Source organism: Eschrichtius robustus, chromosome 1 (assembly GCF_028021215.1).
Source record: "Eschrichtius robustus isolate mEscRob2 chromosome 1, mEscRob2.pri, whole genome shotgun sequence".
Classification (NCBI taxonomy): domain Eukaryota; kingdom Metazoa; phylum Chordata; class Mammalia; order Artiodactyla; family Eschrichtiidae; genus Eschrichtius; species Eschrichtius robustus.
The window spans coordinates 191993113-192137291 of record NC_090824.1 but is presented as its reverse complement, the minus strand read 5'-3'; the positions used below and the strand labels follow the sequence as shown (position 1 = coordinate 192137291).

The window sequence follows — 144179 nt, the reverse complement described above, 5'->3', positions numbered from 1 at the left end:
CCTGAAGTTCCCTCTGGTCAGAAGAGATGACCTTGAATTCAGAATCTTTCCAAGTTGACCCAAAGTCGGACGCATGAGGGAGATGATTTTCCTTCTTTCCTATGTCCATAACTATACCTATCCTCCCTTTGTTGGATTTTTTGCTTTTTCAAATGAGAAGACCAATAACTCCAGTTTGGAATTCCTCCCCTGCTCTCCGTTGAAGGCACACTGTGTTCATCCTTCAAAATCTCACATCTTCCTTTACACCAGGGCTTTCTTAGAAGCTTCCCTGCCTACACTGACTGCTCTCCTAGACAATTCTCTCTCTCCCAATGCCTGTGGTGCTCACAGCTTATTGTCATTTAAAAAAACTGTTTCCAGGGAATTCCCTGGCGGTCCAGCGGTTAGGACTCTGAGCTTCCAATGCAGGGAGCACAGGTTCGATCCCTGGTTGGGGAGCTAAGATCCCACAAGTTGATTTACAATATAGTGTTAGTTTCAGGTGTACAGCAAAGTGGTTCAGTTGTACATATACATATATCCATTCTTTTTCAGATTCTTTTCCCATACAGGTTATTACAGAATATTGAGTTCCCTGTGTTATACAGTAGGTCCTTGTTGTTTCTTTTATTTATAATAGTGTGTATATGTTAATCCCAAACTCCTAATTTATCCCTTACCCCAACCTTTCCCCTCTGGTAACCGTAAGTTTGTTTTTGAAGTCTGTGAGTCTGTTTCTACTTTGTGAATAAATTCATTTGTATCACATTTTTGGACTGTATATTATTTGAGGGCAGTACTATATAATTATTATGTAACACTTATTACATTATGTTTGTTCTTGGAAATTAGATTATTGACAAATGCCATTCTAGCTACAGACTCTCTTGCTATTAAATGACCAAGTCAGATCTTCCCAAAATAGGCCATGGGATGTTAAAGGGTACTCCATGAATAAAGATGGCATGGTCAATTCAGTTTGGGGAATGCTAAACAAAAACAGATTTTCCAGCTGCAGGGCTTGTCAGAGCCTTTAATATGCTCCTGTGCATTGTGAATCTGGCGCAAAGGAGGAGGATAGAGTCTATATAGTACTCCCCAAATTTATTTGACCCTGGAAGCCTTTCATCTCGGAGTAGCTTGTAGTAGAGGGTGTCCAAACTTTGGGGAACCTACACCCTAATATATTCTCCAGTGCTGGGCTGTCACTGGGAGTGACAGGATGATGCCCTCTCCCTCCGGTGAGGTGCATTTTGGCATCTGGTGGGAGGAAGAGGGTCAGGGGTCTTGCCTGCTATTTACCAGTCCTTTTGGTCCCCCAGGCCTGTCGTGTAGGACTTTGCCTAACAGAGTCCCCTCGCACCCCAGTCTTGCCTGCAAAGCTGTCCCCACAAGTTGGGCAAGACGGGGGGCCTGTGTGCCTGTCTTCCTTTAACACGGCTCAGCCCTGGCCCGAGCTTCTTGACGTGACTTAGGTTCTCTCCTCCCTGGGCCTGCCTTACGTCGTGCCGAGCTGTCGTCCAGACTGTGGAGAACCCGGGATATAAGCCTTATATTCACAGGATTCCTGGATGGCCAGGGACCCCAGTTAGCTTGGCCCACACTTCTTGTCCCACAGACCTCGTCTGTATGCTCTGCCATGGGCCTTGCCTTTCTGTTCCCCCAGAGAGCCCATCGTGAAACTAGAAATCAGCTCTGTATTTCATCTCCAGAGAGATAGCGCGCCTTTATTGAGAAAAATGCACAACTTTCTAGGTGCCACTGCAGATCTAGGTTATCGATAATACCTCTGTCCCTGCAAAATTTTAAAAAAACTTTTTTAATTGAAGTATAGTTGAATTACAGTGTTGTGTTAATTACTGCTTTACAGAAAAGTGACGCAGTTATACATACATATATACACATTCTTTTCCACATTCTTTTCCATTATGGTTCATCACAGGATATTGAATATAGTTCCCTGGGCTCTACAGTAGGACCTTGTGGTTTATCCATTCTGCATAAAGCAGTCTGCATCTGCTAACCCCAGACTCCCAATCCATCCCTCTCCAAGCCCCCCTCCCCCTTGGCAATCACCAGCCTATTCTCTAGGTCCCTGATACTGTTTCTGTTTCATAGATACGTTCATTTGTGAAAGACATGAATTTTTCAAATTACACACACAAAGACTCTTAAGAGGTTGAGGCCCAGTGTTGGTATTATTTAAAATAATTTATTTTATTTATTTATTTTGGCCACACCACGCGGCATTCGGGATCTTAGTTCCCCAACCAGGGATCGGACGGGTGCCCCCTGCAGTGGAATTGTGGAGTCTTAACCACTGGACCGCCAGGGGAGTCCCCAGTGTTGGTATTTTTAAAGCACCAGGGAGATCTGAATTCACAGTCAAGTCTGCGAACCACATCTCTAAACCCTCTAGAGTAAAGCTAATGTATATCCATCCATCCCAAGAGTGAGAACATTCAAGTCTCTCCATCTGACAGCAAGAGCAGAGTCCAGAAGTTGAGTCTCTTTCCCATTGTACATCACGGGTCCTGCAGGCAGCAGTACCATCTGCCTGGGTTGCATCTTGGGAGGTTAATCTTGGGACCACGGCCTAGTGAGATTAGGGTTTGCGCCGGAACCTGGCCTCGGTGAGTTGAGTCCGTCAGCAGGCTGGGTCAAGTCTTCATTTCCTAAAGTGGTTGTAATTGCTAAGCTGCTGTCATCATGTAGAGCAGTAAACCCCTGGGGGTGGGCTTCTCACCTTCAAGTGTCACCTTCAGGACAGGGGCTTCAGGCCACTCTGACCGGGAGGCTTTTTAAATCCCTGACGGGTCAACTTCTGAGCAGTGAGGGCTAGGGGTGTGGTGTACCAATAACCCAGGCACCAAGATGCCACTCCTGAAGCCTGGGGCGGCTCGGAAAGTGGGCAGCGGTTCAGTCCCATGGGTCAAAGGCAAGAGGCTGCTGAGGAAGGTGGGAGCCAGCGAGTCTGGGTCAGAAGGCTCAGGCTCCTACGGTTAGGGCACAGGCGACCTTGGCGGCACAGGGCGCTCCAGAGGTGGAAGCTACGTGCTCTGCTCTAGTTGCTGCCACGGGTAGTAGAACAAAGGTCCTTCACTTTGTTTCTTTGGGGAGAGATGAGCCCCAGGTGACTCTCAGTCTAGGGTCTTAAGCCCAAGCTATGACAAGTCTCAGCAGTCTTGGGGATCAGCTCTTGCTGGCTCCACTGACAAGAAGCCCAAGGGATGCTGGGTGAGGACCTGCCCAAGACCCCCCTTCACTGACCTGAAACATCCCTCCACCCCCTCTTCTTCCTCTTCTACCCCTCCTCCCCCTCCCCCTCCCACAAGACCTGCCAAAGTGACTAATTTTCACAACAGTGAAGATCTACCCATTCCAGGTGATTGATCTTCCAGAAAAATGGGCCCAACTCACCTTTCCCTTACATCACTAACTTACTTTACTCACCCCTACTCTAAAGGGATTCCTCAGCAAACCAGGAGAACCTGTCACGGTGGAACACCTTTCTGGTAGAGCATTTGGCCACCTACACTGCTGTGGCTTCTCATCAGCAACTACTATACCATCATGTTCTCCATCTTTCGTAACATTTCCAATAGGTACATACTCTTCTCCCACACATACACCATAATGTGTGCCCTGCTGTTTTATTTAGACTGTTTCCAGTTTTCACTTTTGTAAGTATAGATACTTTAAACCTCTGTGCACATGAGTCTTTGTAATAGGTGTGGGATTTTTGGTGAGGATTAGGGATAGTACTTCGGTGTGAGAAACACAAGAGGTGGCAAAGAGGAGAGGTGGGAAAAAATATAATGTAATTTTAGATGACTCGTGAGTAATTAGAAATCTCTGAATTCAGAGGGATATTAATATGTTCAGCTGACACAGGACAGACATTGACCAATCAGAATCAAGGCCAGCTGTGGGAGCAGAGCAGGGTGCCCCGCTGGGCCAAGCATCATCCCCTTGGATAACGGACTATGGAAAGTAGGGGTCCTGGGAGGGAGCCTGGGGTACCTGGGGCAACAGTGGGTGAGAGATGGCTCAGGAAAGTGGCTACTGAACAACTGATAAGGAAGTATTTTGATATCTTAGTAACTTGTTTTAGCCATAACAGTGCTTGCCTGCTGAATATCAACCCAGATATTCACAGCAGTACTCCATGCAGCTGTAGAATACCCCACGCCCTTTTCAGAGCTTTCTCCACTAATGTGTCATATAGCCTAGTGGTGATGGTGGAAGACAAATGCTTCTTGGCTTCCTTGTATGGCATGTGGGGAAAGCAAGACACAGAGAAAGGTTTATAATTTTCTCTATAAACTCAAGGAAGTCGTTGGTCACACTGAGAACAGAACATTAGCCTAGTGATGTCGATTGCACTGAATGGAGACATCTCCTGCCAGACTTAATTTCAGGGGGAGACTTCTAGACACCGTTTTCATAGGGACTGATAATATTTCCATGGCACATGAGGGAAAGAGCTATAAAGAAGCTCTATGACACTCTGGCTAGGTGCTTAGAGAAATGAATGTCTTTCACAGGAAAATAAGAAACCAGAAAGGTTTTAGAAATGTTGTCTTGACTCACGAAGCCCTCATTTTCCACACCCACCTGTGTCAACACAGTCAGATCCAGAGGGACTTCAAATGAGTTGAAACTTTATTTTTAGCAAACTATCACTCTCTTGCCCAACAAATAAGCCTTCACATTCACATCTATACGGTGTTTCCTTCTCACTGAGGAGGCGGCAGGAAAGGTGTCCATCTACGTGCTCTGTGAGGGCTCCTGGGGGGGCCGAACTCTGAGGACCTCCTGGTTCCAAGGGTCATGAGTGTCCCTTTTGGTACCATCCTTAACTCACCTCTACCACACGGGGAGGTGCTCAGGAGCATAATTAGTCCATTGAAAATGAAGTGAAATGAAAGAACATAATATATTCTTAGTATTAGTTATAGACAATGGGCTTTTCTATATTTAGTTCAGGATAACACTTACAGTTGGGCCATGGCATCTGGTGACCTCACCTGCACGGACCCACTCCCTAAGGATCATTTCTACTTACATGAGTTATGCCCTCTTTCCCTGGTGGATCAAATGAGATGTTGAGTCCGTGCCCTTGTCAAAGTTAAAACTGCACCAGACAAAGCAAGGAAGAATTTATTCAAGACTATTGCAATAGGGACTTCCCTGGTGGTCCAGTGGTTAAGAATCTGCCTTCCAATGCAGGTGACGTGGGTTCGATCCCTGGTTGGGGAACTAAGATCCCACATGCTGTGGGGCAACTAAGCCTGCACGCCACAGCTACTGAGCCCACATGCTCGGGAGCGCCCCGTCCCCATGCCACGACTAGAGAGAAGCCCGCGTGCCGCAATGAAGAGCTCGCGCACTGCTACGAGAGATCCCGCATGCCGCAACTAAGCCCCGACACAGCCAAATAAATTAAAAAGTAAAACATAAAAAGACTATTGCAGGGCTTCCCTGGTGGCGCAGTGGTTGAGAATCTGCCTGCCAATGCAGGGGACACGGGTTCGAGCCCCGGTCCGGGACGATCCCACATGCCGCGGAGCGGCTGGGCCCGTGAGCCACAACTACTGAGCCTGCGCGTCTGGAGCCCGTGCTCCGCCAACAAGAGAGGCCGCGACGGTGAGAGGCCCGCGCACCGCGATGAAGAGCGGCCCCCGCTCGCCGCAACTGGAGAAAGCCCTCGCACGGAAACGAAGACCCAACACAGCCAAGAATAAATTAATTAATTAATTAAAAAAAAAAAAAAAAGACTACTGCAATGGAGGAGAGAGACTGATCTCAACTCTACTAAAACAAAGGGCTGGAGATTTTTTTTTCCAATTGAAGTATAGTTGACTTAGAATATTATATTAATTTCAGGTATACCACATAGTAATTTGATACTTTTATAGAATATACTCCAAAGTTATTATAAAATATTGACTGTATTCCCTGCACTGTACATTACAGCCTTATACCTAGTAGTTTGTACCTCTTAATTTCCTTCCCCTATCCTGCTCCTCCCCCTATACCTCTCCCCTCTGGAAACCCCTAGTTTGTTCTCCGTATCTGTAAGTCTGTTTCTGTTTTGTTGTATTTGTTCATTTGTTTTACTTTTCAGATTCTACATATTAGTGAAAACACACAGTATTTGTCTTTCTCTGCCTGACTTATTTCACTAAGCAGAATACCCTCCAGGTCCACCCATGTTGCTACCAATGGCAAAATTTCATTCTTTTTTATGGCTAAGTAATACCCCATTGTATATATATAGTCCATCTTGTTTACCCATTCGTCTGTTGATGGGCATTTAGGTTGTTTCCATATCTTGGCTGTTGTAAATCATGCTGCTATGAACATTGGGGTGCATGTATCTTTTTGAATTAGTGTTTTTGTTTTCTTTGGACAAATAACCAGGAGTGGAATTGCTGGATGGTATGGTAGACGTGGAGAGGTTTTAAGAGCTAGGGTAGGGGGAATCACAGGCCACCTGTGTTTGCCAATTGGCCCTCACAATTGGAATAAAGTGCCCACCAAAGTCAGGTGCCTACCCTCCCACAGAGGGCAAAAATGCTATCTCCTTTGGTGTGAGATAGAAGTGCTATCTCCTTTGGTGTTTTCATTTCAAAAACATGATTCCCAGGTCCTTGAGAAAGACACTTCCTGGCTTGAATGTCTGGCAAGAGGTTAGAAGATTTGCATACATTTCAAAGGTGCAGGGTAAGAATTTACAAGCGCACGTTTTCTAAATTAAATGTTCTTACAAAAGGGAGGTCAGGGGCTTACAGTCAGAAAGAAACCTGTCTAAAGTTCAGTCAAACTGAGGGGAACATGAAGGCCTTCTTGGTTGCCCTCTAAGACAATCCACAAATGAACCACAGAATTCATGTCTGCTGCTTGAGAAGGACCCGGAACCCAGTGATACATAAACTTGGAAATTTCAGGTCCCTGTGTAGGTACCTTCCTATGAATAGCCCATTGAAGTGAGCTCATAAATGCTTCCTTTTAATGCCCTCACTCCAGAGTATTTTCACTGATAAATGTTTATTGAAACATTTATGCATCAGTTCAGTGCCAGAGACCATCTCAGGTATGACCAAGGTGGAAACTCCTCCTCAAAGAGACCTCACAGCATTGAAGGAGACAGACAAGTAAATGAACATTTTAGTTATAATGTGAGAGTTCCTCAGAAGTTAAACATGGAGTTACCATATGTTCCAACAATTCTACACCTAGGTATCCACCCAACAGAAATGAAAACATATGCCCACACAAAAACATGCACAAGAATGTTCATAGCAGCATTATTTATAATAGCCAAAAGGTAGAAACAACCCAAATGTCCATCAACCAATGAACGGATAAATAAAATATGGTATGTCTGTACAACATGACATTATTTAGCAATAAGAAGGAATGAAGTATGGATGTATGCTTCAACATGGATGACCCTTGAACACTGTATTTGAAGTGAAAGAAGTCAGTCACAAAAGCCACATAGGGTATGATTCCATTTAGGTGAAATACCCAGAATAGGCAAATCCATAGAGACAGAAAGCAGATTCGTGGTGGCCCAGGCCTTTGAGGGCTGGGGAAAATGAGGAGTGACTGCTAATGTGTATGGAATTTCTTTTTGGGGGTGATGAAAGTGTTCTAAAATTGACTGTGGGGATGGGATAGTATATTCACAAAATTACGGTTGTGGGAAAATGGGAAGAACACTGGATTTGACATCAGAAGACCTGGGTTGAATCCACAGATCACTGGACTTGATTTGTCCAATGACACACCCCTTGAACTTTCTCTGTTTTCTCCACCTCACAGAATGATCTTACCATCCATCCACCCAGTTATCCAAACTAAAAACTCAGGAGCCACCTGAAATGCACACCTCCCAATCCATCACTCCCTTGAGCTAATTAGTCATCAAGTCTCACTGATTTTTTTCTTCAATCTTTTTTTTTTTTTTTCTTTTTGGAATTTTATGTGTACCCGACTTTGGAAGTTTAAAAAATTAATATGGCAAAATGCAAAGATTTATTGAAAAGAGAAAAATGGAGAACTACGTAATAGACAAATGCCAACAAACAACTTAAGGGTAGAAATATGAAAGTTATACAGAATGGAACTTAAGGGAAAATTTATTTTTTGTTTGTTTGTTTGTTTTTTTATACTGCAGGTTCTTATTAGGCATCAATTTTATACACATCAGTGTATACGTGTCAATCCCAATCGCCCAATTCAGCACACCACCATCCCCACCCCACCGCAGTTTTCCCCCCTTGGTGTCCATATGTCCATTCTCTACATCTGTGTCTCAACTTCTGCCCTGCAAACTGGCTCATCTGTACCATTTTTCTAGGTTCCACATACATGCATTAATATACGATATTTGTTTTTCTCTTTCTGACTTACTTCACTCTGTATGACTGTCTCTAGATCCATCCACGTCTCAACAAATGACTCAGTTTCGTTCCTTTTTATGGCTGAGTAATATTCCATTCTATATATGTACCACAACTTCTTTATCCAGTCGTCTGCTGATGGGCATTTAGGTTGCTTCCATGACCTGGCTATTGTAAATAGTGCTGCAATGAACATTCGGGTGCATGTGTCTTTTTGAATTACGGTTTTCTCTGGGTATATGCCCAGTAGTGGGATTGCTGGGTCATATGGTCATTCTATTTTTAGTTTTTTAAGGAACCTCCATATTGTTCTCCATAGTGGCTGTATCAATTTACATTCCCACCAACAGTGCAAGAGGGTTCCCTTTTCTCCACACCCTCTCCAGCATTTGTTGTCTGTAGATTTTCTGATGATGCCCATTCTAACAGGAGTGAGGTGATACCTCATTGTAGTTTTGATTTGCATTTCTCTAATAATTAGTGATGTTGAGCATCTTTTCATGTGCTTCGTGGCCATCTGTATGTCTTCTTTGGAGAAATGTCTATTTAGGTCTTCTGCCCATTTTTGGATTGGGGTGTTTGTTTCTTTGATAATGAGCTGAATGAGCTGTTTATATATTTTGGAGATTAATCCTTTGCCCGTTGATTCATTTGCAAATATTTTCTCCCATTCTGAGGGTTGTCTTTTCGTCTTGTTTATGGTTTCCTTTGCTGTGCAAAAGCTTTGAAGTTTCATTAGGTCCCACTTGTTTATTTTTGTTTTTATTTCCATTACTCTAGGAGGTGGATCAAAAAAGATCTTGCTGTGATTCATGTCAAAGAGTGTTCTTCCTATGTTTTCCTCTAAGAGTTTTATAGTGTCCAGTCTTATATTTAGGTCTCTAATCCATTTTGAGTTTATTTTTGTGTATGGTGTTAGGGAGTATTCTAATTTCATTCTTTTACATGTAGCTGTCCAGTTTTCCCAGCACCACTTATTGAAGAGACTGTCTTTTCTCCATTGTATATCTTTGCCTCCTTTGTCATAGATTACTTGACCATAGGTGCGTGGGTTAATCTCTGGGCTTTCGATCTTGTTCCATTGATCTATGTTTCTGTTTTTGTGCCAGTACCATATTGTCTTGATTACTGTAGCTTTGTAGTAGAGTCTGAAGTCAGGGAGTCTGATTCCTCCAGCTCCATTTTTTTGCCTCAAGACTGCTTTGGCTATTCGGGGTCTTTTGTGTCTCCATACAAATTTTAAGATGATTTGTTCTAGCTCCGTAAAAAATGCCATTGGTAATTTGATAGGGATTGCATTGAATCTGTAGATTGCTTTGGGTAGTATACTCATTTTCACAATGTTGATTCTTCCAATCCAAGAACATGGTATATCTCTCCATCTGTTGGTATCATCTTTAATTTCTTTCATCAGTGTCTTATAGTTTTCTGCATACAGGTCTTTTGTCTCCCTAGGTAGGTTTATTCCTAAGTATTTTATTCTTTTTGTTGCAATGGTAAATGGGAGTGTTTCCATAGTTTCTCTTTCAGATTTTTCATCATTAGTGTATAGGAATGCAAGAGATTTCTGTGCATTAATTTTGTATCCTGCAACTTTACCATATTCATTCATTAGCTCTAGCAGTTTTCTGGTGGCAGTTTTAGGATTCTCTATGTATAGTATCATGTCATCTGCAAACAGTGACAGTTTTACTTCTTCTTTTCCAATTTGTATTCCTTTTATTTCTTTTTCTTCTCTGATTGCCGTGGCTAGGACTTCCAGAACTATGTTGAATAATAGTGGTGAGAGTGGACATCCTTGTCTCGTTCCTGATCTTAGAGGAAATGCTTTCAGTTTTTCACCATTGAGAATGATGTTTGCTGTGGGTTTGTCATATATGGCCTTTATTATGTTGAGGTAGGTTCCCTCTATGCCCACTTTCTGGAGAGTTTTTATCAGAAATGGGTGTTGAATTTTGTCAAAAGCTTTTTCTGCATCTATTGAGATGATCATATGGTTTTTATTCTTCAATTTGTTAATATGGTGTATCACATTGATTGACTTGCGTATATTGAAGAATCCTTGCATCCCTGGGATAAATCCCACTTGATCGTGGTGTATGATCCTTTTAATGTGTTGTTGGATTCTGTTTGCTAGTATTTTGTTGAGGATTTTTGCATCTATATTCATCAGTGATATTGGTCTGTAATTTTCTTTTTTTGTAGTGTCTTTGTCTGGTTTTGGTATCAGGGTGATGGTGGCCTCATAGAATGAGTTTGGGAGTGTTCCTTCCTCTGCAATTTTTTGGAAGAGTTTGAGAAGGATGGGTGTTAGCTCTTCTCTAAGTGTTTGATAGAATTCACCTGTGAAGCCATCTGGTCCTGGACTTTTGTTTGTTGGAAGATTTTTAATCACAGTTTCAATTTCATTACTTGTGATTGGTCTGTTCATATTTTCTATTTCTTCCTGATTCAGTCTTGGAAGGTTATACCTTTCTAAGAATTTGTCCATTTCTTCCAGGTTGTCCATTTTGTTGGCATAAAGTTGCTTGTAGTAGTCTCTTAGGATGCTTTGTATTTCTGTGGTGTCTGTTGTAACTTCTCCTTTTTCATTTCTGATTTTATTGATTTGAGTCCTCTCCCTCTTTTTCTTGATGAGTCTGGCTAATGGCTTATCAATTTTGTTTATCTTCTCAAAGAACCAACTTTTAGTTTTATTGATCTTTGCTATTGTTTTCTTTGTTTCTATTTCATTTATTTCTGCTCTGATCTTTATGATTTCTTTCCTTCTGCTAACTTTGGGTTTTGTTTGTTCTTCTTTCTCTAGTTTCTTTAGGTGTAAGGTTAGGTTGTTTACTTGAGATTTTTCTTGTTTCTTTAGGTAGGTTTGTAAAGCTATAAACTTCCCTCTTAGAACCGCTTTTGCTGCATCCCATAGGTTTTGGGTCGTCGTGTTTTCATTGTCATTTGTCTCTAGGTATTTTTTGATTTCCTCTTTGATTTCTTCAGTGATCTCTTGGTTATTTAGTAACGTATTGTTTAGCCGCCATGTGTTTGTCTTTTTTACGTTTTTTTCCCTGTAATTCATTTCTAATCTCATAGCGTTGTGGTCAGAAAAGATGCTTGATATGATTTCAATTTTCTTAAATTTACTGAGGCTTGATTTGTGACCCAAGATGTGATCTATCCTGGAGAATGTTCCGTGCGCACTTGAGAAGAACGTGTAATCTGCTGTTTTTGGATGGAATGTCCTATATATATCAATTAAATCTATCTGGTCTATTGCGTCATTTAAAGCTTCTGTTTCCTTATTTATTTTCATTTTGGATGATCTGTCCATTGGTGTAAGTGAAGTGTTAAAGTCCCCCACTATGATTGTGTTACTGTCGATTTCCTCTTTTATAGCTGTTAGCAGTTGCCTTATGTATTGAGGTGCTCCTATGTTGGGTGCATATATATTTATAATTGTTATATCTTCTTCTTGGATTGATCCCTGGATCATTATGTAGTGTCCTTCCTTGTCTCTTGTAACATTCTTTATTTTAAAGTCTATTTTATCTGATATGAGTATAGCTACTCCAGCTTTCTTTTGATTTCCATTTGCATGGAATATCTTTTTCCATCCCCTCACTTTCAGTCTGTATGTGTCCCTAGGTCTCAAGTGGGTCTCTTGTAGACAGCATATATATGGGTCTTGTTTTTGTATCCATTCAGCCAGTCTATGTCTTTTGGTTGGGGCATTTAATCCATTCACGTTTAAGGTAATTATCGATATGTATGTTCCTATGACCATTTTCTTAATTGTTTTGGGTTTGTTTTTGTAGGTCCTTTTCTTCTCTTGTGTTTCCCACTTAGAGAAGTTCCTTTAGCATTTGTTGTAGAGCTGGTTTGGTGGTGCTGAATTCTCTTAGCTTTTGCTTGTCTGTAAAGCTTTTGATTTCTCCATCAAATCTAAATGAGATCCTTGCCGGGTAGAGTAATCTTGGTTGTAGGTTCTTCCCTTTCATCACTTTAAGTATATCATGCCACCCCCTTCTGGCTTGCAGAGTTTCTGCTGAGAAATCAGCTGTTAACCTTATGGGAGTTCCCTTGTATGTTATTTGTCGTTTTTCCCTTGCTGCTTTCAATAATTTTTCTTTGTCTTTAATTTTTGCCACTTTGATTACTATGTGTCTCGGCGTGTTTCTCCTTGGGTTTATTCTGTATGGGACTCTCTGCGCTTCCTGGACTTGGGTGGTTATTTCCTTTCCCATGTTAGGGAAGTTTTCGACTATAATCTCTTCAAATATTTTCTCTGGTCCTTTCTCTCTCTCTTCTCCTTCTGGGACCCCTATAATGCGAATGTTGTTGCGTTTAATGTTGTCCCAGAGGTCTCTTAGGCTGTCTTCATTTCTTTTCATTCTTTTTTCTTTAGTCTGTTCCGCAGCAGTGAATTCCACCATTCTGTCTCCCAGGTCACTTATCCGTTCTTCTGCCTCAGTTATTCTGCTATTGATTCCTTCTAGTGTAGTTTTCATTTCAGTTATTGTATTGGTCATCTCTGTTTGTTTGTTCTTTAATTCTTCTAGGTCTTTGTTAATCATTTCTTGCATCTTCTCAATCTTTGCCTCCATTCTTATTCCGAGGTCATGGATCATCTTCACTATCATTATTCTGAATTCTTTGTCTGGAAGGTTGCCTATCTCCACTTCATTTAGTTGTTTTTCTGGGGTTTTTTCTTGTTCCTTCATCTGGTACATAGCCCTCTGCCTTTTCATCTTGTCTATCTTTCTGTAACTGTGGTTTTTGGTCCACAGGCTGCAGGATTGTAGTTTTTCTTGCTTCTGTTGTCTGCCCTCTGGTGGTTGAGGCTATCTAAGAGGCTTGATGGGAGGCTCTGGTGGTGGGTAGAGCTGACTGTTGCTGTCCAATCTTTTTAAATATCTGTCCTCTCCATTCCTGAGCTTCCTGCCCCCTGCCGACATCATCCTTCACCTGGACGAATGCAACAGCCTTCTCTAAGTGTCTCCACTTTAGTCCAATCCCTCTCACCCTCCACATCATGGGTGTGGTGTTCCTAAAAAAAACCCTCATGTCACTTCCCTGCTCAAAATCATTCAATGGTTCATTACTGTGTCATGAGAGCAAACACATATACATTGGTCTGTGCATGCCAGGCACTGTTTTAAGAACGGTGGATGCATTGTCTCCAATCCTCATATCAATCTGTGTGACAGAGGAGGGAATTGGGCGCAGAGAGGTAAAATGACTTGCCCAAGGCCATGCAGCTGGTTCAGTCCAGAGCTGGGGCTGAACTGGGGGACTGGCCCCGGGATATGTGCTTACAGCTGTCACACTAGTCTCACAAGGATGGAGGCCAGACCCCTTACACCGTGACCTAGGCCCTGGCTACCTCCAGCCCCTCCGTGTGCTCCCGTGCTACGCTATTGCTCATTGCCTGCAATTTCTCAAAAGGGCTTCATTTCTCTGGGCCCTTTGACAATGCCTTCCCTCTAACTGGGCTCTGGAAACCCTCATCTTTCAAGCTTCATCTCAGCCATCACTGCTTCCTTAAAGTCTTCCTGACCCTCCCCCAACCCCCATGACCCCTATAGGTGAGTATCCTGAAGCTGTTTCCATATTGTGTAATATATGTGTATATACACATGTTTTTGTTGTTGTTGTTGTTTTTTAATATTTATTTATTTGGTTGCACTGGGTCTTAGTTACAGCAGGCGGGCTCCTTAGTAGTGGCATGCGAACTCTTAGTTGCAGCATGCGTGTAGGATCTAGTTCCCTGACCAGGGATCGAACCCGGGCCCCCTGCATTGGGAGCGCGGAGTCTCAACCACTGCACCACCAGGGAAGTACGCTATACACGTGTTTTTGTAAGAGCTTTTTTGAGATATTGATCACGTACCATGCAATTCACCCACGTAAAGTGTACAATTCAATGGGTTTTAGTATATTCATAAAATTATAGTTGCATTAGAATCATGCTTTTGCCTTGAGGTGGGTGGCTTGTTTTACTCCGGGGTATGATGTCACGAGGAGGCCACCTCTGCAGCACAGACAGGTGCAGCGAGCAGCCCCAGAGGTGGGCGAGCTGAAGGTGGGAAATGAAAGAGGGTGGGAAGTGTAGACACCAAAGGGTCTAGAGGGAGAGAGCTCTGGAAGAACTGAGAGATTATACTTTGAGACCAGCCGTGGCCAGACCATTCCTTGGAGCACATCAGTGTAGCCGACAGAAATCTCAGGCCACCAGCCTTGGTATGTAAGAAGTGTAAGCTTGTTTTTCCAGAACAAAGTTTACATCCCATTGCAAACCTCCATCCTCCATTCAGTGAATTCTGGATCTCCTGCCCTTTTCTTCCCGGCTGGGTCTGAGAGAACTTCCTAGGGCTTGAGATTCTTCCCTAAGCCTTTCTGCGTGGACAGTGGATGCACAGTGTCCGACCTGGGGCGGAAGGTACTTTGGAAACGTTGGGCAGATTTACTAAAAGCTGGTGAGCGTGTGACTAGCACAGGTGCCTGGCTTAGAGTAGATGGTCGATAAATATTCATGGTTGAAATGAATGGAAGTAAAAAAGGCAGCAAGAATTAGTGTATCAAGGATGTCACAGGTATTTCACACACCCATTTTCTCACCCACAAGTCCCATCAACATCGCTCTGCCTCGGGGCCCTTCCCTCTTTCAAGTGACAGCTAGTCAACCTGACAGATGAATCCTTGCTGATGTGTCCTCATGGGTATTGCCCCTCCTGGGTGGATCATGCAGAACCCACCCGCACCTGGTTAAGTGAGGTCAGCCAGTGTTGAACGGGAGCCCTCTGTGTGTTCACAGACACCAAGAGCTGGCAGAGGTGTCAGTCGCACTTCCCTCCACTGGAAAACAGCCCATTTATTTTGTTTGCTGTGCCTTGCTTATTTTTCTGCTATTAACATTCTTTTCCTGCCAATGGTCCAAGTACATGTGGGATGTTACTACACGTGTCTAATGAAAGGGGAGCTTTATGTGGGTGGGTCTAGGGATGGTCACTATTAGGACGATTCTAAACAATGCCCGAAGGCAACTCTTTGGATGGTTCAAAATAAATGACAGTGTCAAGAATAAAGCTCCTAAGGGACTGGGCTCTGATGGCCCCGTAGGGCTCGGATTCCAGCAGCATCCCCGTTTCTGGGAATGCACTTCCTCCCCTACACGGGGTGCGCCGTTGAGCAGCGTGCCCAGAGGAGGGGCTCTTTACACACTGTGTTCCTCCCCTCCCCCGTGGAAGGCTGACTGCCTCTCTTTCTCGACGTCTGGAAAGGGCTCTGGGACCCCAGGCCAAGGGGTCTGTGCTTTGTTTGACAGTGAGCATCAGCTGGGGTCAAGTCGGGGGCTACTGTCAGAATGGCCCACGTGTCCAGGCCAGAGTCACCCTAAGCGGGGGTCTTCCAGCCTTTACGGTCCCTGCTGGCCTGACAGCTGAGTCAAAGTCCCCCACTGAGCCCCGCCTCCCTCCCCGCATGCTTCAGCCTCCAGGACTAGAGTCCCCACCTCCCCTGAAGCAGATGCCAGGGGCTCTTTGAAATTTGCCCTTGGTCTTTGGAATCCTGACTCTGAGGCTGGGCACTCCAACAGCAACTCCTTGGGTGCGGTTCTTGGAAAGGCCACTTCCGAACTGTCCTGGCTGAGGCTCCGATGACAGACTCTGCTTCTGTGTGGTTTGCAAGGTGCCAAAAACATCTCCGGTGCTCTGGCAGGAGCGGCCAATGGAAGTTGTGGCCGGGACCCCTCCCACTCCCTGCTCCCCCCCTACCCCACCCCCAGTGGCATCCCAGCCTCCTGCCTCTCTCTCTCCCTCCTGATCTGCCTGACACAGAAGTGAGGACCTGACAGCCTCAGGATCTGTAGAACCCTCTCTGTCTGTAGTTCCCAGACAGAGCCTCGGCTTTTCCAAAGATGGCCTGGAGACAGCTGTTCCTGATCTCCTGCCTCTCGGCCGTTGTGCTCCTGTCCAGTGAGTATGGGGAGGCTCCAGGATGGACTTGGTGTTAGGTGAGGCTGCTCAGGTGACCCAGGTAGAGGGGGTACCTACTGTTAAGAAGGCTGTACCTGGGTGTGTGTTTTTGTGTGTATGTGTCTGTGTGTATAACACAACGCAGTACAGAGAAACCAGCACGCCTGGTGGTTTCTTGGGGAAGTTGGCTCTGTGGCTGGTATTTGAGGCATCCAGGTCTCCAGGGCAAGTCACAGCCCTGGGAAGGACTGCCCTGGCCTGGCTCAGGGTGAGGGCTCCTCTTGGGGTGCGGCAGCCCTCACACTGTGCTCTCGTCCCACAGTCCTGCGGGAGGGGACAGCTGTGTCGGTGGGCACCAGGCGGTTGGCAGGACAAGAGGTGCAGGAAGGTGAGTGCCGGGGCCACCCAGGGGGCTCCCGAGGTAGCCCTGGTGAGCACGTGCCGGTTGTGACTGGCTTCTCTCGGGTTTCAGGCGTGGAAGAGAAGATTTTCATGCAGGAATCAGATGCCTTGAATTTCCTCCAGAAGCGAGGCAAGCGGTCCCCCAGATCCCGAGAAAAGGTCAATGGTAAGGATGCTGGTGGCCTGCCTTTTGCTCTTGCCTCGTGTTCCTTCTCTCTCCCACAGTCAGCCGGGCTGCGGGGACTGCCAGGGACCAAGGGCTCAACCTAGGCCCTCGGGTCTCAGTGGAGCTCTGAATTAGAAGTTACATCACGTTCCCTCGACTGTAGGTCAGTCTTTGATTGGCTACGCTGTCGGGGTAAGAAGCAAAGAGGATAGGGCCACACTGAATGCACTTAAGTGATGAATCGCATCTCAATTTCTGAAAGTTAAAAATGTTAAGGTCGGGGGCCGGGGGCACTTCCCTGGTGGTCCAGCGGTTAAGACTCCCTGCTTCCACTGCAGGGGGCATGGGTTCCATCCCTGGTCAGGGAACTAAGATCCTGCATGCCGCGCAGCGAGGCCCCCCCCCAAAAAATGTTAAGGGGAAAATCTCTATTCGGTGGAGAAGGGACACAATAGCTCAGTGTGTGCTTTCCGGGTAATTCATGGTGTACCCTACAGGCAAGAGAGCAGCGCTGTAAGCAGGGAAGAGGGCACACAGGACCGGGAATTGGAAATGTGGGTTTGGTGACAGCTTTGCTGCTAAGTGGCCTTGACCACTTCTTCTCCCTGGACCCGTTTCCTTATTTATAAGCCCCTGAAAGAGGGGTGTTCAGCCAGCAGTGGTTTTTGTTGTTTTTTTTTTTTTCCTAGTTTCTTTTTTTAAACATCTTATCGGAGTATAATTGCTTTACAATGGTGTGTTAGTTTCTGCTGTATAACAAAGTGAATCAGCTATACATACACATATATCCCCATATCTCCTCCCTCTTGCGTCTCCCTCCCTCCCACCCTCCCTATCCCACCCCTCTAGGTGGTCACAAAGCACCAAGCTGATCTCCCTGTGCTATGCGGCTGCTTCCCACCCGCTATCTATTTTACATTTGGTAGTGTATATATGTCCATGCCACTCTCTCACTTCGTCGCAGCTTCCCCTTCCCCCTCCCTGTGTCCTCAAGTCCATTCTCTACATCTGCCGGCAGTGTTTTTAGAAGTCTTCACTTCCAATGCATTTGGGAGGCTTTTGAGCTCGGAAGTATGTCTCCTTCTCAGCCTGAAGTAGGCCCTGGTATCCCCTGCTTGGCAGAGACCCTCATTTTCATGACCTGCCAACCCTTGAAGGGATTTGAGTTTTCTGTCCTTGAACTAGATTCTTCCAAGGACTCAGCTCTGACAGACTCTGAGTCCAAGGCTTGATTCATTACTTATGTGTCTGTCTGAATAAACTCTTTGTGCCTCTCAGCACACTCAGCAAGGTAACTTGCTCAGTGAAAATAACAGGACTGTTTTCAAATGATGGGCAAGAAGTGAGATGAAAATGCTTGGAGATGAAATTCCCTTTTTTTTTTTTAAGTGGAGAAGTACAACCACACTGGGAAAATCTCCAGGCCTCACACAATTTGGGATTTAAAGGTTAGCAAATGGCAAGAAACACTTTAAAGACTGATGGAGTTTGGGCAGTTCTTGACGGAAATGAGAAGCAACCTTTTGGCAGACTCCCAGCGGGGAACGTGCATGAATTTAAGAGGCAAATAGTTTCCATTCTCTAAGTGGATTCAGAACAATGAGATGCATGGTTAAGCCAGAGATCTGTCACCTGGGTTGGAAGCTCGGGGTTTCAGTAGTGCGAACCCAGGACAGCCTGGTGAACACTTAGGATACACCTGAGTTAATCTGCTGTTACCTGGTCAACTCCGGTGATGGGTAGAACAATGGCCAATTATGTCTGAGGTTCAGTAAAGGCAGGCAACACTTTGATAAGCTTGAATCTGGAACCAGAAAACAGGCAATTCCTATCTCTAAGCTTCTGCCAGACTAAAGATGTAAAGGTGTGAGGGCAGAAATGGATGAACCTAGAAGCTTATTTGGAAAATCTAAAATCTAGAGAGGTTTTTTGAGGGGGCTACATTAGAGCAGATGAGGGACAGCTGCACCTGCTGGTGAGCTGTGACCTGGTAGCTCAGGTAAGTTTCCCTCTGGTAAGCTTCATGTTCAACAGCCAAGGAATGTTTACGTGTTCTCAGTGACAGTTTTCAGTTATCACTGGGGGTATTTCTCCAACCAGAGGTGTACCTTCAGCTTTATAATGTGAAACTGGGACTCCTCATAAAAAAGTTTACAGCCAACTTTACTGGAATGCATTGCCTCACAAACTAAGGGATACCTGAGGTTGGTATTTTCATCATCAGGGAGTTTACCTGATCACCCCATATCCTGTACTAGTTACCTACCGCTGTGTAACAAATGAGCCCCAAATTTAGCAGCTTAAAACAACAAACATTTATTGTCTCAGTTTCTGGGGTCTAGGCCCAGCTTAGCTGGTGGCCTCAGGCTCAGGGTCTCTATGGGCTGTAGTCAAGGTATTGGCTTGGGCTGCATTCATTTCAAGGCCTGATTGAGAGAAGATTTGCTTTCAAGCTCACGCACATGGCTGTTGGCAAACCTCAAGTCCTGCTGACTACTGGTCAAGGACACCAGTTCCTGCCATGAGTGGGCCTCTCCACAGGACAGCTTACAACATGGCAGCTGGCTTCCCTCCGAGCAAGAGCAAAAGTGAGAGATAGATAGATAGATAGATAGATAGATAGATAGACAGACAGACAGACAGACAGACAGACAGACAGACAGACAGACCGAGGAACCCAAGACGGAAGCCAGTCTTGTTTGTAACCTAATCTCAGAAGTCATATCCCATCACTTCTGTCATATTTTGCGCATTAGAGGTGAGGCACTAGGCCAATCCACACAAGGGGAGAGGATCACCTAAGGGCATGAATATCAGGATCATCTTAGATTCCCTTGACCACAGCCATCATTACGCCCCGTGGCGATTTCTATCACAGCAGCCATAATGCTGGGTGTAATTTATTTTCATATCTTTCTCCGTAAGTGGATTACAGCCCTCCTAGGCAGAGGGACAGAATCTTTCTTACTTGACTTTTTAATCCCAGTGCTTAGCATATATTCTGGCCATGATAGGAGCGCAAAGATGCTGAATGGACTTGCAGGTTAATTAATGTGAAATTAAGTTGGATTATTCCCTCATAGAATTCATTTCTATCATCAAATTCCTAGCTTCTAAGAGGCCCAGCATGCTTGGATACACCATTCATTTTACACCTGGAGCTACATGGCTTCACCTTTTGGGGGTCTGTCCTCTCACTCACAAAATGAGGCAGTTGGATGGGACGCTCCCCCAGGTCCCTCAGGTTTTAAAGTCTGTGTCAGGAGTGAACGATTTCAGTGAAGCCCCACTCTTACCCCCTCACAAACAGTCCCTTTTGCACCTGATTAAGGTTCTCAGGCAGAATGATTGGTGTCCCCCTAAATGCGTGCGGCTGCCCCTATTCTTGGGGGCAACTCTCGCCTCTTCCCCTCCCCCAGCGGAGAAGAGGCTGAAGCTGCAGGCGGACGAGCTATGGAGAGAACATCACGAGGAACAAAGGAGCGAGTTTGAGAACTTCGTGGAGGAGCAAAACGATGGTAAGAGCTCGTCAGCCAGTGACTCCGGGGAAGTGGAGCTTTGCGGGAGAACCATGTGATTTGCCTGTACTTATCCCTCAATTTTAACTAGAGGAGGGAGGTAAGAGGCGCTCTACTTTCAATTCATATCTATGGGAGTCTCGGAAAAACAGGGAGAAAGTCACAAAAGTGGCTACAGAACTTGAGAAGAAATGGAAGAGGACAGAACACCACTGGCTTGGAGACTGTGGGGCTGGGGGAGTCTTTGGTTGATCGTATTTTCTCCTCCTACTTGGGTGTGTTTTGTCTTAGCACCTGCACTCGTGGCTTAGTTCCCGTTAGAGCTGAGTTGGGAGGATTTCAAACTCACTTTCAAGGGCCTTGGATCTCCATCAATGTCGTGGCTCTAGGAACTGCCCATCCTGGAAAACCTAGGCCTTCATTTACCTAATTATTATCATCAGCACCGGGCGACCAGTGGAAGCAAACCAGGACAAGTGAACTGAGAAGGCTCCGGTCATGGGGCCCTGCTCTGTACCCTCCCCACCTCCAGCGTCAACATCTACAGCCCACGGGCCGGCTCCCCTCACCCAGAGCAAGTTTCTGCGGGGTTTGCGTGTTCCTGAGTGTCTTGTTTGCAAAGCCTTGACCTTTGCCTCTGTGTCTCTCACCAGACAGTCAGCACACCTCACCACCCCCACCCTCTGGCCTTGGGAGACAGGGCTCCAGCCGCCCCCCAGGAATGCTGGTTTCAACCAGGCCTCTGGGTGTGGGGGAGGGGGAAAGGGGAGGGAGGCTCTGCCTTTGAACCCCAGCCTCCCATGGGGGATGGGATTCAACTTGGTATCTATTAAGTGCCCTTAAGGGTCACTTATAGCAAAAAATCCACAGAACAGGTAATAGGGATCAGACCAGGCAGGCCAATGTGTGTTTTTATTCCTTTTTTGGTCTCTTCTGAAACTTCAAGATTGAAATGCTTCCGAGTAAGTTCCTGGATGCAGGTGAGCTTGGACATAAGACCCCAGTTAAGGTGACCTTTGTTAGAGAGAGTCTGCAATTTCAGTTCCCAAGTTGTCAACCCCTCGCTTGCTTGCTCTGGTGGATTTGGGAGGTAATATGCCCTTAGGGCACCTCTTAGTGGAAAGTACACCGTCACCAGGTATCAGGGGGCTGCAAGCCATGCCCATGGCCTTTCGGGTGGCACCTGGCTGAGCCCTGCAGACAGGTGTTGGGCAGGATTCCAGCAAATCAAACATCCTGGGGAAAGCTCAGACTGTTGTAATTCAGAGGCAAATACTTCTGTTAAAGATTTGTTTACCTTGGTGGACAGCTTGGGGAGAAGCATTTGGGGAGAAGCATTTAAAAAATGAGAATGTGGCCTCTAAAATTCCTTCAGTGTGTGTGTGTTTTTTTTTTTTAACTCATAGTATTAATAGCAGCATTTTATTTTGTGCATTTTTAAATGTTTCAGGTCCAAATCCCTAGCATCTGGATGAAAAACATTCACTGTTTTCCCTCCCACGATGGATTAGGATGAGCGGTTAGGCACCTGAGGGATGCCAGGTCCTCCACCAAAGCCAGAGGGGACTAAGGTCAGGGGCCTCAGGCCTCGCCCACAGAGGAAGAGGCTGCAGGGCAGGGCACAGGCCTTCGGGGACTGTAGCGACAGCAGCTGCTGTCACGGGCTGAGCACGTGCCCCGCCAGACACTGTACGGAACCACGCGATCCTCACGACCAGCATCTCAGGTCTTACAATTTCTATTTTACACTTTTAAAAACTCAGGCTTAGAAAGGATACATGAATAACCAAGGTGACGTAGGTAGTGAAGGATTTACACGAAGGCGAGTTTGCCAGCAAAGCCCATGTTTTTGTACCCAAGGAAGACCAAATGCGTAGAGGTCTTGGAGAGGTTCTTCAATCCAAGGATTGGCCCATGAGGAGGGAGGGAGGGAGGGGGTAATGCAGAGTGGCTCAGTGGGGGTCGCCCCCCGCCCCGAGCTTGATGAAAGAAGGAGAGGCGAAGAGGTGCAGGGGGCCCAGCCTGGCCGAGGGTAAACGCTGACAAAGGTGAAGCTCACTTCAGCTTCCCCCCTTCCCTTGCCTCTGCCCTGGAACAGACCACGCACAGAGGTCAGGTTGCTGGAAACCTCCACCAGGAGCAGCGCTCAGAGCCCTTCTCTGAGGCGCCCACATTCCCCGTCGGTCAGGATCCTGGGTTCGGTTAGCTCTCTTGATTGACAACATCACCTATTCTCAGAATACTGGAGAGCAGCGGATGATCACACTCTCCCCGAGGTGCTTGCTGCATGAAAGCGAATGCTGAGAGATACCACGGGTGACGGGAAGGACTTGGGTTTCCAGTGGAGGAATTTTAGGCAGGTGGTCTGAAGGGAGATTTCTGGACATCAGTGACCTTGCTGAGGGCCTGAAAACCCCACCTTAGTCAAAGGCCCCTCTACCAACCCCCCCAGAACACTGGCCCTTGTCTGGGGAAGTGGGAGGGGGGGTGGTTAGAGCCTCACTCGGCTCTGTTGTGGCTTCAGCTTGTAACTCTACTCAAAACCACCAACTTCAAGGCAAAAATAACTGAGTTCTGCCTCCAAAAGCTCCAGGATAAACAGTGTTGAACTCCCACTTCTAAGGCCTACGTGGTAGCAGCCCAGATCTGCTTCCACCTTCAAAGCTGGAAGCCCGGGTCAGGCCATCCCAGGCTGGCTGCATGACGCCTGGCCACAAGTGGTCCCTACACGAAGGCTACAGTGTCCAGGCCTTGGGTCTTTACCAGGGAGACCTTCCCTTTGTCTAAATGGTCTAAGAAGAGTTCGGCATGACCTGGGAAGAAAAAATCAACTTCTATGTCAAAATCATGCTCTCAAGATTGGCCAAGGGTAGCTGCTCTACGTGGCCTGAGAAAGATGTGAATGGCCCAAGGCTAACAGCCTGGCCTGACTCTGAGCTCCAGGTTGTCTCTGAGGCACCAAGTCCCTAAGAGGATTCTCAGCACCCAGGGTAGCACCGACCCCAAGCTCACATAGAAGGAAACATACCCAGCAGACATGGCGCCTGAACACCCCATGGTCACAAGGGCCCTTCCTGTTGCGGGCACCTGGCTCTCACAGGTGCTAAGGACCACGGGGACACCCACTTCCTCCACATCCTGAAGCCACCAGGCTTTCCTGTTTACCCAATGCCACAGAGGATGCGTGTCACTAGCACCAAGTCAGGGTCACAGGCTTTTTGGTGAAGCCCACATTTGAGAAAACAGGCAAGGAAGACATTTTGAGTTTTGAATCCTTGCTATTGTCTTCTATTAACTTTCTTTCCTCTCAACGTTTTCTCCAAATACTCAAACAAAAATTGTGGTAAAATATCTGGAACATAAAATTTGCCACCTTACCTATTTTTAAGTGTACAATTCAGTGGCATTTAGTACATTCACAACCATCACCATTATTTACTTCCAAACCCCTTTTATCACCTCAAACAAACTTTGTACCCATTATGCATTAACTCCTCTCTCCCCACAGCCCCTGGAAACCTCTAATATATTCTCTATCCATACGAATTTGCCTATACTACATATTTCATAGAAGAGAAATCACACAATATTTGTCCTTTTGTGTCTGGTGTATTTCACTTAGCATGTTTCAAGGCTCATTCATGTTATAGCACATATCAGAACTTCATTCCTTTTTATGGCTGAATAATACATAGAGGCATATCTATACATTCCTATCTATCATCTCACATTTTATCTATTCATCTATTCTTGTTTTAAGAACGGTTGGGTTAATGGTAATTCTGTTTAACTTTTTGAGGATGCTTTTTAAACACCGATAGCCTTGGGATATCTGCTCGTGCTTTAACGGTACCTAAGTGAGTGCCAGGCAGTCTTGAATTGGCATCAGGAGCCTAATTCTATAGCTTCACAAAGGTGTTATTCAGAAACATGTCTTATCAAAGACAGAAAAATCAGGACTTTCTTACTCATTAAAAACTCCCTTCTGCTCTTTTTAGCCTTTACTATGAAACATTTCAAATACATGGAAAAGTATATAGTATAACAAACCCTCATATAACCATCACCCAGAATCAGGGATTATCAAGATCTTCCTGCACTTGCTTCATCCACCCCTTTCCCCAGTTAGCTTTAAAAACATAACTTTATTTTTAAAGCTAAGAAACAGTAAGAAGGAACACCTTACTCATAATCCCATCACTCGATGTTGACAATCATTTCCGTGAGTTTTTCAACGGTATGGTTTGCAGTCTATTTTTCTGCTGCTGCGATTTTGGATTCTGTCTTAGTTGGTGTGTCTCTGGGCCAGTTTCTGCACGCGGCTCTCCCCCCTTCGATGGCTGTACAGGGAAGGAGCACTGAACTGAATGAAGGACCCCAGTCTCCGCACTCTTGGCAATCAGCTCTGTGACGCTCACCTATCTGGGTCTGATCTGTATTAAAACGAGGCCTTTAGATTCGGCGTCCTCTCAGGCCCTTCCAGCTGGGACATTCTGTCTGTCACCCATGCACGCAGGCACAGTGGTTCATGTCACATGTCACAGGCGGGGGGGGGGGGGGCTTTGGGTGGACTCGGTGGCTGCCCCCAGATCAGAGCCCTCCATCCTCACACGACGACTTCATCTCTCGTCCCCAGAACATGAAGAGAGAAGCCGGGAGGCCATCGAGCAGTGGCGCCAGTGGCATAATGACGGCCTGTACCCATCCTATCTCTACAACCGCCACCATATCTGACCTCAGCCCGATGCACCCAGAAGATGGCACTTGACACACCCACCCGCCCTCGGTATTCGGGCACCCCTTTTGCATACAGACAGGCCCCTTCCCAGGGCCTCAGCCTGGGGCCTTCTGTTCTCGTGGACGGAAATGCCCTGGCTTGCGCTTCTGGGCAGGTGAATTTCTGAGGTGAGCCAAGGCCTGTGGGGCCTCCTGGCATCACCCCATGGTGGTTTCCCACTGCTTCGCTATGGTTCCCACAGTGAGACTCCTGGCCCATAGAACAATGAAAGAATCACAGTAGAGAGAAAAGATCACGTGTCTGCTTATAGTTTCTGAATAAAAACGCTGAGTCAACACTCTGTACCATCTTCTTGAATCTCACACTGAGCGGCACCAGCTGGTCCCTCCCAGGTGACACTGGGACTCTCACCTACTTGGGTGTCGGGAAGCTTGGACTCAGGAGCACTGCTCACTATTTCCGCAGCCTGTCTCAGCAGTCACGTGACTGGAAGGGACCTGCTAATGCAACTGTTTGGGAAAAACCATTCTGTAAGCCCAGGTGCTTCTCATGTCTCTGAAAAAAGTCTTAAGGTTCAACGGTGGTTTCTTAATGGCATCACTCAGAGGCCAGGGTAAGAGCAAGGCCAGCTGTAACCAAAACTAGACAGCAGATAAGGTTTAGTTTTAGTATCATCTCCTTTTTCTTCATAGTATTAGTTTGCTAGAGCTGCCATAACAAAGTGCCAGAACTGGGAGGCTTAGAACAATGAACATCTATTCTCTCACAGTTCTGGAGGTTAGAAGTCTGAAATCAAGGTGTGGGCAGGGCCACACTCCGTCCTAAGGCTCCAGGTGAGGGTCCTCCCTTGCCTCTTCCAGCTTCTGGGGGCTCAGCTGTTCCCTGGCTTGTGGCAGCGTCACTCCAGTCTCTGTCTTCACTGTCACTCGGCCTTTTTTCCCCATGTCTCCACACACTCTCCCCTCTGTGTTTCTGTGTCTCTTCTTATAAGGACAACAGTCATTGAGTTAAGGGCCCACCCTACCAGCCTCACTAACTTGATTACATCTGCAAAGACCCTATTTCTAAATAAGGTCAACACTCACAGGTCTCAGGGGTTAGACTTCCGCATATCTTTTTGGGGAAACAATTCAGCCCATAGCAGTGCCCTTTCTTCTGTCCCAAGGGCTCTGTCTTCCTGCCCCAGACTCTGTACTAGGCTACTTCCAGCCTTGCTCCCAACTGCCTTCAGGAATTCCACACTAAGAACACAGAAAACTCAAGAACAACCTAAGTGGGCACCTCTGTGGGGTCAGCTCTCGAAGATAAAGCGGACTCTGGATGAAGACTAAGCACCCACTCCTGGCCATCTCCCTGCCCCGCTCCTGGGCCCTGTGCTTCCCCCGTGACTTGGGTCCCAGGCTGGCTGGTCCAGCCTGCTTTGGAGGCTGGGTTTCCAGAACAGTAAAGGGCAACTTTGTTTTGAGGAAAAGCTGCTCAACTGTAGTAAAATACCCCACCAGAAGTGGAACAATTAATTAGATCTGGACACCGTGCAATGAATGCAAAGTAATTTTTTAAAAGACTGGGATAAAATCTTTAAAAACATTTAGTGATCAAGCAATCATGCACATTCCAAACCACCTCATGTAGAGCCAGCACTTTATCTGAAACCAGGCTATCAGTGAACACCCCACCTACACGATCCACATTTTCCCACTGGCCACCCCCTGCCTTTGGGCCTGTCTTCAACAGACAGGCTCTTCAGGAAGCCCGCTGCTCCCCACAGCTCTCACTACAAGTACCAGGAGCTTCAAGTTAGAAGGCGACAGCGGTGGAAGAAACTGGCATGAAATAAAAACTCTGCAGATGCCTCAATATTTCATTACTGTTTTTTCTTATTAGCTGATGAGACTGAAATTATTTGGGAGGGATGAGTATTCCAAAGTTTCGGAGCGTAAAGCTGAACAGACCAAAAGGGAGTCCTGCTATTTGTCCTCCATCTCTGCAATCGCTGGTCTACACTGGAGAAATCAGTCAGCTTACGGGGAACACAGGTCAGAGATGGTCCTCTCTGAACTACAGGGCAGGAGCTTCACGCACGCATCCCACCTGCTTCCTACCGCACCCCTGAAAAGAGCAGAACAGGGAGCCTTAGCAAACGGGCCGGACAGACCCCCTGGTCCAGGGTCTGTGCTCTCGGGGGTGGGGCTCCTCATGGCACCCGGCCACACACACACAGATGAGAAATTCTTGCTACAGGCACGTAGGAACCACAATGCCTCTCCTCAGCTCGGTTACTCAGGGAAGCGAGAGACAGGGTTGTCACGGGGCAGGTGCAAGTTCTGCTGATTGCTAGCTCAGGTCCTGAGTCAGGGCTGCCAGCTGCTGGGCCAGCGATCCAAGTGCGCCTGTGCTCTTCCCACATGAAACGCCCTCTTGCTTGACCAGGAGCCAGATGCCAAGCCAGAAGATCCAGCCCCTGACCCTTTAGGTTGGTAACCCCAACTGACGAGGGTGTGCATGTGTTTTCACACCCAGACGTACAACAGAGAAAAGGCAAAGCACTGCTCTCTCACCTCAGCCAGGAAACAAAGGAGCCACAGTCTGGCTCCTATGGTGACAATCACACACCCAACGCCTTCTGACAGGAGGGCCAGGAACCAGGTGCACGGCAGCCGATGGAGTCTGACTCAAGGCCACGCTCTGCAGCCTCCTGGCTCAAAAAGCCTGCTGCTTACACAGGAGGGAACGCTGGGGCCATACAGATGTCAAATACCAAGAATGGTCTGGGTGAGTGGCCGGTTTAAAAGAAAAACAGCCTTTCCTTGTTTGTTCAAGAGCCAGGCTTGGCATGTCAGCTCTAGATAAAGAATTCTGGCAGAAAGAAGAATTCTATTACCTCTTTCTACCCCATCCTTAACAAGGGCTCCATTATACCTCAGGGCTTTAGAATTCCTTCACTCAGAACCAATTGCAGCCATTTCCTGGGTAGGGAGAAGGATGCCAAAGGAAACATGACCGGAATCTGGGTAGCTGAATTTCATAGGAATTAGTAACAGAGGATCTATATTTTCAGAGACAGGCTTTGTCAAAAGGGTGGCCTTTGGGACATTCTTCTAACTAACTCTTCTCTGTTCTTTCCTTACCATCCCCAAGTCCTTTAGGGGTTCCAGGTAAGTGGTTGAAAACAAATTTTGTCAAACGATGAATTGGTGAAAACTCATTATTTTTTTCCACTAATTTTGTATGTTGTCATTTTATTTTCTTCTTCACCTTCTCCATTTATTTTTTTGAGAGTGTGTGTGCTCCAGGGGAGATTTTGTAACTTATTATCATGTGCCTTTGTTTACTTAGATTTCTGGAAGGAGGTGGTAATTTGCCAGAGAGCCAGAATGATTTAAAAATTTTTTTAAAAAAATGTCATATGCTTTTTAAAAAAACTGAGTTGGGAAAATTCACTTCTAATTCCTTTTCAACCATTACGTTCTAATTCTTTGGCAAGTTTTTCATAATTTAAAAGTTCTCAAGGGATTTGTCCAAAAGCAAATTGGTTAAGTATGGATATTCTAGTTCACAATTGTAACTGGTATACTCTGTGATCTTACAGTGTACTACCACTTTAAAAAAAGTTTTGTCCGGCTTCCCTGGTGGCGCAGTGGTTGAGAATCTGCCTGCCGGTGCAGGGGACACAGGTTCGAGCCCTGGTCTGGGAGGATCCCACATACCGCGGAGCAACTAGGCCCGTGAGCCACAACTACTGAGCCTGCGCGTCTGGAGCCTGTGCTCCCAACAGGGGGGGGCCACGATAGTGAGAGGCCCGCGCACCGCGATGAAGAGTGGCCCCCGCTTGCCGCAACTAGAGAAAGCCCTCGCACAGAAACGAAGACCCAACACAGCCAAAAATAAATTAATTAATTTAAAAAAAAGTTTTGTCCACTTTCCATGTTATTCTGATTTTTTTAATTAAAAATATTGTGCATTGGTAATGTATACACGATTTAAATTTTTCACAGGACAAAAAAGAATTCAATATCGTTTCCCTGTCTCCCAAAGAAAGCCATCATCCCCAAGTCTTGAGCATCCTTCAAGTGACCTGTGCACATCTAAGTATCCAGCTATACTTCTTTTCCATTTTTATTTTTAAACTTTAAAATTCATTTTTGACCAGTGATGCCTACTTTACATATTAAACTAATTTTCTACCACTGAAAATCTGTACAGTTAATTTACAGTTAAGCAGTTTTCATAAAGCCTTCTTAAAGAAAAAGCTTCCTATGGGAACGGCGATATTTGAGGGGACATGCCTGAAAAGAACACTGATTTAATACATAAAGCGAAAGTGAAAAATATTTTTCTAGATAATTTCTCATTAATTTAGACCCTGTAATAATGAGTTTCAAATAACACACTAGTGAGCCTGAATGATTTAGTGTGTAGGCTCTCAAATTAAAAACTTTCTAAATAAAATGACAACGTCATTAATATGAGGCAGTGAGGTCCGGGAGCCTTCGAGTATGATTTTATTAGCTCATGTTTGGTTGTTTATCATGTACCCAGCACAGAATTGTAGTGGCAACGTGCAAGATATTTTGTATTTTGTAAGCGGATTTAGATGATAAAAAACCCAAATATACCATTAGATTGGTCCCTTGAAATCACTGTTGAAAAAAAGAGAATAGTACATTCCTTTAGTAAGTCAATGAAGACAGCTTTTCTTGTACCTTTAACTCAAAGTGTACAAATGACACACAATTGGACACTACTTTTGTTTTGGCATGATTAATAATTATGTAATAAAGTCAGCATCACCACCTGAAAATGTACTTAGCCCAGGACTTGAATCCACTTCCTCCTCTCAAGGTTGAGCCCACTAATGCTCAATTGATAACATCACTCCAGGGAATATAAGAGAAGACAAACAAAAAACCACACCATTATTTAGAGATCTTTTCCAACCTTACTCAAAATACTTTCTTGATACTTAATGGTGAAGGAAAATGCTTTCCTCCTCACACTGGGAACAAGAAAAAAAAGTCATACAAACAGGAAATGAAATGTTAAAACTTCTCAGGCAACAAGATCCCATAAGAAAATCCTAAGAAATGTATAAAAAAGTTGCTATACTAGTGAGTAAGTCTGGCATGGTCCCAGAACACAAGGCCAATAGACTAATATGCACTGTATCTCTGTATACTAGCATGTATGCAGAATAATAATTGGAAATTAAAATGGAAAAAAATACCGTTTATGACACCATCAAAATTATTGAAAAATAAAGACAAAATATATATACGATCTGTACACTGAAACCACTAAACGTTGCTGAGAAAATTAAAGAAGACCCAAATAAATGGAGAGACATATTCATAGATACAAAGTCTTAATATTAAAGATTAAACACAATCCTAATAAAAATTTCAGCAGGGTTTTTGGGGTAGAAATTGATAAGCTGATTCAAAAATTTACACCGAAACGCAAAGGACCTAGAATTGCCAAAACAAATTTCAAAAAGAACAAAGCCAGAGAACTAATACTACCCGATTCCACAATGACCCACAACCCTTACCTCACAGCTTATACAGAAATTAATCTGAAGTGGATCATAGACCTAATAGTAAAAGCTAAAACTATATTAAAAAATTCTATAAGAACATCTTTGTGATCTTAAGGCAGGTAAAGATTTCTTAGCTAGAATACAAAACACATGAACCATAAAGTGATAAAATGGGCTCCACCAAAACGACAAAAATGCTCTTTGAAAGACACTGTTAAAAGAAATGAAAAGGCAAGCCACAAATTGGGAGAAAATATTCACCATACGTATATCCACAAAAAGCACTTGTATCCAGAACACAGAAAGAATTCTTACAACTCAACCCAGTAAATAAGTGAACAGATAACGTCACCAAAAAAGACATACAAATGGCCAATTGCACAGGAAAAGATGTCATGAGGGAAATGCAAATTAAAACCACAATGAGATACCACCATACACCCATCAGAATGGCTAAAATTGAAAAGACTGACAATACCAAGTATTGGTGAGGATGTGGAGCAAATGGAACTCTCATGCATCATTAGTGGGTATGAAAGACCACTTTGGAAAACAGTTTAGCAGTTTCTTATAAAGCTAAACATACTTACCAGAAATCCCACTCTTACATATTTACCTAAGAGACACAAAAACATATCCATAGAAAGACTTATACCTGAATATTGCTAATGGCTTTATTCATAACAGCCCCAAACTGGAAACAAGCCAACCCAAATGTCCATCTACAGGTGAATAAATAGTGACATATCCATACAGTTGAAATACTCAACAATAAAAAATGAACTACAGACACAGGCAGTAACATGGATTTATTTCAAAAGATGCTGCGTGAAGTATAAGAGTACACTCTGTATGATTCCATTTATATGAAACTCTAGGAAAGACAGATCTAAACAGACTGTAAACAGATCAGTGATGGAGGGGACCAGGGCATGTGGCCTGACTGGGAAGTGGCAGAGGCAACTTTCTGGGGTGGTGGGAATGTTCTCTATCTTGCTTGTGGTGGTGGTCATGTGGATGTATAAATTCATCAAAATTTACCAAACTGTACACTTAAGATGTGTGCCTTTTGCTGTGTGAAATTTAGCCCTTAATAAAGTTGACTTAAAAAAATACCAATAGAGAAGTCTCTGCTCAAGCAACATTACCACAGACTTGATTGCAATCCTGGTTTCTTCCCGTATTTTCAAATCACTTAATTTTCTAATCTGCAAAATGGGGACACTCCCGATCTGGCCCTGTTTTGGGAAATATTACACAGTTGCTCCTCATTATTTGTGGATTCCATGTTTTTCCAAATTCACCTAATTGCTAAAATTTATAACTCCAAAAGCAATACATGTGGTGTTTTTGTGGTCACTTAAGGACATGCACATGTGCAGACCAACGAGAAATCTAAGTTGTTCTCAGCTGAGGTAGAACAAAGCAACAACTTTTGCTGGTTTCAGCTCTGATGCTGTAAAAAGATGTCCTTTTCATGCCACGTTCATCACATTTTTGTGCTCCTTTGGTGTACTTTTGCTGCTGAAAATGGCCCACAGGCATAGTGGTTAAGTGTTCCTGAGGGCAAGAAGGCTGGGATGCACCCTCTGGAGAAAAAGCATGTGCTGAGATCAGCTTTGTTCCATTAGGAGATACACTGCTGTCGGCTGTGAGTTCCATGTTAATGAATCAACGATACATATTAAATAAGGTGTCTTTAAACAGAAACACACATAATACAAGGTTATGTATTGATCCGGTGAAGAAGACGTGACCAGAGGCTCAAGGGAACCTAAGCCTATATTTCCTCTAGGAGCAGTGATTGGGTATCTGCTAGTTCAGCTGGTGACTTTATGAAACATAATTACTGTGAATAACAAAAATCCACTCTCTATATATTTCTAGTTCTTTCTTCCTTTCTTCGGTGAAATGGCTTTGAGTTTTCACCACCTCGATTACTGATGTCCCGCTTTTCTCCAAAATGCAGGTCAATTTTACTGGATACATGGTCTGACTGTGCAGGACATGGCAGGCCTCTTCCCCATTTTGATCTGGAGAGTTCATCTGTGTGGCTATATTCTTGTCTTTCTTTAATTTTCTAAAATTCCACAGCTTCTTCACAAACTGCTGCCCACTTATGCCAACTGATTTCTTCCACCTTTTGTGCCTCTCTGTTATTTTCTTTAGATATATCACCGTTTCTTTCTTCAATATTGGCAAATACAGAATTTCATTTTGGGGACCAGTCATCCTTCTTTTGAGCGGTGCTGTTTCCAAATCTCTCCTCATGGCCCCTGAGATGTCTGTTTTACCTGTAAGAGCAGAGGCTCTGATGGGCTGCTAGCAGTGACAACTTAGGCAAACAGACTTACTCTCCTGATTTTAAAAAATTAATGTTGTCAGACACATTTAATCTCTTATAAACATCAAGCTTTACTTCTTTCATCAACTTTTACACAAGAACCCAATCGTTCAATCACTGCCTGTCAACTTAGCTATATATCAACTTGTAATGTTTTTAAAAGTTGAAAACTGGGAAATTTTCAAAAGTGGAAACTTTAAATGTTTTAAGTTCCCTTTGGGGACAATTCCACACCAATCATTCAGAAGCTTCTCATTTTCTATTCTGGGTCATTATTATCTACATTAGTTCAGTTTTCCTTTTGTTGTTTGGAAAGGGAAAGTATAGTTTAACAAAACTCAAGAGAAAGATGATTTTCTTTAAAAAGCCACTTAATTCCTCTAAACAGAAAAAGGCATAGGGAATTCCCTGGTGGCCTACTGGTTAGGATTCCGGGCTTTCAGTGCCGTGGCCCAGTTTCAATCCCTGGTCGGGGAACTGAGATCCTACAAGCCCTGTGGCACGGCCAAATAAATAAATAAAATAAACCAAAAAAGAAAGGAAAGGAAAAAGGCATAGAAAAAAAAAAGTCTATTGTAAAGATCAGAACATTGTGATCAACCATGAAGGACATGGCCAGTTTTTGTGTCCTAACTTAGACCACCGTGTGCTTACTCTCTTCTGACGGCCCGTGATTATACAATTATCTCTACGTTGCCAAAGACAGCATAAGAAAAAAACACACATTTTCGATTTATATGAAAGCATTTAATACACATTGATAAAGAAGGTGGTAGGATTAAAGACTGGCCTCACGATGAATCATATTTTCAATGCAAACAAGTAAGTGCCCCCTCCAGCCCACCCATCCCTTCCCATCCCTGAATATTCTAACAAAACACACACACACACACACACACACACACACACACACACACGGCAACCCCAGTGGAAGCCCCCCAACACCTAGAGTAACTAAGAAGTAATTCAATTATATTTTTAATTATTTAAAATGTAAAAATCAAATTTAAAAACAGAGGGCATCTAGGTTCAGCTCACCCATCAACCTTTATAAGAATGTTACTACATGACTCATACACAATATACAAGTGAATCTGGACTCTCACAACACCCTTGGTTCAAACAAGAACAAGTTTCTTACATAGGAAGGGGCTCCTCAAAGAGCAACCTGGCGTTCAGTGTCCAGGCAGCTGCTCAGTTATGACCTACTTCAGATCCATAGCTCTCTTTTAGGTTTATGGGACAAACACATCTACTCAAAATGAGCCATCAAGAATATCAGAATTTCAAGTGCTTTTGGTTCTTTTTGAAACTTAAACATTTTCTCTGCTAAAAATTAAAGAAAAAAACCACACACACACCTCCTGGAAAGTGAAATACTCCTAAAGATATAGCTATAAGGATGTGACCTTAGGGGGAACACAGGTGTCAGACACAGCACCTTCTACGCACAGAGAGCAGACGTGGATGAAACCTAAGGCGTGTGAAATTTATTTCTGGCTCTCAGAAACCTAAATCAACCATCTCTCACAACCACCTTATGTCCCTACTATAATACCATCTTGGGGGAAACCTAAATTATTCCTAGCTAGAGTTTAAATCCCAATATAATAATCCTACCAATTGACCCAATCTTTAAGTGGCATTCACTTGGGTCAAATGGTATTTGGAAAATCAGGTCACCCAGGCAGAGGACTCTCCTAAATGTAATTTTCTGGTGGTAACCTGCGTGAGGTTTGACCTATACTTCTATTTTTTTGTTTGTTTGTTTGAACAATTCAGAAAACATTAAGTTCCTTGTATTCACAGTTTGTAAAATCCCTCCACCCACCCAACATTCACTGAGCACCAGTAGGGCAGCACTGTGTTTGGCACCTGGAAATTGAACCACAATAAAATATACAAGCAGGAAGGTGACATGGATAAACAAACCCATTACAATAAGTTCCCTGTCAGAGCAACATTCAAAATACAGCAACAACCTGGAGGAAGGAGCGTCGACTGCTCCCAGGGACACTGGGCAAGCGTCACAGAGAAAGCAAGCTCAAGCTGCTTATCTTGTTTTTTTCCTTTTCATCATGACATCTTACAACATAAGTGACAATATAGAGATGAGCGCTAGTCTCCATGTACCCGTGACCCAGCTTTAACAATCAGTAACTCAGCCACTTTTGGTTCACCGAAACCCCCGTTGCTGCCTTCCATCCCTTTATTTTGCTGTGAAAGCCAATCCTCGACATTTTTATCATTTCACCCATAAATACTGAGCTATGTTTGAGGAACGACCTGGAAAGGATCTTCCATGAGTAACATTCATCTCCCCATCTACTCTTCTGCCGGTCACTCTGCCAGAGTCATATACCCTGATTCCTGATGGTGACCCCAAAGCCTGGGCTGGCTCAGGGCAAAGACCCAAGACATTCTGGGTGCCTCTGAGTTGGCTGAAGGACAAGACGGAGCTGATCCAGTGAAACCCCATCCTGCCTCATCTGGAATGCTGACCGCATTCTTCTGGCCCTTGGTCCTCATAAAATTGCTATTTCTTTAGAAGCATATTGAGCACCTAATGTTTGTACAAAATGGTGGCTACAGTCCACATTCCCACGTGCCCTTAGCAACCTCCGGGGGAACCTCAGACAGTACGGGTCTTGCCCTGTGGGCCAAGATGCCCCAGAGTTGCTTCCTGTTGCCGCCTTGATCTCCCTTGGGTGGGGAGCCTGGTACATCTGAACGTCTGGGCTGTCTGTCTCCCACCTCTTCAGAGTTTCCTCTCAACATCCATGCAGTTAATTCCCTAACCCGGAACGCTACCCTGGCCTCCCTCTCCAGCACAATCTGCCTGTTCCTTTAAGGCCATCCACCACTGTCCACCTCCATCATCACCCTCCCGTTCAGGCCGCCGTTCCTTTCCCTCAAGTGCTGCGATCTGCCAGCGTCGTTCTGCCGTTAGCACCCCTGCCCCTGCCTCATCCTCCACGCAGCAGCTGAGTGGTATCACAGAAGCCCCTGCTGAAAACCCTCTTGTGGGTCCCGGCACACACAGGACCAAGACCCATGTCCTCACCACAGCCAAGGAGGCACCGCAAAGTTCAAGGTCTGCCACCGCCTCCTTCTCCAGCCTCACCTGCGACACCGCCTCCCTGACCCGCAACCAAACTCTCGTTTCAGGGCCTGCTTTCTCGGGTCTCTGTGCTCTTACCTGCGAAGCGTAACAGAAGCCGCACCTACTGATGAGCCCTTGCGCATACGCGCCATCTCACAGGAGTTCGCGCCACCAAGACATCATTGCCTTCGTTTTGCAGACAGGGAAAGTGAGGATGGGCACCTCGGCTGAGGTCACAGAACTAGCGAGCAGGAGGGCTGAGACTCGGGCGTAACCACGCGTCCCAGGCTGCCCCCCACCCTGCATCATGCAGCGATCCCCGACCTAGAATTCTTAACGTGCATGATAAAGCATGTCTGCAAATCCCAAACTCCAGAGGATCCTCCTTGTGGGGTGTTTCTGTTTTCCAATTGGGCTTCACGGCTTCTCAAAGTTTATGTTTGTTTTGGTTAGAGGTTTCACTTTCTTTAAGCCACATTTAAATAAAGCCACATTTTAAAATGATGAGATTTTAGGCATTTCTATTACAGAGCTCCACGATATTGTAACAGCACAGAGACCATATAGATATGAATTGAAATGCCAAGTGGGTCGGTGACTTGATTTCCAAGAACAAAATAGAGGTAACAGTAGAATCAACAGAAGGAACCCGGCTTTTAATATCAATACAGCAAGACTATATCAAGGGCGACGGTCATAATTTTCTAGATGGCAAAACATTATATTATTTTTAGACTTTGAGTGCTCAAAGACACACTTCAAGATCATTTAGTCCAACCTTCCTCATTTTACATATGAGGAAACTGAAGCCCAAAAGTTAGGCAGGTTACCTGAGCTAAATTCATTCTTTTGTCTCTGGGTGTCCATATAAATACCAAAACCTTATTGTGATTAAGAAGCGACACTGCATTCTCTACAACCCAAGAGAGAGAAACACAACTCTCTATCTACCTTCCAGTTTGGGGCATAAAAACTGTGTGAATTCTGCCATCAGTACTAAGAACAGGGAAGACAATGATACCTTGAATTTCCACTTAAAGGTCAATGTTAAATTTGATGTTAAACCAACAAAACCGAGGAAGGAGGCAAAGTTGTAGGCTTAGCAAGTATTCGTTCTGACTGTGTCAATCAGGAACACGGGCAATTCAGAGCCAATACTCTTGCTTTTCCAGAACCACAAGAAGCAATGTAGGCTGTGGGTACCTGTTTGCAGTCGGGGCTATTTAAGGCTATTCAGGAATTTGGCATGTTCTTCTCCTCTTGGTAACAGGGTTTCTCCTCCTATCTTTGGACCTGTCTTTTCCTAGAAAAATAAAAATAGTTTAATAAGAAATGGGTCAATATTATTTGCATGGGTCACTAAAACCCATCACCTTGCAGATGACATACCTTTAACATTCCGTCCCGTTCCCACTTGAAGAGGCCACAATTACTGAAACAGAAAAGATGGGATTGACTCAGCAGTGAGGTTCCGGGCCCATACACATGAAGATAACAGTGCTCCCTGCACTTGGGGGCAGATCTTCCCCATTTAAGCAGAAGCGGATCAAGGTGACATTCATATTCCAGGCTATGCTCTATTGCTACTGAAAATACTCCAGTGATTTGAGAAATGGTCTTCAACTCTGCAATAAGCTAGATACTTCAGAGAAGGAATTTCAGATGGTAGTATAACAGGGCTACACATGCTATAGGTGATGAGTGCGAGCTTGGTTTCTAGTGCTGGTCACTGGGAAGACCCTTGGATTTGAGGACGCCAGCCTACAGCTACGTGCAGCCTATGGCTTGCCCCTTTCTCCTGTTCTGGAACTAAAAGGCGGTGATAAGAAAGGATTACTCTTCCTTCTGGTTTGAACAATCCTCCCCCCGCTTTTTCAGTAGTAAGAACAGGGAAGACAGTGATATCTTGATTTTCCACTTAAAGGTCAATGTTAAATTTGGTGTGAAACCAACACAACAGGAAGGAAATCTTTTCATAACCCAAAGATTTTGACTCTCTTCACTCAAAGGGCCTGGAGACTCTCATTCTCCCTTTTTAACATGGTAGGTGAATCCAACCCTGAGGAGGCATTGGGATGCTACGGGGAAAGCTCATTGTCTATAGAGTTTACTCTGGAGAAGAGAGAGAGAAACAGAAAAGAAATATAGTGAAGCCATGGGACTATGTCTCCCAGCAGCTTTGGATCTGAGAGGGTCCGGGCAGTGGGGGCCACCCCACCAGCCTCATCCTTCCTCCCCATCTGGCTTAGACTCCACTCCCACCCTGAGCATCAGCTGCCAGAGGACTTAGCGCCGAGCCTCTCCACCACCTTCCCCAGCTGAACGTCTACTGAGAGACTTTCGTGGCCTACGACCAGATCAGTGATGGTATTACGCACAGCTTACTGTCAGGGGTTGGCAATTATAACACAAGGGCCAAATCCAGCCTGCCAGTTTTCGTGAGGTTTTGCTGAACACAGCCGAGCCTCCTTGTTTGAGCACCACCTGTGGCTGCCACAAGAGCGGTGAAACAAACCACAGTGCCTGCCTAATATATTTACTATCTGCCTTTTACAGAAACAGTTTGCCCATTTCTGCTCTAGATCAAGAATTGACAAGAGAGAGACCAGAGAAAGCAGACGTTAACAAAAATAACAGTGCCACCTGGAGGCTGAAAGGCGTCGTGTTCTTCCACTTGAGTTGTACTTACCGCTTATCCTCAATGAACACATTTCTCTGATAATTAAATGTTTTACACAAGCTCTTGCTGTTACAATACTTTGGAGAGAAGTCAAATATCAATATACAAATAGCTACTTAGAACAATTCTAACCTAGATTGTAAAAAGATGCACAAACCAGCTCCTGACAAGGTGATGAACGAGCCCCCACCCTCATCCCAAATCAGCTTTGGAGAAACTGGAAATGAGAGTGAAGTTCGGTGTCCAGGAAATAAACAACAACCAAAACGAAATGAGCAAACAAAAAGGTAGTGAGAATATCCTGGTGAAAAGGTGATAGTGAGATTGCCTCAAATTCCAAAGAATCAACATCATACAAATTATGTCCTTCAAGAATAATGCAATGAAGTTAGAAATTAATAACAAAAAAGATAAAATCAATCCCATATATATTACTAACTCTTGGGTCAAAAAGGAAATCATCCAAGACATTAAGAAATAATTTTAACTAAGCATCAAACTTTGCAGGTGACTGCTAAAGCAGAACTACTTAGAGAGAAATAGGAGTTTTAAACTGATTTATGAGGGGACTTCCCTGGTGGCGCAGTGGTTAAGAATCTACCTGCCGGGGCTTCCCTGGTGGCGCAGTGGTTGAGAATCTGCCTGCTAATGCAGGGGACACGGGTTCGAGCCCTGGTCTGGAAAGATCCCACATGCCACGGAGCAGCTAGGCCCGTGAGCCACAACTACTGAGCCTGCGCTCCGCAACAAGAGAGGCCGCGATAGTGAAGAGGCCCGCGCACCGCGATGAAGAGTGGCCCCCGCTTGCCGCAACTAGAGGAAGCCCTTGCACAGAAACGAAGACCCAACACAGCCAAAAATAAATATAATAAATAAATAAATAAAAGATTACTATTAAAAAAAAGAAATTCTTTAAAAAAAGAATCCACCTGCCAATGCAGAGGACATGGGTTCGAGCCCTGGTCTGGGAAGATCCCACATGCCGCGGAGCAACTAAGCCTGTGTGCCATAAGTACTGAGCCTGAGCTCTAGAGCCTGCGAGCCACAACTACTGAAGCCCGCACACCTAGAGCCCGTGCTCCGCAACAAGAGAAGCCACCGCAGTGAGAAGCCCGCGCACCTCAATGAAGGGTAGTCCCCACTCGCCACAACTAGAGAAAGCCCACGCGCAGCAACAAAGACCCAACGCGGCCATAAATAAATAAATAAAACGCTGTTGGAAAAATGGTGCCAATAGACTTGCTCAACTCAGGGTTGCCACAAACCTTCAATTTATATTTTAAAAAAAATTGATTTATGAGGCAACAAGAAAGGTTACAAACTAATAAGTTGAGTTTAAGCTTTTAACTGAAGAATGTACACAAAACGGTACAAAGCAAACCCAAAGAAACAAGAAGTACATAAAGATAAGGGTGGAAATCAGGAAAACAGAAAGAAAATCAATAAATGTTAAGAAAACTAAAAGATGGTTTTCTGAAAAGGTTAACAGAACGAAGAGACTTCTATCAAGGTTGACTTTGAAAAAGAGAAGAAAAAAAACAACAGAACAAAATATAGTAAATGCCTATTAATAAAATATAGCAAGTAACAGACTGAAAAAAGTACATTAGGGACAACTAAATGTTAATAAATTTGAAAATCTAAATGAAATGGATTCCTAGAAAAATATAAAAAGCTGAAATTGGTAGAAAAGAGACCATGAAATTGAAATGGTAATCAAAGCCACCCCTTTCCTCCAAGAACAGGGCCTAAATAATTTTATCGCTGAGATTTACTAAACTTTCAAGAAATAATTGCTAGTTGATATGTTATTTCAGGAAGCTGCCCAATTCGTTTTATAAGGCTCACATAATCTTGGTTCGAAAACGAGATAGGTCTACATAAGAAAAGGAAAAAAAAGGTCTAATTCACTTATGAATAGATATAAAAATCACATATAAAATATTAGCTAACTGATTGTAACAGTGTGCTGAAATAAAAAAATCATCAAGATAAGTCATGTTTATCCAAGGAATAAAAAAGGAAAGTTCAACTTCAGAAAAACTTAACAATGTAATGTAGCACATTGATAAATCAAAGGAAAATAAGAAAAGATATCTAACAACACTCATAGTGAGTGAGGAAGGGGACAGAGAAATACATAAATTAGGAGAGCACTGAACGCACCAAGGACAATGTTCTACAAACTGCACCCCGAACTGCACAGGTATTACTCAGGCTGTTCTACATGAATCATGCCCCCTGAGTAGTCAAACACAGCAGCTCTGCCTCTGTATCCGAAATTCCCCCCACAAAGTAAAAGCAAAAAGTCCCTTAAAACACACATACTCACATATTATAAAAATTTAAACAAATAACTCTTTACAGCAGAGAAAAAAAATTCCCTATCCGAGCCCCCCACAAACACACATATTTCCCCAACCCACCATACATAGGCTCCATTTATTTATTCAACAAACACTTCTGATAACCTACTATGCACCGGGCACTATATTTAGTATTGGGGATACAGCTGTGAAAGGGGCAGGGTCCCTTCCCTCCAGGAGCATTCGGGGATACCCAGGAGCCGTAAGGTGGCACAGAGCAAGGGTGACCCTCCCGGGGTCAAGGACTGTCCACAGTTCCAAGGGAACAGCATCACATGGGAACTGGAAAAAGGTTCAAGAAGCCTGGATGAGACCAAGAACCCCAGCAATTCTCATACCTGCAGTGCTTTTGGGGGAGCCTGTCGAGGGAGACACTTCTGTTTCCACAGGGACACTTGAAAAACCTCTTCACACTGTCGTGCCAGTGGTAGTTGTGCTGCTCGCTGACGCAGGTCTCCAGAGGCTTGAAGTGGGTGTAAGCGCACTGCACAGAACCAGCAGAAAGAAGGCACATGTCCGGTCAAGAGCGCCGAAGGAGAAATGAGCCAGCTGCCACAAGGGCAGCCTGTCCCGAGAACTTCTGTTCTTCCGTCACCACCAGGCAGGGGCTGGTGGAGCTATTATCTTCTGGCTGCAGTGATCATGTGATTTCTTGACTTTCCCCCTACTGATACCACTTTTTCTCATGTTTGCCCCAATTTCAGGTGTAAAATACACAATAACCTTCTGTGACATCAAGGCAATGGCTAGGGTGAAGGAAGAAAAGGATTGGCAATCTCTAAGTAGCTCTGATTGGTCTGCCCTGTCTTCACTGCAGTGTCTGACTGTAAAACAGATGACGACCACAGGGCCTACTCAGGGAGGATGTTGAGCCGCTCTTCCCTTCTCTCTTACAAGGCCACTGGGAAGGGTTATAAGCTTATTACCACTCCTCTTTCATACACAGCAAAACCAAGACAGATATTAAGTAATTTACTTTTAGTATTGATCCTTCAAAGGACTGAAAAGAACAAGAAATGATGGGTGAAGGCTGAAACAGAGCCAGACAGTGCAATGTAATCACACGGAGTCTAGATAAATAACTTTTGGCCTTGGCAGCCTCAAAGAGGGCAGAGCAGAGTGGTATGCCAATTGTGGCAGGCAAAATAATCCCCCCAAGATGTGCACACCCTATTTCCTGGAACTTACGAGCATGTTATGTTACATGGCAAAGGCAAATTCAGGTTACAGATGGAATTACAGTTGCTAGTCAGTTGATTTGTGACGAGAGGACCCCACCTCCCATTGCTGGTTTCGATGATGGAGGAAGGGGCCACGATCCAAGGGATGCAGGTGAGCTCTAGAAGCCGGGAAAGGCAAGGACGTGGATTGTCCCCTAGAGCCTCCAGAAAGGAACGCACCCTACTGACACCTGGATTTTACCCCAGCGAGACCCACTTCTGACCTACAAAACTGTGAGATAATAAATTTGTGTTGTTCTAAGCCACCCAGTTGGTGGTCATTTGTTACAGCAGCAACAGGAAATGAATATACCAGCTCTGTCCTAATATAGCCACGCTGTCAGAGGAAAAGCTGTCCTATGAAGTAAAAGCTTTACTGATTCTCCACGGTCTGAACTTTCTCAAGGAAGCTCCACCTTTTGGCCCACCCCTAAATGTAATGGAGAATCTAAGGTTTTAAAAAGAATAAAGATAGAGAAAATTGCACTGGGTAAGCTAAACCTCTTTCTCCTTTTACATGTGCTCACAAAGCGGATTAGCCATGCAGGCATATTTCAAAGAAATGGTAATGGAAGGAGTAGTGTTCAGCAATAACTTTTTTTTTTTTGGCCATTTTTGATTAATGTTGAGGAGTAGAGGATTTTGAATTTTCTAATAGACTCAGGGTAAATATTCTGCAAACAGAGACAATAATACAATTCACTCTGCCCTGAGATTCAATCTAGTAGGTTAGGCCCTGAGCAGAAGGGAACAACAGTAGTTGATCATGACATCTGATGCCAAATCAAGTTGTTCAACCAAGGCCCCAGGGACTTAGGAACTATGGACTGAGGGCGTGCTAAAACTTGAGGAGGAGAGATAAGAATACTCGGTCCAGTGGTCAAAGGGGAAGAGGCTCTTCCACAGAACCAGGAGCTGTGGCCAAATGAGGAACATCTCAATACAAAGGCTCTACCATCAGAGTTCAGTGGATGGGTCACGGGAAGCCCGGTGCTGGACTATCCGACGTCATTTGGTTTGCAGCCTAATTAAATGAACCGGGCAGGACTCTGGTCATAAGACGTGGGCCCACACCCCACAGACTCTCCACATCCTGCTGAGCCACAGCAACCCCAGACAGGTCGTGGGGAGAACTGTCTCCCGCACTCACCGTCCTGCACGTCACGACTCGACATTTCACTTCCCGGGTGTTTCTCATCTTTTCTTCTATTTGTTCTTTTTTCACCAGGGGCTCAAAATAGTGTTCCTGCAGCTCAGCCTCGGCCTGGAATGACAAGACACCCAGAAGACCTTGTACCAAATCTGATATAGACTCAGGCAGCTGCTTAATAATAATCAAATCTGAACTGAACAGACAAGCTAACTTTATGAGGACATGGATCAATGAACCGCAACCCAAAAGACGGTAAGTAGAAACAAGCCCTTAATGGGCAAAAAGAGGGTATGAAAGCATTTGGTGATGTGTAAGACACTAAATACAAATTTAAACTACTGATGTGATTAACAGCATCATCAGGTCAAGTGCGCCCCAGAAGGGAACTGTTTGCACTGTTCCAATACAGATTCAGCTATGGGAGGTGCTGGATGCTTCCCCAGTGATGACGCCCATTCTATTCGATACTACTCTCCAGACCAAGCACTTGGCAGGAGCAATCCCTGCTTGTCTGGAACACAGGTAGGAGGTGTGAGGGCAGAGAGCTATTCAGGGCAGGATGTGGTCACAGCTCGAGTCAGTGCAGCTGCAGCAGGCAAAAGGCAAAAGGTCTTTGGTGGTCACAAGAACCAAGGAACTCAGCTCTACAGCCTTTTGGGGTCTGCTTGAGCACCTCTCCTGACTGAGTTTCAAGTCCAGTAGAAAGTTATATCATTGTCTCGTTAGTCCTTTGTTAATCAAAAGAAAGGCAGATCATTTGGCATATTGGCCCTAAGTGGGGGACATTCTGAAAATCTGTGGGAGTACTTTTTTTGTCATCCCAGTGACCATAACCTTTGCCACTGGAGGGGACCACGGGACGCTACACCTTCTGCAATGCATGGAACAGTCCCCTACACATCAAAGGACTGTTCTCAATGTTCTACAGGGCATCCATGTGGATGAAACACCCGATTATAACCCTCAAACCTAACAGCTTTATGTACAACACCACAATACTTGTGCATGGTTGTCACATACACTGACTGTTCCAAAAGTCCTGTGGATATGGAGAGACAACTGTGCTTTGATGTCTTCAAAAGTTTAAAAAAATAAACCACATTGTCAAAGAAATAGGCCCACGGTATTCAAGTTACTAAGAAGACACATCTACTGAGTATTCATTGCTAGCTGCCTGATAAATCCACTTATATATACTTACAAATCCAAGCCTCTATTTTATTACTTCTTCAAGGGTAGTTGTGCCCGTGTATTTTACATAATGAAATACATATTTTTATTACAAACATTTTCCTTTTTTCCTCTTTATATTACAGCTAGGATATTATATTGGTATTTTTGAAATTACTAGCTAGGTAATTTACATTATCCACAAATTTAATTTCAGGATAATAAGAGAACAATACAAGACACTTGTTATTAAAAAGGGGCATTGTGAGTGTTGGGTTGAGAACTACTGATTTAGAGCATTTACAGGGTCTATATAAAAATGTATGAATGGAAAAATCCCTTCCCATACTGCAAGGCAGAAAATAGTTGATAGTGGAGAGCCATTAAAACATAACTTCACAGCCATAACTACAGGTAAACTTTTTAAAGAGTTAATTAATCATTTAAAATTGAAGTATAGTTGACTTAACAATTTTATATTAGTGTTAGGTGTATAACACATTAATTCGACATTTTTATAGAATATACTTTAATCAAAGTTATAAAATATTGACTGAAACATTTTATAATACTGAAGTCAATTTAAATAATGTTGAATGATATTCTTCAATGCAACAAAGGCAAAGCTAAAACCTATTAGCAATATTCCTGTTCTTCAAAACAAACTCAAACAAACTGACATACAACTAACACCTCGGCTGAGGAAACAGGAAGGGATTCTTAGCCCACGACAGAGCGCCCGAGTCTGAGGACATCTCTGTCACCCTTGACCTTCTGGGCTCTTTTTTACCTCTTTTAGGATCCCCGTGTGCCTCGATTTTGCTTTTAGAATTGTCTGAAAATCCTCAGATTCCAGGTAGGCAAGCTGTTCTCTCCTTTTTTTCCTGGCAGGCTCCAATTCATCCTCAGCTAGAGCAGAAAGAAAAAGAGTGAACAGAGGAACCTCAGAGGGCCGGCGGGTCTCGCCGACTCAGCTGCGTCTCCCCCTACAAGACCCTTCAAACTGCATTTACCCCCACTTGGTATGAGCAAAGGATGGCTCTTAGAAGAACTGAGTTGAGAAGTACAAACTAGAACATGAGGGAGGGGATGGCAGACTTGACCACTAAATTAGAATCGTTTTCACCTTAAAATAAGAGCCAATTATGAAAATAGGTAACAACAACAAAATTCCTATTTACAAACTCATGTTAAAAGGACACTGCCAGCTTCAGAGTTTTAAAAATAAAAATAGGGCAATTTAAAACAAAGGAATTCTACTTCTTTCAAAACAAATCTTTATACTAATATGTATGTGCAAAGATCCAATGAGTAATCTCAAGTTCTCAAATTGTGCATAATTTCATTTTAATTTAATGTGACTATAAAAAACAATCAGTTCCAACTGCAGAAGTTCTACTTAGGTACTCTCCATATAGGTAAATGGAAATAAAATAATGACTTTTGATGTCAGGGAGGCTGGTCATGTTTTGGAACATTTCCTTTATAAGTAGTGTCTCTTTCCTACTGCTAAGTTTCCCATTCGCAGTACCTTGAGGAGAAAATGTGTTGTTCTTTTCTACGCGTTCCTTCACTTCCAGGACATCCTGGGGTTCCTTTAGCTTCTTAATGCTGTTTGGGTCTGTTTTTGTAAGAATCTGGCCTTTTGCCCTTAATTTGGTTATAGCAGCCAACTAAAAAAAAAGAAAAGAGAGGGAGATAAAAATCTAAAAGATGAGATAGGCGTCTGTAGCTCTGTACCCCTTTCCAGTGATTAACCAGTGAATTCTGGCTGTTCTCAAACATACATTAGCAAAATATATCTACATTTTACTTAGCATTATTAACACAATTATTAAAATTTCAAAGAATGGAAGACAGGTCTCTTAAGTTAGTAAACCAAATCTCAGCTTATTTAAATATCAATAGTTAAACTTCAGCGAGTCCTTCAGCTAGTGTGTAGGCTTTTAGACCCACAGAGGAACCACACAAACATTTTGGAAGTTTGTTTCAGAATAGACAGATTAGGATAGAATTCCAGCCCTGCCACTTCCTAGTTTATAACCTGACTTAATTGTTCAGCTTCAGTTTCTACATTTATAAAAATGGGGATGACAGCACTAACCTACCTTTTAGGGTTGTGGTTTTAAGGATAAAATGAGACAATGCATGCCAAGCATGTACTTGTACATAGTAAACAGCATGTATGCACACATCACAGACACATAGTAACATATGTGCATAATCGCTATTATTATTACTGTAGGTACGGCTTTGGCTTGCAGCTAGCCTTTGCCCTTCATGTGGTTCTAGCTGCTAACTAGAAATAAAGAGAAGACAGGCTCAAGTCGGGGGCTCAGGGTGACTCAGGAAGAGGAGAGAGAGACCTTGCTGAGGAGGTGGGGTTCTGACCACCCCCAATTCCCACTTCAATCAGAGCAGCTTAGCTTTTATCTGTCTACAGACTGGGCTTCTGTGTAAGATTTCTTTTAAAGAAGGATTCTTTAAACCACTATCTGACAATTCAATTGCCTCAATAATTCCAAGAATGTTTCCCCCTAATACTAGGGTCTCCAGCTGTAAAACAGTATCTTCTTCTAGGTTATCTCCTGCAGCCTGACAAGAAATGGTGTGGAGACAGTAGCTAGTTCTCTTGGATTAAGTTAACGGCATTATGTTGATACCCATTATCATTTAAAATTCCTCTGACTCTAATTATCATGATCAATGAATAGGTATGAGGTGACTGTCTTTCCTGGTCACAGGTATACAAAGTTTGAAATATCAGCTGTGTCTCACAGAATACAAATTCAAGTGGTGAAGAAAAGAGATGCCGGTTACCTTTTTGGCTTCTGCTAACACACTCAGTTTTGGTCTTGGTGGTGGTGACTCATCAAAAAAGAGGACATCATCTCCTTCTGAGACGTCTCTTCCAAGCTTTGGCATCTGTATGGCTGGGGCTCCTTTCAGCTTGGGGAGCTCAGCCCCCGTTGGTGGAGACCAAGAAGGGGGCTGCCGAGAAGAGGACGGCACAGCCGGGCTCTCAACTTCACTCGCACTTTGGAGAAATCTTTAAAGAAATAGGCAGTCACAAACTATGCACACGAGCACAAAACACGCAGACTGGGAGACCACAGGCAGGCCACCAGCTGATAAGCAGTCGTCAGTAAAATAATTTCCCCTTCTTGGTTATTAATTCAGATTAGCGCTCAGTAAAAACAATACTAGCCTCACTAACTCTTCAGCTAACTGATTTTTCATTGAATGAGCGCTCACTGTTTCACCAGTTTAGAACTGATGACTATTTTGCTCAACTGGCTTTCCAGTGGGTGCAGGCTACAGAGCACCTTCAGCCCTGAGGGCGAGCTGTGGACTGTATTCCTAGCCCTCTGGTCAGCTGAGCTCCTTCAGGAACTCACTGAACCTCTCTGTCTTTTGTCTCCTCTGCTGGGAAGAGGTAACACGTCTGTTACATTTGGAAGTCCTGTGGACTGTATTCCTAGCCCTCTGGTCAGCTGAGCTCCTTCAGGAACTCACTGAACCTCTCTGTCTTTTGTCTCCTCTGCTGGGAAGAGGTAACACGTCTGTTACATTTGGAAGTCCTGTGGACTGTATTCCTAGCCCTCTGGTCAGCTGAGCTCCTTCAGGAACTCACTGAACCTCTCTGTCTTTTGTCTCCTCTGCTGGGAAGAGGTAACACGTCTGTTACATTTGGAAGTCCTAACAGAAAGGTGCTATGATTCACACAGTGATTATTTTATATATGGCTTTAAGGACTATTTAAAAACAACAAAGGTCGGAAATCATCGAGGCCAAACCTCTCATTGTAGGGATAAAGAAATTGAGGCCCAAGACCCCACTGCTCATTAAGTGACAGGCTCAGGACTAGTGCCAGATAATCCTGGGCCAGTCTTCTCTTCCCTACCACATCCCCACTCCTGTAAGCTCCAGGCTGAGTTTGCAAATTGCCGAGCAGATCCTGCCCAAAGGTATGTTTTGTTTGGCCAGCAAAATTCTGAAAAACTTCAAACTAATGCCTTTAAACTGACGGGTGCTTTCTACTCCCTATAAGGTTCACAACTCCATATACATTTTTATGTCCATATATATACATTTACGTCACCTGTAGGCCCCTGATGAATACCTCTCTAGATATCCCACCAGCACCTCAAACTAACCTGCCTGAGGCCAAATCCATTCTCTTACTTTTCCAAAGCATTTCCTCTTGACTCGTAATAGGCGTCCTCTTCCATGGAACTAGGTACCCTATAGGAGCCTAGATCTGGGACAGCATAATGGTTCAACACTGGAGTAGAACAGGTAGGTGTGAGTTCAAACTTGGCTCCACCACTTACTAACTCTCTGGTCTTCAGTTACATCAGTCATAAAACAAGGATAATAACACCTCGCAGATTACAGTAAGGACCGATGAGACGTGTGTACAGTGTAAAGCATGGTGGCTCAGTGCATGCTGGGTGACTGTAAACAGCAGCTCTTACTACCATCAGATAACTTGAGTTCAAGAGTCTTTGATTTGTTTACCTTCCACACCCATTTCCACTTGATTCTGCCTCTGAAATGACTCTCCATTCTCAGTGCCTCATTTTTATCACTGACCTGAACAAATGCAGAATCCACGCATTGGCCCAGCCTGTAATTAAAAACCTAACTATGGCAAAACTGAGAAACGGGCACCAAACAGCTCAACGCCTACTTTCCCTTTTCACAAAACTGTCTTTATATGTTACTCCTTTCTCGTTTCCACAGTGATATTAATTACTGCAGCCTGTACCACCAGGTCTCAGGATTTACCAGCATAAGTCAGAAATACATAACTTTAAATGCTTTATAATTTTAAAGGTTATGTTAAAATTAATTTTTTAAAAACTTCCAATGTTAAAAAGGTAGCCAACCACCCCAAATCCAAAGTCACACTTTTGAAATCTATTAAGACATTCTCAGAATTCCCGAGATGAGCTATCTAAACAGGGAACATTAAATCTGTGACTCCTACCGTTTCTGTATTTCTTCTGATTTCTTTTTCCGCATCTCTAACATATGCTGCTTCTGTTGCTTCAAGAGGGCTGATGCCGAGATAGACTGGAAAGCAGGTTTCGGCCTCCCCATGATCCCTAAAACACAAGCCACAGGCTGAGGGGGTTCTGAGAGGCTGTGGGGACCCACGCGTACACACTAGAGCAGGTACAGGCTGACTCTACCTGATGACTTGACTTTGGCTAAATGATGTTTCAAGTTTCTGGCTCCAGATGTAGGCAAGTCCATCAGTTCCCTGAACTCCTCAGAGCAAGACAAGCTCTTCTGGGGTATTCCTGGAATATATAAATATCAGCGTTAGAGGATTCAAAATTCAGAGTATTTTATGTCATGTGACTTATCCCTTTTAAAACTCTGCTTTCATAACTTTAGTTATTTGTAAATGAAGTAGATGGAATATCAAGAGAAAAGAGAATCTTTCACCTCTAACCTCAGACCAGTAGGACTGCAAGGGTAAGACAAATGTATCTTATTTTTGAAAAATGATTAGAATACTAATACCTGCGGGGTCATTTCATACACTATTCCTGGAATATGCACTATGCATAAGGATCCATGCTAGACCTTGACCACTGTTATGAACAGAGCCCCAAGGTCAGGGTGGAGGTGGCATTCTCCGACCTACACCTGTTTTAATGAAAGATAACCGACGAGTTTGACTAGGAACCTGATACCACTGATTCTAGTGCTGGACACTAAGAGTTAGACCCAGATACATCAAGACATTTTATTTTATTTTTTACTTTTTTGGCTGCATTGGGTCTTCGTTGCACACTGGCTTTCTCTAGTTGCAGTGAGCAGGGGCTACTCTTCGTTGCGGTGTGCAGGTTTCTCATGGCTGTGGCTTCTCTTGTTGTGGAGCACGGGCTCTAGGTGTGCGGGCTTCAGTAGCTGTGGCGCACGGGCTCTAGAGCACAGGCTCAGTAGTTGTGGCGCATGGGCTTAGTTGCTCCATGGCATGTGGGATCTTCCCGGACCAGGGAACGAACCTGTGTCCCCTGCATTGGCAGGCAGATTCTTAACCACTGCACCATCAGGGAAGTCCCCATCAAGACATTTTAAAAAGCTAAGACACAGCTAAGATTAATATGTTGTTTTTTCTTAAGATGCTGCCAACCAACCTTGGTTCGTTCAGCTGAGGCCACATCACTCACCAAGTGTAACTTAGTGTTAGGATCTAACCAGTTTCAACCCTGAAGACTACATGTTTAAACCAGAGAAAGAAAAATAGTTATCTAGAAACAAAGTTACCGAGTTTTTGTTGAGTCTCCTGAAGGATCAAGTCTGCGCCCTTAACCACCAGATTAGTCAGAGTGGTTTGAATCTTCTTTTTAGGTGCGACAGCAGCTGCACTGAAATGACAAGAGTCACCCCCTCAAAAAAGGAAAATCACTGAACTTCAACGCTCTGTGAGGTAAAGAAGGTGCAGAAGTAGTCATTTATTACAAACTGTCAACGTTTCTCAAGTCACCATGTAAGCAGACTTTCTTAATACCGTGGCCCTACAGCATAACTGGTGTGTGCATTATGTCACAGGTATAAAACAACAGGCGACCTACAAATTTGATTGAAGGCCGTTCCGGAAGAGCAAGTTGGCAAAAGAAATAAAAATTATGCCAACACTTTGATCAAGTAGACTAGGACTTATCAAGTAGTCTAGGATTTACCTAAGACCTATGCAAAAATTTAGGATATTAACGGAAGCTTTGTTTGTATTGTTAAAAGTTGGAAATGCTATAAATGTTTATCCATGGAGAATTATTTAAATTATCACAGAGCCATGTAAAAGAACACCAGGTAGCCACTAAAAATAACGCCATAAGTGAATGTTCCACAAAGAAAAATTCATTATTTTATGTGGGAAAAAAGAACGTTGGCAAAGTATAGGTATATTATGATCTCATTTTATACTATTAAAACTTTATACATTTCAGAAAAAAAGGACCCCCAGAACCATATATACCAAAACTAACAGTTATTATCTAGGTGGTGGGATTATAGATGGTTTTTACTGTCTCCTTTTGGCTAAACTGTACATACATTTAAAAAAAATAACATATGTGTATTGCTTTTTGCAATTTGGTAAAATACAGAAATTATTTTAAATCTTAAAAATGTGCTTGATATCACAAAATATACAGGAAGTGAGAGTCCTCTAGCCCAATTTGTGTTGGATCGAGGACAAAATCTGTTTTGTTCTTGGACCAAGTGTAGCTCCCTTGAGCCAGGTCCCCACCTGCCGCATCCTCAGCCGTACTTTCTAGAGAACAGGGACGAGGCCATGGATCATGTACTCGGGGACTCCAGGGAGAGGATGAGATCCCCAGAGGAGAGGCCAGGCATGCCAGCCTCACCCTCCCCCGTGAGGCTTCTCTGCATATTCACTCACTAAATTCAATGTGGGTTCCAGGAGGTCAGCAACCTCACACTAACAGTCGTGAGGGAAATGATTTCAAGTATGTCAACACTATGATTAACACTTTTAACGGCCGATCAGACCTGACAAAGCTGCACTATTCACATTAGAAGCCAAAGAGGAAGTGTGGGTTCCCTGTTAAAGACCATCATGACCTGACTTAGTTTCTCCGTCTTCTGAGTGTTTTCCTCTCTTCCCGGGAATGAAAGAGGCCCTCAGCCATCTTGTTCCAGTCAGCACGTTATGAAAGATAAAACCTGTACAAGTCTTCCAGGACTGGGACAGAAACGTACAACCACTGGGTTTACTCTTAAAAGAAGACAAGCAAGACCCCTGACCCCAAAGAAACCCTGAGAATGTCTCACATTGAGGCTGCATACGAGGCCGAAGAAACTCCTCCGTAGTAAAAACCATCCTGACACAGCCTTTCTTTCAGGCTGATGCCTTTGCGGGCGAACTTCTTGGGAATTCGGCCACCGGAGAAGGTGGACTGCAGGTCGGCCCGCCTGGCGCTGAGCTTCTTGTACTGGGCCTGGATGTGATACTGACAGTACTCACAGTCATTCTGTAAAAAGGAAGAGCGGCTCATCAGCGTTAGGGAGACAGGCCGGGGACAACGTTAACAGACACAGCTCCTTTCTCCCAGTCTCACAGAGAGCTATTCTGCGGGCAGAAGCCTCCCTGCTGACCTCCGAGACCATTCTCAACGCACAGCTAAGCAGCAACTTAGAAGTTCTTTTCCTAGCTAAGGATGGGGGGGCGAGGATAAATTGGGAGATTGGGATTGACATATACACACTACTATATATAAAATAGATAACTATAAGGACCTACTGTATAGCACAGGGAACTCTACTCAATACCCTGTAATGGCCTGTATGGGAAAAGAAGCTAAAAAAGAGTGGATATATGTATTGATATATGTATAACTGATTCAGTTTGCTGTACACCTGAAACCAACACAACACTGTAAATCAACTCTACACCAATAAAAACTAAAAACAAAAAGTGGGGTTGGGGGGAGAAGTTCTTCCCCTAAACTCCTCAGAACAAACTACTTGGGTGAAAGAAAAAGTGGCATCATTCACTGTCTTTGCCCTCTTTCTACAATGGAAGTAAAATCAGCTTCTAGGATGAACCTTGAAAAGGTTATGCTAGGGACTTCCCTGGTGGCACAGTGGTTAAGAATCCGTCTGCCAGTGCAGGGGACATGGGTTCGAGCCCTGGTCCGGGAAGATCCCACATGCCACGGAGCAACTAAGCCCGTGCGCCACAACTACTGAGCCTGCGCTCTAGAGCCCGAGAGCCACAAATACTGAGCCCGCGTGCTGCAACTACTGAAGCCCACGCGCCTAGAGCCCGTGCTCCGCGACAAGAGAAGCCACGGCAATGAGAAGCCTGTGCACCGCAACGAAGAGTAGCCCCTGCTCTCTGCAACTAGAGAAAGCCCACGGGCAGCAACAAAGACCCAACGCAGCCAAAAATCAAATAAATAAATAAATTTATTAAAAAAAAAAAAAAAGAAAAGGTTATGCCAAGCGAAAGAAGTCAGACACAAAGGTCCCATGTTGTATGATTCCTTTTATGGCATATATCCAGAGACAGAAAGCAGATTACAGGTCACCAGGGAAGTGATTACTTAATAGGTAGAGGGTGTTTTTATGGGGTGATGAAAAGGTTTGGAAGTTAGAAGAAGCTGGTGGTTGCGCAACAAAGCGAATACACTAAATATTACTGACGTGTACATTTTAAAATCGTCAATTATACATAATGTGAATTTTACCTCAATAAAAGTTAAAAAATAAAACAAAATCAGTTTCTAGTGAGATTTTCTGTTTCTCTGGTTGACTCTTGGACGCATGCTACCCTTTCAGTGAAAGGAGCAAAGAGAAACTCTGAAGTATTATCCTATTGGGTGAACCTCAGAGATGGTGGCAGTGGCGGTTTAAGTGATTTGTCAAGTACTCCCCCTGAGACCTCTTTTTCCAACTATCTCCCTCCTTCCTATGTCCTGCTCACTAGTTCATCTGTTAGACAAGAATGAGGGAAATAGGGTTTCCCTGGTGGCACAGTGGTTAAGAATCCGCCCGCCAATGCAGGGGACACGGGTTCGAGCCCTGGTCCAGAAGATCCCACATGCTGCGGAGCAACTAAGCCCGTGCGCCACAACTACTGAGCCTGCGCTCTAGAGCCCGCAAGCCACAACTACTGAGCCCACGTGCCACAACTACTGAAGCCCACTTGCCTAGAGCCCGTGCTCCGCAACAAGAGAAGCCACCGCAACGAGAAGCCCGCGCACCGCAACGAAGAGCAGCCCCCGCTCGCCACAGCTAGAGAAAACCCTGCGCAGCAATGAAGACCCAACTCAGCCAAAAATAAAATAAAAATAAATTAAAAAAAAAAAAAGAATGAGGGAAATAAAAAGAGATGAAACCAAAATCTGTCATTTAATCCTTTCAAAGAGCTCTAAGAAGTACCCCTTAGATGGATAGTATCCACTGGGATGGCTGTGATCAAAGACAGACAATAACAAGTGTTGGCCGGGATGTGGAGAAACTAGAACACTTACATACTGCTGGGGAGAATGTAAAAGTCACTTTGGAAACCAGTTTGGTGGTTCCTCAAAAGCCTAAACATAGAGTTACCATAAGACCCAGCAATTCCATCCTAGGCGTATATACACCCGAGGGAACTGAAAATGGACAGCCACACAAAAACCTGTACATGAATGTTTACAGCAGCATTATCTGTAACAGTCAAATGCGAAACAACCCAAATGTCCATCAACCAATGAATGGATAAAAAGAGTGTGGTCATCGATGAAATATTATTCAACCATAAAAAGGAATGAAGTGCTAATAAATGGCTTTGTAGCATGGATATAGCACAGATGAATCTTAAAAGCATTATGCTAAGTGAAAGAAGCCAGACACAAAAGGCACATATTATACAATTCCATTGTATGAAATGTCCACAATAGGCAAATCTATAGAGACAGAAAGTAGATTAGTGGTTGCCAGGACTTGCAGGGAGAGAAGACTGGGGAATGACTGCTAATGGATATGGGTTTTTTGGAAGGGTACTGAAAATGTTCTGAAATTACATAGCGGTGATGGCTGCACAACTCTCTGAATATATTAAAAATTACTAAATTGTGCACTTCAGAATTGTGAACTGTCTGGTATGTGAATTCTATCTCAATAAAGCTTTTATTTTTTTAAAAAGAAAGCTCTAAGAAAAGGTATAATAGAGTTAAGTATTGACTGAAATAAAGTTTCAGTGTATTTCATCATTAGTGTTTAATCTCCGGCACTAGAAAGAATTGAGGGCAAATTAAAATTCTATCTTTCTTATACCTCCTAGTCAGCTAGCAATAAAAGATCACTTTCTTAAGAGGTTAAATCTTTCCCCCACCCTCAGCTTTGTAAACTGGCCATTATTAACCACACATTCAATTTTCTCACTTTGATGCTTCCTGTTATGTAGGAAACTCAGTTCCAAACAGGTCATTACAGGTAAAGTACCTGTAATTTATTCCTATTAGTTTCTGTCTCTAGCAAAAACCACCCCAACAAAGCTGAAACCTACCAGATTCACAGTCTGTGTACACGGTTCTCCATTCTTCTTCTTTGCTTTACAGGTTCCCAGGTCAAGAGCTTCCCCCATAATTAAGATCTTTTGAGGATGATCAATAGATAAGCACACCTGTAGAAAAAAGGAGGAGCTGGAGTTAAAAGCAGACCAAGGTATGGCCGTTCAACAGCAAGAACGGATATAACAACAGTTGGCGTGAGTTAAGAAGGCTTTTTATCCTTTTTATCAGTGCACTGGCATTTGAAGCCAGTGCTCCATAAGACAGCTGTAGAACTGGGAGGTGTAGAAGACACTTTTAATTCTCCACCCACTATCTATTTTCCCCTGTGTCTTTGCTATCAGAGTCCAAACGCTCAGCCTTGGATGATGGATCCAGTTCCCAGTTTTCCCGGAATTCTTTGTAGCTAGTGATGGTCCTGTGACTCCACTCAGCAGGGAAGGTAGCTGGGAAAGCGTCTGCTTTCCTTTAAAAGCAGAGCAAGGAGCCTGGTTCACTTCCTGCCTTGAATGGAAATGTGATTGCTAGAGCTTCACAGCCATCTCGTGACCAAGAGGAAAAGGCTGAGAGACTCATGGACACCAGCCCTGGCGGCACCACACTGCCTATGTCTGGATTTTTTATTATGTAAGAAAAACAAACCCCAGGGTTTACTATTAAAAAGAAACTGTAGTGAAGTTTTTCTGTTATTTGTAGCCAAACACCTTCCTAACCAATAAATGAAGACTTGCTGCCCTTCTCTGTGAAAGCAAGGAATGAAATAACTTAGTCTCTCACCCCTTGTGATATAATAATCTGTCTACAACAGAAGCAGTAGCTTCTTGCTGGCTTGAGTGGAGAAACTGTTGCTATTCATACTGTATCTAAGTTTGCAATTTACTAGAGAATCAGTAGGTAGTACCCAAACTCTAATGATGCTTGAGAAGATGAAAATTCACTTCAAAAATGAAAATTCATGGGAGATCTAAGGGAACCTGAGCCCAAGAGTTGAAAGAATTCCAGGAACCTTGGAACGAATTTGAAAAGATATAATGAAAGAAGTTATTATAAAATACTCTAGAGTAGTCTGAAATTCAGAATATTGGTGGGTGAGGGGTAGATGAATAAACAAACAAAAAGCCAGTTTAATGGAGACAAAAGAATATAAAAGCTTGACTACCTGGAGGTAGACCAATATAAATGTTTTTGATAGAACTCAGCTAAGTTATAAAGACCAAAAAAAAAAAAAAAAAAAATCATGGAAACAGAGCCTTACATCCTCTGAACCATCCTTGGGCTTCATGGGGTTCGCGTTGAGCAGCCCTATGACGGTACCCTGCTCAGTCTTCCAGAGTTCTTTGTGAACCTCTCCAAACAGGAACAGTGACACGTACCGCGTCAGGTCACGAAGATCATTCAGTCGCCAGATGCTAAATGTTTTCCCCTGGAGCAAACATTTATTCTTATTTTTAATAAATTTTGAACAATGGGTTACAATGTCTCCATTTACAGTTCGAGTGTTCTACTGTGGAAAAATATCTAAGTATAACCCACCCTGAATATGTAATCATCAGCATGTCTGTTAATTATAAATTAATCCTTTCTCTAGGTTTTGGTATGACTCTTCTCATTTTAGAAATGAAGGTGAAGAAAAGCAAGCCAATAGCAAACTTGTTACTAGCAGATACAAACTATGATATATAAAATATTTAAACAACAGGACTACTACTGTATAGCACAGGGAACTATATTCAATATCCTGTAATAAACCATAATGGAAAAGAATATGAAAAAGAATATATATATGTATAACTGGATCACTTTGCTGTACACCAAAAACTAACACAACATTGTAAATCAACTATACTTCAGTAAAAAAAAGAACTTACTGATATAAATTTAGTAAATATTATTTATCACTGATTATGTTATTAATATTAATAAGGAGGTTTCAGCTTAATGTTTCTAAATCTTTCCTTAGCTTAGAAGAAAAAAGCATCATTTAAAGAAAACTAGTTGTATTTAACTGTAAAATTTTGGAAATACTATGACATATCAAGAAGTGCAACTCAAAATGCTGCCCACTTATAATATGAACATCTTCCATGTTTACAGATTTTTTTTTAAACAAAATAATTCACACAACATTGAATCAAGCTATTTCAGAGGCAGCCCAGAGTGGGTATGGTTACAGGTTACGGTGAGCTATCGCCTAGACTCAAGTATTCTAATTATTCTCCCAAGGATTTATACAGAGGAGTTCAGATAAATTTCACACCTATTATTTCCATGTCATCATAGCCAGTAGTGATGCAATTAGAAACTTAACCAAATGAAAACCAGACTTGCTCACATTTAGCGAGATAGAACAGGGCTAGAGCAGGATTCAGAATCTGAAACTCAAGCCCTCGTGTCAGAGCTCATAAAAAAATCTAAGGTTGGCCAAGATCTAAATTGGAGAATGAATTAGTTTTGAGCAAGATTATTTGCAGTATTTTAGAGAGAGCCTTTGAGATAATCAAAAGTCAGTTCCTTCATTTTACAGGTAAGGAAATGGAGGTCCTCAAAGAAAGATTTGGGGCCACCCTAAGGCCACAACTCCTGCTAAATGGAGAACGAGGCTTAGCATCCAGATTTTCTGACTTGTCAGGCCATAAAATAATTTTCCTGTTATGCCTCAGTCAACTTTATTTTAAAACTTGCTAGATCTTTTGTAATATCCATCAAATTAAATATACCATACTGTACTGGTGCAAGTCAGCAATTTCAGGACTTTTGCAATTGACATCTTACACCTAGTAAAGCTTTCCAAAGGATCTGTGAACTCAGTCTCTTTGAGGACCTGCTTCCCTTGCACAAAAGGGATTGCAGTGTCACAGGGGCATCTACACGCATCAACAAACAATGACAAGTGAAATAAGAAAGAATGACATGGACAATAAAAAGCCCAAGAAGCCTGTACAACCAGATGTTCTTTAAGTAGGGCCCTCCTTACACATCTCCCCCTCGGGTACCAACCCAACGATGGTGTGGCAACTTGGGAACTTACTAGCAATGACTTCAAAATGGAATACTGACGGGCTCTGGGTAACAAATCAAGAACATGTGAGTCCCCACTGTCAATCTGTGATGAAACAGCTGAGAAATCAATAAAATGGCTTACGCTGTTAGAACTCTGTGGAGTGATTTTCTTCAATATAACCCCAAATGTCACCCAGTCTATTTCTTCCAGCTTCTCACTTGCCATCTTTTCCTTGAGCTGAGATAGTCTGATCAGTCTTCGGCCAGTCATTTTCTTGTTCATTTCTGTGGAGGATACTCGAGGTTTCCTGGGTCAAGAAACCAGCGACTGGTAGATTATTATTCTAAGAAGAGATTATCTGGCACTGTAGCAAATTGGTTAGCAGAGATGTAATTGGCAGAAATCTCTAAAGCACCTGTTTTCAGGGAGGTGTAGTTATGTAGTAATGGACAAGGCACATATTTTTACAGCAGATAAAAATGAGATAATTTTGGGACTTCCCTGGCGGTCCAGTGGTTAAGACTCTGTGCTTCCACTGCAGGGGGTACGGGTTTGATCTCTGGTCAGGGAACTAAGATCCCACATGGCGCACAGTGCGGCAAAAAAAAAAAAAAAAAAAAAAAAAGAGAGATAATTTTAAAAGCTAGGTTTGTTTTTCCTTGGATCTAGAACTGGGACCTCTGTAGAAAATAAAGATCACAGATTCTTTAAGTTCTTATGAATTCTAATATAAAGTTATAATATTCTTTTAAAAATAATCTCTTGACTTTAATACAAAATCATGAATTGCTTAAGTAAATAAGATATTTCAATTCCATCAATTCTGCAGGAATTTCAAAAGTTCTACTGTTTCTAATTAGCTTTCTTTACGCCAACCTTTTCACATAATAAATAAAAACTTTGAACCTAGCTTCAATTAATATATTCTTTTTCCTAATGAGTGGCTAAAAACTCATGAATTTGTAAATTGCTTTTCTCTAGTAGAATATTAACATCTGTTCCATGTTTGATCATATTACATATTCAAGGACAAGAGAAAACAGGAAAAAACATGCTTTCTGACTCTTTCAGAAGTCTTCTGGAATAGAAAGTCCAAGAGCTACCTCTGAACAATGAAGAATATTCAGGAGGGAAACACTGACGTAGGTGAAGAAATCCTTTCTTTGCCTGATTTCTTTAAGTTAATAGGTTACTATCAGGCAGTGATCCTTCGGAGTATTTTTAGGTTCTGTGGTTCAGGTAGAACAATTACAGAGACTCAAACAATTCTGCAATCCCCTAAATTTGTAGGCCCCTCAGAAGCTTTGGCTGAGTGTTTCAACTTCGTCTACTTCCATTCAGTTCAAACGTTCAGCACGCTCACATCAGCAACACCTTTCATTATCTGTAGGGAGTTTCCACTGGGAAAGGCAGTATCATCTCAGGAGGGCCACACTTACCCTGAAAAAGAACTCTGAGCCCCCCTCAATGAGCTTTTACTGTATTCCGTCCCTCCGACTCTGTCTCAAATGTAATGAAGATACTGATTTTTCCCGCAATTTTGGAGAGTACGGAGTCTTTACAATAAACTTCTACTGCGTGTTAGCAGTCACTTGTTCTCCCCCTGCTTAATCATGTACTATTTAAGAGCTTAGCAGTTTTATTTTAGATTGACAAGGCTCAGGTCTTCTAGACGGGTTGCACTTGGCTACTCAGATAGACAGTACTAAAGGCAATCGGGTTTCAGAGTAAGGGTTACTGCTCTTCCCTGGGCTTCAAGAGCAGTAATAATGGAGATGCAAGGCAGTAGTGATGCAAAGCACAGATTTCAAAGTCCAGGCTTTTCCCGGAACCGATCCTGGGATTTATTCCTATTTTAACTGAATATCTTAATTTCTCCATGGAACAGATACACAGAATATAAATTGGCCTTAAAAGTTATCAGGAAGAAAAAGAGCACAGCTATTTCTCTTAACATCAACTATAAGATACTACTATCCTGGTTAAACTGTATATACCTTTAGGTGTTTAAAAATAGTCTCTATCACTGTTTCCATCAGTTTCTGATTAAATACAGTACTTATTATTTACTGATCTCTTTTTTTATGAACATATATCTTTTATTCTTCACACAAGCAAGAGAAAGTTTTCCTTATTCATATGTAAATATACTGAGTCAAACCCAGGGCTGATGGCCTAGTATGGTCAAGTTCAAGAGCTGTAGGTCTTATGTGGATCTGCGGTACAAACACACTATTTCTGGAAGGCCAGGTCCCTAGAAAGGAGGAAGAGGCATCTAGTGGGGCCTATGAGCAGAGTGAGAGGCCCGTTACAGTTACTGACCTGAGCCTCAGGCCAGAGAAGGCTTCCACGGAGACTGTCTGAGTTGTTTCCCCAGAGCTCCTGGGGGTCCCTGCACTCTGATCCCTCGTCATCCCAGCAGGCTTGTTTCCAGGAGTTGTTCGGAGTGGTTGGGAGGGTGCACTTGTCATCCTGAAAGATGTGCTTTGGGGCTCTGAAAAATGAACATAAAAATTAAAAAGAAAACCACACCGATAACTAAACATTAAATGGAATTGTTTCTTTTTTTAATCAACATATGCCATAACCAAATCTTGAGAGAACAAAGGACGCCCACAGGATCATTTCTGTACTACCCCCAGATCTCTGCAGCGTGGTCCAAAGAGCTTGCTGTGTATGAAAATGTTTTATAGCACCGCTGTCCAGTGTGGTGGCCACCAGCCACAGGTGGACATTGCTCACTTGAAACTGACTGGTGTATCTAAGGAAATGAATGCTTAATTTATCTACTTAGCCACACGTAGCCGGTGGCTGCTGCAGCAGTGCTGCTCTAAAACACTGCTCCTCTGGGCAAAGCCATTTACTGAGTATTCACCATATACAGAGCACTGCAGAAGATTCCATGAGGGAATTAGAGCCCTCCTATAGAAATCAGTAATTAGTAGAGATGTGTGCACAGGTCAAATTCCACCTGAAAAACATCCAAAGTTAGCTCCCCTTTGTTTTCTTATTTCTTGTTTCATTTCATTTCAATCCATTCCATTTTACTTGGGGGGGGGGGGGTAATTAGGGGGCCCAGGGTATTCTGACATGGTTACTTTTCATATTTTAGAAGCATTTAATAATGCTCCTGAGGGTCAGAAAGCTTGGGTATTCTCCTTAATAAAATCTCTCTCTCAAGTAAGATTGTTGTTTACCTTCAAAGCGACTTTGGATCACTTCTCGCAAGCCAGGGACCAGGACAACCCTAGAACTTCAGAATCTCCAGAAACCGTGCCCTTGCCCCATCCCTTCAAAACCCAACTTTGGACATTGCCTAATAAAACACCTCAGTAATATATCAAAGGTCCTAAGGGGATAAACACTATTAATAAGTGGATACATGGAATATATAATTTGTTGTCAAATAAATATGAACACCAGGAGCCTACAGCTATTCTGTACTATTGTGTCATATGTATCATACTGTAATCAAAAGGGCCTCTTTGAACATGTGTGATCAATGAAATGTTGCTTACTCTAAACTATGTTATCTCCAGACCATTTTGTCTTAGATCTTCCAAAGAATAATCACTTTGGGCAAAAAGGCAGTACAACAAAACCAATACACAGAGCTTATAGATCCTTTTCATTTTATTTTGTGTGTATATATGTATGTGCTGAAATAGGATTTTAAGTACCATTCTATACTCCTGGCAAAGAAGCCTTTTCTAAAGAATGGACCCTCTGGTTTAAAACAACCTGGCTTCAAATAAAACTTGATCATTTTATAAGGGGATCTGTACCTCAGTCTCACAGCCTGAAGATTAAATCTCTAGATTGCTAGCATAAGAACTCAACCCAGTGGTTATACTTGACTATAATTCAAGTCAACTACAGGACTATAAGAGCTGAAAAAATATTGAATCCACTAAGCATTTAGTTAAATACCTATTCTCTACCTAAGGATTTTCTAAGCACTTTGAGATGTAGAGAAAGATTAGGAAGTATAGCATATGGTTTCCATTCCCAGGGAACTTACTTTTCTCAATGGGCAGGTAAGATAGACCAAAACACACACACACACACATACGTGACAATGCCAAAATATATTGCAAACAGAACCCAAGCAGTGAGAAACCAGGGAGGCCTCAAGTACTACACCTGCAGGTGAAACCTTTGGTGTCCGAGCCACCCGCTTGGGTTTTGGTAGAGTAGGGACGTCAAGCTCCGCAGAAAAGCACGACGACTCCTGAATTCTCTGAACTTTCTTCTCCTTAAGAGGGGGACGTGGAGACTTATCTACTTGATTAAAAGTAAAAGAAATTAGTAAAGAAAATTTAGAAAGGGGCTCAAAAACCTTTTTACCAGGAGTTGGATGCAGAAGTAATGTTATAATTTCTTCGTAACAGAAATGCATACTATCCTTAGAATTAGTCTGATTACCTGGGGTTTTATGCAGACGGGCTGGACTTGCAGGCTGTTTAATTGTCGTTAGTTTCAGCTGTTCTTGTAAGGACTTCATTTGCTCTTGCAACTTCCTTAATTCATCTAGGCAAGAAAAATATATTGATTTAAGAACCAGACCAGAGGAAATATTATACATGATGAAAGTGCTGAAATGACTTTTGACGTCCACCCATCACCTCCACAACCTTGAGACCCACAATAGAATCACATACCGAAAACTCACAATTAACTTTTGTACTTCGAAGGGGTCCCCTCAGAGAAAGAAACACGATTATTTCCAGTAATCAAATCTCTAATACCAAAGCTGGTTATGAATTTGTACTACTGACAGATAATCACAGATACATGTCCATGGTTGACAGGTTCTTAAGAGTCAAGAAATGATTATATTTATTTCGTAAATCAAGTACCATAATTAATACAATGAATGCTGGCTCCTGTATTAGAAGAAATAGCCCATTGATTAGAGCAGAATTTTACTGTAATTTAAAAATACATGAGAAAGATGCCAGGAATAAGAAAATGGCAGTCCTCAATGTGAGTGTTCAGAAATGGTCTTCTGCTGAAACAGAACGTGTAGCTGCTTTGTAGTCTTGTCCCTGGCTCCCTTTGCTAAATCCTGAAGTATTATTTTTCTGTAATAAGTGTGAGAAATGTTAGAGCCATTCTGCGAAGGATCAGTCACACCTGGCTGACCCTGATATAAGGGGGCCTCTGTACCCTCAGATGCTGGCTTTAAATGCTCGCTCCACTAACTCGTACAATGTTCCTGGCAAAGTCATTTATCCCTACCCCTGACTCGGCAGCTATTTTGAGGAAAGCTGTCAGATGGGCGGTCTTCATCAGGGCTACTGTAAAGAAATTGGAGAAAGCACGTGGTTAGGCACCTTGCAATTCCTGATGAGTCTTCCCTTGACTGGGAGCAGGAGCAGGGAGGGCCCTGTGGTTAGTTGATTGCGATGTAGGAGCTTCTTCCTCATCTGTTAAGTCTTCCATGTCTCCAAAGAGAGCATCCAAATTCTCCTTTTGGTCTTCAGCCTTCTCCACTTCTCCCTCATCAGCCTCCTCTGTGTAAGACTCACCATCACCGTCAGCATCAAAGAGCTCATCGAATGCATCAGGTTCACCATCTTCCTGGGTCAAGGGCTGACTCTCCTCTGAATTACAGTCCAAGGCCGACTCATTCTCCTCCAGCAGTGCGGTCAGCAGAGACAAATCATCCTCCTCCCCTATGGGAAAAAGAAGAAAAAGGAAAGAAAGAAAGCCTACCTGTGAAAAACAGTCATTGACAAACAGAGTTAAAACATTCAACATTCATAAGGCAGTTAAAATGACTCGGCAGATTCACCATTTTGCCTGGTATAATTATTGTTCTTGTTTCTACCTTTCCTCTCCCCCAGTGCTTCTTGGGGGGCACTGGGCTAAGAAAGCAGGAGCCAGTATCTGCTTAGTGACCACCGTGGGCCAGCCACTGGGCTAGATCTATTTACCTGTGCTACTTCAGCTAATCAGACACTTCCTGCATATGAAATTCAACCCACAAGGGAATAACTGAAAAACACGCTAAGTATACATTTAGGTTCTAGATGGATATATTCCCTCACTTTTTAATTGTTTGAGCAATTTTTAAAAACTATACAAAGTTACAAAGCATTATATTAAATGTATTCATATCCCATCACCCAGAATTAGCCATCATTAACATTTTATCATGTTTGCTTTTAGCTTTTACATTAAATGGTTGGGAAAAATAAAAGTTTAAGAAGTTTATCATGTCAAATCTTGTCCCAACTCCTTACCACTGGCTGGCTCCGGGCCCCATTGCAATCACTGTCATAATTTTGCTATATCACTCGAGGCCATTCTTCATACTTTTAACATAAATATATAGGTATTCGTTAACATAGTATTTGGTTGCTTTAAAAGTATTTATATAGATTATTTCACACTGTACGTGTTACTCCTATCCTGGTTTCATTCAACATTGCATGTAAGATTGATCCAAATCAAAATATAGTTGTACTTTATTTCTTTCAACTGCTGTATAGTACTCCATGGTAAGACTGTATCATGTTTTACTCACCCATTTTCCAATAAAGGCCATTTTCCAATGAACGGGCTAGTTCTAATTTTTTCCCACTACAAACTATGCCACAAGCACGTATCTACCTTCCTGCACATTTGTGAGAGTTTCTCCCTACTACCTCACCAACACCTTACGGTACATCATCTAAGATGTTTTGCTAATCTGATGAATGATTTTAAAAGATAGCTTGCTGCTTTGATTGGCATTTCCAGGATTACTGGTGAGGTAGAGAACTGCTTATGTTTACTGGCCAATTGGACTTCTTCTTTCTTGATTTATCTGTTTATTCTGTTTGCTCATTTTTTCCCCCTATTTGGGCATGATTCCTTTATAAAATCAGAGGCATTTAAAGCAAAAACATTAAGAATATGTGATGCACCCCCTCGCTGGAAAGACAGGGGCTGAAACCTAGAGAGGCTAAGGGTCTGTTCAGGATCACATGGTGAAACAGGTCAGCACAGGAGCCTGGGTTAGGATGGAGATCTCTAGATCAGTAAACCAATATCCTTTCCGCTGCTCTATGCTCCCTTACCAGAAGGAAATGAGCCAATAGCCAAACTCAAGGCCTAGAATCTGATGAAAGAGTCTAAAGCTTAAAGTCAGAGGTTGCATAACGATTAGTCTGAATTGCTTAGTCAACAAAGACTCCAAGACTGCAGGGTGCAGCAAGAGAGAAGAGCCCACCAGACTCCTTAGGCGCCAGTTGAGATCACCACATCCCCAAACGGAGCCAGGAGGCCCTCCTCTCTCTCCCGTTCCAAGCTGCTGTATAGAGCACACCCCGGAAGAGGCCTGGGCCCACACCACGGGGAGCCACAGGTGAAAAAGGTTGCCTAGTGGCTCCACACGCTGGGCCTTGAACCCATCTTTTCATGAGAGAACCAGGGCTGATCCCGTGATGCCTTCCATCCCAGTTTACCTCGGTCACCACCCCAAATCATCTGTCTTCTCCATGTTATACTGACCCCATCTTCCACCCTCCTTGCTCCCAAACTCCTGGGATCTGCTCTCTGGACCCAACAGAATCTACTACCAGCCCATTTCCTATATCTTCAGTGGCTCTTACAACAAAAATCTGGCTGCCCTGTGACTCTCTTGAGTGGAAGTTCTTTAATCATCCACACTGCGAATGCTGGAACAGTGCCCAGCACGCACTAGGCATGCAGTAGATGTCTGGCGATCAACTCCAGGGCTCTGACGTCTTCTTTGCTTATCCCTGTTCACTCTGGAACCACTTAACTTTCTTCAAGCCACAGTTCATGACAGAAGATTTTTTTCATCAAGATCTCCTCCTGGTTGCTGTCACCGACTGATTTCCCTTTGGATGCCTCCCTCTTCCCCTCCATCTCTACTGCTGTCACCATTCTCAGTCACTACAACCTGCACAAGGACGATCCAGCCAATGCCTTCGTCTCTCGGTTTCCTGACCTCACCTTCAATGGTCCTGTCCTCCCCTCATCTTAGCCACTTACTCCCAAGGTCATTCCGTGTCATCACAGCAAAGGTACAACCTACCTCTGAGATCCTGATTTCAAGCATCCCACTCTGATCCCCACCTCCTATCCTTCCGCCAACTCACTCTAGTGCTCTCATCCGCCATCTCCTCCACTTTATTAAGATGTCCAAATCAAAACCACAATGTGGTATCAACTCACACAGGTCAGAATGGCCATCATCAAAAAATCTACAGACAATAAATGCTGGAGAGGGTGTGGAGAAAAGGGAACCCTCCTGCACTGTTGGTGGGAATGTAAATTGATACAGCCACTATGGAGAACAGTATGGAGGTGCCTTAAAAAACTAAAAATAGAACTACCATACGACCCAGCAATCCCACTCCCGGCCATACACCCAGAGAAAACCATAATTCAAAAAGATACATGCACCCCAATGATCACTGCGGCACTATTTACAATAGCCAGGTCATGGAAGCAACCTAAATGTCCATCAACAGAGGAATGGATAAAGATGTGGTACAGGGGCTTCCCTGGTGGCGCAGTGGTTGAGAATCTGCCTGCCAATGCAGGGGACACGGGTTCGAGCCCTGGGCTGGGAAGATTCCACATGCCGCGGAGCAACTGGGCCCGAGAGCCACAATTACTGAGCCTGCGTGTCTGGAGCCTGTGCTCCGCAACAAGAGAGGCCGCGATAGTGAGAGGCCCGTGCACCGCGATGAAGAGTGGCCCCCGCTCGCCGCAACTAGAGAAAGCCCTCGCACAGAAACGAAGACCCAACACAGCCAAAAATTAAAAAAAAAAAAAAAAAAGTAAATTAATTATTTAAAAAAAAAAAAAGATGTGGTACATATATATTCAATACAATGGAATATTACTCAGCAATAAAAAAGAACAAAATAATGTCATTTGCAGCAACATGGATGGACCTAGAGATTGTCATACTGAGTGAAGTAAATCAGACACAGAAAGACAAATATCATATGATATCGCTTATATGTGGAATCTAAAAAACAAGGGTACAAATGAACTTATTTACAAAACAGAAGCAGAGTCATGGATGGAGAAAACAAACATGGTTGCCAGGGATAATGGGGGTGGGTGGAGGGATAAACTGGGAGATTGGGACTGACATATATACGTTGCTATATATAAAATAGATAACTAATAAGAACTTGCCATATAGTACAGGGAACTCTACTCAATATTCTGTAATGGCCTATATGGGAAAAGAATCTTAAGAAAAAAAAAAATAAAAAGAGTGGATATATGTGTAACTATAAATGATTCATTTTGCAGTACACCTGAAACTAAACATCATTATAAATCAACTCTACTCCAATAAAAATTAAAAAAAAAAAAAAAAGATGTCCGAATCCATCAACCCTCCTACAGTGTTTTTACCACCCTCATCCCCCATCTCCTCACTTTGGATCCATGTTCTATCATTATAATCACTGCCTTCTAAAGCTTCTTAACTCCCCTGCTTGTCTCTCTTGCCCTCATGGTTCTTAATCCTGATGAAATCCAACAGGCCACCACCTCCCTGCCTGCACTCCAGCTGGTGAACTTTCCTGGACAAAGACCCACCACCATGACTGGTTTAACTTTAAATATACACCTGCCAATAACAAGCGGGCAGTCATTACTGCTTAAAAATCCTCACACTTCCCTGATACACTTGCTTTCCTATTCTCTTAACTCCTTCACACGTCTCTCCTTGAACCTCTGATGCCCTCTCCTCCCACTTTAATCTTGGCTGATTGATCTTGTTTCGTATTTTATGGGAAAAAACATAGAAGCAATCAGACTTCATCATCCTTCACTACCAAACCTGAACCTGTATTCTCTGCTTTTCCTCCAGCGACGACAGATGAAGTGTCGAGTCCTATTTCTGGCCAATTCCTCCATTTAGACACTGGTTCCCACTACTTTCAGCTTCTCCAGGACTTCAGCTGACAATCACCAGCTCTCTCCCACATCACCGGCTCTTCCCTGTCTCCCGGCGCATTCCTCTCAGCATCCAAACTCATTCCGGCGTCTCCCATCTTACCAACTACCTGATATTTTCCTACTTGTTTTTTTTATTATCTTGCTCTCTCTACTAGCATGTAAACATGGATGTTGTTCAACAGCACCTAGCACCAGGAAACCCTTTGATTTCGTCTATACTGGACCAAATTGTGAAGCCATGCCAACCAAATGAGACTTTTTTTAGATACAGTGATTTCTGAGAGAACATAGACCCATTCACCACTTCTTCTCATGACTACCTCATAGCAAAAAGTTACACTTTGTATTACATCAATGGCTCTGTAGGTAATTTGGTGATTTTAAGAAATAGGAAACTATCATTATACCAATGGAACAATCAATCTCACATATTATCACAGTGCGATGAATTTCAGCGTTTGGTTTTAATTTTTTTAAAAGGCAAAGTGTAATAAACTTGGGCTTTAAAATTACCAGCCAGAGTACACCTGAAACTAACACACTGTACATCAACTATACTCCAATAAAAATATTGAAAAATAATAAACAAAATTATGCAACCAGAAAAATAATGCATTTTACTTGTTAGGGTCTCTTCACAGCCAGCACCATCATTTTTGTGCTGCTCTCAGGCTAAGCTCTGCTAATTAGAGCAACATCGCTTTGCTAGTTAAATATTTTGCGCACATCCTTGCAAGCTGAACAAAATTTAAAAGCACTATAAGAATTTAAGTCAGAGCTAGACTAAAACCACTTCAACAGATTTCAATATCAAATGTGAACTCCAACGTAAGGCTGCCTGGGTTCAAATCCCTGCTTCTGACAGTTTCACTTGTGACAAGTCACCCAGACATCTGTCTTCCTTTCTATGAAATAGTTGCTGTGAGGGTAAAATCAGTTAATACAGTCATCTCTGGTATCCACAGGGCATGTGTTGCAGGATCCCGCACGGATACCAAAATCCATAGATGCTCAAGTCCCTTATATAAAATAGCGTAGTATTTGCATATAAGCTATGCACATCCTCCCGTACACTTTAAATCATCTCTAGGTGATTTATAATACCTAATACAATGAAAATGCTATGTAAATACTTGCCAGCTCTCAGCAAATTCAAGTTTTGCTTTTTGGAACTTTCTGGATTTTTTTTCTCGAATATTTTCTATGTGCAGTTGGTTGAATCCGCAGATATGGAAGGCCAACTGTATACGTAAGATCTTCGAGCAGTGCTTGGCATATTGTAAGTACATGTCAACTACCGTTATTATGAAAGACAATCAGTGCTGGCAGGAACAGAAATCTCACCTGATTAAAACAAATAACATTCACTGACTGAAGTGAGATTTCTTTTGAAACACTCAGACAATGCTTGAGGGGAGGGCAGCTATTTTCACTATTTTATAAGTGGAATAAGTAACAACAAGCCCATGAACACAAGAGTGATTTTCCATGAAACAAAGAGGAACTGAGAAAATGGCCAGGACTCACCATCCATGCTGTCAAGAGAACAGTGGAGATGGAGAACTGTCAGGGAGGAACAGGTGCCCAGGAGATGGCAGGAATGCAGGACCTTGGCTGCGTGAAATGAACATAAGAAAAGTCACCCTTGAGTCTTCTCTCTCACATCGCACGTGTATCCAGCAAACCCAGAATCCTACAAATTGTAGGGGCTCAAGCTCAGAATTCATCCAGACTCTGGCTATTTCTCACCCCACCACCAACACCATCTGCCTCCTAGTATGGAAGCAGTCCCTTTTCTTGTCTCCAAGCTATGGTTACAGAAACTCGGTTGAGGTACAGAGTAGTTTGTTTGATATTAGGTTACACAGACGAGACAAATTGTGAACAGGTATTATGAAGGCTGGTCTAAATAGCAGGGCTATTATCTGTCTTATTTCTTGTAACATATTTGAGGTCTACATTGTCCATAAGAGCCTACTGTGTGGTTCTACTTAGTTGCAGCCTTAGTCACATCAAGATTTCGATTCAGTACTAGTTAGCAAAGCTCAGAGGAACAGTTGGCATAGCTAATTAGGATAAAGTCATATAATTCTGTGCACTTTCCTTTTTTCATTTAAAATGATTTTTAAAACTGCAAGAAGAAAATATAAATTTTTCTAGGCTATTGCTTAACTTACATAGGCTCTATAATATACATGACCTTGGTAAGTCCGACGTCAAGTATTAATTATGGTGCTTTCTTTTCACTTATTCAACAAACATTTCTATGGACCCATCATATGTCCTGCACTGTGTTGTCTACTGGGGAATCTGCGGGATTGTAAGCTTCCTGAGGGCTAGGCAGGAGCAAACTGTCCTTGTTTATTTGTATAACCAACCCTGTTTTCCCCCGAACAAACCCACGCACCCTTCCTCACCCTCACACCTAGGACCATCCGACAAGTGCTAGGGGTTCTATCTCCAGTATATTGCTCAAATCTTTTACTTCTCCCCAATTTCACTGCCAAAAAGCCTAGTCCAAGCCACCATCAATCTTTTGCCTGGACTACCGTGTTAGCTTCCTGTTTTGGTCTCCCTGTCCCTCTGTAATTTATCCTCTGTACAAAAGCTACAGTAATCTTTTCTTTCCTTAGTAGTCTTTTAGGAACGTTGAGTCAGATGGCAGTATTCCCTTGATAAAATTTCTTTAATGATTTTTCCATTGCCCTTAGAACAAAATTTACAAAAGTTCCTACGAGGCAATGGCTACTCTCTCTCCCGCCTACTTCCACTTCCTCAGTTTCTTCTAAATCCACTCCGCCCACCTCCCCCCTGTCCCCACCCCCCCCCCGCAACGAAGGATGCTCCAGACAGACTAGCCTGCTTTCAACTTCTTGAACACACACGTGCTTTGCGGCCTCAGGTTCTTTGGAAAGCTCTCCCCTAGCTCCTTCTCAGCCCTCAGTCTCTGCTTAACTCTCCATTTTTCTAAGCCTTTCCAGACCACCCTATCTGACCAGGCCCCTGGAACCCTCTCACCTCCTCCTTTTCACGACTTTATTGCACATTCCACTATGGTGTACCTGTCTGTTACCTGTTAGGTACTTTAAAGTGTAAACTTCAAGAAGGCTGAAGTGATGGGTGACGCACTCAGTAACTATTAGCAAATCAATTTGAGCAAATGAATGAATGAATAAGACAGTACAGACGGCACGCGTTTAGCAAGCGTCTTAAAAGGTTACCTTTAAAAAGAAGAAACTGGACCCTTAAACAGCCTGGACGGCCGAACGCCTTGCACCTCTCGGTGCATTTCGGAACTGCCCGCAATCCCCCAGCCCCGGAACCTCCGCCGCTCAGCACTCAGCGCCCACCCCCGCGCCCGGCCCCGCGCTCGGCCCAGGTCGCCCCCGCGCTCGCCCAATTCCAGTCTCGCCCACCTGAGCGCCCCCGAACTCCGCGCCTCCCGCCCTCGGAGCTCGCTAAACTCTCCCACAGACGCGCGCGGACAGTCCCTCAACCGGCCCCTCAACAGTCACAGACCCGCATCTCACCCGGCTCTGCACCCCTTTCCTTTCTACAGCCGGACCCGCCAAAATTCCAACTCGACTCCGCCCCCCACCTCTGACGTCAGACGCACGCCGGCTCGGGGCTGCACTGATTGGCTACTTCAGAGGTCTTGGCGGAAACGGCCGCGGGGGGGCGGGGAGAAGGTGACCCTTGCGTAAGCAATCTGATTGGCTCACGTGACCGGCGCCCTCTTTGTTGGGGGCAAGGAAGCTTCCGGTCGGTGCAGCCCTGGCTTCCTCCGGTAAGTGTTCTAGCGTCCCCACCGGCGCCGGGAAGTAGAACTGTCCCTGTACGGTATTTTCATAGGAGGTCAGAAGTTAGTTCCTGACACTTTCCGGCACTGACCGTGTCATCCAGTTCTGAGGCTCGTTTTCTCTTACGCTTGACGCAGAGAAGCCTGCACATTGAGGCTCAAACCGCGGAACCCACTGCAGACCTTCCCCCTGCCCTCACAGATTGCCTGTGGCCGGGTTGACTGTATAGAAGTCTGAACAGGCTGGTTGATAATTTCGCTCGGTTGGTTATTTTACAACCTCGTGTTCAGTTGAGATAATGGGACTGAAAAACAAACCAACAAAAATCTTGTCCACCTCCCTCTCTCTGACCGTCGTCACCGTCTGTAAAATGAGAAGGAAAGACTAGATGAGATTCTTAGACCCAGTAGAAACCACTGTTTGCAGAGGAGTTCGTGGTCCTTAATTGCGTCAGAGTTGGGAATAACTGTTTTCTGCTGCTTCTCACCAAAATTTCAGCATCGGGAGACAAGGGGACCGTGTCTTTTTCATCTTCCTAGCTCTTCTTCTGTCTTCTCTCTTGCTGCTGGTGCCTGGCACACAAGAAATGTTTACAGAGAGAAAAAGTCGAATAGAGTATTTGCTCCTGAACAAGTCGCTTAGCTTTGGCGGGGGCGGGGCGGGGGGTCAATTTCTTCATCCGTAAAGTGCTGATAATAGCGGTAACTAGAGGATTTCAGGAAGGATCAAATGAGAATTTACAGTACCTTTTCACACACTGGTTATCAGCCATAATCACTTAGTGCCTCGGGTGTACAAGTTTGGACAAAGATACGGTCCATATTGTAGGCATTTAGTCTAGTTTGGGAGATGTGATCTATGCATAAAAGATAAATAACATAAGGTGACTACCAGGGAGCACCAGTCTTGCTGATGAGGAGGTAAAAGATAGGTGGAAAGATGAGGTGGAAACATTTTAAAATGTAGGTAAAACAAATAGTGTGGCAGATGATGAATACTTTATTCTGTAAGCGGTAAAGAGACCCTGTTTGAGCAGGTGGGGGAGGAAGGTAGGTGGATAAAGGTGTGGCTAAGTGCTCAGACTCTGCAGTTAAGACTGCATGATTTTTAACTGCCACATGCTCACTGTGCAACCTCGGCTAAGTTACTTAACCTCTCTGAGCCTCAACTTAACTCATCTGCAAAACAGGGACAGTCATAGTTATTTCATAGTGTATTGTGAGGATTCATGAGAAAAACTTGAAAATATGCAGTGTGCCCAGCACATGTAAGCATTTAAAGTGTAATAACTTTTATTCTTACTACTTTATAAGGCAATGCTTAGGACGATTAAGCTAACAAAGATGGGTGCTCAGGAGAATTCCCTGGCGGTCCAGTAGTTAGGACTCGGCGCTTTCTCTGCCGTGGCCCCAGGTTCAATCCCTGGTCAGGGAACTAAGATCCTGCAAGCCGCGCAGCAAGCCGCGCAGCGTGGCCAAAAAGAAAAAAAAAAAAAAATCAAAAGATAGGTGCTCAGGAACTGGATACACCAGAAATTGAAGACAAAGAAGCTTGATAGGAGATCGTGATAGTCCCAGATTGTGAGAGCTGAAGGGAAGGGACGAATTGGAAGCACGTTACGAGGGAAACCTATCTGCTTTGGTAACTGACCAGAGGAAAGTTACCTTTGGCAGGAAAAGGAGAGGAGGATGGCCAGGTTGGCAACAGCTGAGAGACCGGCAGACTTATAGAGGAGGAGCTTGCTTTGGACAGGGTAGAGATGTGAGTTCAGCCTGAGGCGATGGTCGGGAGATTTCAGCGCTACCTTTAGATATGTGACCCAAGCCGAGGGGACATATCAGGGCTGCAGGTGTAGGCTTAGTGAGTGCAGTTGAGTTCTCTAAAGTAGAGATTGTAGAAGCAGAATATCTTTGAGTATGTTTCCAGGGCTAATGCACCAGACGATTAAATCGATGCTTCCACCTTTTGGCCCAGCAGGAAACAATGCTATTCAAAATCAGAAAATCAGATCTTCTGCTGGGAGTAACAGCCGGTTTCCAAAGCACCCACACCACCTCCCTGTAGACATCTGTTTACATCTGCCGTCACATCTCATGCTTTATGGCACAGAATTCTCTAGAGTCTTATCCCGAACTTGAATTTGTCCAACTAACTGAACAAAAACGCTTTACTGAGAAAACTGTCATCCTTCCTCAGAGGCAGTGCTCTACTTGGAGATGAATGGCCCTCCTGAGAAAGGAAAACCCAGCCTCCTTAATTTTCCTAACAGAATATTGTCTTTGTTGCCCAAATAAATGTCTATTGCTTTTCAAACAATGTAGAGGTTACTTCAAGCAACAGGGTATGTTCCTCCATCTCGACTGATGTTTTGCAAAGAGAAGCCAATAAAAAAAACTCTAGCCTTGCTGGTTTTAATTAATTCATGAGAATGCTCAACACATTTCTTCCTTGGTTTTGCTGAGTTAATAACTACAATATATACTTTATGCATGCAGAATAAATTTTACCCGTGATTATGGCTCCATATGTTTAAAGGACAAAATTGCTACATAAACCTATCAGCTTACTGAGAGTTCCTAAGCCAATATTTTTTTGTATTATACTTCATATCTTTGCAATTACTTAGCTAGAAAAAAAGAACACTTACAATGCTCAGTGATGACCAATATCTTCACAAAGAGAACATAATGTTATTTCAATAATTGTTAAAATGACAAACTCTGTAAGTCAAAGGATACCAAAGAAGATGGTAAAATTATTTCTACATTTTGCTTTCATAGCAAAGCAGTTTTGGTACCTGTCCTTTCACTAAAACATTTGAATATTGGTCCATATACTTAATTCCTGTTACACTTAAAAGCTGCAACTAGCTGTTCTATCAGCTTTCTTCCATTGAATTAATGATTGCATATTAAATCTGATATTTCATTAAAAGCAATTCCAACTTAGCCCTTTCATTATGGGTCAAATGAAATTGTTGGTCAATTTTCACCATAATCTTGATTTTATGATTTAATGTGAACACATTTTGTATGTGTTCATATTAAATAATCTTATATATAGTTAAAAGGGTTTTTTTCATTTTTAAAGAAAATAATAGACTTTATTTTTTTAGAGCAATTTTAGGATTACAGAAAAATTGTGTGGAAAGAACAGAGTTCCCATATAGCCCCTTCCACACACACAATTTTTTTTTTTTAGTAGATCTTTATTGGAGTATAAGTGCTTCACAGTACTGTGTTTCTGTTGTACAACAAAGTGAATCAGCCATATGCATACATATATCCCCATATCCCCTCCCTCTTGAGCCTCCCTCCCACCCTCCCTATCCCACCCCTCTAGGTGGTCACAAAGCACCGAGCTGATCTCCCTGCGCTATGCTGCTGCTTCCCACTAGCTATCGATTTTACATTTGGTAGTGTATATATGTCCATGCCACTCTCTCACTTCGTCCCAGCTTACCCTTCCCCCTCCCCGTGTCCTCAAGTCCATTCTCTATGTCTGTGTCTTTATTCCTGCCCTGCCACTAGGTTCATCAGTACCTTTTTTTTTTTAAAAAAAGATTCCATATATATGTGTTAGTATATGATATTTGTTTATCTCTTTCTGACTTACTTCACTCTGTATGACAGACTCTAGGGCCATCCACCTCACTACAGATAACTCAATTTCATTTCTTTTTATGGCTGAATAACATTCCATTGTATATGTGTGCCACATCTTCTTTATCCATTCATCTGTCGATGGACATTTAGGTTGGTTCCATGTCCTGGCTATTGTAAATAGTGCTGCTGTGAACATTGTGGTACGTCTTTTTTTTTTAATTTATTTATTTTTTGGCTGCTTTGGGTCTTCGTTGCTGTGTGCGGGCTTTCTCTAGTTGCAGCAAGCGGGGGCTTCTCTTGTTGCGGAGCACAGGCTCTAGGCACGTGGGCTTCAGTAGTTGTGGCTCGCGGGCTTTAGAGCGCAGGCTCAGTAGTTGCGGTGCATGGGCTTAGTTGCTCTGCGGCATGGGGGATCTTCCCAGACCAGGGCTCAAACCCGTGTCCCCTGCCTTAGCCGGTGGATTCTTAACCACTGTGCCACCAGGGAAGTCCCACATGTCTCTTTTTGAATTATGGTTTTCTCAGGGTATATGCCCAGTAGTGGGATTTCTGGGTCATATGGTAGTTCTGTTTTTAGTTTTTTAAGGAACCTCCATACTGTTCTCCATAGTAGCTGTACCAATTTACATTCCCACCAACAGTGTAGGAGGGTTCCCTTTTTCACCACACTTTCCAGCATTTATTGTTTCTAGATTTTTTGATAATGGCCATTCTGACTGGTGTGGGGTGATACCTCATTGTAGTTTTGATTTGCATTTCTCTAATAATTAGTGATGTTGAGCATCTTTTCATGTGCCCCTTGGCCATCTGTAGGTTTTCTTTGGCACACACACAATTTTATTATTAACATCTTGCATTAGTATGGGACTTTTTGTTACAACTGATGATCCAATATTGATACATTATTATTAACTAAAGTCTATAGTTTACATTAGGGTTCACTCTTTATGTTACACATTCAATAGATTTTGACAGAGGTATCCACCATTACAGTATTATACAGAATAGTTTCACTGCCCTAAAAATCTTCTGTGCTCTTACCCATCCCTCCCTCCACCAAACCTCTGGCAACCACTGACCTTTTTTACTGTCTCTGTAGTTTTGCTTTTTCCAGAGCATTATACAGTTCAAATCATACAGTGCGTAGTCTTTTCAGATTGGTTTCTTTCACTTAGCAATATGCATTTAAGGTTTCTGCATGTTTTTTTTGTGGTTTGATAGCTTATTTCTTTTTAGCACTGAATAATATTCCATCACATGGATGTACACCATAGTTTGATTATCCATTTATCTGTTGAAGGACATCTTGGTTGCTTCCAAGTTTTGGCAGTTATGAGTAAAGCTATTATGAACATTCATGTGCAGGTTTTGTATGGATGTAAGTTTTCAATACATTTGGGTAAATTCCAAGGATTGTGTGCTTAGTTTTGCAACAAACTGCCAAACTGTCTTCCAAAGTACCATTCTGCATTTCCATCAGCAGTGAATGAGAATTCCTGTTGTTCCACATCCTCCCAAGCACTTGGTGGTGTTATTGTTTTGAATTGTAGCCATTCTAATAAGTGTGAGATGGTATCTTGTTGAAATTTGCAATCCCCTAATGACATGCGGTTTAGCATCTTTTCATATGTTTATTTGCCAACTGTACATCTTTGGTGAGGTATCCATTATCTTTTGCCCTTTAAAAAATTGGGTTGTTTTCTTATTGTTGCATTTTAGGAGTTCTTTGGATATTTTGATACCAGTTCTTTCTCAGATATGTGTTTTGTAAACATTCATTCCCAGTCTGTGGCTTGAGTTAGTTTTTGTGAAAGGTGTAAGGTCTGCAACTAGATTATTATTATTATTATTCTTTTTGAATGTGGATGTTCAGTTGTGCCGGCACCATTTGTTGAAAATACTATCCTTTCTCCATTGAATTGCTTTTGCCCCTTTGACAAAGACCAGTCTTTGTCAAATACTCTCTGGGTCTATTTCTGGGCTCTCTGTTCTGTTCCATTCATGTATTTGTCTATTCTTTCACCAGTACCACACTGTCTTGATTACTGTAGTTTTATAGTAAGTCGTGAAGTTGGGTAGTGCCCACCTTCCAACTTTGTTCTTTTCCTTCAATAGCGTGTTGGCTATTCTGGGTCTTTGCTTCTACATATAAACTTTAGAATCAGTTTGTTGATAGCCACAGAATAACTTGGGATTTTGATTGTAATTGCGTTGAATCTGTAGATCAGGTTAGGAAGAACTGATATCTTAACAATATGGAGTTTCCCTATATGTAAACATGGAATATCTCTCCATTTATTTCTTTAATTTCTTTCATCAGATCTTATACATATTTTATTGGATTTATAACTAAGCATTTCATTTTGGGGTGTTAATATAGATGTTATAGTGTTTTTTTAAATTTCAAGTTCCAGTTATTCATGGCACACTGATATTGGTAATCTGTGTCTTCTCTTTTCTTAGTTAACATGGGTAGAGATTTATCAATTTTATCAATTGTTTCAAAGAACCAGCTTTCGGTTTCATTGATTTTCTCTATTGAGTTCCTGGTTTAAATTTCATTGATTTCTGGCCTCAGTTGTATTAAGTTATTTTCTCCTGTTTATTTTGCATTTAACTTGCCATTCTTTTTCTAGTTTTTTTTTTTTTAAAGAAGCGTTAATTATTGATTTTAGATCTTCTTTTCTATATATGCAGTTAATGCTACACATTTCCTGCTAAGCACTGCTTTCATTTCATCCCCAAATTTTGATGTTATATTTTATTTCATTTAGTTTAAAATATATTTAAATTTCTCTTGAGACTTATTTAATCCATGTATAATTTACCAAATGTATTTAAGCTCCAAGTGTTTTGAGGGTTTCCAGGTATCTTTGTGTTATTGATTTCTAGTTTAGTTCCACTGTGGTATGAGAACATACTGTGTATGATTTCTGTTGTTTTAAATTTCTTAAATTAAATTTAAATTTCTGTGTTTAATGGCTCAGAATGTGATCTGTCATGGTAAATGTCCTCCAAGAGCCTGAGAAGAATGTGTATTCTGTCATATGTACACTATGAAGTATTCTATAAATGTCCGTTAGATCTAGTTGATTGACGCTGTTCAGTTCAACTATGTTCTTAATGATTTTTTTGCCTGTTGGGTCTGTTAATTACTGATAGAGGGATTTTCAAGTCTCCAGCTGTACTAGTGGATTGGTATATTTTTCCTTGTAGTTTTTGCCTTATGTATTTTGATGCTGTGTTTTTAGGTACATATACAGTAGGGATTTTTATGTCTTCTTGGAGAATTGGTCCCTATATCATTTTGTAATGCCCCTTTATCCCTGATAATTTTCCTTGCTTTGAAATCTTCTTTGTCTGAAATTAATATAGCTACTCTTTCTTTTGATTAGTGTTAGCATGCTGTATCTTTCTCCATCTCTTTACATTTTATCTATATGTGTCTTTATATTTAAAGTGGGTAGACAGCATATAGATGAGTCTTGCTTTTTTATCCACTCTCAAAGTTTCTGTCTTTTAATTGGTATATTGAGACCAATGATGTTTAAAGTGATTACTGATATAATTGGATTAACATCTACCATATTTGTTACTGCTTTCTGTTCACTGCCCTTGTTCTTTGTTTCTTCTATTGTCTTTCATTCTATTTCTGACTTTTCTGGTTTTAATGGAGCATTTTATGTTATTCCATTTTCTCACTTCTCTTAGCGTATCAATTATACTTTTTTAAACTTTTTGGGGGGGTGGGTAGGGGTGGTGTTGCCCTAGAGTTTGCAATATACATCGACTAGGAATCCAAGTTCACTTTCAAAGAATACTGTATCACTTCATGGGTAGGGAAAATACCTTGTAACAGAGTATCCCCAATTCTTCCCTCACATCCCTTATAACATTGTTGTCATTTATTTCATTTACCCATTAGCTATAATCACCAAATACATGTGGCTATTGTTACTTTGAACAAACTGTTTTCTATTTTGGAATTCCCCGGCAGTCCAGTGGTTAGGACTTCATGCTTTCACTGTCAGGGCCTGGGTTCGATCCCTGGTCGGGGGACTAAGATCCCACAAGCCGTTCAGCACAGCCAAAAAAAACCCAAAAAACAAAAAACGACAAAACCTGTTACCTGTTCATTAAGAATAAGAAAAATAAAAGACTTTATCTTCATGTATTCTTTCTCTAATGCTTTTCTTTTCTTTTTATAGATCTGAGTTTTTGACCTTCTCTGAAGAGCTTTTACATTTCTGGCAAGGCAGGTCTACTGGCAACAAATTCCATCAACTTTTGTTTGTCTAAGAAAGTCTACTGCTCCTTCACTTTTGAAGAATAATTTCCATGGACACAGAATTATAGGTTGGTGGTTCTTCTCTCTCAACTTTCTTCTTGCTTGCATGGTTTCTGTAGAGAGGTCTGATGTATTTCTTATCCTTGCTCATCTACAGGTAAGTTATTTTTCCCTTTTGGCTTCTTTCAAAAAATTTTTTTTGTTTTTGATTTTCTGCTTTTTGCCCATGATATACTTAGGTGAAGACTTTTTTGGCATTAATCCTGTGTGGTGTTCTCTGAGTTTCCTGGATCTGTGGTTTGTACCTGTCATTAATTTTTGAAAATTCTCAGCCATTATTACTTCAAACATTCCTCTGTCCCCTTCTCTCCTTCTGGTATTCTCTTTGCACACTTTCTGTAACTGCCTCACAGTTCTTGGATATTCTGTTCTTCTTCATTCTTTTTTTAAAATTGCTTTTCAGTTTTGGAAGTTTCTCATGACATTTCTTCAGGCGCACTGATTCTTTTCTCAGCCATGGTCTTTCTACTCATGATCTCATCATAGGCATTCTTTATTTCTGTTACAGGCTTTTTGATTTCTAGTATTTCCTTTTGACTTTTTCTTAGAGTTTCCATCTCTCTGCTTACATTACCCCTCTGTTCCTGCATATTGTCACTTTTTCCATTAGAGCTCTTAGGATGTTAATCACGGTTGTTTCAAATTCCCAGTCTTATATCCATTATGTCTGAGTCTGGTTATGATGCTTTCTTTATCTTTAAAAACTGTTTTTTAGTCTTTCAGTATGCCTTATAATGTTTTGTTGAAAACTGAACATGATGTACTAGGTAAAAGGAACTGACGTAAATAGGCCTTTGGTGTGGGGTTTTTTGTTTATCTGGCTAGGAGTTGGACCGTGATTAGTGTTTGCTGCAGCTGTGTCATATGCTAAGATTTCCTCTGGTGCCCTTGTTTTTGTCTCCACTGTTGTCTCTGGGTTTCCCTATAGACTTCTTCTTAGAGAAATTCTAGGGTGTGCAGTTCTTTCCGTTGTAATCCCTTGTTATCATACAGAAGCCCTGTTGATGTGGTGGTGAGGGGTAGCGGGGAGGGGAAGCATTCTATAGGTCTATGGTTAGTCCTTTCGTGAGCTTGTGCCTCTGGGCTGTGACCTTTACAGGTTTTTTCCCTCCTCCTTAGGTGCTAAGAATAAGGGGGCAGAAGTTGGGTATATCTGTTCCCCCAGGTTGGTCAGGCTCTGATAATATCCCAGCAAGTTAGGCTCTGGTAAAAAAGTTTCCCTGAGGGCAGCCTTCTTAAGAAGAACAGAATGCTCTGGTGTATTTCAAAATGTCTACTCCCGCCTGCCCCCCGGCCCCCGCTGGAATTATGCGGGAGTTTTTTCTAATCTTTACTGTGGGAATCTGGTAGGACTTGTGGAGGTAAAACTCATGGAAGTGCAGGGTTCCCCCTAAGACTGGGCTCCCCCTGGAGTTTTTAACTCTCAAGCTCGTCCACACTGAGACTTTAGCAATCCTTCAATTACAGTTTACATTTTCCTACTCAGGTACTGGCTCCTACTGTGGTTTCTGCTCCTGAGACCCTGGTCTGGTAATCAGCGACTCTCTGTATCTCCCTATCTGTCTCTCCAGTTTGGGGGCAGAGGTTTACCCTGTGACCTCAGTTGTCTGAAAGATTTAAAAGAGTTGACGATTTTAAGTTTGTTCGGCTTTTTTCTTATTATAAGGATAGGAATGATGACGTCCAAGCTCCTTACGTGCCAGACCAGATCAAAATTATTATTATTATTATTATTTTTTTAAACATCTTTATTGAAGTATAATTGCCTTACAATGGTGTGTTAGCTTCTGCTTTATAACAAAGTGAATCAGTTATACATATACAATACGTTCCCATTTCTCTTCCCTCTTGCATCTCCCTCCCTCCCACCCTCCCCATCCCACCCCTCTAGGTGGTCACAAAGCACCGAGCTGATCTCCCTGTGCTATGCGGCTGCTTCCCACTAGCTATCTATTTTACATTTGGTAGTGTATATATGTCCATGACACTCTCTTACCCTGTCACATCTCACCCCACCCCCTCCCCATATCCTCAAGTCCATTCTCTAGTAGGTCTGTGTCTTTATTCCCATCTTGCCGATAGGTTCTTCATGGCCTTTTTTTTTTTCTCCTTAGATTCCGTACATATGTGTTAGCATACTGTATTTGTTTTTCTCTTTCTGACTTACTTCACTCTGTATGACAGACTCTAACTCCATCCACCTCATTACAAATACCTCCATTTCATTTCTTTTTATGGCTGAGTAATATTCCATTGTATATATGTGCCACATCTTCTTTATCCATTCATCTGTCGATGGACATTTAGGTTGCTTCCATGTCCTGGCTATTGTAAATAGAGCTGCAATGAACATTTTGGTACATGACTCTTTTTGACCTATGGTTTTCTCAGGGTATATGCCCAGTAGTGGGATTGCTGGGTCGTATGGCAGTTCTATTTGTAGTTTTTTAAGGAACCTCCATACTGTTCTCCATAGTGGCTGTATCAATTTACATTCCCACCAACAGTGCAAGAGTGTTCCCTTTCCTCCACACCCTCTCCAGCATTTATTGTTTCTGGATTTTTTGATGATGGCCATTCTGACCGGTGTGAGATGGTATCTCATTGTAGTTTTGATTTGCATTTCTCTAATGATTAATGATGTTGAGCATTCTTTCATGTGTCTGTAGCCCATCTGTATATCTTCTTTGGAGAAATGTCTATTTAGGTCTTCTGCCCATTTTTGGATTGGGTTGTTCGTTTTTTTGTTATTGAGCTGCATGAGCTGCTTGTAAATCTTGGAGATTAATCCTTTGTCAGTTGCTTCATTTGCAAATATTTTCTCCCATTCTGATGGTTGTCTTTTGGTCTTGTTTATGGTTTCCTTTGCTGTGCAAAAGCTTTTAAGTTTCATTAGGTCCCATTTGTTTATTTGTGTTCTTATTTCCATTTCTCTGGGAGCTGGGTCAAAAAGAATCTTGCTGTGATGTATGTCATAGAGTGTTCTGCCTATGTTTTCCTCTAAGAGTTTGATAGTGTCTGCCCTTACACTTAGGTCTTTAATCCATTTTGAGTTTATTTTTGTGCATGGTGTCAGGGAGTGTTCTAATTTCATTCTTTTACATGTAGCTGTCCAGTTTTCCCAGCACCACTTATTGAAGAGGCTGTCTTTTCTCCATTGTATATGCTTGCCTCCTTTATCAAAGATAAGGTGACCATATGTGTGTCGGTTTATCTCTGGGCTTTCTATCCTGTTCCATTGATCTATATTTCTGTTTTTGTGCCAGTACCAAACTGTCTTGATTACTGAAGCTTTGTAATATAGTCTGAAGTCAGGGAGCCTGATTCCCCCAGCTCCATTTTTCGTTCTCAAGATTGCTTTGGCTATTCGGGGTCTTTTGTGTTTCCATACAAATTGTGAAATTTTTTGTTCTAGTTCTGTGAGAAATGCCAGTGGTAGTTTGATAGGGATTGCATTGAATCTGTAGATTGCTTTGGGTAGTAGAGTCATTTTCACAATGTTGATTCTTCCAATCCAGGAACATGGTATGTCTCTCCATCTATTTGTATCATCTTTAATTTCTTTCATCAGTGTCTTATAATTTTCTGCATACAGGTCTTTTGTCTCCTTAGGTAGGTTTATTCCTAGATATTTTATTCTTTTTGTTGCAATGGTAAACGGGAGTGTTTTCTTAATTTCACTTTCAGATTTTTCGTCATTAGTGTATAGAAATGCAAGAGATTTCTGTGCATTAATTTTGTATCCTGCTACTTTACCAAATTCATTGATTAGCTCTAGGAGTTTTCTGGTAGCATCTTTAGGATTCTCTATCAAAATTATTTTTAAACATAATATTTAAAGACTTAATTGTGTAAAATTATTAGCTGTAAAAGTTTCTTTTGCTCACTCATATTCCTTCACGTTTCCCATCTTTCTGTTGTTCCCATTAGCCACACAAGAATACAGCATGGCTGGCCGTAGAAGACGGGCCTAAATTCTGATGAGGTGTAGTCGACTGGTAACATGGAACAAGGCCTTTGAAGACTAAATTAACTGGATAAGACATGCACAGACTTTACAAGTTGTTTACCAAACTGTTTGATTCCCCCAAAACAATAGCCTTAATTTAAATTGACCATATGAACTTGCCTTCATCTACAATCCTTCTACTTGGCAAGGAAACAATTTGATCACAGGCTTAATAAGCACATTCACACTGTTATTTCACATTGGGGTCAGGTTAATATTTTTACTTGAACAAAGTAAAAGGATATTCCCAATAACTTCAGTGTAGAACCATTTGGTTTGCTTTTTTATTTAGGATACTGTAGAAATCTACCTTCTCCAATATAAGATAGTAAGGAAAAAAAATTTAAACTAGAAACTATAAACAAAAAATTAAAAGTAAAATTTTCATAGTTATTTTAGAAATGTCTTTAACAAACCCCCTGGGGTGACGGGGGGGATCTAAATTACTGTTGAATTTGTGCAGTGTGTTCTCCTGGCATGAAGCTGTAATTAACCATTTTGATTCCTGTTTTAAAATACATATATACCTATACACATATGCACACACAAGTCAAGTTTGTCTAGGAGAGATTCTTATGACAAAGTCAAACAGAGGAGATTTAAAATTTTTCTCTAAAATATTTTAGGATATAGATACATAAGGACATTGCTAACTTTTATGGCTGGTAAACTGTAGGTTTACAAAATATGGCAAATCCCTATCTTTTCACCTCCTTAGAAAGAACAGTTTCTAATTCAAACACCACTTACTGGTATCTAGTAAAGGGATTTGCTCATATTCATGGAATTAACAAAATGGTTCTGAATAAGTATTAAGCTTATATGAAGCTGAATACAGAAAACACATCCTATGAAATTAGCTAGTCATATATGAACAATATGAAAGATTCATAAGCAAAATTTTATTTTGCAATAACTATTTTTGTGATTATGAATATAGAGCCTGATCCAGGAAGAAAATTAATAGATAGCTATTCTTTTTAGAAATTAATACACTATTTACTGTATAGTTGATAAACATATACCTGCAGCACAACAAAAGAAAAAGAAAACTTTACACTGGATGATTACATGAAATCCAGTGAACCTAATCTATCCGCTTCATGTAGGTCAGTATTTTTTCACTTGTCCTGATGATCAAGTAAAAGGTCACAGGGCTCATCTGAAAAGAGCCACATCATAACTTTGGTGCTGTGGCTGAAATAAAACTGTAAGATATACACATATACACAACCCCAGACAGATCTGTCTTAAATGAATAAAGAAAAATAACAATGTAATTTATTTAAAAATACTTCAGAGACACTTTTCTTGATTAAATCTGTGACCACTTCATTTTTCCTGCCTCCTTAGACAGTTCTTAATCAGTGAGGCTTCTTCCATCTTATTACCACGTTTACTCTATCCACGACGTCACACACTCATAACCCGCATGGACAGTTCAGTGCTCACATCAACTGAATATTAAAAAAAAAACAAACCTCTTATCAGAAGAGTGGTACGTTAAGGATTCTATTTTGCGAGTTTACAGGAATGCACCCAAAAATGTCCTTTTTAGAAGATAATGGTTTTCTTTCTCCTAAAATAATGAGCCAAAATATTTGAGTGAAACAAATGACACAAAAGTACAACTCTTGGAGGAAAAAATCTGACATTTACCAACAGTTTGGGGGAGGTGAAAGGTCAACACTTAAATGATGCAGTCCGTAACGTGAATCAGTAGTGTATCTATGTCGGGCAGAACTTCTCCACATTTGGGGCAAGAATGAACTGGAATATTCTGTTGTTCCTGCTGCATCCAGTTTCTATCCTCAGCTCCTGGGAATAAGCATTAAATGAAATGTTAATCCATTCTTTCCATGCTGCAAGCAGTTTTTAAAAACAGATGGTGAATTTTAATTTTAACATCAGTTAAACTTGGTAATCAATACCTCGTGGGAAATGAATACAGGGTTTTTTTTGGTCTTTAACTGAAGTAATCGATACACATAGAAAAATATCTCCAAAAGTAATACCTGCTTCCCTATCATATTAGGATTTAGGCTCTATTCCAGGTTCCAGGTATGTGAAAATAACGTGGTTTCGGTTTTAGGTACAGGATGATACATGTTCTAGTAAAAACTAGAATATCTGAGAGAGGAAAAGAGATAGATGAGGGTGTAAGCTAAGGAGAAGCGGAGAACTTGGACAGTGAGCAGAGCACAGAGAGGGATCCTGGAACAGCAGGTACCTTCTCAGAAGCAGAGACAATTACGACCATTCAGGAGATGCTTCTGAGCACGTGGGAGATGGGAGAGAGGGATACAGACATGGTGGGGACATCAGGCAAGAAAAAGAGACAGTGGCAGGACGTGAGGGGAGCACTGAGGCTGTGTCAGACACAAGGTGCTTTTGTGGGGGAGGGCAGAGAAGGGCGCCTGGCTCAGACTGCTCCGTGCAGACAGGCCCCCTGATGAGACCAGCCCCACTTGAGAGGAGTCTTAAGAATGAACAAGAGTTATCCAGGCAAAGGAAGTGAGGAGAAGGAATTGAAGAATCAGTCCTATTGTTTCCCCCAATTCTGGAGTTGGACTGAGGTTCAAGTCTTAAATCAAAGAATGCTCTGAAGAAGTCATGGCTCTCGGCAGGTCCCCTGTGTGTAAACCGTGCTCAGTACAGGAAACGTTTTCTAGCTCCCAGAGCACCTCGTTGATCTGATCTTTCTGCACCGATCCAAAGCATTTTAGTTTTTCAGTGTCTCCACCCAGGTCTCTAGATTTTTATTCAGCCCCCAAAATGTTTGTTTTTGTGGATGATAGTGGAGGTAACTTTTTTTTTTTAATTAATTAATTTATTTATTTTTGGCTGTGTTGGGTCTTCGTTGCTGCACGCGGGCTTTCCCTAGTTGCGGCAAGCGGGGGATACTCTTTGTTGCGGTGCGCGGGCTTCTCATTGCAGTGGCTTCTCTTGTTGCGGAGCACAGGCTCTAGGCGCCACAGGCTTCAGTAGTTGTGGCATGTGGGCTCAGGAGTTGTGACTCGCGGGCCCTAGAGTGCAGGCTCAGTAGCTGTGGTGCACGGGCTTAGCTGCTCCACGGCATGTGGGATCTTCCCGGACCAGGGCTTGAACCCGTGTCCCCTGCACTGGCAGGCAGATTCTTAACCACTGCACTACCAGGGAAGCCCGAGGTAACTTTTAATATGGTTATTTGCTTCTGGGCATATTATTTGAATTCACTAACATGGGACACTGTTACGGATAGTTTGTGTTAAGCAAACTTTAGAAGCACCCTTGAATAGAAATACTGATCACAAGGCATGATTTCTGAAGCAGGGAGCTTTCTAACAGTCTCATTGTTTTAGATCTGGGGTCAGTAACTTTCTGTAAAGGGCCAGACAGTAAATATTTTAGGCTTTACAGGTCATAAATTTCGGTCATAACTACTCAAGTCTGCCACTGTAGCATGAAAGTAGCCAGACAATATGTCAATAAGAGGGCAGACTATGCTGCAATAAAACTTTACTTATGCAAACATGTGACAGGCCAGATTTGGCCTGTGGGCTGCAGTTTACCAAACCCTGCTCTAGATGACAATCTGCCACTTATCAGGGACTGTTAATTCGTCCCTTTAAACTTTATTGCATCCGTCTGTGCCTTTATTTTTGTCCTGGTCTAGGTTTCAAGATGCAGACTGGGGCTGTTTTATCAGTCAGCTAATGGGTTCCCTCTACCTCCTGGCTCTTCACTATAAAATAAGCTTAGTCAGTTTTCATTATTAACACATCACACTCATTTCTGCCTTTGCCCTTTTATTCTCATACAGAAGTTATGTAAATCCTGGCTTCCAGGTCAAGCTTAAAGTCACATCTTTCCAAGGCCTTTCTCAACCCCCCTGGCCCTTACGGGTTATCCTTTCCTCTTATCTCCAGCACTGTTATTTCTATTCCTTACTTGTTATCTTGTATTATGAATTCATCTTTTTATGTGCACATCCTGTCTCTCCAACTAAACCATAGGCCTTCACGGATCTGACCATGCCTTATGCCCGTTTGTTCCCTCGTGTTCAGTCAAGCGCCCAGACCAGAGTAGACACTTGGACGGCTGCAGACGGCAGAGGACAACCATGATGAAACATATTGAGAGGAGCTATTGTTTAAGGCAGCTTTGTTAGGAAACAAACAAAAAATCTTAAGACAATCTCTGTTTGGAATATTGTTTTTTATAAGACAAAAAAGCTTATTAGGATAATTATGAATACATTTGCACTCTGTGGCAATTTTTAGATTATAAGTCAAAGAGTGACCAGTTTTTTTTTTTTTTAAGTGTAAATAGATATTTGCCTTGTATAGCTATGAGGAAGGGAAATCTTCCCCTAAGAAATCCAGGTGCAAGAGATTGTCCTTTTTTTGAACCAAAACAATCTTGGAGGCACTTCTAGGTATGGGTTATCTGGATGTTCCTAGGATATTTAAATTCACGTTAGAGAAAAGGCCTGGTGGTGCTCACGTGGGTAGATGCAGCCTTCAGAGAACCCAGCGTTACCTGCTGATGCTAAAAGTGCCTGAGGCTACTATTTATGTCAGCCCCTGTGCTGCTCCTGCAAAGGCCCCATGAATACTGTGTGGTTTTTTTTTTTTGGAATTTTTTTTTTCTATGTGTATTTTTAACCTGAATTACTACCTCTAATATTTACTTTAACCTAATTTTTCCTGTAAAAGAACTCTGGCGGGGGCATCGGTGGAGTTAGGAGGTAAAAGAGGTACTCAGAAATTTCCCTAGGATTTAATAGTTAACTATACATACTAATATTGCTTCCTTGCTGTTGATAACACTGTGATAGTTCCATTTCAATAGTCTGTTGGTATGTGGGAGGGACTTAGACTCAGCCAGCATTTTAAAAAAGTTAAAGAACCAGTTATGTGAAATTTGGATAACATCTCTCTCTTGCTCTCTCTCTTTTTTTATTTTGGATAACATCTAACACCCTGATTCTTCTTAGTGGCATTGCTATTAACTTTTCATCTAGCTATGTCAGTCTTTGATCCTGTGAATTTTATGTTTTTTCACATCTAGACTCAAGGAAAATACTTCCCTTTCAGTGATGTAATTTACTGTAAATGACAGAACATTATTACTAGAGTATTAAAACCACGTAATAAACAAAGCACCATACTTTGAATAAGTGTCATGATCAATTTCACTCAGGGAATTAAAATCTGGATGGAGTACATAATTAGTGCCAGTCTGTTACATGCAGTACCATGTAGTGGTGAAGAGTCAGATAACCTTGGGTTCCATGTCCAGTTCTGCCCCTAACAAGCCTCGTGATCCTGGGTTATTTAACCTTGTCTTCTGGAAGATGGTGATACTATATACCTCGTGGGATTTTTGAGGATCACATGAAATAATATGTATGAAGGGATCAGCACAGCACCCATGCATAGTAAACTCTCAATAAATGGGAACATTACTATGTGCAAAACAGGAAGCAGGTGAGCACATAAGCTCCAAGGGAGCTTATTTATTAGAGTACTTAAATGCATATTTAGAACACATAAATAACGGGGTAAGAGTTCACTGGAAAGAGACTGTAGGAAGAGAGATATGAATGAGGGAAGGGCATCTACGTGAAGGATACCGCATAAGCAAGTATATGTAGCTATATAAGCTTAGGATAAGCTCAAGGAACAGGAAGTGATTCCACTGGCTAATATCTATAGGGGAACAGAGTGAGAGAAGGCTCAAAAGTTTGGCTGTGCCAGGCCTTAACTGCTAGTGTGAAGAGTCTGGTCTGGATTCAGTAGAGAGTAGATGGAGTTTGAGGTACTGTGGAAATAAGACTGATAGGTGCTATATTTTTGGTAGCTTGATTTGGAATCCATTGTATAGAATGTAGTGGAATTTTTCTTCAAGCATCTTCTTCATAGGATAGCTAACCCCGGGAGCCCTGACAACCTAGAATCCCACGTGACTCACCTCTTTGAACGAGATAAGCCTGCTGGTCGGCGTCACTTGCTCTCGCTCCATGACGGCTCTGCATTTCCATCAGGGACTGCCTGCTGGGATGAAAGGCAGCGCTATATGTGAAACCCTGAAACATGACAACATTAAGCAGGCATTCAACGGAAGTATGAGGGAAAAAAAGACCTAAACTACAAAGCCAAGGTTCATAGAAACCAGAACTTAAGAGTAATTTGAGTTTTAAATATTACTGGCACTAGGACACAACGTAGTAAAAGTAAAGAAGATTTTTAAAAATCAGGAAACAAACAAAATGTCAATTGATAGGGGACTAGATTAGAAAAAAGTGGCATATTTCTAAAACAAGACACAACAGAGCAATTAAACAGAAGGAAGTAAATCTACATATATATATATATATATATATATATATATACACACACAGAGTTCAAAATTAGTTATGTAAACCAAGTTGCAGAATAATACCTATAGTGACCATTTTGTAACCTAGGCGCCTTGTTTTAAGAAATTAATATTACCTTGTTTTAAGATATTATATAGATGTGTATATATGCAAAAGTACAAAACAGCTGGGGATGCTATCCCACCAGTTCCAGGCAGTGTGGGGAAGGGAGAGAGGACTGTAATGGCGGGGGGTGGGGGGAGAAGACTGCAACTTCATCTACAACTCCTTTTTCTTTTAATAAAAATATACTTGAAGCAAATAAAACAAATATTAGTAACTGTCAATTCTGGATGGATACATATTGGTGTGTATTATTTTATTCTCCGTATTTTTCTATTTCTATTCCTCAATAATTCAGTTTTTTCTCAAAATGAAAATTTTAAAGATAGAAGTAATTTTAGCAGTATTTTCTTTTAAAACATTACAGAATTATTTAAAGTGTTAGGAATATTTCATCCATGACAATGGCAGGATATGACTTCGGAACACATAATGTCACGTTTTTACAATTTATCTAAAAGAACTCAATCAGGTTCCCACAAGATGCTGCCAGGCCTTGCAGGGCAAACTAAGTGTTACGGACACCGTCACGCAAAATGTGCTCAGAGCGATTCTTATAGCTCAAATTAGGAAACACTGTGGGTCACCTCTCCCACAGACCGGGTGATATGTGCTCTAAGTCTTCCCCTCATTTACCTGCCTCCATCTTCAAAAGCATTATTGTCTCTCAGCAAAATTGCCAGCTGCAATGCCAGTTGCTCCTTTTCTTCATGAATCTTCTCTCTTGCTGCTCTTTCAGCATGAAAGTCAGAACAATAAACCTCCATCTGTTAGAGGAAAAAAAGAGACAGAAGTTACCACCTAGACAAATGTGGATTCTCTACAGCTCACCAGCTGATAAGGTGAAGAGGTAGTGCTGCATCCTGTGACACGTCTTGCAAATAACAGGCACATGTTCCTCCTAGAAACCAGTGTAATCACCATGACTTTCCAACTACCTTCAGATAGAAGACACAAGTTACACGTGTGTGTGTGTGCTTTAAACTATCAGAGCCCAGCAATTACACAGATATAGGTAGTTTAAATACTGCGTGTACCATTAGTTCAGTAAAATTCTCTGGTCTCTTTTTTAAAAATAATATTCAGCACTAGCTTAATATAGTAAATGGTTTATTTACCCTGTCAGGTATATTTATGAAGGCTGGCCTTAAGCTAAATTTAAAATAACAACAATAGAGACTTCACTGGTGGCGCAGTGGTTAAGAATCCGCCTGCCAATGCAGGGGACACGGGTTCAAGCCCTGGTCCGGGAAGATCCCACATGCCACGGAGCAACTAAGCCCGTGCATCACAACTGCTGACCCTGTGCTCTAGAGCCCGCGAGCCACAACTACTGAGCCCGTGTGCCACAACTACTGTAGCCCACGTGCCTAGAGCCTGTGCTCCACAAGAGAAACCACCACAATGAGAAGCCCGCTCACCGCAACTAGAGAAAGCCCACACGCAGCAACGAAGACCCACACAGCCAAAAATAAATAAATTAATTAATTTTAAAAAAACAACAACAATAAATAGATGCTATTTATTGAATTCCAAACATCTGCAGGGTCCTATGTTTGGTGCCCTTATTGACCATTTTATTTCCTCCTTATCCAAAATCCTGGGAAGGCAGAATTGCTATGCTCATCTTACATTTATAAATTTAATAGCTCTTAATCTTGGGGAAATTAGTTAAGTGCTCAAACGAGCATTTGAACCCAGACTGAAGCCCATGTACCATGGACGCGTCCATATACCATACTACTTTCCACAGTGGTAGCCAGCCTCCAAGGTGGCGCCAGTGATCCTTACCTCTTGGTAATCATACCCTCATGTGGTCCCCTCCCACAATGAATGGGCCAACCTGTGTAACCACTAGGATGTTACAGAAGTAATGGTGTGTGGCTTCTGAAACTAGGTCATAAAAGACACCATGGCTTCTGCCTTGTTCTCTTATGGATCACTTGCTCTGGGGGAAGCTAGTTGCCATGTCATGAGGGTATTCAAGCAGCCCTCTGGAGTGGCACACATGGTCAGGAACTGAGGCCTCCCGTCCATAGCCATGAGAATGAGCCATCTTGGAAATAGATCTTTCAGTCCATCCTGAGTGCAGCCTCATGAGAGACCCTGAGTCAGAATCACCCTGCTAAGCTGCTCTTGGATTCCTGATCCATAGCAACTGTGTGAGATAACAAATGCTTGTTGTTTTAGCTGCTACGTTTGGAGAATAATTTGTTACCTATAAAAAAGTAAATATGCCATAATATGTAACTTCTTCACTGTTACAAAAATTATAAAGTAAAAATGAATGCCTTAATAGTGAATTGAGCGTTATTTTAATACCAGTTTTTAACTTCCTATATTTAAAATTGGGTTTTTCATTTCAAATTTAGTGGTTCTCGGATACAAATTTTTATCCATTACTTTAAAAAGTAAAATTAATAAAAATTTAAATATTCTAGTCACACTTTAGTTACCAAAAAACGTATGAAATAAAGAGATCATTTTAAGGGACTTCCTGCCATTTGTGAGTGATCCAACATTTTATGGTTATCATTGATAGATTATGGGCTTTTTTTGAGTCAGACCTAAATCTGAGTTAGAGTCTCACCTCCATCACTTATGAGCTTTGAGCCAGTAAGAACTGGGCCTTTGTTTTGTCCATTCCTATATCCCTGGCAGTGAGAACAGTGTCTGACATAAAGTGCTCAAAAAAGAGTTGTTGAATGAATGAACAAGAGTATCCATCAAAACAAAACAAATGTCTCTGTACAGAACATGGCAAAAGTACATGACTACAGTTATCATGCACAAACAAAGGAAATGCCTTAAAGAGCTCAGGTTGAAATTCTAGTCCTGTCGAAATAAAACTAAAACCATAAATTCAGTCAACCACTTCCATATTTCACTGGGCCAGCCACTCTGGGCAGCTGGTACTGAATATGTATATAGGGAATAATAAACTTCTGGCATTGTTACACTACAAATAATCTGTTTATCTTCTTTAGATTGGCAAACATTTAAAAGAGTGATGCAAGGATGTGGGGAAACAGGAGCTCTCATCTACTTTTGGTGAGAGAATAATTTTCATTATGCATTTTTGGAAGACAACTTGGTAATACTTATTTAACTTAAAAACAGGCATACCCAATGACCCAACCATTCCATTTCTGTATCTTACTAGAGATTCCACAAGTGCACAAAGACATAGATACAAGAATGTTCAGTTCAGCATTGTTGATAATAGCAAAAATATTGGTACAGCCTACAGGTCCATTAATAGAGGACTCGTTAAATCTGTCATGGCAATGTACACTTTGGACACCATACAACTGTTAAAAAAAAGTACGTATGGCTGTGAGTAATAACATGGAGAGATATCCAAGATATATCATGAATGAAAAAGTAGTACAAAATGTATGGCATGATCCCACTTTTAATTAAGCAAACAAACAAAATAGAAACAAACAAAAAAAGGTTTCCCCCCACTTTTTTGGTGATTTTACATCTCAGGCAGGATGTGTGTTCACTAATAAAACTCTCCTCTAAGGACTCCACCCACCAGTATGAAAAGTGGGCCAAAACAGTCACAACCAGCCAACTGTACACAAATTCTTCCAGAGAACAGTGAAAGAAGAAATGTGCCCCAACTTGTTTTTATGAGGCCAGTAAAACCCTGAAATCCAAACCCAACAAGGACATGAGCAGAAGGAAAAGTCTAGGCCAATCTTACTCAAGAATATAGATACAAAAATCCTAAGCAAAATATGAGCAACCAAATCCAACAATATATACAGAGGATAATTCAAGAAAGGCAAAGTTTAATATTTTAAAAATCAGTGTGATTTACCACATTAACAAATTAAAGGAAAAAGGCTTATAATTATCTAATTATATCATTATATGAAGAAAAAACATTTCCTAAATAAAATTCAACATCCACTCAAACATTTTTGGCAAACAAGGAAGAGAAGGGAATTTTCTTAATCTAATAAGTGATATCCATGAAAAGCCTATAGCAAACACCACACACTCAACAGTGAAATGCTGAAAACACTGCCACTGAGACTGAGAGCAAGGCAAGGCTGCCTGCTCTCTCCACTGTTACACAGCATTGCACTGGGGTCCCAGCCAGTGCAATAAGGCAAGAAAAAGAAAGAAAAAAAATATAATGAACTGGAAAGGAAAAAAAAAAACTGTCATTATTCAACGGATCTTAGTGTACCAAGTCCAAAGGAATATTCAGAAATATTATTAGAATTCAAATGTGAGTTGAGTAAGTTTACTGCATGGAAAGTCAATATTAGAAATCAATTGTATTTCTATATAGCAGCAACCATTAGAAAATGAAGTTTTAAAAAAGATGCTATTTATAAAAGTATGATACAAATAGAAAATATCAAAAAAATAGAAAATATCTAGGAATAATCTAATAAAAGATGACCAGAATCTTTACTAAGAAGATTAAAAATATCATTGAAAATAATTAAAGAAGATATGTCATGTTCACGGACTGGAAGAGCCAATGATGTAAAGTTGCCAATCATCTCCAAATTGATTTATATATATTTAATAAAACTCTAATCAAAATCCCAGGGTTCTTTTCTGTGTAGAAAATATCAAGCGAATTCTGAAATTTATAAGAAAAGGAAAACCTAAGGTCCTCTTGAAGAATCTCAATGAGGTAGGAAGACTTTTTCTACCAGATATCAAAGCATTTGATTCTTTTATAGACAGTATGGTACCAGAGCAAGGATGTACAAATAGCCCAATGGAACAGTATAGAATCCAGAAATAGACCCGTGGGTATCTGGACACAATATGTGACAAAGAGGGCAGCAGAGTCCTTAAGAAAAGATGACCTTTTAAATAAATGGCGCCAAATGAACAGGATATTCATGCAGAAAAAAATATGAATCTTTACCCTTACCTCACTCCATATAGAAAAGCTAATTCCAGATGGTTTTTAGATCTTAATGTAAAAGGCAAAACCATAAAACTTTTAGAAGACAACATAGGAGAATATGTTCACGGCCCTGAGATAGTGAAAGTTTTAAAAACAGGACACAAAAAGTACTATAATCATAAATAAAAAGACTCATAAACTGGACTGCATTAAAATTAAGAATTTTCGTTCAACAGACACCTTCATGAGAGTGGAAAGGCAAATCATAGAGTGAAGAAATCTGCAAAAAGTATAACTGGTAAGGGCTTGTATGTGGAATATGTAAAGAACTCCTATAAATTTAAGAAAAAGCCAGAAAACCAGAAGAAAATTGGGCAAAGACCTGATCAGGCTCTTCACAAAAGGGGATGCTTACAAGGCCAGTAAACATCTGAAAAAGTACTCACTCTCATACCATCAGGGAAATGCAAATTTAATGAGACACCATTATAAACCCACTAGAATGGTTAAAAATTCTGATAATACAAGTATGGGTAAGGATATAGAGCAATAGGAGCTCTCTGTTGGTGGGAGTGAAAACTGGTCCACTTTGGAAACCTCTTTGGCATAATCTATTAAAGCTGAGTAACATGCATACTCTATGAACAAGCAGTTCTACTCCTAGGTGTGTACCCAACAGAAATGAATGCACAGGTGAACAAAGAGACACGCATAAGAATGACAGAGCAACATTAAACACAAAGCCCCAAGCTGGAAATAATCCAGCTGTCTATAAACTGTAGAATGGATAAATTCAGTGAGTAATACACTTAAAAGTGTGGTGCACTTTCCACCTGTGATATACTTCGGTAAAAAGGTTTTTAAAAATATACTGGTGGAAATAGTATAAAATCAAAAAATATATTTTAAGCACTATCACTTTCCTGTTAGAGAATATAATCGGGGTTGGCCTGCCTCGGCTCACATTTGGGAACGAAGCCTACCTGAGCCCTGAGAACAGCCATGGTTTCCAGGTCCTTCTCCTGCTTGGCGACGGTCTGCTTCATCTCATCCATCTGGAGCTGCTTGGAAGCCAGGGCTTTCTCTGCCAGTTCCAGCTTTCCATTCAGTTCCTGCAGCACTACCTTATCCACTTTTTCCGACTGAAAAAGACAAACTTATTCTAGACATGGTTTTGAAATAATTCAACCTATTTTAGTAAAATATTAGATGAAGGTTTATTTTTTAAAAAATGACTGGCTCTAAACTATTCTGTTAATCAGCAGTGATAACTTATTCAGCAACTTTCATGCACTTAATTTACAGCTTGAAGATAATAATTTCCTAATTTAAAATAATGATTTATAAAAAGGAAACGCTAAAATAAGGGAGTTAATAACAAACCCTATCTCAGGGTGGGTGTAACTTGCTGATACTCCTATTCTTCCACTCACATTACTCTTACTTTATGAAGTCAGTGGAATGTTTAAATTAAAAATTTACTAGGTCCTAGAGAGGAACAATATTCTAGTAAAAGTAAATGAAAAACAGAAAGTATATTTCTAAGAATATAAACTGAAAGACCCCTTCTAATTCAAAGCTCCCGTGGTCTTTATTTATTCCAGCTTTATTGAGGTAAAACTGCCAAATAAAATTGTAAAATATTTAAAGTGTACAGCGTGATGATTTGATATACATATACATTGTGAAAGGATTCCCACCATTGGGTTAATTAATACATCTATCACCTGACATCTCTATCCATGGTGTTTAAATTATCACACCATTCTGGGGGCATTATTACTATTACTATTACAATAATTTAAGATGCAGCCGGATAAGTCCAGGGCCTCAAGTTCACTGACAGCAGGCAAGCTAGCCTTGTGATAGCTCCAGGCAGCAGTCTCACTATACAGTCATTACTCATGTAGGAGCCCAGGCTCAGCTCTCCTACAAACCCATCCACTGTTAGAAATGCTAAAAGCTTAGCCACGGAGCAAGTAAGCCCATGCGCCGCAACTACTGAGCCTGTACTCTAGAGCCCGTGCTTTAGAACCCACGAGCCACAACTACTGAGCCTGTGTGCCACAACTACTGAAGCCTGCGTGCTTAGAGCCTGTGCTCCGCAACAAGAGAAGCCACTGCAATGAGAAGCTCGTGCACGGCAACGAAGAGTAGCCCCCGCTCACCGCAACTAGAGAAAGCCTGCGCACAGCACCAAAGACCCAATGCAGCCAAAAATAAATAATAAATAAGTAAATAAATTTATATAAAAAAAAATGCTAAAACCGTACTCCGACCGTAGGACATGCACATCACCTCTGTACACAAGGCACATTATACGTGTGTGGAACATCAGGAGTTATAAAATGTTATAAACACTTAGACACAAGAAATCAATTATAAATGGAAAAACAACCCTTGAAACCAGACTTAGTTAAGGATTAACACAACTACCTTAGATATTTACATAAAATGTTAAATGGCTATGAAAGTAATTTTTTTTCTATAAGTACCTCTCTTCTTTTTAGTTCCTCAGTTGTTTTCAGTGCATTATTGTATTCTTGAAGAAGCCTGTTGTGTGTCAACTGTAGAGTGGCTAATTTGGACCTATTTAAAAAGAAATTTTAAAATGGAATCTTGGGGAAAATATCATAGACGCTTAGTCTTACCTCCCAACCCTCTTCTGAACACTCAGGTGACAAAATCTTCCCTCCCACCCTTATCATCCCACCACCTACTAGCATGTTCTTACTTGCAAAGAAAACAATTCCCCCCTCCCCAATCAAGATAGATTACAAATAATTTTCATAATTGTTATTATAAAACTTAACTTTCATCTCCTCAGAAAAGTCTACTAGTACGCCTTCAAATAAATAAAAGAGAAAATTTTTTAAATTTATTCTTAAATCCTGATTCCAATCTGCATAAAAGAGCTATTCTATCTTCTTTTAGCAAGTAGCCATTCAGTCACAGCATACTCACTTTTCATCTTCTGTTTTTGCTTGCTCCATTTTGATTTCTGATCGCATGCTTTCTACTTGGAGCTCTAACTTTCTGTTATTATAAACAAGCTCTTGCTTTTCATTCAGCTCTGATGGGGTTGCAGAATTTTTCCTTTCAAGGGCCTGACATCTAAGAAAGAGCAAAATTTCATGAGGACAAACAATACTTCATTTCTCAGTGGCTTTTAAACGAATCCCCAGATTACGTAGCAAATGCAAAGAATTTTAGGATTACATTTTTCAAAAATTTAACAGTACAAAATTAAATATTTTATCCTCCCTGCTTCTTTACTAGAAGTAAGTAATATTTCTGAACCGTTATGCCTGAATATAAAAAAATACAGATTTTTGTAAAAGAAATGTACATATTTCTGAACCCTTATGCCTAACATAAACAAGTACAGATCTAAGATCACACAAGCTACTGTCCACTTGGAGTAATTGTTTCAACTAGTCATGCAAATATATTTCTGTGATTTAGATACAGACCAAAGCAGTAATTGGCTAGAGGTGCTTCTCATATAGTGATCCATGGATATCTTTAGTATATTTTAAACTATGGGCTCTGTTAAGCAAAAAAATATGACTTCTGACAAAGATTCAATAGGGGAGAAGGAAATGCTTTCAGTCCTCTTAAAGATCAGAGAGAAAATTTCAATATAACAGCAAATACACGCCAATGATAGCTACGTGCAAGGCATTAACGCAAAGCATGTTAAACATTAGCTTCCTTAATACAAAGTCAGAATTATGACACACAGTTCACAAATGATAAAACAGGCTCAGAGAGGTTAAATAAATAACTTGTCCAGGGTAATACCACAAGTAAGGGGTAGATCCATATTTCAACCTTAGGTCTGTTTATCTAAAGTCCTTAGCGTCAGCTGCTATGCTGTACTAGATAACCATTAATACTGTACAACCTTGGTCAGTGTAACTCCATGGAAACATACACTTGTATATTGTGCTGGAAATATGTTTGCTAACTAATCCAAAAGAACAACATCAACTTAGCTTTCCTAAATTTGGGATAACTTCTTACATCAAGAGAAACAAGCAAATGCAAAATTCTCTCAATTTATAAATTAGACTTCATAACTGATGAAAAATCAATTTTTTTTTCCTAAGTAAATCTCACTCAAGTTCTTCTTGCCCTTTGTAGCTTTTATGTTTGTTCACATCAATGCTGTCAGCTCACGTAAGTCACAGGAAGTCTGGCTCACTGCTTTTTCCAGGTCCGCATATACGCTTAACAAATGTCCCCAAACAGCAGAATCAGAGTCCCTTGGGCCCATTCCCCCATATTACTACAAGGACTTCATGTTTCTATATTAACCTGAACGCTAGTGTTTTCTGAATTCATATTTTAATTAGGTCTCTTTTTCTTTTACTCAGTAAAACAGTAATAAAACTATATTTTTGTATATTAACACATTTTGTAAAACTGTACACTTTTCGAAGGAGGATAAAATTCATCTCTCATTCTTACTTTTCTTGAAGTCTCTTCTTCATTAGCTCAGCCTCACTGAGTTTCGTGTGAGCCTCCTGAAGCTCCTTAAACAGGGTTGTCACCTGAAGGTTCAACGGTTCCACTTCACTTCCAACCTGTCATCCAGGCAATCACAAACACGCATTTATCAGAGGCTAAATGAACCTCTTTGTGAGAAAACAGTGTGAACCACTGGTGTCTAAACTAAATAAGACTGTTGAACTGATTTAAACTTTTGGCAATTAACACCCCAAATATCTTGTATGGAAAAAAAAAGCTTTGGGTACAACTCTGTTTCCTTATAGATCATTAACTGATCAGTTTGGATGCACTTGTGATAATGACTTTATCTTAATTAAAATGAATCCTGGACTTCCCTGGTGGCACAGTGGTTAAGAATCCGCCTGCCACATATATACAATGGAATATTACTCAGCCATAAAAAGAAATGAAATGGAGGTATTTGTAATGAGGTGGATGGAGTTAGAGTCTGTCATACAGAGTGAAGTAAGTCAGAAAGAGAAAAACAAATACAGTATGCTAACACATATATACGGAATCTAAGGGGAAAAAAAAAAAAAAAAAGGCCATGAAGAACCTAGTGGCAAGACGGGAATAAAGACACAGACCTACTAGAGAATGGACTTGAGGATATGGGGAGGGGGTGGGGTGAGATGTGACAGGGTGAGAGAGTGTCATGGACATATATACACTATCAAATGTAAAATAGATAGCTAGTGGGAAGCAGCCGCATAGCACAGGGAGATCGGCTCGGTGCTTTGTGACCACCTAGAGGGGTGGGATGGGGAGGGTGGGAGGGAGGGAGATGCAAGAGGGAAGAGATATGGGAACATATTGTATATGTATAACTGATTCACTGTGTTATAAAGCAGAAGCTAACACACCATTGTAAGGCAATTATACTTCAATAAAGATGTATTAAAAAAAAAAAAAAAAAGAATCCGCCTGCCAACGCAGGGGACATGGGTTAGAGCCCTGGTCCAGGAATATCCCACATGCCACGGAGCAACTAAGCCCGTGCACCATAACTACTGAGCCTGCGCTCTAGAGCCTGTGAGCCACAACTACTGAAGCCCACGTGCCTAGAGCCCGTGCTCCACAAGAGAAGCCACCACAATGAGAAGCCCGTGCACTGCAATGAAGAGTAGCCCCTGCTCGACGCAACTGGAGAAAGCCCACACGCAGCAAAAGAGACCCAAAGCAGCCAAAAATAAATTAAAAAAAAAAAAAAAAAAAAAAGAATCCTGATCATAGTTCAAGGGATCATAGATCACAGTGATGTCAAAGCACAATCTAATTTATCCAGCTAGCAACTCATGCCCATATTCCCTGGCTGATTTATTTTTCTAGTTTACTCAACTGTTTTCACTGTACTGCCTTTTTCCTGGCAGCTCTAGAATTTTTGTCAGTGAGTTTTATGGGGCCATGGGAGTCTCAGTACTTCTCTATTATTAGTTGTCGACTAGTTTTAGTCAACAGGGTACTAACACTCACAGGTGTTCTCTTCATCTCAGTTTTTAAAATATTCTCCATTCTCTTGAAAGTAGGGGACTCAGCCCAGAGCATGGCATACAGTAGGCATTTGATATATATTTGCTGAATAAATAAATTAGCTAAAGTATTTTATGTAAATGCCTTTCTCATGGGCTACTGTGGGTCTTACAACTTCCTGCCTTCATCACCTTTCCCTAAGCTTCGGACTGTGTTTGAAGGCTACGAGGCACGTCTCTGAGTTGCCACAGAACAGAAATGTATATAAGCATGTATATAAACATGAACCTTTTTTGTTCATACTGTTTTATTCAAACCAATAGTGGGATAGAACCAAGATCTTTCAATTCTACCTTACGTTTCTGGGTCACATCCTCAAATGATCTCATTATAAATTGGACAAAATTCCTTTCTCAGTTAGTGGGCCTGTCCACTTAGGAATTCTGGGGAGAAAATCAGCCAAGAAGAGAGAGGTGATCTCCTAGAATCACTAGGATAGGAATACATCTCAGTACAATTTACAATGAATGAAATTCAGATCAGGACAAAGAACTATGAGAGAAATAGAAACTATTCAACATGGAAATTATTTCTCTATTGCTAAAGCCAATAACACGTCACAAGACTCGGCTCCAGCGCCTGCACTACTCTCTGTCCATCGGGGGTGCGGTAACAGTCTTAGACTCTTAGTACCCACAGTTTCTGTGCCTTTCTCCTCTTCTTTCTCTTGTTCTGTGCGCCCCTCTGTCTGGGTTTCAATCTCACAACGATCCTTCGCTTTCTTTTCAAAATCAGAAATTCTGAAAAATTAAAGAATATAGAAAAGTTACTTTCTCTTTGGCTTCCAGAGGAATAACAATTATGGAAGCACTGAAAAGAACATTGTTCAAAATTTGGATAAAAGATCAATGTTTTCAAAATCTCTTCGCAGTCTCTATATTAGCTCTGGTTTTGCTTTCAACCTGATATTGGCTAGAATTGATTTAAGGGATGAATGCACATGGAGGTATAAGATATATTATACTTATAATTTATCTTGAACACTGAAAAGTACTGCCTCTTTTCACGTCATTGTCATGCACAGAAATATTTTTTAAATTTGTGTTTTATGTGTGTATACATGTGCATGCATATGTGCTACATGAGAGTGGGTGTCCCTTTATAAGGATTCGGCAGAGAGGGAAAGACTTGTTTTTTGGGACCCATCTAAGTTTATGAGGTCCTGAAAACAAACAAATATAGCAACATTTTTACACTGAATCATAATCATATGAAAGCCATCCCGATACAAATGAAATAAAGAGACTTGTGGTTAAAGATGGTAGATTTAAATATACGCATGTAATTTTTCTCCCACCTTGAATGCCACCAAAATGACTTTTAAAAGCCACATACCTACAAGAACAAAGAGAAAGGGAGAGGAAATAATAGCAAGAAAATTTGGGAAGCATTAGGTATGAGTGGGAACTGACTAGATAGCCCAAGAGGACTGGATCTGAGCCAACAGTAGGGAAAGCCAAGATGGAACCCACTTCATACTGTGGGACCCCAAAGGCTCAGGAATCAGTGACACCAGGTACCTCTGGACGTGGGGATAAAGTTGGGACCTGTTTAAGAATGACTAGAAGGTCATAAAATAAAGGGTCTCTTGACTCAGAGTCATTAATCAGAGTAGGGGGGTTGGGTTCCCTACTGAAAAGAGGGGAACTTACAGAATACTAAGACCCTCAGCCTTCTGTTCCTACTCATCTCCAGAACGCTGGCATCTAGAAAAGTACCCTTCAGACAGGAGACTGGAAAAGTCTCCTCTGGAGAATTTGATCAGGATAAGGAAAAGATTTAAAGTTTCTGACATAAGACTTCCGCAAGGAAACCTCCCGGCCAGATCTCCCTACACATGCACACAGCACTTGTTTGTTTGTTTTTTAATAAATTTATTTATTTATTTATTTTAGGCTGTGTTGGGTCTTCGTTGCTGCACGCAGGCTTTTCTCTAGTTGTGGCGAGCGGGGGCTACTCTTTGTTGCGGTGCGCGGGCTTCTCATGGCGGTGGCTTCTCTTGTTGCAGAGCATGGGCTCTAGGTGCGCAGGCTTCAGTAGTCGTGGCTCACAGGCTCTAGAGTGCAGACTCAGTAGTTGTGGTGCACGGGCTTAGTTGCTCCGTGGCATGTGGGATCTTCCCGGACCAGGGCTCGAACCCATGTCCCCTGCATTGGCAGGCGGATTCTCAACCACTGCACCACCAGGGAAGCCCCACACAGCACTTTGATCAGCATCTAACCCCCCAGTCTTAAATCCGATCAACCAGTAAAGATTACCAGACATTTCAGGAAAACCTTAAAATGAAACAGACAAAGTAAACCAGAAAATAAAACAACTTACTGAAATTAGAATATGCCAAGGGGAAAAAACTTCAAAAAAAAACCAAACCTATCATTAATATCCTTAGGGACAGAAGGAAACATATTACCACCATAATAAAACGGAAGAGGAACATTCAAAGGAACTGTCCCCTGCCCCACAAAGAAGATGAAAGTTGATCAAATGTATCAGAAAGCAGAAAAAGAGAAAGAGCAAGAGTGAAGGGGGGATGGAGAGAAAGAGAGAGATAAGGAGAGAAAAATGGAAAAGAGGAACACCCAGTTGAGAAAGTCAGAGGACTGGTCCAGGAGGTCCAGTTAAAAGTAACAGTAGTGCTAGAATGAGAGAACAGAGAAAACTGAGGATAAGAGATTATCCCTGAATTATTTCAAGATCATTTTTTGAGAACTGAAGGACATGAGTTTGCAGAATGAAAGAGGCCAAGAATGTCCAGAACAAATGGATGAAAACAAGGTCACACTAAAGCACATGTGAAATGTCAGAAAACTTGGGACAGAGCAAAGAACCTTTGGGGGAGAGGAAAAACAAAAGAAGTTTTATACCAAAAGATTAAGAATCAGAATGGCAATGAGTTTTTCAACATTAACACCAAAAGCTAGAATACGATGAAGTAATGCTTTCAAAATTTGGAGGGAAAATTATATCCAATTCAGATTTCTATATCTAGCCAAATTATCCATTAAGTATAAAGGTAGAAACAGAGATTTTCAGATATGCAGATCTCAGAAAATATCCTTCCCATATATTCTTTCATAGTAAGTTAGTGGAGATATTTAAAGATATTTAGAGAATGAGAAAGGCACTGGATTCAGGAAACAGGTGATCCAACACAGTAGAGATGAAGGAATTCCACAGGACACTGACAAAGGGAGATTCCAAGATGACTGCAATACAGCAGGACCTAGATAACAACCAGGCTGACTCCAGGAGAAAAGTCTTCCAGAGAAAACTATTAGACTACTAACATGTTTGAATGTAATTGAGATTTCCTCATTGGAGAAGAGTATGGTGAAACTAAGCAAATTTTTATAAAGGTTAATTCTGTATAGAGATTTTTTTTAAAGTATAAAAAAGGAAAAGTGGTCAAAGCATAGAGCACAGCTCAACAGAGAACTGTATGTGTGCGTGGGTATGTACGCATAATAATAATAAACACTGAGTAGTGATCTAACTGAATGTCAATATAATCAGTTTTGGAGTGGGGTGAGAAGAAGGGTCCAGAAGTGTGTGTAGTGACAATGGTGAGAGTGAAAGGCAGTTAAATCCTCATCCTTCCTAGTGGGACGTCAATAGATTATGTCTAAAATAGGAAAAAAAATTTAAGTAGCAATTTAATCTTGATATATGGGAGTAAGTATCAAAAGAACCAGCTAAATATGTTGAAAGCGGTTGTCTGAAAAGCAGGAAAAGGAGGTGGGGGGTGGAGGGGGGTTGGTCAAAGAATTACTGTTTTCCCATAAAAAGCTTGTGGAACCAATTCTTTAAACTATGTGAATTCAAACCTGATTTTTAAAAAACTTAGTGATAATAACAAATAAACAGCATTAGTATCTGTTGCAAACTGCCCAACCTAATTGGTGCACAGGCACTGTTTCTAGCTAAGCAAATAAATGGGCTAAGAGCTGGTTGGTGCAGGGTTGAAGGATGGGCCTTTATCACACCACTCACGTATGACGCAGGCTTCTGACCTACATTTGAATTTCAACTTAATTTTGTAGGGCAAATTTTCATCTCGGGCTGACTTTTCCCTACTACCTCTTGATTATCCTGGGTCACACTTCATATACACTTTCCCTCTCCTTCCTGGCTATCAGTTTAAGTTTGTTCAGAAGACACAAATTGCACGAAATATGAATCCTGGCAAACAATGGAAGAAAGGCAAGTCTCTTGTCCGCTGTCCCCACAAATCCCTAAAACTTTTCAGAGTAAATTTTAAACTGTCTATTACCCCTGTTTCTCATGACTAATGAAAATGGTTGAAGACTGACTTATGTATTTGAGAAAAAGACATGTTAGCTCTTGGAATGTCTTTCCATCATATCCCACATAGTAAATCAAGCCAGGTTGTCCAAGAATCAGTGATTTTATTTCTTGGTTTCAGTCCGACCTTAGCCAGGAGGTCATCCTAATACCCACATTGGGAACATTACTCTTGGCAACCAATCACTGACTTGCCAGGTGTTAAATACTGCAAGAAGGCTGACTCACAAAATGGAAATTTAATGCTATTGAGAAAGGGATCCTTTACAGGGAGCTCAGGGTGAGAGAGGGAAACACCCATCTCAAAGGCAGGCCTGACTTCCTAGCTGCAATCTGAAAAGCTATACCTCCAGACAGAGAGCTATCATTATTTTGAAAGCAGGAAATATATACTAGACTATATGAAAGATCCGGATGTATAATCAGAAAATTCCCAAGTTTACACTTTTATTATTAAAGCTAATCATGTTATCTGAGGAAGGATGAATTACTGGCTAAACTTGACTTCTTAGAATGGTGTGCAGAACTCAGGAGGGTAAACGTGCCAATGAAACAGAAACACACTGATTACTCGTGACTATTAAAGGTCTTTTTCAAAGCAAAACATCTTCCCTTTAAAAATCAGCTGGAATAGTTAAGGTGTAAAAAGAATGCTTTTACTTAATTATTTTTCTGTGCATTATTACTAGATTTTGGGACTTGTCAAAAAGGCAGGACGAATATTTTACTCCATTAGAATACACGGTACTAGTTTCCTGGAAGTTAACCCTGAACTTTTCTAAGGGACAGCGGTAGGACATGGGGTAAAAACCTATGATTCATAGCTATCATACCTTTTTCACCTTTGAAAAGAGATGACGATCAAATAAGTCATTGGACAAACACTGATTATTCTAGGTTACCCTCATTCTGAATAAATAACTTATGCTTCATATTTTAAAAACAGATCTTATAGTTAAAAATTTCAACTGCTTCATTTAGAAAGTGCTTCTTACAGTGCTTTAATTTTAAGATTAATGAGCCATTTATAATGTCTGAGAGAATTAATTATGTCTCAGACATAATATATTTATGTATATTATATCCTATTTATAGTATATTTATTATTAAATGTTGCAATCAATGGAACCCTAAAACTGTTGCATTATCTCCCCCATTTTATGTGGTTTCGTACTTTGCCTTCATAAAAAGTTCACTCACACGTAGAAATTCATTGACTTCACAACTCTATGAGGTAAATAAATTTTATCCCAAAGTGTGTGTGTATACCACATTCTATGAGGCCAGTATTTCCCTCATACCAAAGCCAGACAAAGACAACGTAAGAAAAGAAAACTACAGACCAGTACCCCTTAGGAATACAGATGCAAAGATCCTTAACAAAAGACTAGCAATCCAAACCAGCAACATATAAAAAAGATCATACGTCATGACCAAGTGGGATTTATCCAGGGATGAAAAGTTAGTTTGACATTGGAAAATCAATCAATGTAATACATTATATTAATAGAGGTTAAAAAAACCCATACAGGGACTTCCCTGGTGGTCCAGTGGTTAAGACTCTGTGATCCAATGCAGGGGGCCCGGGTTCGATCCATGGTCAGGGAACTAGAGCCCATATGCATGCCACAGCTAAGAGTCTGCATGCCACAACAAAGAGCCTGCATGCCGCAACTAAAAAGATCCCGCATGCTGCAGTGAAGACCTGGCGCAGCCAAATAAATAAATTAAAAGTAAATATTAAAAAAAAAAACCCCATACAATCATCTTCATAGACTCAGAAAAAGCATTTAACAAAATCCAAAACCCTTTCATGATAAAAATTGCAACTAGAAATAGAAGGGAGCTCCTCAACTTGATAAAAGCATCTATGAAAAACAAAGGTAATACCAGCTTAATGGTGAAAGACTGAAAGCGTTCTCCCCTAAGATCAGGAACAAGACAAGGATGTCTACTTTCTCCTCTTTTATTTAACATTGTACGGGAAGTCTAGCCAGGGCAATTATGCAAAAAAAAGAAATAAAAGGAATCCTGGTTGGTAAGGAAGAAGTAACACTATTTCTTTGCAAATGACATGATCTTGTATACAGAAAATCCTAAGGAATCCACTAAAAAAAAGATTAGCACTAATAAATGAATTCAGCAAGGTCTCAGGCTACAAGATCAATATACAAAAATCAGTTGTATTTCTCTACACTAGCAATGAATAATCCAAAAATGAAATTAAGAAAACAATTTCATGTATAATAGCACCAAAAAGACTAGAATACAAAGGAATAAATTTTGAAAAAGAAGTGCAAGACCTGTATGCTGAAAACTACAACACATCATTGAAAGAAATTAAGGATGACCTAAGTAAATGGAAAGACACCCATGTTTATGGATCAGAAGACTTAATATTGTTAAGATGGCAATGCTTCCCAAATCGATCTCCAGATTCAATGCAATCCCTAACAAAATCCCAGCTGGCTTTTTCCCCCAAATTAACAAACTTATCCTAAGAATTACATAAAAAAACAACAACAAGGGGCCCAGAATAGCCAAAACAACCTTTTAAAAGAAGAACAAAATTGGAGGACTTGCATTTCCCAATTTCAAAATTTACTACAGAACTAAAGTAATCAAGACTGTGTAGTACTGACATAAGGACGGACATATAGATCAATTGAATAAAATTGAGTGTTTAGGAATTAATCTTTACATTTATGGTCAACTGATCTACACCAGGGGTGTCAAGACAATTCAGTGAGGAAAAGAATTATCTTTTCAACAAATGGTGTGGGACAGCAATATATCTACATACGCAAGAATGTAGTTGTACCCTTACCTCACACCATGCACGAGAATGTACTCAATATGGATCACAGACCTAAATGTAAGAGCTAAAAGTATAAAACTCTTAGGAAAAAACACAGGGGTGAATCTTTGTAACCTTGGGTTAGGCAATGGTTTCTTAGATACAACACCAAAAGCAGAAGGGACAAAAAACCAAACAGCTAAGCAGGACTAGATCAAAATAAAAAAATTTTGTGCTGCAAATGATACCATCAAGGAAGTGAAAAGATAAGTCACAGACTGGGAGAAAATATTTGCAAACCATATACCTCATAACGGACTTGTATCCAGAATATTAATGAACTCTTATCATTCGATAATTAAAAGACAATCCAATATTTTTAAATGGGGAAAGAAGAAGATATACAAATGGCCAACATGAAAAGATGCCCAACATTATTAGCCATTGGGGAAACAGAATCAAAATCACAATGAGATTTTCACATCCACGAGGATGGTCAGAATCAAAAAGATAGACAACAATGGTGTTCGTCTGGATGTGGAGTAAGTGGAACCCTCATACATTGCTGGTGAGAATGTAAAATGGTGCAGCCACCGTGGAAAACAGTTTGGTAGTTCCTCAAAATATTCAACAGAGAGTAACCATGTGACCCAGCAATTCAACTCCTAGGTATATACCCAGAGAATTTTAAAAATATGTCCACACAAAATATTGTGCATGAATGTTGAGAGCAAATATTATTCATAATGGGCAAAAAGTGGGAACAACCCCAATGTTCATCAAATGATGAAGAGATAAACAAAACGTTATCTAGTTACATCATGGAATATTATTTGGCAACAAAAAGGAGAAAAGAACTGACACATGCTACATCATGGATAAACTTTGAAAACATTATGCTAAATAAAATAAGCCAATTACAAAAGACTACATGTTGTATGATTCCATTTGTATGAAGTGTCCAGAAAAGGTAAGTCTATGGAGACAGAAAGTAGAATTACTAGGAGGAATGGGGAGTGAGTGCTAACAGGTATTGGGTTGCTTATTTGGAAGGAAAAATGTTCCAAAATTATAATGTGGTAAAGGCTACATAACTCTGTGAATATTCTAAAGAAAAAAAAAAATTGAAACGTACACTTCAAATGGATGAATTGTATGGTATCTTAATTATATCTCAGTAAAGCTGTTAAAAAAGCAATGTATGCGTATTTCACGTGGCCTACTTCATACCTTTCTTTGGCTTCCTTGAGGGCAAGTTCAAGTCTCTCCACCTTCTGCTTTCCTTCCCTTAGACAAAGCAGGAGCTGGCTCACAGTTAACGCCTCAAATTCCAAATAATTCCTGGCACCTTCTGCAGACTTGCTCCTGCATCGGGACAGCATAAAGGTTAAAAGGTTTTCATGAGAAAACAAAAATGTCAGAGTCTAGGAATATTACTGGAACCAGTTTAAAGGAACTGCTTTCCAGAATATTCTCCAGTTAATTCTCATTTACAGACCAAGCACAGCTGGCCCGGTGACCACCAGTGCCTCACTCCTCCGTGCTTTCCAGGGAAGGAGTGGGGACTGATGGGTAGGCTCGATTTACACTGCACGTGCTCACTTCCTCCAAATGGTCACCATGGCCACGGCACCAGACCACAGGACCCACAGAAACAGTGGAGCAGAGGTAGCCCTGGTTTTTGGTGTCCGGCTTTCCTGGAGGTCTAATCTCCAGGAAGACCACAGTCATACAAAGAGCACAAGCACGTGTGCTGCCCATGGTGACATGCAGACCACCGGCCTTTCTCCAACTCGACCGAAACCACCACGTTCTCTAGTCAGGAGAAGAAAATCATTTTTGTTTCTGGTTTCAAACAATTAGAGCAGAGAAATGTAGGCACTGTTGGCATGTCAAATATTTTTCTTGATTTCCAACTCTGATTAAATCAAGAGGCAGTTCAATGACGAAGAAAACCACAACGAGCACTGCAGTAACTAAACATTCTGGACAACTATGCGGATGCCAATGGCAGCTGCTCTTTCAGTAACCTACTCAAGGTCACACATCTAACAAAAAGCCAGGATTCAGTCCCAGTTCCCATCGCCAAAGCTCAAACTCTGAACCTAGAAATCCATCTCTGACTCCTTCAAATACTTTCAAACAGGGTAAGGAAGCTGTTATTAAAAAATAGCTGTGTGGGGACTTCCCTGGTGGTCCAGTGGTAAAGAATCCACTGGATTACAATGCAGGGGACGCGGGTTCGATCCCTGGTCGGGGAACTAAGATCCCACATGCCACGGGGAAACTAAGCCCGTGCACCACAACTGCTGAGCCGGCGCGCCTCAACCAGAACCCGCCTGCCGCAAACTACAGAGCCCAAGCGCTCTGGAACCTGCGCCACAACTACAGAGCTCACACGCCCTAGAGCCTGTGCGCCACAACTAGAGAGAAGCCCATGCACTGCAACAAAGAGTAGCCCCTGCTCGCCGCAACTAGAGAAAGCCTGCGTGCAGCAACGAAGACCCAACGCAGCCAAAGATAAATAAATAAAAATAAAAAAAATAAAAAAAATAAAAAGCAATAGGGGAGAGGGGGAAGCTGAGGAATTTCTAACTAAAAAAGGGAATAACTTTCATTTCTGCCAACTGCCCTGTTTGATGAAAAAATATTATCTAATCCTGATTTTCTCCCTTATACAAAGGCTTGGGAGCATAACTGAAAAGAAAAACCCATTTTTATGTTTTATAAGTACATTCATCAAGTTATAGAAAAAAGATGTTAAAAGCCTATGAGGGAAGAGATCCTTTGGGAAATTTTCAGATAACTCTTCTTAAGCAGAGTCATGCAGTAGGAACCTGCTTACAGAGCACGAGCTGACAGCGCATTCTGGGTCAGAGCTACTTGCAAGAGACTCAGGTGCCCAGTTCCCCTGCCGTCTCCTCCTCAAGGTCCCCCACCTCTTAAGATGTCGGCTTCCTAATATCTACTTGTCACAAGTCTACTTGCAATTCCCCAGGTAAGATATCTGGGCACTTTCAAAAAGCAGCCACCGTCACTCAGAGCAACAACAGCCATTGCTATGGAAGATTATCCTGAATTAGTCACCTTGGCTTGTACTCGGGAATGAACAGGGAAGATGAAATGGAAACATCCCCCTTATCAGCTGGGCAGCCTGGTCCGGATCAGACTGCACTGGTACACAAATTAGGAAACACGGGTCTCTTAATTGAGAAGCAGCTTGTTTTCACTGCCCATCTGATGGAGATGAAACACCTCTACACAGAGTGGTGAGGGGTTAGTTCGCCGACAAAGGCACCAGACATAGTTTTTCTTCTCCACCAGTTTGGGCTGCAACATTAAATAGCAATTCAAATGGAACATTCTTGAAAGGTCCCGGTATAAATTAATAAGTGGCTTTTTCAGCCCACCATGTTTGGCCTCCCAGGGGAGAGCTGAAAGTGACAAGACTGCCCAGCGTGTCTGTCCGAAAGCCCTAGTCTGTCTTCACATACGTGTCAGTGGAATCAGTTCTTGTGGGCCCAGGACTTGGCTTGATTTCTTTCGTTGCCACATCTGCTTCTCCCTCCTGTAAAAGCAGAAATGAAAGGGATTTAACCTAGTATGTCTGCAAGACAAATTCCTTATCAAAAGAGAAAAAGGCAAAAGAGCAGGAATTTGGATGACACACAACCCAAGGAACCTATCAAACGTGGAAATGTGAGATGTTTAAATTCGGTCACGCAAATGTAATGGAAATTTACCCTTCCCTCAACCTGCACTCCCTGTCAGGATTATAAACATCCAGGCGAAGACGAGAAGGTCGGGTTCCTCTCATTCAGCACAGTCAACCTGACCGCCCACACAGGAAAGCTTATCTTCTTCTCTTTCTCCTTAGCAGTTCCCTTCTTCCCCACCAGGTTAAGGTCACACAGAGCTAGTGACAGTTCCACATACCTTTCCCACACAGTCCTTTAACATGCAAAATGTTAGAAATTGTTGAAGCCACGTTGAAAAGAAGGCTGTTTTCTGTGGGCAAGGCTCACAAAGCATAGGTTGGCTACTATTAGAAATCTGTATGCATCTCAGGCCACTTAGGGAACAAGAAGACTAAGACCACTTAAATGATTTGAAAGACGTTTTTGTTTTTGTTTTTTTAAAATTATTTATTTATTTATTTGGCTGCGTCGGGTGTTAGTTGCGGCATGCGGGATCTTTCGTTGCAGCGTGAGGGCTTCTCTCTAGTTGTGGCACGTGGGCTTCATTGCCCTGCAGCATGTGGGATCTTAGGTCCCTGACCAGGAATCGAACCCGCATCCCCGGCATCAGAAGGCAGATTCTTAACCACTGGACCACCAGGGAAGTCCCTTGAAAGACATTTCTATTCCAATGAGCTAGCAGAAAGATCTTCCAAAAATACAGAGATGGTTCTAGATAATTCTGTGTGTGCACACTGTTCCTAAATCTTGCGCAGTGTTTTTCTGTTCACAGAAGCAAGGCAAGAAAAACATGTTGACACTAGAAATAACTGTCACTCATCAGTGAGGGAGAATATTACGCTAACCATTCATCCTGAAGAAAGAAGCCTCATTTGGAAACTTCTGATATGCTCCTTGGGCTTCCTGAATTTTATCAGTTATCTGCAGAAGGTTAACGCTCTTTGATCAACGCTGTGTTTTCATAATCTTTGCTCATTTGCAGAAAGAGTACTCTGACATTAGTGTTCTTCCTGATTAGTATTTTACTTCGCTTGACTTCAGCCCCTATTCATCTAAAATGTATGAGGGGCGTGGGTGGTAGGGTTATTAAGAGCCATTTTGCAACTCTGTTCACCTTGTGCACAGCAAACAAATGAGAAGGTAAAGGAAGTCGCACTCGACCATTTCAGACACATCCATTAGTAAAGCTTTTCGTAAGGTGCCCCTCACCCCGCCCCACTCCCACTTACCTACAAAGTCGAGTCTTCTCTTTCAGAGACACAGGTAACCTCTCTGCCTGTATCAGACGTGTACTCTGACAAAGCTGGAGTGACTGTGTGTATGAGGGAGGATTTTCTCCTCCTGTGCCTGTCTCCTTCACCCTGTATGCAGTTTTTTTCTAGTAGCAGAGAAGGAGAGGCCCCTCTGGGCTTCACTTACCTTCTGTGCTCTTTAGCAGGACTGCCTGCATGCCAGCTGGACATAAATGCCAGTTAGATCACCCTGGCTTCAAACCCTGTTCTCGGGGGTTCCCTAGCAGCTGCTGTTAGAGGGGAGGGACAAGCCAGGGTATTCCCTGAGGGTACAACCAGAGCCGCTCTGCTCTTTCTTTTCTCCACTTCTTAGTTTTAATATACCAACGTTCTTCATAAGACTTTGTTTGAAAAGAGGGTTCTGTTATTAGTAAGTGTTTTAAAGCCTTTTGATTTTACCGCATCTGATCATAGCTCCCCTTACCTAAGTGAAATGCTGAACACAGCTTTGAGACCTGGGCTGAAAAAGTTTATGCGTGTTTTTTCTTTTTTCTTTTTAGGTCAGTCACGTAAATTTGTCAGGACATACTGGAAAAAAAAGGACTATCTCTTTGGTCATAAAAGGTAATCAGTATTTTCCATTTCAGCTATGATAGCCACAAGCATTATGTTATACATTTACGTTGACTACGCTGAAGTTTCCCCACTATCTGGCTTCCTCGTGTTGAAAGGAAATGGTGGTATTTGTAGCAACTGTCCAGGTGAGGTTTTGTAACTTGCTTAAAACAAAACCAAAACCAACACACTTACAGCCATCCTGATTTCAACAAAGGAGTCTTCGCAGCCATCTGAGTTCAGCTTGAGTTGTAATTCAGAAATGATGCCCAGCAGATCGACCTTTTCAGCTTGAAGGCGTGCCACCTGGGTCTTCAGCTGTTCCACTTCCTGTTCTGCTTCTGCCTTGGGGACCTTGGGGATGAGGAGCAAAGTGAATTAATGAATCACGCTAGGGACTTGGCCATCAAACTCGAGTGCCTCCATACCCATTGGCAAGACAGCTCTGCATTACAGTAGGATATTCTAGCTTATCCTTGGCAATTTATTTTGACATGCCAATTAAAATGGAAAAGCTTACATTATTTTATCATATGCAAATAATTGGAAGTTAAAATAACCTCATGACAAGAAAGGCTTCCTCAGCATGCTGAAATGATCTGATGCCATGAAAATAACTAACCAGACTTTGGCAATGGTAGACTTGTAAATTCTAGTCCAAAATTCCACAAAGAAATGCCACAACTCAACCTCTTGCCTTTTTTTTTCCCCCTACAAATGCATACCCACCCCTACCCTCCCCATTCTTGTCATGTCTACTCAGAAGCCAAAGCACCAAGGGCATAATGTTATAGTAATGGCAGAACACAACGAAAGGTCCACAATTCTCCCAGGTATGTAGTCTGGTTGCTACAGTACTCTATGCTCGTGTTTTAAGGTTGCTAAAAATAAGTGTGGTGAGAAATAAGAAAACTGAAAATTCAGAGGCTGGTACCAAGGGTGGAAAAATTAAATTTCGGCCTCTATAAACATTAATAATAAACATTAATATCTCCCTGAGTACTTGCTGTGTTCATCCTGTTGCAGTTACTACATATGACAAAGTCATAAGAGAAAGAGCCTGTTGACATGTGGTGTTTTTACTTGGGAGAAGGGAGAGCAGATTCTAGTCGACACTCTGCTAATCAGAGCATGTGTCACCCTGAGCAGATTCACTCAATGTCTTGGCTTCAGTTTTCTCGGCTCAGAAAGAAAGACGTGGTACCACGTGGTCTCTGTGGTCTCTTCCAGCCGTGACCTTAGCCTCTCTGATTTCCTCCCTCACTGCTCTTATGGACATGGCGCCACCAGAAACACATACACTTGAGATTATCAGAGGACTGCAACACACAGAAAATTCATACACACACACACACACACCCTATGACAGATCTCCTAAGGAATGGTAAACAGGCCCAAAGGCTTATAGTAAAACCAAAAAATTATCAGAAAGGCTTGTGCACGGACCATACACCAGCTAGTTCATGATGTATTAAGAAGAGAGGGCTTGGGCTTCCCTGGTGGCGCAGTGGTTAGGAATCCACCTGCCAATGCAGGGGACATGGGTTCGTGCCCCGGTCCAGGAAGATCCCACATGCCGCGAAGCAACTAGGCCCGTGAGCTACAACTACTGAGCCTGCGCGTCTGGAGCCTGTGCTCCGCAACGGGAGAGGCTGCGACAGTGAGAGGCCCGTGCACCGCGATGAAGAGTGGCCCCTGCTTGCCGCAACTGGAGAAAGCCCTCGCACAGAAACAAAGACCCAACACAGCCAAAAATAAATTAATTAATTAAAAAAAAAAAAAAGAAGAAGAGAGGGCTTGGTAGTAATTGGCAGCATGGAAGTGCCCCTCACACCAGTGGAATCATGCTCTGCCTTCATTTGGACCATTCTCTTGCTAGGAAACTCCCACAGGCGTTAGAAAAAAGCAACTCATTGTAAAACTGAAGGGTTAGGTCTGTAAGGAAAGGTTCGAAGCCTGTGCAGTCTCTCCTGGTAATGACTCAGACCAAAGAAATGTATATTTAAAGGCACGAAAACATAAAAGAAAATGTACTGCCTAGCCTGGTACTAGGAAGCAGGCAGGGAAGGGCAAGACTATGCTCTGTGAGGGATTTTCACATCCACCCTCTTGCCCTCCCTGAGGACACTGTGTAGAATGGACTTTTAAGGAAGGAAGTAGAGTTTTAAACAGGGGTCTGAGGACCAGGGATATAAGGCCATGACTCTAGAATCTCAGATGTCAGGTTAATTTTCTTTTTTGCAACTGTGAGGATCTCCTAATTATCCTGGGGAAATGATGGATCTGCTTATTTGGCTATAAAACACCTTGTGAGGTGACACTTTAAATTTCTCTTCATTTCACTGTTAAGGCTCTGTCCATCATCTTCCCGGACTAAACTTCCAGGGCTTATTCTCTGGATCTCAAGCCCAACTCCATTATTTGTTATGTCTTTCATCAGTTCTGAGCACTTAGCATTGATTAGCCTTCGTGACACAACAATTTCTCCGTCTTTTTCTGTGCTTGTATTGTCCTGGAAATGTGCCCAGGCTGATATGCCATTTTATAATCCAAAAACAATAGTCTATCTAATGACCTTTGCCTGGCCATCTGTAGTTAAAAGTTAAAAAGTACTCTTTAGAGATCATTATGATGTATAATTCAGTGAAAGTGGACAGAACCAGTAAAGCCTCGGCCTCACCCTAAAGATCAGAGGCAGGTTTCCAAAGGACATTCCCTGCTCCCTTCCCTTGTGCGACACAGACCACAGGAGAGGCCCTGATGGCTTGTGGGGGTGGGTGGGTGGGGAGGAGGGGCACATCCTGCAGAAGCAGCAGCAAAGATGGGCCAGCGTGAGTGAGGAAAATCTGAGGCCTTGAGAGCTTTAGTAAATCAGGAAGATGAGGGCCTAAATTAAAAAACAACTGGGCTTCCCTGGTGGCGCAGTGGTTAAGGATCCGCCTGCCAATGCAGGGGACACGGGTTCAAGCCCTGGTCCAGGAAGATCCCACATGCCGCGGAGCAACTGAGCCCGTGCGCCACAACTACTGAGCCTGCGCTCTAGAGCCCGCGAGCCACAACTACTGAGCCCGCGTGCCTAGAGCCCGTGCTCTGCAACAAGAGAAGCCACTGCAATAAGAAGCCCGTTGCACTGCCCCCGCTCGCCGCAACTAGAGGAAGCCTGCAAGCAGCAACAAAGACCCAATGCAGCCAAAAATAAATTAAATAAATAAATTTAAAAAATTTTTAAAAAACCCCCAAAAACAACAACAACAACACAAGTGGTCCAGGAGACAAACATTACAGAAGAGGCAGGGGGGCAAGGGGTGGGCCTGGGAGGTACAGTTTGGGGGGATACAGCTGATGACCAAGGGTTTTTAAGAGTCCTAAATGTCACTTTGTCCCAAGGACTCATTTCTGAGTCCTGCTTGTAGTTTGCTTCAGCTGATCCTCTGCACTGAAACAAGCTGTCCAGAGCTCCAGCTTCGGATCTCAACTTCTTCCAATACTGGGACCTTTTTGGAAAACCTACAGGCAGACTATCTCAGGCAGACAAACTGCTTCTGGAAGCTTCCTTTTTGGCTTCAAAGTGATGGGCCCCCGCAGGCTGAAGCCAGCTGTCAGCCCACATCCCCAAAGCCAAGGGAGGAAAACAAAGTGAGATATTTTCTTCCAGCAAGTAGAAAATCACCCATATATCCCAGTGATCATTTCTTCAGAGTATTCTACCTCAAAAATATTTAGACAATGAGAGGTTTCTCCCAAAGAAGTGACTTAATGCTCTTTGAACTGTAAGACAGACTGAAGCATCAGACATGATAAATCTTATCAACAATGAAACATTTCCAATACAAATACAAATTTATTAAAGCTGAATGTTTTCATCGTCCCATGAGCAGGAGTTGATGAGTAAGATCATTGATATAAACTATGATATTTTTCTGAACAACTTTTCATTCTTTAGATTATTCCATATTTCTCTTTTCCTTATTTTCTTTCCATTTTATTTCTTTGTTTGTATTCTTTACCTATTTAAGAAATTAGACATCAACAAAGTTCAAGGTAAAGTCTCAAGAAAAATCACTGATGAGGGGAGGGATAAATGAGGAGTATGGAACTGACAGATACAAACTACTTCCTGCAATAAACCATAATGGAAAAGAAAAAAATAAGGGAACAGATACAAACTACTGTACATAAAATAGATAAGCAACAAGGATTTACTGTTTAGCACATGGAACTATACTGTGTATCTTGTAATAACCTATAATGGAAAGTAAACTGAAAAAAATTTATATAACTGAATCACTTTGCTGCATACCTGAACTAACACAATATTGTAAATCAACTGAAAAAAAAAAGAAAGAAAATCACTGATATCCAAGAATTAACCCAGTGCTCCATCCTCCCTGAAGCTGTTAAGTTCTAGGTTTGGAAGAAAATGAACTGCAGATGTCCATCTAAATAAATAATACCCAGTGAGCCTTAGAATATGGGCAGAGGCTTCAAATGTGCTCTGATTTGCTTTTTCACTCACATCTTTGATACCCGTTCTCAGGTGTGAGCACACTTCTTGGGTTCTTTGGGTCAGTGGAAATGTGGCAACCCTACAGCCTCATATCACATGACATTTGTCAAAGCAGTTTTCAAAAGTAAATGTAAAACATAAAGCGAGGAATCTATTTTAGACGGAGAGAAACGACAAGGTCAATAAGTGAAAATTCTGAGTGATAGATTTTTAAAGTGTAATTCTATATCAAAGACATAAACTAACGACGAACACTTGGATGGTTCTAGGCAGAGGTCCTTCCGTACCATCTATAATGAATACAAAATATTGACTTATAACCGTAACACTCTTTTGACTATAATCAATATGGTCAAAGCTTTACCCATTTCTTTCCTTCACCAGAGATTATACATGACCCTTAAAATTGTAACCAATCTTCTCATCAAGCACGCTTCTTTCAAGATAATGCAAAGCACCCATCTAGCCTGAACCGTGAAAGGTTTTGGTCTAGAAGTCTGGTCAAGTAAGACTGCACTACAAATATGAACAGTCTGCTCACCTCGAATGACCTTTCAGTTTTCCCTTTTAGTTTTCCGACTTCTTGCTTCAGTTTTTCATTTTCAAGACTCAGCGCCGTTAGGCGCTCTTTGGCTTCTTTGCGCTGGGTCTCAAAAAAAAGGCGTTCTTCCTTCTGCTTTTCTGTCCAGGCCGAAAGCTCCTCAAATCGCCCTTTCATAGCTTGATTGTTCAGCTTCATGGCTTCTGCATGGGTGCAGAGGGAGAGTGTCACACCAGGGGACTGGACTTGGGGTCAGGAATGGAACCCGCCTGTGGACCACCTCACCACGTAGCTCTGAATCTCAAGATGCCAGGCTTGGCCTGGGCCCCAGGGTCAGCCAGAAAGACTGTGAAGCAAGAGGAGTGAGTGGTTTCCGCTTCCAGACAGGACCAGCAGGGTCTAATGTCATCTCTAGTCCTCAAGAGTCTCAAGAAAATAAAATTGATTTTATTGATTTATTATAACAAAATGCCTATTAATAACTACATAGACTGAGGTCCATCACTCCTGGATTCGAACACTGGTTCCGCCAAAAACCATGGCTGGAGATATTAGAATGCTTTCTTTTAAGGTAATATTTAGGACTAACTCTGTAATCATAGCAGCCTTTTTTTCTTTTTCCTTTTAAATGGGCTAAATGTCATTATGCCATTTCCCAGAGATGCATACTGTTCATTTTTACCTGTATCCAAAAGTAAACAATGGAAACAGCTTTAGCCTCACTCAAAGCTAATTCTGTGCTCTTTCTTCCCCCAGGAAACCAGGCGCAGAGAAAGGGACTCACCTACAAGCTATTACCAAAGGATGGCATTCCCGAAGGCCCAGGTGTCGCTCACCTTTCAGCTGATGGTTCTCAATTAGAAGCTCTCTCATCTGCTGCAGCAGCTCATGTGGGGTGAACGTGTCCAGGTTCGGGTGAGCCAGACTGGGGGGTCCATTTCCTGTGGTTTCGTTGGGGCTGTCCCCCTTGTCAGTCAGGCAGCTAACTGGCTGGTGGGACATGGCAGCACTTTCTACGGAAAAGTCACAAACCGAAAATATAACTGTTCCCCTCTGCACGGCGTCCTCACAGGTCCCACAAGCCCCTGTGCAAGTGCTAATACGTATTCTACAAGGGGCCTTCTCTCCCATTATACTTTGAACAATCTTGAGTCTCCCTTTTTAAACAAAAAAGGTGCATCCTAGCTTCAGTTTGTATGTGTATGTCTGTGTATAAGAGTGTATAAAGGGGTACAGTGAGGAGTTGGGGGATGGAGGAGGGAGAGACGGGCATGATATCATGATGATCAGGAATCCTAACGTGGGGAGTTCAAGAGGCTTTCCATATATACATCTGTAGATTTGGGCAAAGTATTATTAAATGGATTTTTCCCCAGAAAAATCTTTAAGCTCAAATCTTCCTATTTTGGGTGAATTGTATGGTATCTGAATTATATCTCAATAATTGATTGTTACAAAATCTCCATATTTTATTTCTTGCATATTTGGCTGAGAGGAAAGGGAGAACTAACGTATTTCGGATGCTTACTATGGCCTTGATCACCGCACCAGACTGTCAGTTTCCAATCCTCACTAAAATTCAACTAGACAGCTATTTTCCTGGTGACGGAGCTGAGTTCACCAGAGGCTTTATAGCTCATCCAAGGTCACTCAGTGAAGGGCACAACCGAGCATTAAGGATGATTCCAAAACCCAGCCCTGTCATACAGTGAAGGTAGCACTGAATACTTAGGCTTCCATAGTCGATACTTTTGCAAAGCATTCTAAAAGACTAAGAAAATCTTGCTTAGTTGTTGCATATTCTGAGAATATTTTAAGCATACCACTTTATTTGTCGAGGGGTCAGTGTGGCCATAAATAAGATAGACGGGTGTATCCCAACTGTACTTCTGTATGGCCTACCACCTGGGCAGACACAGAAATCAAATGCTGTGGGCAAACATTTTCCTTTTCACATTTCACAAAGATGATGATATACCTTTTCATGAGGAATTGCAGAGTTACTGCATCAGTCACTGGAAGCTGACGAGAGAGAAGTGCTCTCTGATCTATCGCTGTATAACCTCTGGGTGTGCTCTATAGATAAACATGGAAGGCGGGCCCATTCACCTCACCCAGAGTTCAGATTCCACTTCACCGATCCATCGCACACTGCCAGAAATCTTAAAGAAATAACCAAGGCTGCCGGAAGGATTTTTTCTTCTTACTTCTTAGCAATAACAGTCAATGAATTGCTTACAAACAAGTTACTAACAAATTTTCACTGCGTCCAAAGAACCTCGTCCCTGTAAGAAGTTCCCACGTGTGCTGACAGAACCTGCCACTGCCGACAGGAGGGCAGAGTACAAATGACTATCTCTCTAAGAGGCTGCAAGGGAAGCTTCAGTTACGGTTTTTGTTGTTAAGTCCCTGTGCATGTTAGGGCAGAAGCTGGGGAAACTACCATGTATTAGTGCCCGTATATTAATGCACCAAACCCTTGGGGTGCAGAGCGGTGCTTCTTTCCCACTCTGGCAGGAGGCAATCCCTAGGCTCTCTGGAGGTCTCCTGGAACTGAGAGCCTGGTGACCTGCTTTTGGTCTAAAGGACCTGTAAGGTAAGCTGGGACAAAGTGAGAGAGCGGCATGGACTTATAAATACTACCAAATGTAAAATAGCTAGTGGGAAGCAGCCGCACAGCACAGGGAGATCAGCTCGGTGCTTTGTGACCACCTAGAGGGGTGGGAGGGAGGGAGATGCAAGAGGGAGGGGATATGGGGATATATGTATGGGTATAGCTGACTCACTTTGTTACACAGCAGAAGCTAACACACCATCATAAAGCAATTATACTCCAATAAAGATGTTAAATAAATAAATAAATAAAATAAAGGACCTGTAGGAAATCAGAGACAGTGCTGCTAATGAGGGGACAGCCGGCCCCCAGCACTGTGGCCTGCGTGATTCCTCTAGAGCAGCTGGCACAGGAAAGGCATCCTCATGGAATTCTTTAATGAGGATGGCAATTCTATGAAGTGAAAAACACGGATAAAGCATTTTGAGCCTTTTGAAAGCATCTTTGTTTTACATATCCTGATTCGTTTAGAAAGAGGTACACTGCTAAAGTGTGCTATCTCTTAGCATTAAGTGACCAGAATAGACTGCTTTTGTTTTCCCCAATAAAATAATCTGGATTATTTTGCATAAAATAATTTGGATTATTTTGCATAAAATAATTTGGATTATTTTGCATAAAATAATTTGGATAAAGCCAGTTTCTGACTTTCCATAAAACTCATTTTTGCATAGAACTATGTTGGCGCTAAAATTTCATAAAAATGGGTTTTTACTAAATAACAGTGCTCCTATCTGTTTTGCAAAGAATACTAAAATTCTAAGTAATTGACAAAGATAAAATCCTTGTAAAGTGTGTCATTCACTTGTCAATATTAAATTTCCTCAGGTATTCAAGGATTAGACTATACTTTGGAGACATTTAACAGATTTGTTTTTATTTTGTTTTTATTTTTTTATTTTAAATTTTAACATCTTTATTGGAGTATAATTGCTTTACAATGGTGTGTTAGTTTCTGCTTTATAACAAAGTGATCAGTTATACATATACATATGTTCCCATATCTCTTCCCTCTTGCATCTCCCTCCCTCCCGCCCTCCCTATCCCACCCCTCTAGGTGGTCACAAAGCACAGAGCTGATCTCCCTGTGCTATGCAGTTGCTTCCCACTAGCTATCTGTTTTACGTTTGGTAGTGTATATATGTCCATGCCACTCTCTCTCTTTGTCACATCTTACCCTTCCCCCTCCCCATATCCTCAAGTCCATTCTCTAGTAGGTCTGTGTCTTTATTCCCATCTTGCCACTAGGTTCTTCATGACCTTTTTTTTCCCCTTAGATTCCATATATATGTGTTAGCATACTGTATTTGTTTTTCTCTTTCTGACTTACTTCACTCTGTATGACAGACTCTAGCTCCATCCACCTCACTACAAATACCTCCATTTTGTTTCTTTTTATGGCTGAGTAATATTCCATTGAACAGATTTGTTTTTAAAGTATCTAAAGCAGAGGGAGGGAACAGTAGGGGAAGGGGGAGGAGAGGGGAGGGGAGAGAAGGGAAGGGGGAGGGGAGAAAAGAGAGACTGTTCCTTCCAATATTTTTCCTCCTTGACTTTCCGTTACATCTCCACCAAGACTTGAGGCACAACCGTAACAGTTAAAACCGATTCTACTTATCAACTTTCTGGTTGCCCAGATTTTATAAGGACATGAGAGAAAAAAAAAACAACAGGGTTATGCTGAGGGAGACAGTAGAAAAATAAACCGGTGCCACTAACCAGACACGTGACCTTGAGAACTCATCTGACCTCTGCAATGATTTACTGACTTGCCTAGCTAATGATGATCACTATAGCTGCTTTCAGCTCAAAAGCCCTATGAAAAGTATTAAGCTTCTAGCAAGACCACAGTCCAACCCGCACTGTCCGACACGTACACCCCGGCACCCTCATGGCCATGCTGCCCTCTCTCACTAATACATACGCCCGTCCCGATTATAGGGAACTCTTCGCTACGCAGCATTGTTAGGAAAACTATTTGGTAATTCGAATGTCATAGTATATAAGAAGTTAACATAAATGCCAAACATAAGCACATAAATACTCATTAACAAAATTTTACTAAAAGCAATTTGATTTTTGGTGACTCAAAGTGCATTTTATGATTTTAGAATATTTGGGGGGCGTCATTATAAGCTATCACAGTACAGTGCGTATATGAGATGTCTACTGGTAGAATGCCAGTTACAGAAAGCTGAATTCTCTAAATGTTTAGCATCACCTTGAAATATTTTCAATTGAGAAAATGCAGAGATGTATTATAAATCCTTGCACACATCCTCAAAGGTTATGAATTAAGGAACTAAGCCATTTACTCCAAGGTTCTGTCTAATAACAGAATTTCTCATAAAAATCCAACCAATGATCAGAAATGCATCATTTCTAAGCAAAGGTGTTTTTTTTTTTTTTAACTACAGAAGGGTGAATTAATTTAGCACAGGATTTGTCAACATTTCACCAATGAGGAAAAATAGGAACCACCTGGAAGGTGGAAGATCAAAAGCAAAATCTCCTAGATTTTATTCCTGGATCTGCTATTCAAATTCCTGATTATAATTATTGTTCTTAATTCCAGAGGTCAAGTAACTATAGCAGTGACTTGACTTCGTAGGCATGAGCTTAAATCTTGTTCCTGAGTTGGCCTTAAAAATGACCCAGCTTGGGCTTCCCTGGTGGCGCAGTGGTTGAGAATCTGCCTGCTAATGCAGGGGACACGGGTTCGAGCCCTGGTCTGGGAGGATCCCACATGCCGCGGAGCGGCTGGGCCCGTGAGCCACAACTACTGAGCCTGCGCGTCTGGAGCCTGTGCCCCGCAACGGGAGGGGCCGCGATAGTGAAAGGCCCGCGCACCGCGATGAAGAGCGGTCCCCGCACGGCGATGAGGAGTGGCCCCCGCTTGCCGCAACTAGAGAAAGCCCTCGCACGAACCGAAGACCCAACACAGTCAAAAATAAATAAATAAATAAATAAATAAAGTAGCTGTAAGAGCACCCAAGCCCTTACATAAAAAAAAAAAAAAAATGACCCAGCTCAACTTATTCAATGCAGGAACGTCCTGTCCGGTTTCCATGGCAGATGGTCATACAGACCAGGCTCGAATGACTTCAATGACAGAAAAAATGAGCACATGACCTTAGCAGGCAACTGCCCATTCTATTCCAGGATGGCTCTGACTGCCAAAAAGCTGTTTTGTATCCAACAGAAATCTGCCTTACACTGACTTCTCTCCACTGGTCGTTGGACCATCAAGAATAATACAGAATAAACCCAGGTCCTTACCCTGGTGTGGCTGATTCTCCGAACCTGCTGATTAAGTATTCACAGGTTCAATCCCCACATGGATAAATGAGTTTTAAACAGTGAAAACCTATTTCCTGATCAGAGACAATTGCTGGCTATTGGCAAATTCTGGTTTGGGTTTTCAAGGGGATTTAGTAACATTCCAAGACTGCATCAACTAAACTCATCACCATCCTGGAAAAAGAACTCAAAGTACATATCCTATTAAGGGGGTAAAAGACTTACCTTTTATGCCAGAAATGGTACTCTGACTTTTGTAACGGCAAACATACAGAAAATGGAGATAGCCTTATCACCCAAGGCAGGCACCTGAGAGTTATGCTTGGTTCTTCCTATTTGCTCTTCCCCCAAGTCTAACGGGTCACCGAGTCCTGTCACTCCCACCTCCTCTCAATCCCCACCAGCTTAGGTCAGGCCCTTCTTGTCTTGTCTGGCCCACAGAGTACGGGACTTTCATCTGTTTTGTCCACTGCCATGTCCCTAGCACCTAGAACATTACCCGACATATATGGGGGTTCAACAAATACTTGCTGAATGAATTTGCATAGCTTCCTCCATGGTTGGACTCATTTCCTTCCATTGCAGCCCCACTACCTCCATGGTTTCTTTCCTAATACCAGGGCATCCCCCTGCTTAAACCCTTCCCATACAGACAGAGCTCCAGCTCCCGAGCAAGACAAACATGGCCTTTCAGAGTCTGGCCCCCACTTACCCAGAAGTATCATCTCCTGTCACCAATGCCACTCATGCCTGAGGCACATTAAAGAGCTCACAGTTCTTGGCCTTCTTTTGCTCTTCTACTCTTCCCCGAGATGCCCGGATCTGCTTTTACCCTGGCAAACCCCCACTGGACACTTCAATGTCCAGCTCGAACAGACGTCCTGTGTAAAATGACCTGTTCTTTCCTCTGAGCACACAACAGCGCTTTGTGTGTTCCACCCCCTTGGTCCTTTTATGTAAAGTACTGTGATCATACCATGCCCGTCAATCTTCCCATCAAACCTAAGTCAAGGTCTCTATTTTACTCTTCCTACAGACGGGCACACTGAGAGCAGGCTCTCGGAAAATGTCTGTTGAAATGAAATGAAGCTATAGTATGAGAGGTAAAGTCATACACTTGTAAAACACAAATCCGACATACTAGTATTACGAGTTTTTCTACAGTTCAGTGGCACTCATTTTCATATTCTTGAACTCAACTTATTTTGAAAATGAGTACCACTTTTAAACTATCACTACAAAGGTATCTGGATGTCATTGCATAACACATATTCCATTACTCAACCCACATACATAGGCCAAAGTGAAAACGAGAACTTTCAATATAATTTTTTTCTTTCTCAGTGAAACATATTTTATTTTCAAAACACAGAGTTTAATTTCTTCCTTTTCCTTTGGATTTACTATTCCATAGATTCCAAAGAACATATCACACAGTCAAGTCTCTATAAAATTCAGGAAAAGTGAGGCTTGGAGGAGAGGATACCCATGTGCCCCTACCTAAGGGTGGGGATTCCACGGGAGGGTAAAACAGCGACCAGTTCCTTTCAAGAATAACGTTTGTTTTTGTTTTTTCGGAGAGTTTAGTTGGAGCCCATCACATAATATGCAACTTGAGGTCAGTTACCAAAAAAAAAAAATACTACTTTTATAATGTTGTACACAATACATAAAGAACAACTAAAATTGGCCCAGTAGAAGAACTGGCCAATCACCCGGAAGACTCTAATTACTGTCCTCTCTACAGGCTACATTTCGACTTGTCTTGCCCAGGGCATTACGGGGCAGTCCCTGGACCGGCCTCTGCTACTGGACCTCCCCAGCCCACTCCAAACTGGGCACATCCTGGGGAGGGTGGCCAGGCCGCCTAACTCTTCTTTCCTTCCAGCAAAGAGCAAGGGTGAGGGGCTCTTCTGTTAATAGTGCGTTTGCTTAACCAGATCCCAGGCTTTTGATGTTTTAAGTTTCGGTTTTCCGTTTCATCCTTAAGCAGTGCTGTGGCATATAATTTCCATACAGCAGTCTTCCTGGTGGAGGAAGGAGGCTAGACGGAACCTGGGTTACATTTTCTCTTAGTGATGTGCACTGCTTGCAGCTTACACGATAGAAACAATCCCTTTGGGGTTCTCGGCCTCATCACGTATTCATATTCTCTATGTGTTTATTATCTATAAACACACACAAACACATACATACACACATGCCCTCCCAGACACAACGGTTTATGAAGATTCCTTTCAGCTGTTCAGTAATCCCGCCACCTTAGAGAGCGGTCACCGGTTCTTTAGTGTCCTGGGCCATCTCGTAAAGCTAGAGTAGTTTGTACGTCTTCCAAAGGTGTGTCCTTAACCCCTTCCCTTATAATGAGGAACTGGCTGTACAATCATTCCCAACCTGCGGAAGGATGTCACCCTCAGACCACCTTCATGACCTACAGAGGAAGGCACCTGCGGCCAGCCTGGAGGGTAAAAAAGGGGGAAGGGGCGCTTTGGGCTGGACGCCCCCGCTGCCCTTCCGCACCAGGTCAGGATCGCCAGGGCCCGGAAACCCTCCCAGCGAGCGCAGCCGTCCCACCCGAGGGGACACCCCACCCTCGCCACCCACGTCCCTACTGGCTCCGGGTCGCAGGGAAGGCGGCTACGGGAACCGCTTCCAGGGCGGAGAGGGAGCCCCTGCCCGCCCCCTGCCCCAGCTCACCCGGCGCCCGGGCTCCGGCCTCCCTCGGGGTCACTGCCTCCTCGGCATCGTTGCCGCTGGGAGAGGGCTCTGGACCCGGATGCAGACGCCGACCAGGGGACCGGCCGGGGGCGGGGGCGGCGGGGGCTGGAGAGCCTCTGGCGGACGCGCGGCCTCGCGACCCCACCCAGCGCTGCTCAGCTGACAGTCGCGCCAGCCTCCTCACCTCCGCCCGGGAATTTCCCGGGCCCCGCCCGCCGCAGGCCCCGCCCCAACGCCCCGCCCCTCGGCCGGCTGCGCCCCCCGCAGGCCCCGCCCCCACTCTCCGCCCTGCCTGTCTCGTGAGCCAGCCCACAGCCTCCCAGCGAGCCCCGCAGCGCTCCCAGGGTCCAGGCCCGGACGCGGGTTAATGCGGGTTGCGCCAAGGTGCCAGTGTGACTGCCCTGACGGACGGCGTTAATTAAAACACACTGTTAATTAAATGGAGTGTGAGGTGTCGGTCTTAGCCGTAGGGGGTGCCTGTAGAAGTCCAGAGCCACGGGGGCCGCTGCGCCCCACCGAAAGAGGGCGTCGGTCCCAGGCATCCTTGGGACGAGACCTCAATCTCTGTTAAAGGCTTTACATTTAGATAGAGTTAATTGAGCACGCACGGCTTTCCACCCGATTTTGCCCTTGAAATAGACCTTTAATTAAAAACACAAAGCCTGCCGGATGCTTCTGGGGCTCTTGTTCCCGGGGAACAGGCCAGCCGTTGACACTCGTAGGTTTCAGGTGCTCCAGGCAGGTGGGATTACTAGATCGATCTGGACTGTACCTGGAAGACAGAAGTATTGATCTACTGGACCGGAGGAGGGTGGTTGCCTCCAAACTAGACAGCGTGAAAAGTGAGGAAACAAGACGAGGAAGGAGGGAGAGCCGCCCTAGTTTGCATCCTAAGCACCGCGAAGAGGGATACGCAAGGACGCAGACACAAGACACACAAGGCGTCTGATCGCGAGGTCAAGGTCTCAGCGAAGCCGGTGCGGCCGGTTCTCCGGGTAACAGGCCCCTCGTGTAAGATAAAACAAATTAGGGCGGGGTCCCAGGAGGTGAGGGAGAGAGGGCCTGGGGGCAGGTTTGTGCTGAAGACTAAGAAGGACGCGTCGCAAGTGGGAAGAAACTTGATTTACGAATGAAGAGGCTGACGCTGCTCAAATCAGCGGGATGCCAAGCACGTTGTTGCTCACCCAAAAGGCTCGCTGGTTAGACGAAAACGAAAAAAAAAAAAAACCTAATCGACATAGGAAAAGGGGGACGCGCCCTCTCCTGGTATCCTGAAGGATTCAACTCCTCTATTTAGACCGCCTGCTCCAGGCCAGCTCTTCCTGCCCGACTCTTAACACCACCCAGAGATTAACCCCCTGCTCAAGGCAAAGAGGGCTAGCAAGTCAGTACCTGCCCCAGACCCAATTCTGGAGGGTCCCTCCTGGGCTTGTTAGGGGTGCCTGGGGCGAGTCAACTCTACGGGCTCACTTCCGGTATTTTAAACCATGTTAAAGGAGAGAGTAAATGAGTATTAGAGAAGCTCGGAGCAGGGAGGGGATGGGATGGGGTGGGATAGTTACGGGTGGGGGGAGGCGTCATACACAAGGCTGCCAGCAGCTGTGGAGTGAGAAGGTTGAGGGTGGGTGAGTTTCTAGTAGAGAAAGTGGTCAAGGTCGTTTTCTCCAGACCCACTTGCTCCTGAAACATTGAGCACTCCCACCACTTCTTAGCTGTGTGACCTTGGACAAGTTACCTAATCTTGATGTGCCTCATTCTCTTTATCTGTAAAATGGGGCCTCTAATACAGGTCCAAAATTCCAAAGGTCTGAGAATCCAAAGCCTTTCTCAGTTCATTTGATGGCAGAACCAGACCCAAACTGATGCAAAGTTATTTACATTATTTATTTACATCACTTAATATGATTATTTGTTTCACTGAAGCCACCTTAATTAGATTGTATGAGATCTGTTTTAGACCCTCTTGGGGAGTTATATTATGTAAATTACATGCACCTTATTACCCTCCTGAAATCCAAAAAATTCTGAGTTCTGAAATAGAGCTCACACCAAAGGCTTTAAGTAAAGGATTTGGATATACAGAGCTTACTGCCTAAGGTCACTGTGATGATTAAGGGATAATACATGTAAAACACTCAGAACAATGCCTGATGCACAATGTTAGTTGCTATTCTTACTGCTAGTGTTAGAACCAACTCTGGGGACTTCCCTGGTGGCACAGTGGTTAAGAGTCCGCCTGCCAATTCAGGGGACACAGGTTCAAGCCCTGGTCCAGGAAGATCCCATAAGCCAGTGCGCCACGACTACCGAGCCCGTGCTCTAGAGCCCGCGAGCCACAACTACTGAAGCCCGCAGGCCAGCCTGTGCTCCGCAACAAGAGAAGCCACCACGAGGAGAAGCCTGCGCACTGCAACAAAGACCCAACGCAGCCCAAAATAAATAAATTTAAAAAATAAAGTAAAACAAAAGAACCAACTCTGTTTCTTAGCCTGAATAGTCCAGCGGGGTGCCTCCTTCCTCTCTCACACTTCCATGAGTAGATAGAGTCTAAGTGCAGCTAAGAAAACTGAAATTATGACATGCTTTCCGCTGTTCACTGATGTGGTTTTGCGGTAGGTGAATGCAAAGCAGTGTGGTAGGCTATTTAGTGAGATACTCATTTGTTTCATGCTTTCTGTGCCCCTCCCTACCCACCCCCTTTGTTTGGAGAATACAGCTAATCCCTTTGTGTTTCCTATCACAAGGGTATTTGCAAGATTCTTGGAAGACCAACCTTTCTTCTTGTCTCTTGAGAAAGCCCAATCATCACCTACCCCAGGTGTCCTGGAGAGAGAGAGCAGAGAACCCAGGTGGGGTGGGGGGCTTTCACAGCATTTGGGGGAGTGGGAGGGGGGTGGAGGTTGGTGGTCTCCTGAGCATCAAGGACTCAAGCCTCAGCCCCTGCAGCACCAGGACACATGGCCAGCCCTTGGAGTGACACAGCTATATGAGACGTCTATTGGACCTTGGGGACTTGGCCTCACAGCTTCTGCAGATTCTGGAATGCTGGCTTGTCATTGGAAATAACAGAGCAACCTGCCCTCTCCTTAGAAGAAGCTCTATGGTAGATGGTGAGGATACCAGCATCAGTGGGCTGATCAACTTAACCGGCCGAAGAATAAATGGCCCGAACTCCAGTGGATGCCAAAAGCCCTCCTGGATTTTTCCATGACCCCAGGGAAGGAGAGCCTCCACTCAAGGCCTCAGTGATGCTCAAGAGTGGATTTCCCTACACTCCTACAGGGCAAGGGCTGGGTGGGCAGAAAGTAAAGATATGTAACATATTTATGCATATCTGAGCTACTGGTAGAAAAATATACACACTTGGGACACCAGATCCAAAGACTACCTAAACTATGATCTACCTATACTATGACTCCATATATATGAAATGCCTAGAAAAGGAAAGCATAGACGGAAAGCAGACTTGTGGTTGCCTGGGGCTGGGAGTGGCTTGGACTGCTAATGAGCTCGCGGGAATTTTGGGGGATTGAGGAAAATATTCTAAAACTGGTTGGTAATGAGGATTGCACAACTCTATCAGCATAAAGATTATTGAATTGTACACTTACAATGGGTGAGTTTTAAGGTATGTAAATCATATCTCAGTACAGCTGCAAAAACAACACCGAGGGAATTCCCTGGCGGTCCAGTGATTAGGACTCCACGCTTTCACTGCTGAGGGCATGGGTTCGATCCCTGGTCAGGGAACTAAGATCCCACAGGCTGCGTGGCGCGGCCTGCCCACCCCCCCAAAAAAACAAAAGAACAACAACAACAACACAAAAAACCGCCAAAAATAATACCAGAAGTAAATCATCATGCTATCCGGTAAAGGGTATGCCCCTTCTTCTGTTGGGCCAGCAGTGAAGTGGCTGTGTCAGTCATCTGCTCTGTAGCTGAGCTGGGTCTGGGCTTCGTTTGAGCTTTAGTTAGATCCAGTTCACAATTGGCTCCAAATATTCTGAGGATGGCTTCCTCAAAAAGAGTTCAACAGAATTACCATATAACCCAGCAATTCTACTCCTAGGTGTACACCCCGAAGAACTGGAAACAGGGACTCAGGCAAGTGCATGTAAATGCCTCTAATAGGTCGCTTCCCTCTTACTGATACCTGGCATTGCAGCGACTCCCTGGATGAGGAGTAAGGCTTCTGTCAGAGCCAGGCTCTGGGATTAGGGGCTAATCTGTTGCCAATTTAGCAGCAGCCTCAGACAAGTATCTGGAGTCCCAGGAACAATGCCTCCACTTTGAGAAAAGCCGGAGCAAGTGTGTGTGTGTTTGTGTGTGCGTGTGTATGTGGTCTCTACTTCCTTCCTCTCCTTTGCCCCCCAGCTCTAGACCTTGGAACAGTAAACTCATTGGGAAGAAGCTGGGTGTTTATCTTTTAGGTGATCTTCAGTCCTCTGTGAACACTGAATAAGAAGACCACAATAATACTACTACTTCCTACTTCTTCCCATTGTGTAAACACAGAAGCTGTCATACTCCCTGCTACCTTTTCCATCAAGTCAAAGTAGAGCATGGAGGAACATTAAATTCTTGTTTCTTGATGTGGCACATATATACAATGGAATATTACTCAGCCATAAAAAGAAATGAAATTGAGTTATCTGTAGTGAGGTGGATGGACCTAGAGTCTGTCATACAGAGTGAAGTAAGTCAGAAAGAGAAAAACAAATACCATATGCTAACACATATATATGGAATCTAAAAAAAAAAAAAAAGGTTATGAAGAACCTAAGGGCAGGACAGGAATAAAGACGCAGACATAGAGAATGGACTTGAGGACATGGGGAGGGGGAAGGGTAAGCTGGGACAAAGTGAGAGAGTGACATGGACTTATATATACTAGCAAATGTAAAATACATAGCTAGTGGGAAGCAGCCGCAGAGCACAGGGAGATCAGCTCGGTGCTTCGTGATCACCTAGAGGGGTGGGACAGGGAGGGTGGGAGGGAGGGAGACGCAAGAGGGAGGAGATACGGGGATATATGTATATTTATAGCTGACTCACTTTGTTATACAGCAGAAACTAACACAACATTGTAAAGCAATTATACTCCAATAAAGATGTTTTTAAAAAAAATCTTGTTTCTTTGTTTTACTTTAAAAGTGTTAAGAGTTCCTGGAGCAAAATTTTCTGTTGAAGTATTAATTAGCCAGCGCCCGTTGATTTGGGAAAATAATCACAGTGAGACACCACAATTCTTCGTCATGGTCTGAAAAGCATTGCCATTCTCTTCTTTGTGTGCCTGAGGAGTGAGAAATGGCCTTGGTGTCTCACTTTCTACACAGTTTCTTGCTTCTGATTAAATAATTCATCTGTCAGTGTTGAAGGACATGATTTCTCTTTTTCTCATCTCCCTGATTCTTCCAAAATGAGATGTCTCACTTCTCAGAAGTGCATGGGGGAATGGGGGGACACAGGCCTGGGTGTCAGACTATATATTTTATATATCTTATATATTTATGTATATTATTATATATGTTATATATCATATTATATTTATATTATATAATTATACTTTATATATCAATATTATATATTATGCCCTATTAATATATAATTATATTATATGTTATATATTGTATAATATATTTATATTATATATCATATTTATATGATATAATTATGTATTATATATAATTTTATTTTGATTTTACAGTTTGAAATACATATATATATATCGAGAGAGAGAGAGAGAGAGAGGAAGAGAGAGAAAGATTGATTTATTATGAAAAATTGGCTCATATGATCATGGAGGCTGCCATTGGCCAGCTTGAGAGGCAGGATTAGGTGTGATGGAGAGCTGAAGCTGTGGTCCCAGGCCAAAAGCTGGCAGGCTTGAGACCCATGAAGTCGATGTTTCAGTTTGAACCTGAAGGCAGGAAAAATCTGATGTCCCAGCTCAAGGCAGCCAAACAGGAAGAATTTCCTCTTATTTGGGGGAGAGTCAGCCTCCAGTTCTATTCAGGCCTTCAACTGATTGGATGAGGCCCACCCACATTAGGGAGAACAATCTGCTTTATTCAGCCTTATCAATTTAAATTTTAAAGCCTTATCAATTTAAATTTTGGATCACCTGATCCAAAAACTCCTTTATGGAAATACCCAGAATAATGTTTTTCCAAATGTCTGGGTCCCCCATGGCCCATTCAAGTTGACACATAAAATTAACCATTGTACTTCTATAGACCCTGACTTAAGGCATGGCTAGTTAAATTATCAGAAGTGATTTTGCCATTTGAAAAGTTACAAGTCCCCTGTTTTCATGAGAAAATGTATTCATATATGGCTTTCAAATAGACTATTGTAAACCTGGATACAAAACCTTAGCTGGATTGCCCATGACCTTTTGTCCCACAAAACCTCAGGGTTCCCGCCACCAGACTACGTTACCCCTTTTCTGCTTTTGTGGACAGAATTCCCATTTCCCTTGTCACAGACCAATAGACAGTTATTAGATTATAGACATAATGCCCTGATGAGCCGTAATACAGCTTTCTCTGGGGCTGGTCCCCTCCGATCTTCACAACTGGATGCCAGGAGCATACCTCTTTCTTTCCCAAGGTCCATGGTTCAATTCTCCAGCTGATATAGCTTTAAATTTTGCAACCGGTGCAGATGCAGTTGCGTGAGGGGTTTTTTGCTTTTCGCCGTGTGTGGAGCAGAGCTTGTTCCTCTCCTGCTCAGCCGTGCAGGTTGAATTGACCAAAGCTATGGTTACGGAGAAGCCTAGTTCCCTGCTGGTCAGGTGGGAATTTGTGAGGCAGTATTACACACTGCTGAACCAGGCCGCAGACATACTACACAGACTTTATGGAAAGAACTCTTCTTATGTCCATGGGGGATTGGCTTCAAATGGAAAGCCAGCAGATGCGGTCTATGGACAGAAAGAAATCCATAGGAACGTGATGTCACAAAACTTCACGAATTGCCACACTAAGATCCGTCATGTCGATACTCAAGCCACTCTGAATGACGGTGTGGTGGTCCAGGTGATGGGCTTGCTCTCTAATAACAACCAGGCTTTGAGGACATTCATGAGACCTTTGTCCTTGCTCCTGAGGGCTCTGCTGCAAATAAGTTTTATGTTCACAATGATATCTTCAGATACCAAGATGAGGTCTTTGGTGGCTTTGTCACTGAGCCTCAGGAAGAATCTGAAGAAGAAGCAGAGGAACCTGAAGAAAGACAGCAGACACCTGAGGTGGTACCTGATGATTCTGGAACTTTCTATGATCAAACTGTCAGCAATGACTTAGAAGAACATTTAGAAGAACCTGTTGCTGAACCAGAGCCTGATCCTGAGCCAGAACCGGAGCAAGAACCTGCGTCTGTAGTCCAAGAGGAAATGTCTGAGCGTATTGGAAGAAACTGCTCCTGAGGATGTTCAGAAGAGTTCTTCTCCAGCGCCTGCAGACATAGCCCAGGCAGTGCAAGAGGACTTGAGAGCCTTTTCTTGGGCCACTGTGACCAGTAAGAAGAACCTTCCTCCCAGTGGAGCTGTTCCAGTTACTGGGATACCACCTCACGTTGTTAAACTACCAGCTTCACAGCCTCGTCCGGAGTCTAAGCCTGAATCTCAGATTCCACCGCAGAGGCCTCAGAGGGATCAAAGGGTGCGAGAACAGCGAATAAATGCTCCTGCCCAGAGGGGACCTGGAGCAGTCCGTGAGGCTGGTGAGCAAGGTGATGCTGAACCCCGAAGAATCGGGAGACACCCTGACAGTCACCAGCTCTTTATTGGCAACCTGCCTCATGAGGTGGAAAAATTAGAGCTTAAAGATGTTTTTCAAAGTTATGGGAATGTGGTGGAGCTGCGTATTAAGAGCGGTGGGAAATTACCCAGTTTTGAGTTCTTTGTGTTTGATGATTCTGAGCCCATTCAGAAGGTGCCTCGCAACAGGCCCATTATGTTCAGAGGTGAGGTCCGCCTGAATGTGGAAGAAAAGAAGACTCGAGCCGCCCGAGAAGGGGACCGCCGAGATAACCGCCTGCGGGGACCTGGAGGCCCTCAAGGCGGGCTGGGTGGTGGGATGAGAGGGCCCCCCGCGGAGGCATGGTGCAGAAACCAGGATTTGGAGTGGGAAGGGGCAGTGCTCCAAGGCAATGAATGGCTCTTCACCGATCTTCAGGCAGCAGTACAAACCCTAGCTCCCACAGAAGGGTGAATTTCTTCAGCCAACTTTTGGTATCTTGGAATCTGATCCTAGTGTATCATAAACTGCTTAAGTTTGTACAATTTTACTTTTTGTGTTAATGGTGTGTGCTCCTTCCTCCCCCTCCACCCCGCACCTTTTAGTCCTTCACTTCCAGTTTTGTGGGATGATATTTTAGGAAAAACGGATTTTTAGAGAAGAAGAAAAAAAAAAGACTGCATTTCCTTGCTTTATTTGCATATACAGACTGGATTTTATTTTTAACAGTTTCCCCAAAGGAATGTGTCTTGCTTATTACTGACATTTGGTGTGTTTTATTCATTGGAATATTTCTTTTTTTTAAAATTTTATTTATTTTACTTATTTATTTTTGGCTGCATTGGGTCTTCGTTGCTGTGTGCGGGCTTTCTCTAGTTGTGTCGACGGGCTTCTCATTGCGGTGGCTTCTCTTGTTGTGGAGCATGGGCTCTAGGCGTGCAGGCTTCAGTAGTTGTGGTGCATGGGCTCAGTAGCTGTGGCTTGCGGGACCTAGAGAGCAGGCTCAGTAGTTGTAGCGCCCGGGCCTAGCTGCTCTGCAGCATGCGGGATCTTCCCGGACCAGGGCTTGAACCCGTGTCCCCTGCATTGGCAGGCGGATTCTTAACCGCTGCACCACCAGGGAAGCCCAGAATATTTCTTACTTATTTTGTACATGTTTCAAAAGCCTGTGAGAATTACAGGATTTGATAAATATTTTGAAGGCAGGAAAAACCCAAATTGTCTCTTCTTTGAGAGTCATGACTACCTTCTGGTGTGGAAAAATTGCTGTTGGAAAAATTGACAGTTTAGATTCTCTCTGGTGTGGTTAAAAACTGAATAAAAGGAGTGTTAGTGGAGTATTTCTTTGGATACATGATAACAAAACAGTTCCAAAACCCACTGTTTTTACCACTGAAATTTAAATTGTGAGATAGGTTTTAAATGTCCAGAATGCAACTGATAAGCTTTTCTTGAACTGTTAGATTCTTTTTTTTTTTTTTTATAAGTGATTCAGTGAGGAAGGCAGAATAATTCTTTATTTTATTTATTTATTTTTGGCTGTGTTGAGTCTTCGTTTCTGTGCGAGGGCTTTCTCCAGTTGCGGCAAGCGGGGCCACTCTTCATCGCGGTGCGCGGGCCTCTCACTATCGCGGCCTCTCTTGTTGCGGAGCACAGGCTCCAGACGCGCAGGCTCAGTAGTTGTGGCTCACGGGCCCAGTTGCTCCGCGGCGTGTGGGATCTTCCCGGACCAGGGCTCGAACCCGTGTCCCCTGCATTGGCAGGCAGATTCTCAACCACTGCGCCACCAGGGAAGCCCTAGATTCTGTTTGAAGTAGAGTTTTTTCATGTTTAATTTGTATTTGTAAAAAAGAGAAAAAACAAAAAAAATTTTTAAATCTGAATAACACAAAACCAGAGCGAAAGTGTTGTGCCTTCTATTTATCTTTGATTCCAGTCTTGGCAGTTGTTTAAAGAAACATAATAAAAAAGAAACCTGGAAAAGACGATTTGCAACCAGTTACCCCATTGTTATTCCTGACCTCCTTAATGTCTCTTTCTGGTTCCACTGGGAGCTAAGGAAGGAAAATGAGTTCGGAACGGAATATACAGGAGTGACTGGAATGGAATATTATGGCAAAGGTGGCCAAGGTTTGAAGAGCTGGCTGTGAAAACTCCGAGAGGAAGATCTATTTGTGAACTTAGAAGTGCTTCGGCAGTATTTCCCACTGCAGTAATTTCAGGGATCTCCCACAAGGTTAGAACTTTCCCATTCGTTGGGTCTTATTGTAATAAGACCCAATAATGGGAAACTTCTCCATTCTGTTTATTGTAGAAACAGGAGAAGAGTCTCTGTAAATCTTTTCATAAAACGATTCCCTATCTACCTTGGCTCCCGTCCTTGTGAGTGTTTAAATTTACCTTTCAGTGCAAAAGTATACTTTAGTTGATTCTGGCTTGGTTGGCTCAAGCATAGTTTCTTTGTCTGTATGTTCATGAAGTGTCACCCCAGGGACTACTCTCTGCCCCCTGCACATTTTCTTCCCTGCTCTTATCCCTCACCCTCCAACCCTCCAGTTTACACCCTTACTCTCTGTGTGTCCCATCAACTTTCCCACTGGAAGGCTATATGATACAGCAGTGACACTTTGGTGTGTTTTCAGTATAGGATGTCACCTTGCCAGAGCCTTTTGCATTTAAGATGATTTCTAATTCTGTAATAAAAACCTTGTCTGTTAGAGGAATTTCAGGGATCCACCATCTCAGGGAGGAATTTTTTTTAGGGTGGGGCCCTTCCCAGTAATCTTGAAATCAGACATATAGGGAACCTCCATCTCAGCTTCAGAGGAAGCCATAGATTGGACTCTGTCATAAAAAAAGGAGATACATTTGGGAGCTTTTATACAGGTGGAGTGGACAGAATTTCAGGATGACTAGATATGACAGGTGAGAAAAAGAGAGTTCTTGAAGAGTATTGAGAATTTCTGCCTGGGTGACTGGACAGATGGTAGGACCATTAGCTGAGATGAGAGACACAGAATGGGCAGCAGTGCTGGTGGGAAGATCATTCGTCCTGTCTGAGGAATTTGAAGTACCTGTTGGACAGCTGAATGAAGTACATGTGGGATAGGTGTGTGATGTCCACAACCATTTGGGAAAATGGGTCTGAACCTCAGGAGAGAGATTAGGCTTGGAGATATGGCCTTAGGAGTCATCCTCACAGATCTCATCTGCAAAGGTTGAATTCTAGAAAGTTCCTCCATTTAAGAGGTGCTCCAAGGAAATAGAAAGTTGAAGAGGAGAGCAAAGGGAGCGGCCAGAGGGGAAAAAGGGAAACAGTGCCATGTCCCAGAAGTCAGGGGAAGAAAAGTGTAGAGAAGAAGGAGCCATTGAAATTTTCAAAGGCCACAGAGCCACCGTAAAGGCAGGAGCAGAAAAGTAGATTTGAGATTTGAAGACTTTAGTCAATCAGTTCCCATCGACTTCAAAAGAACAAAACAATAACACAAAGTTGTTTACTTGTGTTCTTTATGTGACTAAATATGTCCATGACCAAGTGTTAAATAATATACTCATTATGTGAAAAATGACTTTCCAAAGAGTTGGCCATTATATGTAAGCTGCAAGACAGAGTTTTATATGGTCAGCTATGTATTTCTTGGACCTGAACCAGGCCCTGGAGAATTTGAGGAGCAAATTTGTTCTAAACCTAATTCTACAATTTTTACAGTTGCTAAAACATTTCTTCCCTCCTTCCCATCTTGTCTCCCTGATGCTGTTTAATGCCTCATTTCCTTCTCTTGCCTAATTTTTTGGAGATGAAGGCAGGCAGGTGAGAGGCAGCCTGTCTGAATCATTATATTCACTCGGTGGCTTTGATTATTATCATTATTATTTTTTTAAATACTTATTTATTTATTTATTTATTTTGGTTGTGCTGGGTCTTAGTTGCAGCACACAGGATCTTTGTTGCGGCATGCGGGATCTTTAGTTGCGGCATGAGGACTCTTAATTGCGGCATGCATGCGGGATCTAGTTCCCCGACCAGGGATCGAACCCGGGCCCCTGCATTGGGAGCGCGGAGTCTTACCCACTGGACCACCAGGGAAGTCCCCAATTATTGGTAATATGTCAGCTCTGGGAGATCTGCAGCTTAGTTTTCATCCCTGATTCCTTTTTGAGATCTTTCAAGATCAACAATCTATTTCTCAATGTTATTCATTCTACCTGGAGGCTTGTGCTAATTATAGTTGATACTGACATTGCTGGCTTTTAGGGGATGTCATCTTATGTTGTCTCTTTCTTGTTTGTAAACACTGGTTTAGTCAATTCATATCTCTCCTTCATTTATTCTAAGATTTGTCTCTTTCCTATGGAATTGGAATCTTTCTGTCTTTGGAGATGCATGTAAATCCTTTCTATCCTCCTCAGCACTATTTCTAAACTGTTGAATCTTTTTATGATAACTAAGAACCAATTAAAAAAAAGCCAATTAAGATGACTAAATGGTGAATAAGACTGCCCAAACTTCCTGTGTATATATTTGCTAACATGAATTTACTATGGTTTCATCTTGCTAGGATTTGATTGAGGCTGCTATGTACGGTTGTGCAGGCTACTCACTGCACAATGGGGATGAATACGGGCTGAGGTGCAGCTGGAAGCACATTCATTAAGCCACATGCTCTGGTGTGGGGCTGGATCTTTCCAGGGACACAACTCCTTATTCTAGTTCACACAAAGGCCCTTTATCGATCAGCAGAGTCCTGAATCTTATCATTTTACACAGCTCCTCAGCCTACAATGCTATCACGAAAGGGAGGGAGCAGTACAGACCTTGCCCAAATGGTCTTAATGTGAGCACACCTAGAAAGTCTGGAAGGACATATAAGTCTTATCTTCAGGTCCCAGCTGTACATCCCAGCCCATTACAGAGTTCATTCATAAGGGACTTCCAGCCACAGCTCCTCTGCTCTACAGGACTAGTTCCCCACTCCAGATTCTCCACTGGCACCAAACCATACTTCTCTCTCCAACATGGCCACTATCTTATAAGAAGGAGGAAAGGTTCTCCCCTTTGGACCTCCTGATTTCCCCTCTCACTGCACATAACCCTTCTGTGCCTTTCTCTCACCCACCCCACTTTCAGGGTCTTGACTCCTCTTGTGCTGGTTCTCAGGCTTTCCATCTGGTCTTCTGTTACTGGGTGCCCTGTTGTTGATTCCTGATGGGTAGAGGAGCAGGGGTGGGCATGGAGAAGGCAGAGGACCAAAGAGGCGGTGCCAGAGACCGTCAGCACAGCCCCTACTCCCTGATGTCACAGAGGCAAGCAGCCTGGGGAGTAGATTTCTGAGGCTCCAGGACAGGGCTGAGAAGGGGCTTCTGTGCCATGGCTGCAGCAAGGGCTTCAGCAGATGGATTTGCAGCCCCTCTCACGTTCCTTGGACCATTCTCAGCCCAGGACCGTGGGCATCTGTGACCATCGGCAGTGGTTTTCTGCATTTTACTGACCTCTGGGTGGCAGCTGCAGCTTCTGATTTCTTGGACCACAGCTCTAGAGAGAAACCTGAAAGCTAGTGGTGAACCTCCATATGCTCGTCGTAGAGCCTTTTGTAGAGATTCAGAGTTTTATCCGTAATTCCCCCAATATTAAGAACAAATGCTGTAAGTTTTGTTTGTTTGTTTTTGTTTTTGGGGTTGTTTTGGGCCGTGCTGTGCGGCTTGTAGAGTCTTAGTTCTCCAACCAAGGATCGAACCCAGGCCCCCTGCTGTGGAAGCGTGGAGTCCTAACCACTGGACCGCCAGGGAAGTCCCCCCCCACCCCGCCCCTTTTTTTGTTAAGTTTTAATATTGACAATAAGAGTGACTTGGAATTGTTATGCCAACTTCTTTGGAAATATCTTAAAAGCATGATTACCCATCTATGCTGTATTTAAAACTTACAAGTTTTGCTTAAAGTCAGACAGAGAAAGACAGATAGTGTATGATATCACTTATATGTGGAATCTAAAAAATACAACAAACTAGTGAGTATAACAAAAAAGAAACAGATTCACAGATATAGAGAACAAACTAGTGGTTACTAGTGGGAGAGGGAAATGGGGCAGGGGCAAGATAGGGGTGGGGATTAAGTGGTACAAACTACTATGTATAAAATAAATACACTACAAGTATATATTGTACAACACGGGGAATATGGCCAACATTTTATAATAACTATAAATGGAGTATAACCTTTAAAAACTGTGAATCACTGTTGTATACCTAGAACATATAATGTTGTACATCAACTATACTTCAATACAAAAAAGAAAAAGAAAAAAAAAGCTTACAAGTTTTGGGTTTCACTTTCTTTCATTTATCATTGATGTAGGATGTATTTACCAAGCAAAAGCTACTTGATTATAAACTCCTTGAGGGATTTGCTCCAAAAATTACTCTCTGCTTCTCCTATTGGTCACTTTCCCTTTCTTGGGCCATCTTCCTTTGACCTAGAAACATAAGGAAGTCCCTACCATTCTAAAAATAACTCCATCACTAGATAAATAAGCCTTTTCTTGGTTCTTCTTTTCTCTTTACAACATCTGTTCTAGTTCATTTCCTTTGCCCCCAAATGTCTTAGGTGATACTTGACTCCCTGAATTTCCAATATTTTATGGACTATTCATAGATTTTTAGACTGAAAATGGGGGTTGTGGGTCAAAAGGTCTTCATGAAGCAAAATCTAGGAGAATCTCTGCTTTCCAAGGCCTTTAAACAGCACCTATAGGGCAGGGTTTTTTTTGTTTTTTGTTTTTGTTTTTAAAATTTATTTATTTGTTTGTTTATTTATTTTTGGCTGTGTTCGGTCTTCGTTTCTGTGCGAGGGCTTTCTCTAGTTGCAGCAAGCGGGGGCCGCTCTTCATCGCTGTGCGCGGGCCCCTCATTATCGCGGCCTCTCTTGTTGCGGAGCACAGGCTCCAGACGCGCAGGCTCAGCAATTGTGGCTCATGGACCTAGTTGCTCTGCGGCATGTGGGATCCTCCCAGACCAGGGCTCGAACCCATGTCCCCTGCATTGGCAGGCAGACTCTCAACCACTGCGCCACCAGGGAAGCCCTCCAAAGCCTTTAGAATCTGCGTGATTCACACAGACTTCGGCACTTCCTGAACGCTTTTGGCTGAGAACGCTTTGCTCTGTCCAAGATCACTAAAGACCTCCCATTGCTAAATTCAATGGATGTGTAACATGGTGTAGAATTGTTTTTAGCACAAGATGCTGACAAGTCAAAGTTGCTAGCCATTTCTATCTGCAGCATGGGGACCCCAAATCATCTTGGAGCAGACCTTCTTTGTTCTGGGAAAAGCCACTTCGGGGAACCCTCACTGTAGTGTTTTTGGGGTGGGTGTGCACAAGCACACTTTCATTAATTTTTCCTTGGCGAGGGCTGGGATGCTGGCTTGAGGCAGGCCTCTGCTTTGATCCATGTCTTATGGTTGTCAGGTGGCCATGGCACTTTGCCTGGCAGTCAGAGAGCTCTGTGGCGGTGGAGGAAACTGACACTTCAAACTTTCTCTTTGTCGTTCTGTCAGGGTCTTAGAGGGGGCTCAGAAAATAGCCCTCTTCCTTTTCTGCATGGCTTCTGACCAAATTGAGAAAAAAGACAAAAGAGAAAGGCAGATGGACGATGACCATTTTCCTTTAAGATTGATGAAGTCTTGCCTGGAGGGTGTGGCTTATCCACTGGGGAGCTAAAGTCCAGCTCTAGTATTTTACCGACTATCCACCCAGGCAGGGCCCGGCCAAGAGGACCTCATGCTCTTTGGTACAGGTCACTCCCAATAGGAAAGTGAGGGGGGAATACACGTGCCCAGTTGATCCTTCCCAAATGTACCAGTCACATAAGTCCCCCCAAATGTAAGTGAAGGGGCAGAGAGAGGTAGGAGGGTAGCCCCAGTGAGCCCCGCCTCCCCTCCCTGGAGGAACACCCGTAAAGGGGAAGATGAGTCGCCTTGCAATGTATTAGCGCCACTAATGAAGCAGGTAGGCCTGGACCAAGGTCAGCTGCTGGGAAGGGATCCTGGGGATCCCCGGGCGGGAGAGCTTTCCGCGCAGAGCAGGTAACTGATGCTGTGAGTGCTCCCATCCCAGACCACTCAGCACTGTGGGGGTCCTTGAGGGAATGGCCGTGTGTGTGTGTGTGTGTGTGTGTGTGTCTGCCTGTCTGGGTGCGTGCAAGTCTGTGTGTGTCTGTATGTG

At 42.5% G+C, this 144179-nt stretch overlaps 3 protein-coding genes, 1 long non-coding RNA gene and 1 pseudogene across 11 annotated transcripts; 3 read left to right on the top strand and 2 right to left on the bottom strand.

The window, feature by feature from the left end:
- Positions 1-16299: 16299 nt before the first annotated feature.
- UCMA (upper zone of growth plate and cartilage matrix associated) lies at positions 16300-25230 on the top strand. 3 transcript variants are annotated; one of them, XM_068538829.1, is made up of 5 exons: positions 16300-16357; positions 16680-16745; positions 16830-16925; positions 20345-20443; positions 25080-25230. In XM_068538829.1, exons 1-5 carry the CDS (start codon positions 16300-16302, stop codon positions 25175-25177), a joined length of 417 nt encoding a protein of 138 aa, XP_068394930.1. In that variant the 3' UTR covers positions 25178-25230. The 3 variants fall into 3 exon arrangements, with proteins under 3 accessions (XP_068394930.1, XP_068394939.1, XP_068394948.1); XM_068538838.1 differs by lacking the exon at positions 16830-16925; XM_068538847.1 differs by lacking the exons at positions 16680-16745; positions 16830-16925.
- A 6277-nt stretch (positions 25231-31507) lies between these two features.
- Positions 31508-72326, bottom strand: MCM10 (minichromosome maintenance 10 replication initiation factor). 4 transcript variants are annotated; one of them, XM_068561575.1, is made up of 21 exons: positions 72269-72326; positions 70266-70352; positions 64133-64474; positions 63222-63326; positions 62940-63080; positions 61119-61290; positions 58938-59103; positions 57051-57218; positions 55792-55908; positions 52569-52768; positions 51039-51139; positions 49952-50062; positions 49747-49864; positions 47574-47802; positions 46285-46426; positions 45544-45662; positions 43581-43694; positions 41549-41694; positions 37554-37596; positions 37368-37467; positions 31508-33011 (listed from the first exon to the last, which is right to left on the bottom strand). In XM_068561575.1, exons 2-20 carry the CDS (start codon positions 70270-70272, stop codon positions 37384-37386), a joined length of 2625 nt encoding a protein of 874 aa, XP_068417676.1. In that variant the 5' UTR covers positions 70273-70352; positions 72269-72326; the 3' UTR covers positions 31508-33011; positions 37368-37383. The 4 variants fall into 4 exon arrangements, with proteins under 4 accessions (XP_068417676.1, XP_068417686.1, XP_068417669.1 ...); XM_068561585.1 differs by lacking the exon at positions 31508-33011 and having other exon boundaries at positions 34920-37467; positions 62940-63077; XM_068561568.1 differs by lacking the exon at positions 31508-33011 and having other exon boundaries at positions 34920-37467; positions 72258-72274.
- A 158-nt stretch (positions 72327-72484) lies between these two features.
- On the top strand, positions 72485-84706 carry LOC137775562 (uncharacterized). Its single transcript, XR_011076042.1, has 3 exons — positions 72485-72525; positions 80352-80499; positions 84422-84706. It is a non-coding gene; the product is annotated as an uncharacterized lncRNA (long non-coding RNA).
- Positions 84707-85984: 1278 nt separating this feature from the next.
- OPTN (optineurin) lies at positions 85985-128418 on the bottom strand. 3 transcript variants are annotated; one of them, XR_011076041.1, is made up of 14 exons: positions 128200-128418; positions 120425-120601; positions 119589-119791; positions 114736-114894; positions 112490-112563; positions 110226-110360; positions 102534-102636; positions 100325-100440; positions 98816-98965; positions 98347-98440; positions 96835-96993; positions 91603-91733; positions 90456-90570; positions 85985-86318 (listed from the first exon to the last, which is right to left on the bottom strand). XR_011076041.1 is itself a non-coding variant. In XM_068561531.1 (14 exons), exons 2-14 carry the CDS (start codon positions 120588-120590, stop codon positions 86191-86193), a joined length of 1701 nt encoding a protein of 566 aa, XP_068417632.1. In that variant the 5' UTR covers positions 120591-120601; positions 128200-128418; the 3' UTR covers positions 85985-86190. The 3 variants fall into 3 exon arrangements, 2 of the variants coding, with proteins under 2 accessions (XP_068417632.1, XP_068417643.1); XM_068561531.1 differs by having other exon boundaries at positions 90456-90538; XM_068561542.1 differs by having other exon boundaries at positions 90456-90535.
- Positions 128419-134981: 6563 nt separating this feature from the next.
- LOC137761817 (ras GTPase-activating protein-binding protein 1 pseudogene) lies at positions 134982-136378 on the top strand (annotated as a pseudogene).
- Positions 136379-144179: the final 7801 nt, after the last annotated feature.

What these genes read in the sequence shown, in the direction of transcription:
- UCMA (XM_068538829.1), top strand. Translation starts at nt 16,300, where the DNA reads ATGGCCTGGAGACAGCTGTTCCTGATCTCCTGCCTCTCGGCCGTTGTG. An exon ending in GGCCGTTGTGCTCCTGTCCA is followed by an intron (nt 16,358 to 16,679) that starts GTGAGTATGGGG and finishes CTCGTCCCACAG; the next exon opens with TCCTGCGGGAGGGGACAGCT. An exon ending in ATCCCGAGAAAAGGTCAATG is followed by an intron (nt 16,926 to 20,344) that starts GTAAGGATGCTG and finishes CCCCTCCCCCAG; the next exon opens with CGGAGAAGAGGCTGAAGCTG.
- MCM10 (XM_068561575.1), bottom strand. An exon ending in TTCTCTGGCCTGAGGCTCAG is followed by an intron (nt 59,104 to 61,118) that starts GTCAGTAACTGT and finishes TTCTTGACCCAG; the next exon opens with GAAACCTCGAGTATCCTCCA. An exon ending in AACGGGACGGAATGTTAAAG is followed by an intron (nt 37,468 to 37,553) that starts GTATGTCATCTG and finishes TTATTTTTCTAG; the next exon opens with GAAAAGACAGGTCCAAAGAT.
- OPTN (XM_068561531.1), bottom strand. Translation starts at nt 120,590, where the DNA reads ATGTCCCACCAGCCAGTTAGCTGCCTGACTGACAAGGGGGACAGCCCC. An exon ending in AAACTGAAAGGTCATTCGAG is followed by an intron (nt 114,895 to 119,588) that starts GTGAGCAGACTG and finishes CTCATCCCCAAG; the next exon opens with GTCCCCAAGGCAGAAGCAGA. An exon ending in AAGAAGAGACTTCAAGAAAA is followed by an intron (nt 98,966 to 100,324) that starts GTAAGAATGAGA and finishes GCTCTTTCTTAG; the next exon opens with ATGTCAGGCCCTTGAAAGGA.